General features: G+C 43.7%; 2 protein-coding genes across 5 annotated transcripts; one reads left to right on the forward strand and one right to left on the reverse strand.

The window, feature by feature from the left end:
* Positions 1–214: 214 nt before the first annotated feature.
* LOC124040426 (la-related protein 1-like) lies at positions 215–82,522 on the forward strand. Of its 3 annotated transcripts, none has more exons than XM_046357605.1 (20): positions 215–860; positions 26,471–26,541; positions 29,160–29,225; positions 30,588–30,668; positions 32,319–32,493; positions 44,178–44,312; positions 46,786–46,923; positions 52,152–52,314; positions 52,826–52,970; positions 61,851–62,028; positions 66,661–66,857; positions 70,475–70,873; positions 72,178–72,301; positions 72,587–72,792; positions 73,050–73,156; positions 73,601–73,758; positions 74,053–74,197; positions 77,365–77,474; positions 77,708–77,835; positions 80,051–82,522. In XM_046357605.1, the coding sequence occupies exons 1-20, from the start codon at positions 464–466 to the stop codon at positions 80,264–80,266; spliced, it is 3,339 nt and encodes a 1,112-aa protein (XP_046213561.1). In that variant the 5' UTR covers positions 215–463; the 3' UTR covers positions 80,267–82,522. The 3 variants fall into 3 exon arrangements, with proteins under 3 accessions (XP_046213561.1, XP_046213572.1, XP_046213581.1); XM_046357616.1 differs by having other exon boundaries at positions 66,673–66,857; XM_046357625.1 differs by lacking the exon at positions 30,588–30,668.
* A 7,351-nt stretch (positions 82,523–89,873) lies between these two features.
* Positions 89,874–105,850, reverse strand: faxdc2 (fatty acid hydroxylase domain containing 2). Of its 2 annotated transcripts, none has more exons than XM_046357638.1 (10): positions 105,752–105,850; positions 104,337–104,359; positions 98,884–98,937; positions 98,361–98,458; positions 98,071–98,174; positions 97,347–97,468; positions 96,037–96,242; positions 91,992–92,097; positions 91,653–91,819; positions 89,874–91,064 (listed from the first exon to the last, which is right to left on the reverse strand). In XM_046357638.1, exons 2-10 carry the CDS (start codon positions 104,355–104,357, stop codon positions 90,908–90,910), a joined length of 1,035 nt encoding a protein of 344 aa, XP_046213594.1. In that variant the 5' UTR covers positions 104,358–104,359; positions 105,752–105,850; the 3' UTR covers positions 89,874–90,907. The 2 variants fall into 2 exon arrangements, with proteins under 2 accessions (XP_046213594.1, XP_046213602.1); XM_046357646.1 differs by lacking the exon at positions 105,752–105,850 and adding an exon at positions 105,235–105,492.
* Positions 105,851–118,864: the final 13,014 nt, after the last annotated feature.

Raw genomic sequence — 118,864 nt, forward strand, 5'->3', positions numbered from 1 at the left:
CCTTGAAGTAGATGTTTCCTTTGCTCTGCAATGCCCACGGATTTTGTGGAGTGATAGGTGAACGATGCTTTTTTCGCTTTTCGGTCCTAATTATCCACCTGTACAGTGGGTTGCGGAATGTACATATAATTGTTGCGAACGCCATTATACCAAAGAAGAAGAAGAACCCTGTTGCGCGCACGTCTTTACGTGGTCACGCCCCCCGAGCGAATGTGCGCGCACCCTTCTATCGCGTGGTGCTGATCATCCATATTGTTGTTAGTGGTGAAGTTTAGCTTGCAATTTAAAAGAGGCTCCCGGGCGCTTTTTAAATGTTTTAATTCAACACAAACCACTCTGCGTCTTAGACTGAATGCTATTTAGTCTAGGGGTGGAGTGGAGAAACGAGTTCATTCGAGGAATACTTCACATTTTCTTTGTTGAGTAGTAGGCGAATTTGTTGGTGTCGTGAGGAAAAGGAGAAATGGCTACTCAGGTAGAGGCTCTTCTACCCAACAATCCTCGTATTAAACCAGAGGAGAATGGGCATGCGAGCAAGATGATACAGCATGGAGAGGACTGTCCTGAAAAGGGGGTGAAGCAGACATGTGTTGCCGAAGCGGGTAGCAATATGAAAACAAACAACTCAGAACAGTGTTGGATTGCAACGAGGGAGCTGCGCTCTAAACAGGCAAAAGAAGAGAGTAACAATCAAGAGAAAGACACCCTGGATCAAGAGATGCACACGACTGATCAAGCGGAAGACTGTGTGAAATGCAGTAAAAATGAGTTTGCTGAAGCACCCCCGCCCAAAGTGAACCCATGGACCAAGAAAAAGAATGCGGTGACCGTGGTCAGCCAGAATGGACAATCACATCATGGTTTGTATTCTTCCAAAACTAGTACTGCCAAGGTTTAGGGTGCATTCACCAAAACCACTTGAAGGCCAAGCATGATCTGTTGCTGTCAGATCTATAATAGTAGGGAGTTCCTCACGGGATAATGCTGCATTGCATGCTCCCATCTAGTGTACCTCTCTAGATAGTTAACTATATATGGAGTAAGGCCTCAAACTAGTTCTGTAATAGAGTGGATTGTAAATCTTCTTCCACGATATCATTTGAGTTCACGTTCAAAACATCGTACTGTGTCGTCTCTGACTGAGGACACCTGTTCTACAAATGCAATCAGATAATTGAAGCAGATGGCTAGAATAGTTTGACAGTGTCAGGCCTCACTAGGGTACGTTACAGGCTGAGCCCAGCGAGGTTTCACATGTTGTGATATTTAAAAACCATAACGTTATCATTACACTACTGACATCGCCTGTGCAAATGGTCATTTCCCATTTCTTTATTTTTGTGCCAGCTGCGGATGAAGTGATTTGGGTTGACCGTCGCTTTCCCATTAGTTGCGTGGCTGGCTAGCATGGCTGTGTAGACAATGTTAGCAACAACACGATGTCTGAACTGAATCGGCAAGGCACATTAATACCGTATCGTTGTCAAAGGTGGCACTGCGCTTTAACTTTCACGATTCAACGCTTTGTAATTTATGGTAGCTACTACTTTTTTGTTGGCCGATAATTGTGAAGCGCTGTTTGCAGTGACATGCTGCCAGTGGACGTCTGAAGCTCCTGTTTTAATTTGAGAAAGATTAGCCTACCACGCTGGAAGTGAGTGCTGATGACTAATAACGCTAGCAACTGGGCCGAGCTAACGCCAGTTGGCTGATCTCCAGGCTCTAGCTAACGCCAGTTGGCTGATCTCCAGGCTCTAGCTAACGCCAGTTGGCTGATCTCCAGGCTCTAGCTAACGCCAGTTGGCTGATCTCCAGGCTCTAGCTAACGCCAGTTGGCTGATCTCCAGTTGGCTCTCCAGGCTCTAGCTAACGCCAGTTGGCTGATCTAACGCCAGGATCTCTAGCTAACGCCAGTTGGCTGATCTCCAGGCTCTAGCTAGCGCCAGTTGGCTGATCTCCAGGCTCTAGCTAACGCCAGTTGGCTGATCTCCAGGCTCTAGCTAGCGCCAGTTGGCTGATCTCCAGGCTCTAGCTAGCGCCAGTTGGCTGATCTCCAGGCTCTAGCTAGCGCCAGTTGGCTGATCTCCAGGCTCTAGCTAGCGCCAGTTGGCTGATCTCCAGGCTCTAGCTAGCGCCAGTTGGCTGATCTCTAGCTAGCGCCAGGCTCTCCAGCTAGCGCCAGTTGGCTGATCTCCAGGCTCTAGCTAGCGCCAGTTGGCTGATCTCCAGGCTCTAGCTAGCGCCAGTTGGCTGATCTCCAGGCTCTAGCTAGCGCCAGTTCCAGGGCTGATCTCTCCAGGCTCTAGCTAGCGCCAGTTGGCTGATCTCCAGGCTCTAGCTAGCGCCAGTTGGCTGATCTCCAGGCTCTAGCTAGCGCCAGTTGGCTGATCTCCAGGCTCTAGCTAGCGCCAGTTGGCTGATCTCCAGGCTCTAGCTAGCGCCAGTCCAGGCTCTCCAGGCTAGCGCCAGTTGGCTGATCTCCAGGCTCTAGCTAGCGCCAGTTGGCTGATCTCCAGGCTCTAGCTAGCGCCAGTTGGCTGATCTCCAGGCTCTAGCTGACAATGACAACAAAACTGAATTAACACTTATTTTAACTTAATATAAAACATCAATAAAAAATCAATTTAGCCTCAAATAAAGAAACCTGTTCAATTTGGTTTAAATAATGCAAAAACAAAGTGTTGGAGAAGAAAGTAATATGTGCCATGTAAAAAAGCTAACGTTTGAGTTCTTTGCTCAGTACATGAGAACATATGAAAGTTGGTGGTTCCTTTTAACATGAGACTTCAATATTCCAAGGTAAGAGGTTTTAGGTTGTAGTTAATATAGTATTTATAGGACTATTTCTCTCTACCATTTGTATTTCATATACCGTTGACTATTGGATGTTCTTATAGGCACTATAGTATTGACAGTGTAACAGTATAGCTTCCGTCCCCCTCCTCGCCCCTACCTGGGCTCGAACCAGGAACACATAGACAACAGCCACACTCGAGCTTCAATGCCATACAACACTCCTTCCGTGGCCTCCAACTGCTCTTAAACGCTAGTAAAACCAAATGCATGCTTTTTCAACCGTTCGCTGCCTGCACCCGCACGCCTGACCAGCATCACCACCCTGGATGGTTCCAACCTAGAATATGTGGACATCTATAAGTACCTAGGTGTCTGGCTAGACTGCAAACTCTCCTTCCAGACTCATATCAAACATCTCCAATCCAAAGTTAAATCTAGAATTGGCTTCCTATTTCGCAACAAAGCCTCCTTCACTCACGCCGCCAAACTTACCCTAGTAAAACTGACTATCCTACCGATACTCGACTTCTACAAGTCTACGCTAGGTAAAGCTCCGCCTTATCTCAGCTCACTGGTCACGATGGCAACACCCACCCGTAGCACGCACTCCAGCAGGTGTATCTCACTGATCATCCCTAAAGCCCAAACCTCATTTGGCTGCCTTTCCTTCCAGTTCTCTGCTGCCTGCGACTGGAATGAATTGCAAAAATTGCTGAAGTTGGAAACTTTTATCTCCCTCACTAACTTCAAATATCTGCTATCTGAGCAGCTAACCGATCGCTGCAGCTGTACATAGTCCATCGGTATGTAGCCCACCCAATTTACCTATCTCATCCCCATACTGTATTTATTTACTTTTCTGCTATTTTGCACACCAGTATCTCTACCTGCTCTTGTTCATCTGATAATTTATCACTCCAGTGTTAATCTGCTAAATTGTAATGATTCACTCCTATGGCCCATTTATTGCCTACCTCCTCATGCCTTTTGCACACAATGTATATAGATTTTTTTTTTTACTGTGTCATTGACTTGTCTACTGTGTTGACTTGTTTATTGTTTACTCCATGTGTAACTCTGTGTTGTCTGTTCACACTGCTATGCTTTATCTTGGCCAGGTCACAGTTGCAAATGAACTTGTTCTCAACTAGCCTACCTGGTTAAATAAATAAAATAAAGAATTACCTCGAAGCATCGTTACCCATCGCTCCACAAAATCCGCAGCCCTTGCAGCGCAAGGGGAATAACTACTCCAAATCTAAATGCGAGTGACGTTTGAAACAGTTTTAGCGCACACCCAGCTAACTAGCTAGCCATTTCACATTGGTTATACCAGCCATTAGGCTGATATGCTCGAAGTCATAAACAGCGCTGTGCTTGCGAAGAGCTGCTGGCAAAACGCACGAAAGTGCTGTTTGAACGAATGTTTATGGGCCTGCTGCTGCTCAGTCAGACTGCTCTACAAATCAGACTGAATTATAACATAATAACACACAGAAATACGAGCCTTTGGTCATTAATATGATCGAATCCGGAAACTATCATTTCGAAAACAAAACGTTTATTATTTCAGTGAAATACGGAACCGTTCGGTATTTTATCTTAACGGGTGGCATCCCTAAGTCTCTAAATATTCTTGTTACATTGCACAACCTTCAATATATGTCATAATTATGTAAAATTCTGGCAAATTAGTTCGCAATGAGCCAAGCAGCCCAAACTGTTGCATATACCCTGACTGCGTGCAATGAACGCAAGAGAAATGACACAATTTCACCTGGTTAATATTGCCTGCTAAACTGGATCAGTAGTTATAACTACTGATTATGATTGATTGTTTTTTATAAGATAAGTTTAATGCTAGCTAGCAATTTACCTTGGCTTGTACTGCATTTGCGTTACAGGCAGGCTACTTGTGGAATGCAATGGTTAGAGCATTGGACCAGTTAACTGTGCGGTTGCAAGATTGGAACCCCTGATCTGACAAGGTGAAAATCTGTCATTCTGCCCCTGAACAAGGAAGTTAACCCACAGTTCCTAGGCAGACATTGAAAATAAGAATGTGTTCTTAACTGACTTGCCTAGTTAAATAAAAGGTATAAAAAAATAATAATCGGAAATCGGCGCCCAAAAAGACAGATTTACGATTTGTTGTGAAAACTTGATATCGACCCTAATTAATCGGTCGACCTCCAGTATTGATTCATCATATCTACAGCTGCCACATGATCAAAAGCTAGCTTGATGTTAGCCAGTAAGTTAGTTAGCTCATTTGCTATGCTAGCTACCTATCAGCTTGGATGTAGACTACCCAATTAGTTTGTGTACCTGGCGCCTAATACGTTCTATCATATCCTTCTGATATAGAATAAATGAGACCCTAGTTTATTACACTGACCAAAAATATAAACATAAGTAAAGCGTTGATCCCATATTTAATAAGCAGAATTAAAATATCCCAGAAATGTTCCATACACACATTATTTCTCTCAAATGTTGTGCACAAATGTAATCAGCTTCTTGATATGCCACAAGTCAGGTGGATGGATTATCTTTAGAGGAATACTCACTAACCGAATGTAAACAGCATGATCATTACACAGGTGCACTTTGTGCTGGGGACAATAAAAGGCCACTCTAAAATGTGCTGTTTTGTCACACCACTATGCCACAGATGTCTTGATTTCAGGGAGCGTGCAATTGGCATGCTGACTGCAGGATTATCCACCAGAGCCGTTGCCGGATAATTTAATGTTAATTTAGCCATAAGCCGCCTCCAACGTCATTTTACGGAATTTCGCAGTCTGTCCAACCGGCCTCACAACTGCAGACCACGTATAACCACGTCAGCCCAGGACCTCCACATCCAGATTATTCACCTGCAGAATCGTCTGATTCCAGTCACCGGGACAGCTGATGAAACTGGGTTTGCACAACCAAAGAATTTCTGCACAAATGGTGGTCATGCCAGATACCGTTTTCTGATCCACGCCCCTGTCTTTAATATATATATATTTAAAGATTTGACCAACAGATGCATATCTGCATTCCCAGTCATGTGAAATCCATAGATTAGGGCCTAATTAACTAATTAATTAAAATTGACTGATTTCCGTATATATCAAATCAAATTTGGTTTCACATGCATGGAATGCAACAGGTGAAATGCTTACTGACAAGCCCTTAAACAATGCAGTTAGAGAAAGAGTTACGAGAATATTTACTAAATAAACTAAAGTAAAAATAGTAAAATAAAAAGTAACACAATAAAAATGACGAGGCTATATACATGGGGTACCAAGTCAATGTGCTGCGGTACAGGTTAGTCAAGTTATTTTGTACTGTTTAAGTTGGAAGTTTACATACACTTTTATTGGAGTCATTAAAGCTCATTTTTCAACCACTCCACACATTCCTTAATAAATTATAGTTTTGGCAAGTCTGTTAGGATATCTATTTTGTGCATGACACAAGTCATTTTTCCAGCAATTGTTTACAGACAGATTATTTAACTTACAATTCACTGTTTCACAATTCCAGTGGGTCAGAAGTTAACATACACTAAGTCGACTGTGCCTTTAAAAAGTTTGGAAAATTCCAGAAAATGATAGACTAATTTACGTAATTTGAGTCAATTGGAGGTGTACCTGTGGATGCATTTCAAGGCCGACCTTCAAACTCAGTGCCTCTTTGCTTGACATCATGGGGAAATCGGGGACAAAGGTTTGAAACAAAAATAGAACTGTTTGGCCATAATGACCATCGTTATGTTGGGAGGAAAAAGGGGGAGGCTTGCAAGCCAAAGAACACCATCCCAACTGTCAAGCACAGGGGTGGCAGCATGTTGTGGGGTGCTTTTCTGCAGGACGGACTGGTGCACTTCACAAAATAGATGGCATCATGGGGAGGGCAAAAATTACGTGGATATATTGAAGCAAAATCTCAAGACATCAGTCAGGGATTTAAAGCTTGTTCGCAAATGCGTCTTCCAAATGGACAATGACCAAGCATACTTTCAAAGTTGTGTCAAAATGGATTAAGGACAACAAAGTCAGGGTAATGGAGTGGCCATCACAAAGCCCTGACCTCAATCCTATAAATAATGTGTGGGCAGAACTCAACATGCCTGTCCGAGCAAGGAGGCCTACCATCCAGACTCAGTTACACCAGCTCTGTCAGGAGCAATGGGCCGAAATTCACCAAACTTATTGTGGGAAGCTTGTGGAAGGCTACCCAAAACATTCTCTACTCTACATTCTCTATTATTACAATGTACAATTCTGACGCTTTACATTCTTAAAGTGGTGATCCTAACTGACCTAAAACTTAATTTTTACTAGGATTGAATGTCAGGAATTGTGAAACTGAGTTTAAATGTAGTTGGCTAAGGTGTATGTAAACTTCCGACTGCATGGATAAAAAACAGCGAGTAGCAGCAGTGTAAAAACAAATGGTGGGAGGGGTCAATGTAAATAGTCTGTTGGCCATTTGATTAATTGTTCAGCAGTCTTCTGGCTTAGGGGTAGAAGCTGTTAAGGATCCCTTTGGTTCTAGACTTGGCTTTTCTGTACCGCTTGTCGTGCGGTAGCAGAGAGAACAGTCTATGACTGGGGTGACCTGGAGTCTTTTGACTTTTTTTTTTTTTTAATGAACTGTAACACAGTAAAATCTTTGAAATTGTTGCATGTTGTGTTTATATTTTTGTTCAGTGTAGTTGGTTACCTTGCTCGCAAGTTTAGTGTTATGTGTCACTATGTGTTTGACAGATTGTGAGGAGACCAGTGTAAAATCTGAATCTGCACTTCGCAAACTATTCATTCTTTTTGAACAAGTCTTTTAATTATTTTTATTTTTTTGTATTGACTCCAGTCAGTTTTTCTACGTGACTCGTTCATTTAAGCCGGTCATTTGATCTGCTAATGCTGACCTCCATGAGTCCTACAGCAGGATTTAATACATGCTCCTCGCACTCAGCTGCTCCAGAAACGTCCTCTGACCAACTTTCTGTATCCACGCAGGAACATCATGAAAAGAGAGAGGAAAACAAATACCTGTTTTAGAACAGATAATTGATAGCATGGTGCACAACATTGTACTTATCACTCTCACAGCAGTCAAACAAGGCCTTCCGCCAGGAGTTGTTTACAATCTAGTTTGGTTGCGGCCATAACTAGACCTTGTCTCAAATGTATCAAGAAATGATCTGATTTGTATGCCGAGCAAACAACAAATGTCCATTGTTTGAAGCACCCCTGACAGCTCAGGCCAGTATGATGTAGCACTGTGATAGTCGCTGTCACTACACTGGAAGTTAATAGGAAGATTATTTTATATCTTGTCACGATTCCAAAGCTATATGATACTAGATAGCAAATTCATTATCCCAGAAAAGATTTGTAATGTTGTACCCCCTTGTTGATGCATTTTGTGCTAATGTTGGGACAAGCGCTCCAGTTTTATTACAAATTCAAATTATACTGAAGTAGGGAAATATGTGTTACCACGACCTGGTGATTTGGAATAATTGCGTCCCGTCTATTTTCTATTTTCAGTTTAGGCTACTTTGCAGGTGTCACTAGTTACTACAGCCACAATGTCAAAATGATAAACAACAAATGTGCTTTTGGGTTAATTTGGGATTAGACATAAGGTTAGCAGTATGGTTAGGGGTAACGGTTAGGTTTAAAATCTGATTTGAACAAGATACATGTTAGTAAGATAAATGTTAGTAATAAGCAGGGTTGATAACTTGGTAACTTGGTGGCTGTGGGAACTAGTGAAGACCCCAACTTTACGAACTGCTAGTGCCATTTTGAATTGGTTAGCCTAGCCTAGGCCAGTGGTTTCCAAACTTTTTAGTCCGTACCCCTTCAAACATTCAACCTCCTGCTGCGTACCAGGGTCAGCGCATTCAAATGTTGTTTTTTGCCATCACTTTGTGGGAAGTGACAAAGAGCTCTTATAGGACCAGGGCACAAATAATAATACATACTTTTCCCCTTTTTTTAGCAATCTTACATATAAAACCTTATTTGTTCATCAAAAATTGTGAATAACTCACCACAGGTTAATGAAAAGGGTGTGCTTGAAAGGATGCACATAACTCTGCAATGTTTGGTTTTATTGGAGAGAGCCTTGTCTTAAATCATTTTCCACACACAGTCTGTGCCTGTATTTAGTTTTCATGCTAGTGAGGACCAAGAATCCACTCTCACATAGGTATGTGGTTGCAAAGGGCATCAGTGTCTTAACAGCGCGATTTGCCAGGGCAAGAAACTAAGGGCAGCCCAATCCAGAAATCTGGCAGTGGCTTCTGATTAAATAACATTTTCACAGAACCGCTTGTTGCAATTTCTGTCATGTTCAGTTATCGGTAAGTGGACAGGAGGCAGGTTATGAAGGGATAACGAATCCAGTTGTTTGTCAGTTTCAGTCTTTCAAGCTGTCAGGCATTCCCTTGGTAACAAGAGCCTCTCGGTGGATACTGCAGTGTACCCAAGTGGCGTCGGGAGCAACAGCTTGCACGCACGTTACCACTCCACTATGTCTCCCAGTCATGGCTTTTGGCCATCAGAACAGATACGAACACATCTTGACCACAAGTCCATTTCATGTCACAAAGCTGTCCAGTACTTAAAAAATATCCCCATGTCCTGGTTTGCGGAAGAGGATGTTTTCCTTAATTGAACCCCCCATAAATGTAACAGACATATACCAGGAACTGTGCCAGGCCCGCCACATCTGTTGACCCATCCAGCTGTAACACACAGAATTCACTGGCTTGTATGCCAAGCAGTAATTGTTTCAAAACATCTCCTGCCGTGTCACTGATGCGTCGTGAAACAGTGTTGTTTGATGAAGACATTGTCTGTATAGCTTTTTTGGCCTTTTCCCACAGCGTTGTCCCAGCCATATCTGTGTCAGCAGGAAGAATGAAGTCTTTGACAATAGTATGGGGCTTGCCTGTCCTAGCCACTCGGTAGTTCACCAGACGCTTCTAGCCTCTCCTTATTAATGGTATCTGTTGCGTTTATACATGTCTCCCTACTTGAAAGTCGAGTGGCTTATTTTTCACATTGTCACAGTAACGGTTAATGTGATTGGATGTTAACTATTTGACTAGGCTACATGTAGATGGCTTAATTTTTATTTTGGGCAGTGAAACGAGGCTACTCGGGCAAGGAAAACAAACCTTACCCAAATGCATAGCCTCGTTGGAAAATATAAATGTACTGTTTGAATTTTTTTCTTTAAAAATAAACATGTAACTCACATTTTTATTTGGCGTACCCCCGACGGCAGGGGTATACCTGGCCTAGGCTATAACCCCCCCCCCCCTAAACATTGACGGGTTCCGTTTTGCTCTACGACCCCAACACGTGTCAGGGGACACCTGAAGGTAATCGGTACTGGTTTAAAAAAATGATTGGCAGTATGAAGGTAGTTGAAGGTAGTCCCTCACGACGCCAGGACAGCGGAGTCAATCACCACCTTCCGGAGACACCTGAAACCCCACCTATTTAAGGAATACCTAGGATAGGATAAAGTAATCCTTCTCACCCCCCCCCCTTAAAATATGTAGATGCACTATTGTAAAGTGGCTGTTCCACTGGATGTCATAAGGTGAATGCACCAATTTGTAAGTCGCTCTGGATAAGAGCGTCTGCTAAATGACTTAAATGTAAATGTAAATGTAATGTAAATGTAGTTTTGTGCCAACCCAAAAAAGGGGTTAAATGTGTGTAAAAAATGATATATTTCCTGAGCTTTAAAATTTTGCCAACTGACTTCTTGGAGAGGTGGAATCCTATGACGGTGGCATGTTGAAAGTCACTGAGCTCTTCAGTAAGGCCAGTCTACTGCCAATGTTTGTCTATGGAGATTGCATGGCGGTGTGCTCGATCCACTAATTGCCCTTGACAACCAATCCACTAATTTGAAGGGGTGTCCACTTTTGTATATAGTGTATATGAGGCAATTAGGATTTGTTATCTGTAATAGTTATGATAAATTAGGCATTGTTGCGCACTGTTGGCATAAAAACGTGCACTTATTTTCCAGTGCCTGTTTTTTATTAGAGTACTGAAAAACAATGAGGCGCGGCCTCGAACACTAACAGAATGTCATGCCCATCCCTGTAGGCTGCAACAAAGTTACAACTGTGATCCTCTTTTGACTTTTTATTTTTGCCATGAAGTGTTAACAATATGCTGTCACAGCTGTTTAAAAAAAAAAAAACAGCAGCACAGCTTTGAAGGGGTTCTTCTCAATGATGGGGAAAAAATGAGAATTTTTCACCCAAAGCATAATGGTCTGGTCCGCTTGACCAGACGGTGGTATGCACTATGCAGCTCTAATCATTAGTTTAAAAAGCTACCTTTTGGTTCACTGAGGTACTTGCTTACTATATCAAAAAGCGAAACTCTGGGTAGTGAAGTCCTCCCTTCCTCTCTCTCTCTCTCTCTCTCTCTCAGCTGTTTGTCAGCCTGTCTACCCAGGTCTCTCAGCTCTAGACTTTTGATCTTTAAAGGGATGCTTTTCCATAGTTGCAGCCAGTCCACATGGTCATGCAGTGCCTCTATTACATTATTTTGGGAGAACCCTGCACTAGTGTGCCTGTAGACTTCCAGCCATTGCGCTAATGCTAGTTAGGTAGTTTCACGAGCCAATGCTAACTTCCTTCGTACTGCACGCAGAGATATAAACATGGTATCCACAAGTTCCAGAATCTTGCAATATCACTTTAAAGAGTTGCATCTGTTTTTGGCTCATCGACACGGACACATCCCAGTGAAAGCACACTGTGCTTCAGATGGGAGTGCTGGCCTATGCCTAGGGTGTGTTGATGTCGCCTCGGGCAGAGGCACAGTGGCCTTTTTCCTGCTCAGCCAGCACTCCAGTGTTTGAGCCTGTTACTCAGCTGGTGGTGATGTCACCCTACTGATCATGTGACGCTGTTGAGTGTTTTCGAGATGTGTGCGCGAGAGGGAGGGAGTGTGTATGGCTGCGGGTGTCTTTTCCTCAATGTTTGGTTCTCACTGACCTCTGTCGTCATGGTGTTGCAGCAGCTCTTCTCCTTAGATCTAATCTAGGACACTACTGTGTGTTGAAGTGCCTTAGATGCAGACCACTACAGACTGCTTTCTATTTCAGTTGATTCATTATCTTCCCCTGAGCCCAGTTCTTGTGCAGCTTCTGTCAGAATAAGTGCTGATAGACTAAACAACATTTCTTTGGTGTCTTTCATGTCTGATGGTAGGTGTGGCAGTTTAAGCTAATTTCCTGAAATTCTACACATTTTGCCATGCCTTAAGCTATGAGTGACTCAAACATAACAATCGGTGCAATGACAAAATAGCTCAATCTATAATATTTTGAATGTCAGATTCTCCCTGACTGTCTAGCCTTTATTTAGGTGATTGTTAGTTATCAAAGATGATCTTATTTAAGAATACACTCCGTGGCAAGTTTATTGAGCCAGTTCATGAAAATGGGTTCGCTCCTACAGACAGTGAGTCACGTGGCTGTGGCTTGCTATATAAAGCAGGCAGACCGGCATTGAGGCATTCAGTTAGTGTTCGTTTGAACATTAGAATGGGCAAAACGAGTGACCTAAGTGACTTTGTTCTAATCTCTCAAACAGCCAGCCTCCTGGGCTTTTCACGCACGACAGTGTCTAGGGTTAACTGAGAATAGTGCGACAAACAAAACATCCAGTCTGGCAGTCCAGTGGGTGAAAACGGCTCGATGAGAGAGTTTTAAAGTAGAATGGCAAGAATTGTGCAAGCTAACTGGTGGTTCACAAACAGTCAAATAACGGTGCAGAACGGCATCTCGGAACATACAACTTCTCTGTCCTTGTCACAGATTATTGCAGCAGATGACCACATTGGTTTCCACTCCTATCAGCTAAAAATTAGTGTCTCCAGTGGGCACGTGATCACCAACACTGGACAATTGAAGAGTGGAAAAACATTGCCTGGACCGATGCATCTCGGTTCCTGTTGCGTCATGCATGCTGATGGCAGAGTCAGGACTTGGCGTAAGCAGCATGAGTCCATGGCCCCATCCTTTGCCTGGTGTCAACGGTACAGTCTGGTGGTGTAATGGTGTAGGGAATGTTTTCCTGGCACACGTTAGGGCCCTTGATACCAAATTGAGAAATGTTTGAACGCCACCTTGTAGAATCCACGCCCTCAGAGAATTCCGGCTGTTCTGGAGGCAAAGGTGGGTCCGATCGGGTGTTGTACGAAAATGTATGTATATACTCACCACTGTATATCGCTCTGGTTGAGGGCGTCTGCAAATTCACTCAAATGCTAATGTAAAATGTACCTAAAAAAACTAGCCACTTAGTGTATATAGGTCCACTTATCGCCATTATCTTGTTTATCTGGTTTTAGTATTGGTTTACACAAACGTTTTACCATTACAAATATTTTAGTAAATTTTGGGGTTGTTTGGACCCTGTTGACGATTTCTCATAGGTGGAGGCTGGGCCATAGCGGCTTGCTTCTGGACTGAACACAAGCTGGAGTGGTGGCACAGAACACTTCTTGCTATCATACGTTTGAGCATGTTGCTCTACTTCCCTTGAAGCCGTAACCACACAGTCAGATTTTGTTTAGGGGTTCTAGCCAGAAAAAAATGTTTGAAACCCTATTGTATTTGTTGGCTATTATTATTTGAGTTCCTCTGTGTAAATTTTGTTTAAAAATGCACATTTTCATGAGATGGTAAGGCCCAGGAGGGTGCAACTTTGCAAGATGGTAAAAGGCCTTGGGCCACACCATCTCGTGCGATCTTATGCCAATTGGCCACATGGTGGCGCTAAAACAAGTAACTGAGAAAGCAAACTGATCTAGTCCCCTGAAATTCATTACATACAGTGCCTTCAGAAAGTATTCACACCCTTTAACTTTTTCCACATTCTCTTACAGCCTGCATTTATAATTTGAGATTTTGTCACTGGCCGACACGAGTGGCACAGCGTTCTAAGGCACCAACTCAGTGCAAGAGGTGTCACCACAGTCCCTGGTTCGAATCCAGGCTGTATCGCATCCGGCCGTGATTGGGGGTACCATAGAGTGGTGTGCAATTGGTCCAGCGTCAGCCGGGCTTGGCTGGGGTAGGCCGTCATTGTAACTAAGAATTTGTTCTTAACCGAGTTGCCAAGTTAAAGGTTACACACCACACTGATCAAAATGTTATTTTGTTGGCTTGTACGCATGTCCCCATTACCAGTAAAACATCATCAAAACCTATTTCTTTCACTTACTTGCTGTGCTGTTTCGTTGTTAAGTTGTTTAATTCTCAACCAGGATTTATATGGAACGCTGTTTGAGTCTTTGCGTATCAAAAAATATACAATTTAACACCCTTTAAAGTGTCAAATAAGCTTAATTGACCAATCAGGACCTGAATATGACTGCACGTCACAATATTTGAATGAGTTCATACATTTTTTATGTTTTTTAACGTGTTTACACTCGTATTTCATGTCACAACGATTAATCGATACCTATGCTATGATTCTGGTAAAGTTGTCTCGCACTCCTACAGTGCTGGTCATAAAAAAAAGCTAGCTAACTCATGGATGCAAACAATGTTCTTCCCCCAAAACCTAGTAAAACGACAATCTGTTTCAGTGGCTATAGTTAGCTAGCTAACTATATAGCTAGGTGTCATCTAAAATAACCCTAATTTATAAGACCGTTCTTTTTTGATTAATTGTCGGACCCATCTATGTGAAGCTAGCCACAATAAGGATTAGCCACAATAGTGGACTTTGCCTTCAAAATAAATGTATGGCATAATTCTATTTGTATTCATTTGCATCATTGTAAATTACATTTTTGTTTTGAAGGCTAACCGCCAAGTCCACTATTGAACCAAATATCCTTATTGTGGCTAGCCAAATGAAGCTAGCTGGCTGCTTATACCGTTAGCGTTGGGCAACAGTAGCTGGCTAGCATTTATTTTCATGAAATGAAGTTCAATTTCAAAAGGGTGAAAAACAAGTGGAAACTTAGCTTAAACTTACTCACACTAATTCCTAAATCATTGCTAAGAATAATTAAAATGACTTCAGTTTTTACTGGTCATTGTTTTCCTCCTTGTATTGGTGCTAGCTAGGTACCAAGCTAATGCTAACTACCCCAGAAGTTGCGGTTGAACAAATCATGCTTTATTACCAACGCAGTATTGTGAACACATCGTTCGTGGCCTTTTTGTGGCCTTTTTCTGCAGACTTTTTTAGTACAGCTTTGACAGTGCTACTGTATCTTTTTTGACACTCAAAGACCCAAACGGCATTCCATAATATGTCGTGAAGCTAACAGCAGTGACGCTATTACTGTGTAACTCCGGTATGGCAACATCTGAAAATATCACACTTGGTAATGTTACGGTGCTCGACCGGTCGGCGAAAGCCAACATCACCCACGACAGAGAACGGTTGATTGTCAAGGGCAATGAATTCCATTATCTTGGCGTTTTAATGGATTTCGCCTTGGAGTTGTCTCGCTGAAATTGTCTTACTCTTTCAAATGACTGCTCTACTTGTTGACTGCTCGATCCACACAGCAGACATTGTGGGTTAGGTTAGGAATGCTGTGTTCCACGTTCAGTGCAAAATTTTATGCGCCGTCATTACGTCATGTAACTTCATTTATATTGGTATGCTTTGACATCGGTTTTGAACATCGGGCGTTAAACTAGACATAAACTAGACATCCGATATGTTCACTGATTGTATCGTGCATCCCTAGTCTCCATATTATGTCTAATATATTAGCACATTATTCTTTAAACTTCTTCAAGCTCTGGCAAGTTGGTGGTTGATCATAGCTAGAGCATTTAAAAAAAACAAAATTATTGCTATTTTTAGATTTTCAAGACGATAATTCAAACTGTAACTAGGCCACCCAGGAACATTCAATGTCGTCTTGGTAAGCAACTTGTGTATATTTGGCTGTGTGTTTTAGGTTATTGTCCTGATGAAAGGTGGATTCATCTGTCAGTGTCTGTTGGAAAGCAGACAACCAGGTCTTCCTCTAGGATTTTGCCTGTTCTTTGCTCTATTCCGTTTCTCATTATTATTTTAAAAAAGCATACCATAACATGATGCTGCCACCACCATACTTTAAAATATGAAGTGGTACTCAGTGAAGTGTTGTGTTGGATTTGCATTCAGGACATAAAATAAACATCTTAGTTGGAGCTATTTTCTGTGTATTTTACCCCCCTTTTCTCCCCAATTTTGGGATTTCCAATTACGCTCTTGTCTCCTTGCTGTAACTCCCCAATGGGCTTGGGAGAGGCGAAGGTTGAGTCATGCATCCTGCGAAACATGATCCGCCATGCAGTGCTCCTTAACATCCGCCCCCTTAACCCAGAAGCCAGCCGCACCAATGTGTTGGAGGAAACACCGGTCAATAAATGACAACTATGTATACATCAATGATGTTGCTCTTGCTGCTGGTGATTCTCTGGTAAACCTCTATTCAGAACACCATTCTGTATACTTCTGGCCCCTTTTTGGAGACTGTGTTAACTAACCTCCAGACGAGCTTCAATGCCATACAACTCTCTGTCCGTGGCCTCCAACTGCTCTTAAATGCATGGAAAACTAAACACATGCTATTCAACCGATCATTGCCCGCACCTGCTCGCCCGTCCAGCATCACTACTCTGGACGGCTCTGACTTAGAATACTTGGACAACTACAAATACCTAGGTGTCTGGTTAGACTGTAAACTCTCCTTCCAGACTCTCATTAAACATCACCAATCAAAAATTAAATTGAGAATGGGCTTCCTATTTCGCAACAGCATCCTTCACTCATGCTGCCAAACACATTTGTAAAACTAACCATCCTACTGATCCTCGACTTCAGTGATGTCATCTATAAAATAGCCTCCAACACGACTCAACAAACTGGATGCAGTCTATCACAGTGCCATCTGTTTTGTCACCAAAGCCCCATACACAGCCCACCATGTACGACCTGTACGCTCTCATTGGTTAGCCCTCGCTTCAATACTCGTCGCCAAACCCACTGGCCACAGGTTATCGACAAGTCTCTGCTAGGTAAAGCCCCGCCTTATCTCAGCTCACTGGTCACCATAGCAGCACCCACTCGTAGCATACGCTCCAGCAGGTATATCTCACTGGTCACCCCCAAAGCCAATTCCTCCTTTGGTCGTCTTTCCTTCCAGTTCTCTGCTGCCAATGACTGGAACGAACTACAAAAATCTATGAAGCTGGAGACTCGCATCTCCCTCACTAGCTTTAAACACCAGCTGTCAGAGCAGCTCACAGATCACTGCACCTGTACATAACCCATCTGTAAACAGCCCATCCAACTACCTCATCCCCATACTGTATTTATTTATTTATCTTGCTCCTTTGCACCCCAGTATCTCTACTTGCACACATTTTCTGCACATCCACCATTCGTGTTTAATTGCTATATTGTAATTACTTCTCCACCATGGCCTATTTATTGCCTTAACTCCCTTATCTTACCTCATTTGCACACACTGTATATATAATTTTTGTTTTGTTTATTCCATGTGTAACTCTGTTGTTTGTGTCGAATTACTATGCTTTATCTTGGCTAGGTCGCAGTTGCAAATGAGAACTTGTTCTCAACTAGCCTACCGGGTTAAATAAAGGTGTAAAATAAACAACTGAAGTCAGGATGCAAGAGCATCCTATGGGAGTCACAGCCTGGGTCACAGGTTGTGACAGCCTGGGATTGAACCCGGGTCTATAGTGATGCCTCAAGCACTGCGATGCAATGCCTTAGACCTCTGGCCATTCGGAGGCCCCAGCCTTTGATGTTCTTGATTGTAAATTGTTATTGAATAAACTCACTTGCTATATCTTTACATCACCTGCCATCACATGGTTGGAGTTATTTATCCAATAGAACCCAATGTTCTTCAATGGAAGCTTCTCTAACATATACAGTGCATTCGGAAAGTATTCAGACCCCTTCCCTTTTTGCAATTTTTGATAATTTACAGCCTTAATCTAAAATAGATTTATGGAGGATTTATATTTTTTATTTTATCTAAGCACAATACCCCATAATGACATAGTGAAAACGGCTTTTTACACATTTTTGCAAGTTGTTAAAAAAAAGGTACCTTATTTACATAAATATTCAGACCCTTGTTTATGAGACTCGAAATTGAGCTCGGGTGTGTCCTGTTTCCATTTGATTATCCTTGAAATGTTTCTACAACTTGACTGGACATGATTACAACTAAGCCATGAGGTCGAGGGAATTGTCCATAGAGCTCTGAGAGATCTAGGGAAGGGAACCAAAAAACTCTGCAGCATTGAAGGTTCCCAAGAGCTGTGTCCTCCATTCTTAAATGGAAGAAGTTTGGAACCACCAATACTCTTCCTAACCCTGGACGTCCAGCCAAACTGAGCAATCGGGGGAGAAGGGCCTTGGACAGGGAGGTGACCAGGAACTCAGTGGTCACTTTGACAGATCTCCCGAGTTCTGTGGAGGTGGGGGAACCTTCCAGAAGGACAATCATCTCTGCTGAACTCCATCAATCAGGCCTTTATGGAGGAGTGGCCAGACAGAAGCCACAGTAAAAGGCACACGACAGCCCGTTTGGAGTTTGCCAAAAGGCACCTAAAGGACTCTCAGACCATGAGAAACTAGATTCTCTGGTCTGATGAAGCCAAGATTGAACTGCTAGGTCTGAATGCTAAGATCTGGAGGAAACCAGGCACCATCCTTACGGTGAAGCATGGTGGTGGCAGCATCATGCTGTGGGGATGTGCCCATGTGCATACGTAGTTTACCACGAAACACAATTCCAGAGTTTGGTCCACGTTTAGAAAAGTTAGTTGAGGGGGCTTGTACAAGTTCAAGCTTTTCAATCCCTCTGACAGTATGGGTAACTGCATTACAGCAGGATCATTTTACTGTTCTTCCCACAACCTCAGGCTTGTGTCATTGCTCATGCCCTGGCTGTTTCCATTTTATTTTGTGGTTTCAGCATTATCTTTCTGAAGGTCATACTGGAAAACACCTTGAGTTCACAATCAGCATTGCTGATAAAATTCCTCCACTCCTTCTTAACCTATTTTTATCTTGGAAAGTTAATGTATAATCTGTTTATAGACCTGAGTACATACACATAGACTGCCTTGTTGCGGCAAGGAGGCTCTTGCCTGAAATCTGTAGCCTAGTTCAGCCATTCTCAATCTTTTTTTGTGCCAGGGACCAGCAAGGCATGGCCGCCTTGTTCTCGGGACCGCGTTGGTAAAACAAATAGACAATCACTTTTTTTCTTTATAAAACAAGAAACTCTTCATTGATTTTGACTTTACTCTAAAAATAATGAACAATGTATTTACTTGGCTACTTCCATGGTTTGTCTGTGCTGTCTCCATGGGCAGTGTCTCTCTCTGGGCTGTCTGTAAATGACCAAAACAATAGAAATACGTGATCCATGTCTACATCACCCGTGTTGAGAATATGGGGAACATATTGAAAATGCCTCTATCCTCTCGGTCTCTCCAGACACCCGGCGTTTTCTTGAAAGCGGCAATTTTACTGTTTGCTTGGAAAATGTCACTTGCTCAGCCCTGCATGGATAGGTTGAGCAGCAGTCTCGTCGTTACCGATCCCAGAAACGGTCCCATCCTAATCCATGTCTTGTTATGTACTCGTTCAGAACACAGAACATTTCCCTTGCAGTTGTATTCTGAGGCAAATCTCTGCACCAAATAAATTATTCATATGAAGAGAATATATACAAAACGCGGGCATGTCAGTTGTCTCATCAAATTGGATTTTGCGCAGGCTGATGATGATGATGCGCAGGCTCTGTCTAAAACCTATGATTCAATATCATCGGCTATATCCTTGTTTCTATGCGTGACGATATCATTGTAAAGTTCGATTATGCAGATTTGTGTAGCAGCACATGGGCCTAAAACCTCTTGGCTATGACCAGTTTATCAGCTATAGTGAAAGAAGCCTTGCACTTGGAAAACATTTTGAGAGAGTAAAGCATTTGTTTGATTGGTTCTCTATTTTAATTTTTTTAGTTTAGCATTTTTGATGGCTTCGTAGCATCATTGCCGAGGCGAATCTGACATACCACACAGACCGGTTTTGGCAGGCAGCTGTCATTTGAAACAAATCCAGGGAGAGCAAGGGCGTGTGTGTGTGTGTTTGGTGTAGCTGTACTTCATTAGTCTTTATACACTGCTCAAAAAAAGGGAACACTAAAATAACACATCCTAGATCTGAATAAATGAAATATTCTTATTAAATAATCTTTTCTTTACATAGTTGATTGTGCTGATGACAAAATCACACAAATTATCAATGGAAATAAAATTTATCAACCCATGGAGGTCTGGATTTGGAGTCACACACAAAATTAAAGTGGAAAACCACACTACAGGCTGATCCAGCTTTGATGTAATGTCCTTAAAACAAGTCAAAATGAGGCTCAGTGGTGTGGCCTCCAAGTGCCTGTATGACCTCCCTACAACGCCTGTGCATGCTTCTGAGGTGGTGGATGGTCTCCTGAGGGATCTCCTCCCAGACCTGGACTAAAGCATCCGCCAACTCCTGGACAGTCTGTGGTGCAACGTGGCGTTGGTGGATGGAGCGAGACATGATGTCCCAGATGTGCTCAATTGGATTCAGGTCTGGGGAACGGGCGGGCCAGTCCATAGCATCAATGCCTTCCTCTTGCAGGAACTGCTGACACTCCAGCCACATGAGGTCTAGCATGGTCTTGCATTAGGAGGAACCCAGGGCCAACCGCACCAGCATATGGTCTCACAAGAGGTCTGAGGATCTCATCTTGGTACCTAATGGCAGTCAGGCTAGCACATGGAGGCGAGCACATGGAGGGCTGTGCGGCCCCCCCAAAGAAATGCCACCCCACACCATGACTGACCCACCGCCAAACCGGTCATGCTGGAGGATGTTGCAGGCAGCAGAACGTTCTCCACTGCGTCTCCAGACTCTGTCACGTGCTCAATGTGAACCTACTTTCATCTGTGAAGAGCACAGGGCGCTAGTGGCGAATTTGCCAATCTTTGTGTTCTCTGGCAAATGCCATACGTCCTGCACGGTGTTTGGCTGTAAGCACCACCCCCACCTGTGGATGTCGGGCCCTCATACCACCCTCATGGAGTCTGTTTCTGACCGTTTGAGCAGACACATGCACATTTGGCCTGCTGGAGGCCATTTTGCAGGGCTCTGGCAGTGCTCCTCCTGCTCCTCCTCGCACAAATTTGGAGGTAGCGGTCCTGCTGCTGGGTTGTTGCCCTCCTATGGCCTCCTCCACGTCTCCTGATGTACTGGCCTGTCTCCTGGTAGCACCTCCATGCTCTGGACACTACGCTGACTGATGCAGCAAACCCTCTTGCCACAGCTCGCATTGATGTGCCATCCTGGATGAGCTGCACTACCTGAGCCACTTGTGTGGGTTGCAGACTCCGTCTCATGCTACCACTAGAGTGAAAGCACTGCCAGCATTCAAAGTGACCAAAACATCAGCCAGGAAGCATAGGAACTGAGAAGTGGTCTGGTCACCACCTGCAGAACCACTCCTTTATTGGGGGTGTCTTGCTAATTGCCTATAATTGCCACCTGTTGTCTATTCCATTTGCACAACAGCATGTGAAATTTATTGTCAATCAGTGTTGCTTCCTAAGTGGACAGTTTGATTTCACAGAAGTGTGATTGACTTGGAGTTACATTGTGTTGTTTAAGTGTTCCCTTTATTTTTTGAGCAGTGTAGTTAGGCTGTCTTGCTGGCACAAGTTCTTGCAATAGGAAATTATTGGTGTCATCAGTAATGGATGTAGCTTTTGGCACCCCGCCTAATAAATAGTTAGAGGAAAATACGTTGTCAGCACATGTCAATGAACAGAACTATCCCATCCCCCAAATCCCAATACGTTCCTAAAGAAAAATATGTATTATGATGGACAAGGGCAGTGGACCATTGCTTTGACAGCCAATCGCTTTGACTGTAGGACACCTGGGGTATTTCTCACACAAGTCATGTGGAAGTTGTTTCCAATATTACTGGAGCTATGTTTTTTTCTTTCTTTTCGCAATGGATTGGTTGCCATGTCGCGGGCCATTTCTAAACTACTCACAAGCCGCTATTTTTTGTTTTGATAACAAACAACATTACTAGCTAGCAACCTGAACTTGACCACTGAATGGGCTATGGTGAAATTTGGATTGCTCAGGAAAAACTGAAAATGCACTCAGCAAAAATATGCTTCGAAGGTACACTGTGTGTGTGTGTGTGTGTGTGTGTGTGTGTGTGTGTGTGTGTGTGTGTGTGTGTGTGTGTGTGTGTGTGTGTGTGTGAGAGAGAGGATGTGTGTTAGAGTAAGAACTTTTCTGAACAATGCAGTAATCAATATCATAGTCAATAGTGTGAGAGAGTGTATAGGCCTATATGTGCCTATAGCTAGCTAAATAGGACAAATTAGCTAGCAAGTGTAATCTAACTAGCTAAATTACCATAAATGTTTCATGCTTTTTGACCTGTCCCCAAATTATTGTAATTGGTTCAGAGTTTGTTTTGATATTTTAACCTGCGTGTTTGGTGTAGGTGGACAAAATACATTTATGCACGGTGGCCCACGCGCGCAGCCAGTTAGGGTTCCGTGTTACAATCAAAGTATGCCTGTATCTCAATCCACTGCTTTTTAAATGGACACATCTTTCTTTAGGGACAAATTTGAGCAAAAGAAATGTCCTCAATGTCAACTGCGTTTATTTTTTAGCAAGCTTAACATGTGCTAATATTCATATGAACATAACAAGTTTCAACAACTGAGACAATAACTGAACAGGTTCCACAGACATGTGACTAACAGAAATGGAATAATGTGTCCCTGAACAAAGGGGGGGTCAAAATCAAAAGTAACAGTCAGTATCTGGTGTGGCCACCAGCTGCATTAAGTACTGCAGTGCATCTCCTCATGGACTGCACCAGATTTGTCAGTTCTTGCTGTGAGATGTTACCCCAACCTTCCACCAAGGCACCTGCAAGTTCCTGGACATTTCTGGGGGGAATGGCCCTAGTCCTCACCCTCCGTTCCAACAGGTCCCAGACGTGCTCAATGGGATTGAGATCCAGGCTCTTCACTGGCCATGGCTGAACACTGACATTCCTGTCTTGCAGGAAATCACACACAGAACGAGCAGTATGGCTGGTGGCATTGTCATGCTGGAGGGTCATGTCAGGATGAGTCTGCATGAAGGGTACCACATGAGGGAGGAGGTCTTCCCTGTAACGCACAGCGGTGAGATTGCCTGCACTGACGACAAACTCAGTCCGATGATGCTGTGACACAATGCCCCAGACCATGACGGACCCTCCACCTTCAAATTGATCCCGCACCAGAGGGCAGGCCTCGGTGTAACGCTCATTCTTTCGATAAACACGAATCTGACCATCACCCCCGGTGAGACAAAACCGCGACTTGTCAGTGAAGAGCACTTTTTTCCAGTCAAAATCAAAGTTTATTTGTCATGTGCTCCGAATACAACAGGTGTAGTACAGTGAAATGCTTACTTACAGGCTCTAACCAATAGTGCAAAAAAGGTGTTAGGTGATCAATAGGTAAGTAAATAAATAAAACAGTAAAAAGACAGGCTATAAAAGTAGCGAGGCTTTATACAGACAGACACCTGTTAGGCTGATTGAGTAGTATGTACATGTAGATATGGTTAAAGTGACTATGCTAATATGATGGACAGAGAGTAGCAGTAGCGTAAAAGAGTGGTTGGTGGGTGGCGGGACACAATGCAGATAGCCCGGTTAGCCAAATGCGGGAGCACTGGTTGGTCGGCCCAATTGAGGTAGTCATTTACAACTGCGACCAGGCCAAGATAAAGCTAAAGCAGTGTGACTCAAACAACAACACAGTTACACATTAAATAAACAAACATACAGTCAATTACACAAAAGAGAAAGTCTATATACATTGTGTGCAAATGAGGTAGGATAATGGGGGGGGTGAGGCAATAAATAGGCCATAGTGGCAAAATTATTACAGTATGGCAAATTAAACACCGGGGTGATATATGTGCAGAAGATGAGTGTATAAGTAGCGGTACTGGGGTGCAAAGGAGCAGAATAAATAACAATATGGTGATGAGGTAGTTGGGTGGGCTATTTACAGATTGGCTATGTACTGGTGCAGTGATCTGTGAGCTGCTCTGACAGCTGGTGCTTAAAGCTAGTGAGGTAGATACGATTCTCCAGCTTTAGTGATTTTTGCAATTTGTTCCAGTCATTGGCAGCAGAGCACTGGAAGGAAAGGTGGCCGAAGGAGGAATTGGGTTTGGGGGTGACCAGTGAAATATACCTGCTGGAGCGTGTGCTATGGATGGGTGTTGTTATGGTGACCAGTGAGCTAAGATAAGTCGGCTTTACCTAGCAACGATTTATAGATGACCTGGAGCCTTTGTGTTTGGCGATGGATATGAAGCGAGGGCCAGCCAACGAGAGCATACAGGTCGCAGTGGTGGGTAGTATATGGGGCTTTGGTGACAAAACGGGTGGCACTGTGATAGACTACATCCAGTTTGCTGAGTAGAGTGTGTTGGGGGCTATTTTGTAAATGACATCGCTGAAGTCAAGGCTGTTGAGTCTGCCGATACGAATGTGGTGACTGAAAGAGTCGAAAGCCTTTGCCAGGTCGATGTAAACAGCTGCATAGTATTCTCTCTTTTCAATGGCGGTTATGATATTGTCTAGGACCTTGAGCATGGCTGAGGTGCACCCATGACCAGCTCGGAAACCAGATTGCAGACAGTCTGAACACTGGAGGAATTGTGCATTCCTGGTGTAACTCGGCAGTTGTTGTTGCCTTCCTGTACCTGTCCCGCAGGTGTGATGTTTGGATGTACTGATCCTGTGCAGGTGTTACACGTGGTCTGCCACTGCGAGGACGATCAGCTGTCCGTCCTGTCTCCCTGTAGCGCTGTCTTCGGTGTCTCACAGTACGGACATTGCAATTTATTGCCCTGGCCACATCTGCAGTCCTCATGCCTCCTTGAAACATGCCTACTAAGGCACGTTCACGCAGATGAGCAGGGACCCTGGGCATCTTTCTTTTGGTGTTTTTCAGAGTCAGTAGAAATGCCTCTTTAGTGTCCTAAGTTTTCATAACTGTAACCTTAGTGTCTTAACGACCGTTCCACTGGTGCATGTTCATTAATTATGGTTCATTGAAAAAGCATGGGAAACAGTGTTCAAACCCTTTACAATGAAGATCTGTGAAGTTATTTGGATTTTTACGAATTAACTTTGAACGACAGGGTCCTGAAAAAGGGAAGTTTATTTTTTTGCTGAGTTGACATATTTTTTAAATATTTTTTTTTGTTAATTGCAATTAACTAATGCCATTAACTCAAGTTTAATTATTTGTATCTTACACCACCATAATCCTATTACATGAAAGCAAATGGAGGCATTGCTACCAGTTGATAGGAAAATACACAGGGGAACACAATGTAATTGTTAAAACGTAATTGGCTGATGTTGGACATTTGACCATTTTTCGAAGTGAAAGTGGAGCTGAAATAATTTTGTTTATGAAGAATAGAAAAGTTTGGGTATGAAGAATAGAAAAGTTTGGGTACAAACTTTAAAGGAGAATTTTGGTCAAATTGCCTTGCGAATTTCACATCCACCATCTTGGAAATTAGTAGACAGCAGTGATGGCATGGTATTCTACGTGGACTCTGTGGACATGCACTGACACTGTCACAGATGGTGTGACATACACTTTGTCTAATCAATAAAAGTACATTATTTAGACACTTATACGATGTGCAACTCCAATATTAGGTGCTCTTAATGCTCTAGTTGTTTTAACGTAATAGCCTGACATGTTTTTTTCGGCTCCGGTTTACTCAAAAGCCCGACAACGCAGTGTAGGCATAGACTATAGGCCTGGTCATTTTTTATTGTTGTACATCTTTAATGTATTTATTCGGGTTCACAGTGCGGACCGAACAGAGGTCCCTGTACCTAACGTTTCGGTACGAATTACACCCCTAGTGAACGGTCAAGTGCAGTCAGTTCGCCACCAGTCCCAATTCAACGTAGCACAGTGCTTTCTTTTCACTGGCTCAGAACTTGTGCAGTTTCACAGGGCTCATATACTTCAGACAGTCCCATGCCATTGCTTAGGCCCATATAAGGAGTTGACTGTGGGCTGAGTCCCAAATGACACCATATACTCCCTATATGGTGCACCATTTGACCTAAGCCCTAATGGAGGACTGAGGTTTATCAGCTAATTAACGTGCTCATGATTGAAAAATGAGATAGATGCAACAAACGTCTGAGATGTACGTTAATGTGGCGTTTGTGCACAAAATAACTATTAGAAAAAATATGAAAAGGCAGTGCACTATATAGGGTGCCATTTGGGACACAGCTGTGGGACACAGATCCTCATTTCCTTCTGTCAATGCCATGAGCATCAGACAGCCCCTCATTGACCCATTAACATATTCATTGTCTGTTCTGCTAGTGGAACTAAGAGGAGACAAATGTGATTACATGGTTCCATGTAGTTTTTGTTGATGGCTGTAGCAGACTGTTGATGTCCACCGTATTTCTTGTTTCCACAGAGCCGCCACCCACAACGGGCCCAGCCAAGGTGGTGAAGGCCCCAAACCCCCGGCCTCGGAGAGGAGAAAGGGTAACGTCCTCCTCCTGTTCGCCAAAATTGTGTGTGTGTGTGTGCCTGTGTGTACATCTGCGGCTATGCTTAGAAACAGTCCATGCTTCCTGGTATGCAAGTGGTAGTACTTGGGGAGTCTGTCAGATAAGGTGTATAAACACTCTAAAGCAGTGGTTCCCAAACTATGGGGCGGGTTTTTTAAAGGAACTCATAATACAAGGTGCATGTTGGAAATTGGGTAGTGCATCATCAGTTCCTCTTGTCATGTTAGTCATTGTATGCTGACCAGACCGCCCACACTCATGTTGGATTTTGTCCACCCACACCAGACGCCATCAAGACACGCAGCTTGAAATATCAAAAGGAACTCTGAACCAACTACATTCATTTGGGGACAGGTCAAAAAGCATGAAACATTTTGACAATTTAGCTAGCTAGCTTGCTGTTGCTAATTAATTTGTCCTGGGTTTTAAACATTGGGTTGTTATTTTGCCTGAAATGCACAAGGTCCTATACTCTGACAGTTAATCCACAGATAAAAGGGTCAACCGAGTTTGTTTCTAGTAATCTCTCCTCCTTCAGGCTTCTTCTTTGGAGTTTATGTGGCAGTTGACAACCAACTTTAAGGTGCATTACCACCACCAACTGGACTGGAGTGTGGACTTCAGTTCATCTTTCAATCACCCACGTGGGTATATGCTCCTAAAAACCAATGAGGAGATGGGAGAGGTGGGACTTGCTTCTCCCATCTAAAATAGAACCAAGTTCTATTTTCTCCAACAAGAGGGGTATGAACAGTGCTTGTGCCAATGGAAATAGATATGGTATGGGATGTTCCCCAATGCTGGAAGGGGGGCACCCCGAGTGACATGAGAAGCCCTGTCTTCAACCTTTTCTTGCCCAAAGACCACCTCCCAGGCAAACCGGCGACTAAGGGACCCCTATCATACGTTAGCGAAACAAAATGGTCACTTGTCTTTTCTTATCATCAAGTGAATGTGAACTCTAAACAGCCTATTTTATTTAACCTTTAACCAGGTAAGACCCATTGAGGTTAAACACCTCTTTTGTGAGGGCGACCTATTAGCTGGAAAACACATTTTCGCCATTATACAGTGCATTCTAAAAGTATTCAGACCCCTTGACTTTTTCCAAATGTTACGTTACAGCAAAAATACTCAATCTACACACTACCATACAATGACAAAGTAAAAACAGGTTTATACATTTTTGCAAATGTATTAACAATAAAAAACATAAGTACTCAGAACCTTTGCTGTGAGACTTGAAATTGAGCTCAGGTGCATCCTGATTCCATTGATCATCCTTTAATGTTTTTACTACTTGATTGGAGTCCACCTGTGATAAATTAAATTGATTGGACATTATTTGGGGAGGCACACACCTGTCTATATAAGGTCCCACAGTTGATAGTTCATGTCAGAGCAAAATCCAAGCCATGAGGTCCAAGGAATTACCCATAGAGCTCCGAGACAGGATTGTGTTAAAACACGGATCTGGGGAAGGGTACCACATTTTTTTGTTGCAGCATTGTCTCCAAGAACAAAGTGGCCTCCATTATTAAATGGAAGAAGTTTGGCACCACCAATACTCTTCCTAGAGCTGGCCCCCTAGCCAAACTGAGCTGCTTGGAGTTTGCCAAAAGGTACCTAAATGACCCTCAGACCTTGAGAAACAAGATTCTCTGGTCTGATGCCAAGTGTCACCTGAATGCCAAGCGTCACGTCTGGAGGAAATCAGGCACCATCTCTACAGTGAAGCGTGGGGATGTTTTTGGGGATGTTTTTTCAGCGGCAGGGACTGGGAGACTAGTCAGGATTGCAGTAAAGGTGAATGGAGTAAAGTGCAGAGAGATCCTTGATGAAAACCTGCTCCAGAGCGCTCAGGACCTCAGACTGGGGCAAAGGTTCACCTTCCAACAGGACAACGACCCTGAGCACATATTCAAGACTACGCAGGAGTGGCTTCGGGACAAGTCTCTGAATGTCCTTGAGTGACCCAGCCAGAGCCCGGACTTGCACCCAATCGAATATTTCTGGATAGACCTGAAAAAAGATGTGCAGCAAACGCTCCCCATCCAACCTGACAGAGCCTGAGAGAATCTGCAGAGTAGAATGGGAGAAACTCTCCAAATACAGCTGTGCCAAGCTTGTAGGGTCATAACTAAGAAGACTCAAGGCTGTAATTGCTGCCATAGGTGCTTCAACAAAGTACTGAGTAAAAGGTCTGAATATTTCATTTTTTTATTTCTAAAAACCAGTTATTCCTCTGTCATTATGGGCATTGTGTGTAAAAATAAATTAATTAATAAAAATCCTCAATCTACATCAAAGTGTGGAAAAAGGTCAAGGGTTCTGAATACTTTCCGAGCTGTAATTTGTTTTAGATTTGTATGTTGTAAATGAGGATTGTTTCTATTGGGCCACACCTTTGTTGATATGGTGAAGCTTTAATGTGATGAGCATAAAGACATGTTTGCATTCCAAATGGCACCCCATTTCCTATATACGGCACCCTATGGGCCCTAATCAAAAGTAGGGCACTGTGTATGGAATAGGGTGCCATTTGTGACAGAAGTGCTGAAGAGTGCTAAAATCCCTTGATATTCTTTTTAGGTTGGAGATTTTGGTGATGCTATGAAGTGGCCAACCCCCGGGGAGATTGCAACTAAAGAAACGCAGGTAAGTCAGTGCCCGGAGGTAATACTACTGACACACACCACCCCCCCAATGGCCAGTTGAGTAGGGCACAGTGCTATTTGCAGTGGTAGTGAACACACAGCTCTTGTTTATTCAGTAGTCCCTTCAGGACTTCCGCAGGCTTAACAAGTCCCCCTCGCGTATCAATTAATAATACCTCTTAGAAACAGGAGACTTTTTCTAGCGTCTCATTGGTAGGAAAACAACAGGGTGTGCAGGCCAGGCCGGGGGTTGTTTGAAGAACAACACAGAGTGGAGTCATGATGAGATGTAAATAAAGTTGGCGCTCTTTTCCCTCTGTTTATGACACTGATCTGGGTGTTCTGTGGCGTAATCGTAGTGTGCTTAGATGAGACTCAACTTGCTCTTTGTCTCTGAGGTCTTTCTGCTTAACCTTAGTTAGCACACGGTATATCTACTTTAGGGTGCACACAGGGTGTTAGTTTAGGTCCCAAATGGCACCCTATTCTCTACACGGTGTGAGAAAGTAGTCTGTTTGAGAGAGCGCTTCACTACGGCCCTGAAGGTAGAAAAATCCACCTCCGGACCTCCTGCTATTCCGGGAGCTGTCGGCAACCAAACTTTCCAAACACAGCTAAATCAGTCAGTTACTCGACAGTGTTGGAGCTGAGATTTTGGTATTGACATTTTGTAACTTTCCCAGAAAGGTACGTGGGCTGTGAAGGTGTTGGTTAAATGTTGTTTTCGTAGTGTTTAGGTTTGTGAATGTAGTTTACTGTGTCCATGGTGTTATGAGTGGAGGGCCTGAGTTTGGGTGCCACACCTCAACTCTCACAACAACCCTTCCCAGACACCGATCTTCTGAGTATCCTTCCTGTCCACAGAATGAGAATAGTGTTTAAAGTCCTGCCTGTAGAATGATAGCACAATGTATAGAGTTCTATATAATAATAATATATATGCCATTTAGCAGACGCTTTTATCCAAAGCGACTTACAGTCATGTGTGCATACATTCTATGTATGGGTGGTCCCGGGGATCGAACCCACTACCCTGGCGTTACAAGCGCCATGCTCTACCAACTGAGCTACAGAAGGACCAGTTCTGCCCAATGAATGACAGCAAATTCTGAAGAATGATTCAGAGCACATTTCATAAGCACTTTATGCAACCAATACAACTTCATAACAATGACTGATTCCATACCATTTTAAATACACACTCCCATTACAAGGCATTGAACACACATCATCATCATCATAATCTGTCATTGTCGTGTGTGCCATTGTTGAAATGGCAAACATTTTCCTTCATGACGCAATCCTGTGATTGTGATTGTGCCCTTTTATCCTAAAAAGCCTCCCTTCTGTCCCATCTGCTCAGATTGAGGTTGTGAATCGGACTGTGTCATGCCCCATGCCCGTCAGGCAGGTCAGAGAAGTGGGCTCCACACGGAGATCCCCAGTAAGTTCACCCTCCACAGGGACCTGGAGCAGCCTGGACTTGGAGTTTCCGGCCTCCTGGCTCCATATAACCTGAATGAAAACACAGGATACTTACTCACCAGGAGTTTAGTGGTATGGCCTGTTACCTGGAGTGATGTTAACCAATCTAAAGCTTGCTGGGGAATGAATAATAATATGGGGAGACTGTTGCACAGACTCTAAGCCTACTCCTGGATTGAACTACCAATCAATGGTGACTCACCATGAACATAGTTTAGTCAAGTAGTTGTCGGAATGTGGGTCTGTGCAACCAGCTGTCTGTGGATGTCCAGAAAAAGTATAATGGTGGACTGGCCTGCTGCTGGGGTGAAATTGGCTTTATATTAGGTATTCACTCCTCAATGGCCGTTAACTTCCTATTTAGACTCTTGGTTTTCTGGTAGTTACTCATTTATGCTTAATGTGGACAGCGATTCTGTATCCAGTTCAAATGCAGGAAGTGTACAGTTCATCTTCTATTTGAGTGTGATTGTATGGGTTTGTATAGCGATTTAAGTTTCCATCAGATTAGAATGGATGTCCATGTAAGGCCCGAGTGCAGTGCGTCATTAGGGCTGTCCTTGCTAAATAGGTGACAGGGTTTTTTTATGGATTACTTTATTTGTGACAAGTAAAAAAACATCCCACCGCATATTTAAGTGAGTGTAGTAAAAGTGTGTGAAGCTAGGAAACAACTAACCTGTTCTTGCAAAACTAACCCTTCAACTGAATGCTTTTCAAAAGTTCCCCAGAAGAGGAGTTATTTAGATGAGTGGAAGTGTTACCTGAGGGAGTGAGCTCAAACATCAAGTGAACTAAACTTGCATTTGATTTGACCATGTCACACACTTCATGACGAGCAAAAAATGATTGTACACACAGGATCTGCAACTGTCTGTAGGCAGCTCTCTGTGTGTGCATCCTGTCTGGATCTTATCCACTTCATACCACCAATGACTTCAGTGATGAACCCTATGGGCCCTGTTCAAAATGAGTGCATTATATAGTGGATATGGTGCTATTTGGAGCACAACCTTTAATTAAATAGTCTGGCCATCTATATGGCCCATGTCACTCACCAGTCACTCGTCTTAACCCCAGGACTGGCTGTGTCCATGAGTGACAGCAATAATGAATAGAATGGGATTTCTGTGCTTAGTTGGTTTCCTTTCCCATGCACAATTGAGTTGCACATTAAGAGCACTACAGTGGGAATCCTAACTTCCACCTCTGTCAGATTTTCACTTAGTCTCCCTTTGACATCAAAGCATAACAAAGTGAAAATTTGACTTAAATGGAAGTAAGGATTTGCCCCAAATGATGATGGCTCATGTGCAACTCCAGTAGCCAGGTCAGTCTGAGTGTACAGTGGGTGAGTGTGACCAGTGACCAGCAGCCTTAGTGTTTGTACCATATTCCCTATTTAGCACATCACTTTTGACCAGTGCCCATATCAAATCAAATCAAATGTATTTATATAGCCCTTCGTACATCAGCTGATATCTCAAAGTGCTGTAAAGGATATGGTGCCATTTGGGACGCACCCTAACTGATGCTCTTAAACCTGGGTGGTAAAACTGCTGTGATATTGTACCCTGTGTTAACTAACCTACCCCCCCCCCCCCCCCAGGCCCCCAAGAAGCCTGTGGTGAAGAAAGAGTTGAAGGAGAAGCGTGACACCAACGAGGAGGGCAAGGAGAACCAGAATGCGAAGTCGGACGACTCTGGAGAGGAGAAGAACGGCGACGAGGACTCTCAGAAGAACAGCGACGAGGACTCTCAGAAGAACGGACAGAAGAAGAAAGGTGCGTTCCTTTACTTGGATTGACCTTTTCTTTTTAATGACAGAACGTGTGAAAAAACGGCACTTTTGTACAAGTGACTCGTTTCAGGAAACTGTCCCATGTCACTACTTTGCCAGAGGCCTTCTGGAACATGTGACTTTTCATGTGCCTTAATAACAAACTTGTATGCCATCTGTAAATATGAATAAAATGGTTAAATTACGAGTGTAGTTGGTTTAGCCACGGAAAAAGACAGGAACCTTCCCGCTATGGATGTGATGAGCACCTTCCCGCTATGGATGGGCTGGAAATGCCGAGAGAAGATTTTCGATTGGTCTGCCATGTAGTACGCTCCTGTCTATAATGAGCTGCTTTGTGTGTGTAGGTAATCCTTTCTAACACAGATTTTTTTGGAAGATGGCTCTCCACTTTCTGGAGGACAGAGGATTGAAATCATTGGAGTGCCCAGTGGAAGCAGAGTATGATGGCTAAGGAGATGGAGAAATTTCAGGCATTTGATTGTGAATGCTGAGGGAGGTCAAAGCGATCACAGAAGGCTATTGTAAAACACCTGTCTCTGGATTGCATCTTCAAACTAAGGGCAACCATGGTATCTGTGACAGAGGGGGAGAAGCGTTCATCCATGTATACGGATAAGAGAGTCTAGCGAGCTACATTTTCAGATATTATACATATCTAATTTCACCAGGAAGTTGTTTTCATTGAAATTTCAAATCAAATTTTATTTGTCACATACACATGGTTAGCAGATGTTAATGCGAGTGTAGCGAAATGCATGTGCTTCTAGTTCTGACAATGCAGTAATAACCAACAAGTAATCTAACTAACAATTCCAAAACTACTGTCATATACACGCAAGTGTAAGGGGATAAAGAATATGTACCTAAAAAATATATGAATGAGTGATGGTACAGAGCGGCATAGGCAAGATGCAGTAGATGGTATCGAGTACAGTATATACGTATACATATGAGATGAATAATGTAGGGTATGTAAACATTATATTAGGTAGCATTGTTTAAAGTGGCTAGTTGATATATTTTACATTTCCCATCAATTCCCATTATTAAAGTGGCTGGAGTTGAGTCAGTGTGTTGGTAGCAGCCACTCAATGTTAGTGGTGGCTGTTTAACAGTCTGATGGCCTTGAGATAGAAGCTGTTTTTCAGTCTCTCGGTCCCAGCTTTGATGCACCTGTACTGACTGCCCCTTCTGGATGATAGCGGAGTGAACAGGCAGTGGCTCGGGTGGTTGTTGTCCTTGATGATCTTTATGGCCTTCCTGTAACATCGGTTGGTGTAGGTGTCCTGGAGGGCAGGTAGTTTGCCCCCGGTGATGCGTTGTACAGACCTCACTACCCTCTGGAGAGCCTTATGGTTGTGGGCGGAGCAGTTGCCGTACCAGGCGGTGATACAGCCCGCCAGGATGCTCTCGATTGTGCATCTGTAGAAGTTAGTGAGTGCTTTTGGTGACAAGCCAAATTTCTTCAGCCTCCTGAGGTTGAAGAGGCTCTGCTGCGCCTTCACTATGCTGTCTGTGTGGGTGGACCAATTCAGTTTGTCTGTGATGTGTATGCTGAGGAACTTAACTTGCTACCCTCTCTACTACTGTTCCATCGATGTGGATAGGGGGCACTGGATAAAGCACACTGTTAGCTAGCTCGGTAATATTGGCTGCCTCGCTAGCTAACCTCACGTGTATGGTCTGTGTAGTAACATGATTTGTATCTCAAACATTTGCATTGCTAGTTATAGTCTAATGTTAGCTAACTAACATTGAACTTAGTTGGTTAGCATTTAGCTACCTGTAGATTCATGCAGGGTAGTAATGTTATGAGTTTGGATTATGGTTAATTGTTTAGCTAGCTAGCTACATGTCTACAAAAGACTCCACTATGCAAGTAACCATTTCACTGTACCGTTTACACCTTCTGTATCCTGTGCATGTGACACATAAAAGTTGATTTTATTTGATATAGTGTGTTTACCAGAGACAGTAATGTGAAGAACATGACCTGTACCAAAGTCAAATTATGATATAACGTCTTTATCCAATGTAAAAAACAATCTAAATTTTGTTACATAAGATTGAGCCGGTTGGTCACGTACAGTGGGGCAAAAAAGTATTTAGTCAGCCACCAATTGTGCAAGTTCTCCCACTTAAAAAGATGAGAGGGCCTGTAATTTTCATCATAGGTACACTTCAACTATGACTTCAACTATAGCCTACTTTTTACGCTCATTATATTAACAGTTGAACTGTCCACGTTTAATTTTACCCTAGTGGACACATGCTATAGGCCTTAACAATGTGCGAAGATACTTTCTCACTTGAGGAAAATTCATAATTTATCCTCCTACTTTTTTGTGTAGTTTAGGGCAGGACCCAGTCTAGCTTTGTAGTGACTAGGCCTGTTTCGGTGACTGTATTACTGCCACCCCGGGGGCCACAAGTCATGAAGGTAGTGAAATTCTATTTAGTCATGGTAATTAAGATTCTCCAAGCTCTGATGCTGCTGATGGTCATTAGTAGCTGACCAAACTTGTTAACTGCCTGATACTCTGGACTCTTGTCCCTCTAATCACTCTGACATCAATGCAAATGTGATCGATAATCTAATCAAACACTTCGAGAGCCCATCAGCTAATGTTGAATTTTCTGCAATTGCATAACAAAACTGAGGGATGGCCTCTATTAAAAAAATAGCATGATCCCATCAGCTTTCTATAGGCTAGGTCTACTATATTTAATTCTCAACTTTCCTGATATTGAGCATATTGCTTATCTTTACAACAGGAGTATAGTCTACCTGGCTGGCATGAAAAGGACCACGGGAAAAGCGTCCTCCATTTGTTATTTAAGTGCATAGTTTATGTATTTTTACCCCTGTATCGAGACCAGTGCATGATAATTTCACACATATTATTTAGTATATGTGAAGACAAGATTAAATCAAGAACAGTCTGATTTGACAATATTAGCCCATCATTTGTGTATTATATATCATCACTTGTGAATGATGCCCAGCATAACATAAAGAACAGTCACACACTGCATGTAGCCTAGCCTATATGTTTTAATAAGGCTTGTATCACAACTAAACTCAGCAAAAGAAATGTCAACTGCGTTTATTTTCAGCAAACTTAACATGTGTAAGTATTTGTATGAACATAACAAGATTCAACAACTGAGACATAAACTGAACAAGTTCCACAGACATGTGACTAACAAATGGAATAATGTGTCCCTGAACAAAGAGGGGGGGGGGGGTCAAAAACAAAAGTAACAGTCAGTATCTGGTGTGGCCACAAGCTGCATTAAGTACTGCAGTGCATCTCGTCCTCATGGACTGCACCAGATTTGCCAGTTCTTGCTGTGAGATGTTACCCCACTCTTCCACCAAGGCACCTGCAAATTCCCAGATATTTCTGGGGGGGAATGGCCCAAGCCCTCACCCTCCGATCCAACAAGTCCCAGACGTGCTCAATTGGACTGAGTTCTGGGCTCTTCGCTGGCCATGGCAGAACACTGACATTCCTGTCTTGAAGGAAATCACACACAGAATGAGCAGTATGGCTGGTGGCATTGTCATGCTGGAGGGTCATGTCAGGATGAGCCTGCAGGAAGGGTACCACATGAGGGAGGAGGATGTCGTCCTTGTATCGCACAAGCTCAGTCCGATGATGCTGTGACACACCATGACGAACCCTCCACCTCCAAATCGATCCTGCTCCAGAGTACAGGACTGTGTGATGCTCAATCCTTCAATGTTAATCTCGTATCCGACCATCACCCCTGGTGAGGTAAAACAGCGACTCTAAAGTGAAGAGCACTTTTTGCCAGTCCTGTCTGGTCCAGCAACGGTGGGTTTGTGCCCATAGGCGACATTGTTGCCGGGGATGTCTGGTGAGGTCCTGCCTTACAACAGGGCCTACAAGCCCTCAGTCCAGCCTCTCTGAGCCTATTGCGGACAGTGACACTACTGATGGAGGGATTGTGCGTTCCTGGTGTAACTCGGGCTGTTGTTGCCATCCTGTACCTGTCCCGCAGATGTGATGTTCGGATGTACCGAACCTGTGCAGGTGTTGTTACACGTGGTCTGCCACTGTGAGGACGATCAGCTGTCCGTCCTGGCTCCCTGTAGCGCTCTCTTAGGCGTCTCACATTACAGACATTGCAATTTATAGTCCTGGCCACACCTGCAGTCCTCATGCTTCCTTGCAGCATGCCTAAGGCGCATTCACGCAGATGAGCAGGGACCCTGGGCATCTTTCTTTTGGTGTTTCTCAATCAGTAGAAAGGCCTCTTCAGTGTCCTATGTTTTCAAAACTGTGACCTTAATTGCCTACCGTCTGTAAGGTGTTAGTGTCTTAACGACCGTTCCACAGGTGCATGTTCATTCATTGTTTATGGTTCATTGAACAACTATGGGAAACGGTGTTTAAACCCTTTATAATGTAGATCTGTGAAGTTATTTGTATTATTAGACAGGGTCCTGTCTAATAAAAAAGACAGGGTCCTGAAAGGGGACATTTCTTTTTTGCTGAGTTTACATTGGCTGTTCAGATGTGTAGGAGGAGACAGCCTGGGAGGAAGGGTTAAATATCACTGCTTGTTCAGATGTGTAGGAGGAGACTCAGCCTGGGAGGAAGGGTCAAATATCAGTGCTTGTTCAGATGTGTAGGAGGAGACTCAGCCTGGGAGGAAGGGTTAAATATCAGTGCTTGTTCAGATGTGTAGGAGACTCAGCCTGGGAGGAAGGGTCAAATATCAGTGCTTGTTCAGATGTGTAGGAGGAGACTCAGCCTGAGAGGAAGGGTTAAATATCAGTGCTTGTTCAGATGTGTAGGAGGAGACTCAGCCTGGGAGGAAGGGTTAAATATCACTGCTTGTGTGAAAACTTGGTAAAACGTTTTTATTTTTTACAGTTTTTATTTCACCTTTATTTAACCAGGTAGGACAGTGGAGAACAAGTTCTCATTTACAACTGCGACCTGGCCGAGATAAAGCGAAGCAGTGCTACAGAAACAACAGAGTTACACATGGAGTAAACAACCGTACAGTCAATAACACAATAGAAATAAAATAAAGTCTATATACAGTGAGTGCAATGTTTTGCTTTTCCATAAAACCTGTTATGTTGGTATACGAAATGTTCTACTTTATTTTATTACAACTTTATTACTTTTCTGTTAAGATTAATTCAAATATCTAATGTGATTCTGAGCACCGTGGGTGGAATCCATAATGTGTTACGGGGAATTAAAATCTTTCTGGTGCAACATTTCTCTAACAGGAACTCTGGTGGGGGTGTGTGTGGGAGCGGTTCTCTGCACCCCTCAGACTTCACCTCGACCTACAAAAACACACACACTGCATGCATTTGTGGTCGCTTTTGATAATGGTGTCTTCCCGTTAACCTCTCTGGGATATGCTGGACGGTAGCGTCCCAACTAGCTTAACATCCAGTGACAATGCAGAGCGCCAAATTCAAATAAATTACTATACAATTTTAAATGAAATCACATGTGCAAGATACCAAATTAAAGCTACACTTGTTGTGAATCCAGCCAACGTGTCAGATTTCAAAAAGGCTTTTCGGCGAAAGCAAACAACGCTATTATCTGAGGATTGCACCCCAGTCGGAGCACTCGGGGTGAAGGGAACAACTGCCACTGGCCGCAAAAGTCATGGATTTTTTTAGGGTGCATTACGCCAACACAAAGGGGATGCCACCGGGAAATTCTAGGCGTTATCAAGTACTTGTTCAATTGTGAATGAGAGACTGATGAAGTGTGTACAGCCTGCACAAAAAAAACAAAGCAGAAGTCATGCTTTTCAAGCAACTTTTAAAAAAATCATTAGTCGCATCATGCAGCATTACAATGTATTAAAAATCAAAACATATAGCCCAACGTTTGTAGATCAACTAAAGTTACATTAACTCTAAATTTAAACATATAGGAGTACCTATTTCTTTAACCACTCAACACAGAATAACCTTATGTGCGCAGTCAATCAAATAATTTGGATAAAATCTATTTAATTCAGCTTTGTTCAATCATATTCTTCATACTGTAAAATAATGCCACAGAATTCTAAGCAAATCTTGTCTGCTAAATGAACTAGTGTAGCCCACAGTCATATGACATAGCCATATCAGGACCTAACATAAGGACAACAGAGTATGCTATTCTGCTGAAATAGACCACATTTCCTCCATATCATATTTCTTTAGTCCAGTCTAAAAATGAATAATAGATTTATTGTGAAGGTGTAGGCTATATTAAATGTAGATGTTCCAAAGGTCTGCATCAGTGGCTAAAAGGCTATGTGTGGGAGCCAGGAGATGCTAAATGTGTTTATTAAATAACGGTCAATTACCGTGAGACCGACAGTTATTTGCTTGACAATCACCGGCTGACACAATTTTGTGACCGCCACAGCCTTAGTAGTGACTACTACGCTGAGCCTTTCCCACACTCCTTTGAATGCACGGTGAGGGAATGAGTAGGAGGCCATACAAACCAGGGAGATGTGTTGGCAGAAATAAAGGGTTGAAATTCCACCAGCCTGCCAGCATGTGGTTTTTGACCTTCAGAATGAGACGTCCCATGCCTTTTTCCAGCTCACTCGCTCTTTCTCTCCTCTTGCTCTCTTGCCCTCTTTTTTCTGTCGTGCTTTCTCCCTTTTCCCTCTCTCTCTTTCGCTCCCTTTCTATCACTCTTTCTGGCTCTTTTTCCCTCGCTCTTTTCTCTCGCTTTCTCACTCTTTTTCTTTCTTTTGCCCTCTTCTCTTGCACTTTTTTCAAGCTTTTTTGCTCTTTCTTTCTTTCGCGCTCGCACTCTTTCGCTCTCAATCTTTCTGTTTCGCTCTTTTGTGCCTGCTATCTCACTTTCTTGCTCGCTCTCTGTTTCGCTCTCACTTGATATCTCGCATTCTCGATCACTAACTTGCTGGCTCTCGCTTCCACTCTCTTTCGCTCTTTCTCTCTTTCGCTCTTTCTCTCTTTCTGTCTCACTCTCTTGCTGTCTCGCTCTCTTGCTGTCTTAAATTAAAATCAAATCCAATTTTATTTGTCACATACACATGGTTAGCAGATGTTAATGCGAGTGTAGCGAAATGCTTGTGCTTCTAGTTCCGACTGCAGTAATAACCAACAAGTAATCCAACTAACAATTCCAAAACTACTGTCTTACACTTGTGTGTATAAGGGGAAAAAGAATATGTACATAAAGATATATGAATGAGTGATGGTACAGAGCGGCATAGGCAAGATGCAGTAGATGGTATCGAGTACATATGAGATGAGTATGTAAACAAAGTGGCATAGTTTAAAGTGGCTAGTGATACATGGATTACATAAAGATGCAGTAGATGATATAGAGTACAGTATATACGTATACATATGAGATGAATAATATAGGGTATGTAAACATTATATTAGGTAGCATTGTTTAAAGTGGCTAGTGATATATTTTACATTTCCCATCAATTCCCATTATTAAAGTGGCTGGAGTTGAGTCAGTGTGTTGGGAGCAGCCACTCAATGTTAGTGGTGGCTGTTTAACAGTCGGCCTTGAGATAGAAGCTGTTTTTCAGTCTCTCGGTCCCAGCTTTGATGCACCTGTACTGACTGCCCCTTCTGGATGATAGCGGGGTGAACAGGCAGTGGCTCGGGTGGTTGTCCTTGATGATCTTTATGGCCTTCCTGTGACATCGGGTGGTGTAGGTGTCCTGGAGGGCAGGTAGTTTGCCCCCGGTGATGCGTTGTGCAGACCTCACTACGCTCTGGAGAGCCTTACGGTTGTGGGCGGAGCAGTTGCCGTACCAGGCGGTGATACAGCCCGCTAGGATGCTCTCGATTGTGCATCTGTAGAAGTTTGTGTGCTTTTGGTGACCAGCTGAATTTCTTCAGCCTCCTAAGGATGAAGAGGCGCTGGTGCTGCACCTTCTTCACGATGCTGTCTGTGTGGGTGGACCAATTCACTTTGTCTGTGATGTGTATGCCGAGGATCTTAAAACTTGCTACCCTCTCCACTACTGTTCCATCGATGTGGATAGGGGGGTGTTCCCTCTGCTGTTTCCTGAAGTCCACAATCATCTCCTAAGTTTTGTTGACGTTGAGTGTGAGGTTATTTTCCTGACACCACACTCCGAGGGCCCTCACCTCCTCCCTGTAGGCCGTCTTGTCGTTGTTGGTAATCAAGCCTACCACTGTTGTGTCGTCCGCAAACTTGATGATTGAGTTGGAGGCGTGCGTGGACACGCTGTCGTGGGTGAACAGGGAGTACAGGAGAGGGCTCAGAACGCACCCTTGTGGGGCCCCAGTGTTGAGGATCAGCGGGTTGGAGATGTTGTTGCCTACCCTCACCACCTGGGGGCGGCCCGTCGGGAAGTCCAGTACCCAGTTGCACAGGGCGGGGTCGAGACCCAGGGTCTCGAGCTTGATGACGAGCTTGGAGGGTACTACGGTGTTAAATGCCGAGCTATAGTCGATGAGCAGCATTCTCACATAGGTATTCCTCTTGTCCAGATGGGTTAGGGCAGTGTGGTTGAGATTGCATCGTCTGTGGACCTATTTGGGCGGTAAGCAAATTGGAGTGGGTCTAGGGTGTCAGGTAGGGTGGAGGTGCTATGGTCCTTGACTAGTCTCTCAAAGCACTTCATGATGACTGAAGTGAGTGCTACGGGGCGGTAGTTGTTTAGCTCAGTTACCTTAGCTTTCTTGGGAACAGGAACAATGGTGGCCCTCTTGAAGCATGTGGGAACAGCAGACTGGGATAGGGATTGATTGAATATGTCCGTAAACACACCAGCCAGCTGGTCTGCGCATGCTCTGAGGGCGCGGCTGGGGATGCCGTCTGGGCCTGCAGCCTTGCGAGGGTTAACACGTTTAAATGTTTTACTCACCTCTGCTGCAGTGAAGGAGAGGCCGCATATTTTGGTTGCAGGCCGTGTCAGTGGCACTGAATTGTCCACAAAGCGGGCAAAAAAGGTTTTTAGTCTGCCTGGGAGCAAGACATCCTGGTCCGTGACGGGGCTGGTTTTCATTTTGTAATCCGTGATTGACTGTAGACCCTGCCACATACCTCTTGTGTCTGAGCCGTTGAATTGAGATTCTACTTTGTCTCTATACTGACGCTTAGCTTGCTTGATTGCCTTGCGGAGGGAATAGCTACACTGTTTGTATTCGGTCATATTTCCGGTCGCCTTGCCCTGATTAAAAGCAGTGGTTCGCGCTTTCAGTTTCACGCAAATGCTGCCATCAATCCACAGTTTCTGGTTTGGGAATGTTTTAATCGTTGCTATGGGAACGTCATCTTCAACGCACGCTCTAATGAACTCGCACACCGAATCAGCGTATTCGTCAATGTTGTTGTCTGACGCAATACGAAACATATCCCAGTCCACGTGATGGAAGCAGTCTTGGAGTGTGGAATCAGATTGGTCGGACCAGCGTTTAACAGACCTCAGCGCGGGAGCTTCTTGTTTTTGTTTCTGTCTGTAGGCAGGGATCAACAAAATGGAGCTGTGGTCAGCGTTTCCGAAAGGAGGGCAGGGCAGGGCCTTATATGCGTCGCGGAAGTTAGAATAGCAGTGATCCAAGGTTTTGCCAGCCCTGGTTGAGCAATCGATATGCTGATACAATTTAGGGAGTCTTGTTTTCAGATTAGCCTTGTTAATATCCCCAGCTTCAATGAATGCAGCCTCAGGATGTATGGATTCCAGTTTGCAAAGAGTCAAATAAAGTTCGTTCAGAGCCATTGGTGTGTCTGTTTGGGGGGGAATATATACGGCTGTGTTTATAATCGAAGAGAATTCCCTTGGTAGATAATGCGGTCGACATTTGTGAGGAATTCTAAATCAGGTGAACAGAAGGACTCCTGTATGCTTTTGTGACCACACCACGTCTCTTTAGCCATAAGGCATACGCCCCCGCCCCTCTTCTTACCAGAAAGATGTTTGTTTGTCGGCGCGATGCGTGGAGAAACCAGCTGGCTGCACCGACTCCGATAGCGTCTCTCCAGTGAACCGTGAAGCAAAGAACGTTAGTCTCTGATGTCCCTCTGGAATGCTACCCTTGCTCGGATTTCATCAACCTTGTCAAGAGACTGGACATTGGCGAGAAGTATACTGGGGAGTGGTGCACGATGAGCCAGTCTCCGGAGTCTGAACAGAAGACCGCTACGTTTCCATATTTAACGAAGTCGTTTTTTTGGGTCGCCGGCTGGGATCCATTCCGTTGTCCTGGGTGAAAGGCAAAACACAGGATCCGCTTCGCGAAAGTCATATTCTTTGTCGTACTGATGGTGAGTTGACGCTGCTCTTATATTCAGTAGTTCTTCTCGACTGTATGTAATGAAACCTAAGATGACCTGGGGTACTAATGTAAGAAATAACACGTAAAAAAAACAAAAAACTGCATAGTTTCCTAGGAACGCGAAGCGAGGCGGCCATCTCTGTCGGCGCCGGAAGTATCCTTTCTCTCGCTGTCTCTCTCTCGGTCTCTTTCTTACTCGCTCTCTTGCTCGCTCTCTCGCTGTCTCGCTCTCTTTCTCTCTCGTTGTCTCGCCCTCTTTCGCTTTCTTACCCTCTTTCTCTCTCGCTGTCTTGCTCTCTTTCGCTGTCTTGCTCTCTTTCGCTGTCTTGCTCTCTTTCGCTGTCTTGCTCTCTTTCGCTGTCTTGCTCTCTTTCGCTGTCTTGCTCTCTTTCGCTGTCTTGCTCTCTTTCGCTGTCTCGCTCTCTTTCGCTGTCTCGCTCTCTTTCGCTGTCTCGCTCTCTTTCGCTGTCTCGCTCTCTTTCGCTGTCTCGCTCTCTTTCGCTGTCTCGCTCTCTTTCGCTGTCTCGCTCTCTTTCGCTGTCTCGCTCTCTCTGTCTCGCTCTTCGCTGTCTCGCTCTCTTTCGCTGTCTCGCTCTCTTTCGCTGTCTCGCTCTCTTTCGCTGTCTCGCTCTCTTTCGCTGTCTCGCTCTCTTTCGCTGTCTCGCTCTCTTTCGCTGTCTCGCTCTCTTTCGCTGTCTCGCTCTCTTTCGCTGTCTCGCTCTCTTTCGCTGTCTCGCTCTTGTTGTCTTTCTCTCTCTGCTAAGCATTCAAAATGTGCAGAGTACTTTTGGGTGTTGAGTAAAAAGTACATCATTGTTTTTAGGAATGTAGTGAAGTAAAAGTGGTCAGAAATATAGTAACGTGCAGATACCCCCCCCCCAAAAAAAACACTTTAGTAAAAATACTTGAAAATACTACTTAATAAGTACTTTAAACCTGTGCACACACTCTACTAACAGACCACTGACACAGCCTGCTGGCCAGCATGGGCAACTACATATTAGACTGAAACTTTTTGGGGTGGGTGTATTTATATCAACCAAGTAAAACGTGAGGTATTTATTTTGGGTGTTTTTTCTCACCTCAATAGGATTAGAATTCCCATTCACAATCCCAGCCGTGAAACCTTTTAAACTTTAATTGGTCTAGCACAATAAGTTACTGTGCTGCTCTCTCCATTCCCCTTACACACATCAACTAGTTTCATACTATCCCTGCCTGCCTGCATTTCACTGCAGAAAGGGACTCTTGGTCTTGGACAACAAAAAAACACCACAACAAAATAACTACATTGTGGTACATTGTGGAAATGTGGCAGACAGGCGACTCCCTAACGGTATTGTTTTTGTGTGTTTTTGTAGGAAACAAGCATAGGTGGGTGCCGCTGATGATGGAGGTGAAGTCTGAGGGGCCCAAAGAACGCTCGGCCTCAAGGAACAACACCCGTCAGAACGAGGTGCCCAGGATGCCTCCCAACAGGAAGAACGACCTCCGAGGTGAGTGTCATCTCCCATCGCCAACCTGACCTCTTCTGGCAGCCTACGCCCTATGTAGTGCACTACATTTGACCTGTGTCCATAGGGGATTTACACGTAGCTGCCAAAATAAAGGAAACACCAACAGTGTCTTACTAGGGCGTTGGCCACCACAAGCCGCCCGAACAGCTTCAATGTGCCTTGGCATAGATTCTACAAGCTTCTGTAACAATATTGGAGGGATGCGATGCCATTCTTCCGTGAGGAATTCTATAAATGGGTTTTTTTGTTGATGGTGGTGGAAACCGCGGTCTCAGGCGCCGCTCCAGAATCTCCCTTATGTGTTCAATTTGGCTGAGATCTGGTGACTGGCAGACACACACACACACACACACCAGGGTTCCTGTTAGAGAAATGTTGCAGAAAGATTTTAATTCCCCGTAACACATTATGGATTCCACCCACGGTGCTCAGAATCACATTAGATATTTGAATTAATCTTAACAGAAAAGTAATAAAGTTGTTATAAAATAAAGTACAACATTTCTTATACCAACATAACAGGTTTTATGGAAAAGCAAAACATTGCCTGTGGTCTTCATCCCTGGTATAAATCATGAATGAATATAATTTCAATTTAAAAACCTTTGTCCTAGAAGAATAAATCGCCTACGCAGTGTTAGGTTCTAATAGTAAGAGTAAAAACTCGACGGACACTTGCACTCACTGTATATAGACTTTCTTTTATTTCTATTGTGTTATTGACTGTACGGTTGTTTACTCCATGTGTAACTCTGTTGTTTCTGTAGCACTGCTTCGCTTTATCTCGGCCAGGTCGCAGTTGTAAATGAGAACTTGTTCTCCACTGTCCTACCTGGTTAAATAAAGGTGAAATAAAAACTGTAAAAAAGGTTTTACCAAATGTATTCTTCCCAGAGGATCAATACAGCTGCATTAGACAAAACTCTTTTCACACAAGCAGTGATATTTAACCCTTCCTCCTAGGCTGTCTCCTCCTACACATCTGAACAAGCACTGATATTTAACCCTTCCTCCCAGGCTTTGTCTCCTACACATCTGAACAAGCACTTATATTTAACCCTTCCTCCCAGGCTGAGTCTCCTCCTACACATCTGAACAAGCACTGATATTTGACCCTTCCTCCCAGGCTGAGTCTCCTCCTACACATCTGAACAGCCGATGTAAACTCAGCAAAAAAAGAAACCTCCCTTTTCAGGACCCTGTCTTTCATTGAAAATTTGTAAAAATCCAAAAAACTTCACAGATCTACATTATATAGTGTTTAAACACTGTTTCCCATGCTTGTTCAATGAACCATAAACAATGAATGAAAATGCACCTGTGGAACGGTCCATGAGGAGGAGATGCACTGCAGTACTTAATGCAGCTGGTGGCCACACCAGATATGGACTGTTACTTTTGATTTTGACTCCCACCTATGTTCAGGGACACATTATTCCATTTCTGTTAGTCACATGTCTGTGGAACATGTTCAGTCTGTATGTTGTTGAATCTTGTGTTCATACAAATATTTAAACGTTACGTTTTCTGAAAATAATCGTTGACAGTGCGCGAACGTTTCTTTTTTTGCCTTGTTTATCTTGACTGCTAGGCAGGTCACTTAGTGATATGCGCCGTAAACTGCTATTTCTCCCTTTGTACACGGGGACATTGTCATACTGAAACAGGAAAGGGCCTTCCTCAAACTGTTGCCACAGAAGTTGAAAGCACAGAATTGTCTAGTATGTAATTGTATGCTATAGTGTTACGTTTAAGGGGCCTAGCCCGAACCATGAAAAACAGCCACATACCATTATTCCTTCTCTACCAAACTTTAAAGTTGGCACTATGCATTTGGGCAGGTAGCTTTCCCAGATACGTCCGTCAGACTGCCAGATGTTGAAGCGTGATCCACTGATCCAGAGTCCAATGGTGGCGAGCTTTACACCACTCCAGCCGACACTTGGCATTGCGCATGATGATCTTCGGTTTGTGTGCGGCTGCTCAGCCGTGGAAACCCATTTCATGAAGCTTCTGACGAACAGTTATTGTGTTGACGTTGCTTCCAGAGGCAGTTTGGAACTCTGTAGTGAGTGTTGCAACCGAGGACAGAAGATTTTTACGTGCTTCAGCACTCTGTGGTCCCATTCTGTGAGCTTTTGTGGCCTACCACTTTGCTGCTGAGCCGTTGTTGCCCCTACACGTTTCCACTTCACAATAACAGCACTTACAGTTGACCAGGGCAGTTCAAGCAGGTCAGAAATTTGACAAACTGACTTGTTGGAAAGGTGGCATCCTATGACGGTGCCATGATGAAAGGCACTGAGCTCTTCAGAAAGGTCATTCTACTGCCAATGTTTGTCTATGGCGATTGCATGGCTTTGTCTTTGATTTTAAACACCTTTTAGCAATGTGTGCCTGAAATAGCTGAAATCACACATTTTTGTATATATAGTATATTTTATGTTCTCAGACTGGTACAGAGGGAAGTCTGAGCGTGATTGGAGTGACGACCATGATGAGGTGTCCAGCGTGAGGAGCGAGGGTGCTCCCTTCCGTGCCGGGTTCCGGGGTCGTGGCAGGGGCCGGGGACGAGGCAGAGGTTCCAGAGGTAAGCAAAAAAAAAAATTATCTCCCCTCAAAAATGCATTACCATGCAAATGGTCAATGTCATATCATATTGTAACTATACTGAACAAAATAAAAAACGCAACATGCAACAATTGTCGCAGTTCATTTAAGGAAGTTAGAAATAGAGGCCCTAATTTCACATGACTGGGCAGGGGTGCAGCCATGGGTGGGCCTTGGAGACCGGTTGGATGTACTGCCAAAATCTCTCAAACGACATTGGAGACAATTTCACTACCATAAACTAACATTCAATTCTCTGGAACAGCTCTGGTGGACATTCCTGTAGTCAGCATGCCAATCGCACGCTCTGTGGCATTGTGCTGTGTGACAAAACTGCTCATTTTAAAGTGGCCTTTTATTGTCCCAAGCACAAGGTGCATCTGTATAATAATTATGCTGTTCGGCGTCACAAAATGCGATGAGCTTTTTGTGTGTATGGAACATTTCTGTGGTGTTTTATTTCAGCTCATGAAACATGTGACCAACACTTTACATGTTGTGTTTCTATTTGTATTCAGTTTAGTTGGATACAGTCGACTCACATCTACTGAACTGTTCAGTACAATTCACCTGTCTCCATTCTCTTGTATTTTTACCTACATGATAACCTAGATCTCAATGAAATCTAAGATCTAAAAGATTGAATACAAGGAATGTCGTAAGCTATAGCATTTTTCAAGAGTACACTGTAGAAAGTAACACATTACCCTAAAGATTTCAAACTCCATTTGAGGGGTCCAATTCAGTCCTTTATTTGAACAAACCTACATCTTCGCTGGTGTAGCGCTATAGGTCCGAAGTATTTTTTTGTTTGTTGCTATTTTCACAGCGGCAGCTATGAGCGTAATATTTGGTGGTGGCACGAAAGGGCTGGGTTTTGAGTAATAACTCAATTATAAGTGTGACGAGGGCTTGGCCATTCACTGGCCAATCAAGGCTTTCCATTGCTTAATACTGCATGCGGTTATCTTAACTTCTGTAGGTTATTGACAATCTATGCGTTTTCATAAACTCCAATCTGAATTGGGGCACAGAGTTCTTGTCCTTGTGGATTGACACTAGTTTATTAAATGGCATGGGCTACAGTAAAGAATGACAGCAACAGTAAAAGAGCCAGTACACAAGCCAAGTGACCCAGCCCATCTCCTGTGATTACCTTTTAGTTAGCATTCTTTGTTTTAGCCAAGGCCAGTGTGCGTCCTTCAGAAATCACACACTCTTGGTTAACACAATTGTCAAGCCATACAGTGTGCTGTGCCATTCCTGCTCTGAGAATCAGCCTCATTAAACTACCTCAACTGGAATCCTACTGGTCTGCCATCTATGCCCTTACAAGCACCTGGGAGAGAATATTTAACCTTTTATTTAACTAGGCAAGTCGGTTAAGAACAAATTATTATTTACAATAATATAAATAATATTATTTACAATGACAGCCTACCCCTCCCAAACCCTAACCTGGACGACACTGGGCCAATAGTGCGCTGCCCTATGGGACTCCCAATCAAGGCCTGTTGTGATAAATCCTGTAATTGAACCAGGGTCTGTAGTGACGCCTCTAGCACTGAGATGCAGTGACCGCTGCGTCACTCGGGAGCCCAGATATACAGTCCAGCAGGTCCTCCTCCACTACATTGTGGTCCATTCGAGACGGATCTGAAGTGCTTTTCCCCGGTGCAAGACTACTACGTGAGTGAGGCTTTCACACATCCAGCAGTTCGTTCGACGCATCAGACACGGCCACCACAGCATCTACAAGATTGCGAGGTAGGCTATGTGAGCCATACACTGCATACTTCACCACACCATAGCACAGCACCGTATGATGTAAATGGTCAAGAAGAGGAGTGGTATTTTCATCATGAAGGAGTGGCAAAGATGACCCCCTTCACCTTGTCACATGCAACCTCATCCACTCGCCAGGTTCAATGGAATGCTGGCTCAGAGGGATCAGAGCCATCACCGGAGGGTATGGGTTAGAATCCCAGCTAGCCTGCAGAGAAAAAGAGAACACATGAAGGTAAGCAGAGAAGCCCCCACACCCTACCCTTACCGGGAACACAGGAACCTGCCAACAGCTTTCCAAGCAGAGCTAGAGGAGATCCGGAAAGAGAACGAGAAGCTGCGTATATCATTCAAATGTGTTTATGAAGACCTTCTTACATCAGCTGTGTCAAAGTGCTGTACAGAAACCCAGCCTAAAACCTCAAACAGCAAGCAATGCATGTGTAGAAGCATGGTGGCTAGGAAAAACTCCCTAGAAAGGCCAGAACCTAGGAAGAAACCTAGAGCGGAACCAGACTATGAGGAGTGGCAAGTCTGGCTGTGCTGGGTGACGATTATAACAGAACATGGCCAAGATGTTCAAATGTTCATAGATGACCAGCAGGGTCAAATAATAATAATAATCACAGTGGTTGTCGAGGGTGCAACAGGTCAGCACTTCAGGAGTGAATGTCAGTTGGCTTTTCACAGCCGATCATTGAGAGTATCTCTACCGCTCCTGCTGTCTCTAGGGAGTTGAAAACAGCAGGTCTGAGACGGGTAGCACATCCGGTGAACAGGTCAGGGTTCCATAGCCTCAGGCAGAACAGTTGAAACTGGAACAGCAGCATGGCCAGGTGGACTGGGGACAGCAAGGAGTCATCAGGCCAGGTAGTCCTGAGGCATGGTTCTAGGGCTCAGGTCATCAGAGAGAAAGAGAGAGAATTAGAGAAAGCATACTTAAATTCACACAGGACACCGGATATCTCAACTTGCCGTAGAGCGAGAATTCGCAGAGGTTCATGGCGTTAAACAGGGAATGGGGAAGCGTGTGGATAAGGTCAAAAGTCTACTCAGCAACAGTCTGGCCCCAATGTACGAATTGAGTCCGTTTTCTCATTCCCCCAGTTGAGCTAGAGGAAGAGCTCAGCGAGGAGTACGATAACGATGAGTTAGAGCAGCCAGCGTAAGAACAAGTAGTAGACCTTCTGGACAAGATGAGTGAGCTCAGTCAAGAGGAATCAGGCTTCTTCTGCTGCTGCTAAGCAGAGTAGACCGGCATCGGTAGTCAAGTATCCAGGCAACCCTCCATGAGAGGCTACACCTTCGCCATGTCTCAGAGTCAAGTTACCACCCTGATGGGGACTGTAGCCTACCTCCTCACCAGGCCAGTGTTGCACCTTCACACTTTTCAACACCTTTGATTTTATAATGTTAATTGTTCTGGCTGTTTTGTTATTGGGATAAAACATTTCATTGGCCTCTAAAAGTCACTCTTAAAGGCATCTAAGTGGGTATGCCGAACCTATATTGTGCAAGAAGAAATCTTACGAATTCTTTAGGTTTTGTTAACGTGCTGTCAGTCAATAAACTGGTTACATTTCCAAAATCGCCTTTGTGGAAAATCATGAATTGTTATATGGAGGACTATCAGCTGGATGGTTCGAGAGCATTCGATCCTCTGTAGAACAATAATGTTGAATGGAGCTTCGCCACATGTCTTAAAGCCCAGCTCTCCACTCTACCAGCTCTCTCTTTGTGTGGTTGCGCTCCATTGCTGGTTCCGATCAATGTGTGGTTGTGCTTATGTGGAAATGGTGGAATGATCTGTCTGCTGGCTTTGCCTTGGTCATCTGATCCGGCCTCACTCAGGAAACACTATGAACAAAACAATTTAATAACAACTAGAGTGTGTTAGGATGTGTCAAGACCTGGGATACCTCGGGACAGTGGGGTTAGACATGGTGCGCTGGATTAAAAGTTTAAAATAATTTCACTATTGGAGTAGTATCATAAATGTGTTGCATATTCAAAATCCATATGGGGTTTATTAGCATAAGTGTTTGACCCGAGCACTGCTGCGCGAGGGAGGCGCTCTATTGCTGCAGCTGTGGAAGGGCTGGTGTGAGATGGGAGGGAGAGAGGGTGGAGCTCTATTGCTGCAGCTGTATAGGGGCCGGTGAGAGAGGGTGGAGCTCTATTGCTGCAGCTGTGGAGGGCCTGGTGTGAGATGGGAGGGAGAGAGAGAGGGTGGAGCTCTATTGCTGCAGCTTTGGAGGGGCCGGTGAGAGAGGGTGGAGCTCTATTGCTGCAGCTGTGGAGGGGCCGGTGTGAGATGGGAGAGAGAGAGAGAGGGTGGAGCTCTATTGCTGCAGCTGTGGAGCGGCCGGTGTGAGATGGGAGGGAGAGAGGGTTGAGCTCTTGCTGCAGTTGTGGAGGGGCTGGTGTGAGATGAGGGAGAGGGTGGAGCTCTATTACTGCAGCTGTGGAGGGGCCGGTGTGAGATGGGAGGGAGAGAGAGAGGGTGGAGCTCTATTGCTGCAGCTGTGGAGCGGCCGGTGTGAGATGGGAGGGAGAGAGGGTTGAGCTCTTGCTGCAGCTGTGGAGGGGCTGGTGTGAGATGAGGGAGAGAGGGTGGAGCTCTATTACTGCAGCTGTGGAGGGGCTGGTGTGAGATGAGGGAGAGAGGGTGGAGCTCTATTGCTGCAGCTGTGGAAGGACCGGTGTGAGATGGGAGGGAGCAGACTGATGGAGAGATGAACTTATGTGAATGCATTGTTTATTGTTCATTTCACTTTTGTGTATTATCTACCTCACTTGCTTTGGCAATGTTAACATATGTTTCCCATGCCAATAAAACCCCTTGAATTTAATTGAGAGGGAGATGCAGTAGTACTCACACAAGTATTCAAATACTAACGTCCGTTTGGATATTCAAATATTCTACATCCCTAGCCTGGCTGGGCCTGTTGGTTTTGGCAACCAGCCGCTCCTCTCTCACCTCTGACTGGGCTATGGAAGTCTGCTTCTGACAGGAAAACACTGCCACCTTTCATTTGAAGAGAAAGGGGGTGGAACAGGGGAAGAGGAGTAAAGGTGACACTCCCTCCCTCCACCCACCCCCTGTTGTGATGAAATCTGCCGTTCTTTTCCTTCTCACTTGGCCGAGATCCACCTGTTTTGAGTTTTCCGACTCTTCCCTCCTCAGGAACACAGTTACTTTCAGAAGTCAAAGGATTTCCCCCCGAGGGACACCACATTTTAAATCTTAGCTAGTTCCTATTTAGTAAATCATTGCGCACCTTCCTGGGATTCAACAGCTGTGCTGCAAATGTCTCCCTGCTGTTGGTGAACTCTTGTAGCTCCTGTAGCCTTGTTGTTCACTTGTAGTATTCTTGTGACAGTGGCCCTGTGATGGTTTACTACTGCCGTGTCTCCTACCAGGTCACCCTGACTACCATTATGGCTACAAGGCCTACAACGGGAAGGATGGTGCCTACGGACAGAAGTTTGGTGCTCCAGTGACCTATTACTACGACAACATGAGCAGCAGTGACCTGTACACAGTGGACCAGGGCCTGCTCAAGGACTATGTCAAAAGGCAGATGTGAGTACTTTACCTACCTACCGTTGGTTACGTTGCTTTAAATGTACTACCATTGGTAACTATGCGTCATAAGTTCTGCCATTGGTTACTATGCTTTATAGGTCAATGTTTCAAGAGGAAGCAAATGTCACTGTTGTTCAGCCTTGGAATAGTGTAATATTATATATATGCCATTTAGCAGACACTTTTATCCAAACCGACTTAAACATGCATGCATACTATCTCATATGGGTGGCCCCAGAATATAACATGGAATCTGAATCAAATTCCATCTCCTAAACATCTGATGACAATTGAAATGACGTTAATCTCCAACTCAAACGATGCTGAGAACGTGGGCAAATATTTAGTCTCAACTTTTCCCACATTGTCATTGTCCTTGTCATTCCCTGACAAGGGCTTGGCTGACAGTGTTTCTTCTATTGAACATGCCTTCATAATAAAGGCATTTTAATTATAGGAAGAGTACCTTGATCCTCCTTGTTTTTGAACTTTCCGCGTCTTTCCGTAGTGAGTACTACTTCAGCCTTGGTAACCTGGAGCGGGATTTCTTCCTGCGCAAGAAGATGGACCAGGAGGGCTTCCTGTCACTTGGCCTGATTGCCAGCTTCCACAGGGTGCAGGCCCTCACCACTGATGTCAGCCTCATTATAGAGGTACATTATGTTCCTTATTTACATGTTTAGCCAGATGGCTTTAGTCTCATATCTAAATACGTTTCTATGCCTCATCAGCTGTATAATTTGTAGGTATTTCATGGCTTTTCATCGAGCTTTGACTTGTAAAAACGAGTTTCTGCCGACCGTATTAAATAGGACTGATCTCTCTTTAAACGTTGATGTTTAATATCTATCAATCTACAAAAGTATGTGGACACCCCTTAAAATGTGGTGATTTGGCTATATCAGCCACACCTGTTGCTGACAGTTGTATCCAATCGATCACACAGACATGCAATCTTGATAGACAGACAAACATTGGCAGTAGAATGACCTTACTGAAGCAGCCGCCCACAAGCCGAAGTGTCAGCTGGAGTGGTGTACATTTTGCTGCCATCTGGAGCAGTGGAAATTCGTTCTCTAGAGTGGGGAATCACGCTTCACCTTCTGGCAGTCCAACGGACTAATCTGGGTTTGGTGGATGCCAGGAAAATACTACCTGCCCCAATGCATAATGGTCTGGGGCTGTTTTTCATGGTTCGGGCTAGGCCCCTTAGTTCGAGTGAAGAGATCTTAATGCTACAGCATACAATGACATTCTAGACTATTCTGAGCCTCCAACTTTTTCTGGCAACAGCTTGGGGAAGGTCCTTTCCAGTTTCAGCATGACACTACCCCTGTACGCAAATTGAGGTCCATACAGAAATGTTTTTTCGAGATAGGTGTGGAAGAATTGACTGGCCTGCACAGAGCCCTGATCTCAACCCTATCGAACACCTTTGGGATGAATTGGAACGCTGACTACGAGCCAGGCTTTTCCTTCACTCGGTGGTCCAACTCATCCCAAACCATTTCAATTGGGTTGAGGTTGGGTGATTGTGGAGGCCTGATCATCTGCTGCAGCACTCAATCACTCTCCTTCTTGGTCAAATAGCCCGTACACAGTCTGGAGGTGTGTTGGTTCATTGTCCTGTTGAAAAACAAATGATAGTCCAAATAAGCGCAAACAAGATGGGATGGCGTATCGCTGCAGAATGCTGTGGAAGCCCTGCTGGTTAAGTGTACCTTGAATTCTAAATAAATCACCAATAGTCACCAGCTGCAATTTCTGTGGCTGGTAACACTAATGAACTTCTGCAGTAGAGGTAACTCTAGGTCTTCCTTTTTCCTCATGAGAACCAGTTCCATCATAGCACTTGATGGTTTTTGCGACTGCACTTGAAGAAACTTTCAAAGTTTTTGAAATGTTCCGGATTGACTGACCTTCATGTCTTAAAGTAATAATGGACTGTTGTTTCTCTTTGCTTATTTGAGCTGTTCTTGCCATAATATGGACTTGGTATTCTTCCAAATAGGTCTATCTCCTGCATACCAGCCCTACCTTGTCACAACACAACTGAATTGCTCAAATGCATTAAGAAGGAAAGAAATTCCACAAATGAACTTTTAACAAGGCACACCTGTTAATTTAAATGCATTCCAGGTGATTACCTCATGAAGCTGATTGAAAGAAGGCCAAGTGTGCAAAGCTGTCATCAAGGCAAAGGGTGGCGACTTTGAAAGATCTCGAATATAAAATAGATTTTGATTTAACACTTTTTTTGGTAACTACATGATTCTATGTATTATTTCATAGTTTTGATGTAGAAAATAGTAAAAATGAAAAATACGAAAACCCTTAAATGTGTAGGTGTCAACTTTTGACTGGTACTGTATGTATGTATAGTGCATTAGGAAAGTTTTCAGACCCCTTGACTTTTTTCACATTTTGTTATGTTACAGCCATATTCTTAAATTGATTCAATTGTATTTTGTCCTCGTCAATCTACACACAATACCCTATATTAACAAAGCAAAAAATATCACATTTACATAAGTAATCAGACCCTTTACTCAGCGCTTTGTTGAAGCACCTTTGGTAGCAATTACAGCCTTGAGTCTTCTTGGGTATAACGCTACAAACTTGGCACACCTGTATTTGGGGAGCTGTTTTCAGGTCTCTCCAGAGATGTTCGATTGGGTTCAAGTCCGGGCTCTGGCTGGTCCACTCAAGGACATTAAGAGACTTGTCCCGAAGCCACTCCTGCATTGTCTGTGTGCTTAGAATCGTTGTCCTTTTGGAAGGTGAACTTTTGCCCCAGTCTGAGGTCCTGCGCACTCTGGAGCAGGTCATCAAGGATCTCGCTTTACTTTGCTCCGTTCATCTTTCCCTTGGAGACAAGTCAGGATCCAGTCCCTGCCGCTGAAAAACATCCCCACAGCATGATGCTGCCACCACTATGCTTCACTGTAGGGATGGTGCTAGGTTTCCTCCAGATGTGACACTTGGCATTCAGGCCAACGAGTTCAATATTGTGTTCATCAGACCAGAGAATCTTGTTTCTCATGGTCTAAGTCCTTTAGGTGCCTTTTGGCAACTCTTAGCGGGCTGTCATGTGCCTTTTACTGAGGAGTGACTTTAGTCTGGTCACTCTCAGAAAGGCATGATTGGTGGAGTGCTGCAGAGATGCTTGTCCTTCTGGAAAGTTCTCCCATCTCCACAGAGGAACTCTGGAGCTCTGTCAGTGACCATTGGGTTCTTGGTCACCTCCCAGACCAAGACCCTTCTCCCCCGATTGCTCAGTTTGGCCGGGCGGCCAGCTCTAGTAAGAGTCTTGTTGGTTCCAAACTTAATAATTGGTGAAGCAAAGGGAAATTCTAAATTGATATGGGAGAATCTAAAAAAAGTTAACAGGGAAAGACCATAGTAACACTGCAAAAAGACTAGAAATCATGGTGAATAACAATCTAACACAGGATGCAGTTGAAGTAGCAACAGCCTTCAATTCCTACTTTATTGACTCTGTCAGGTTACTGACACAACCCCTCCACTGATTTCTTGGGCTCAGTGCTAGTGAATGACTCAACCTAGTCAAAGGTGAACAAGGTGATTAGCTCACTAAAGAACTCTAAAGCCAAAGATGTGTATGGGATGGACTCTACCTTTCTTAAAAACTACAAAGAGTCACTCGGTGACCTTAGTAATGGGGCCAATAACACATCTATTGGTCTCTGTGTGTTTCCCAAGGGTATGGAAGTCGGCCATAATAACGGCCATCTTTAAATCAGGCAACCCTGCTGACGTAACTACAGGCCCATTAGTATACTACCTGTGGTGTCAATGGTTGTTGAAAAGAGTGTAGCAGAACAACTGATTGACCACCTCAACAACAGCCCCTTCACATTCCACTCCATGCAGTTTGGCTTCAGAGCTAAACACTCCACAGAAACGGCCAACTGCTTTCTTCTGGAAAATGTGAAGTCCAAGATGGACAAAGGGGGTGCTGTTGGGGCTGTGTTTCTGGACCTAAGGAAGGCTTTTGATACTGTTAACCATGAGATTCTCATCACAAAATTGTCCAAGTTCAACTTTTCCCCTGATGCCTTGAGATGGATGAAATCATACCTTGAAGGCAGAACTCAGTGTGTCAGAGTGAGCAATGAGCTGTCGCCCACTCGTAGCTATGATGTGGGCGTGCCCCAAGGGTCAAGAGACTTGTACTGGGGCCCCTCCTGTTCAGCCTGTACATTAATGATCTGCCTTCTGTCTGTACTTGGTCTGAAGTTCAAATGTATGCAGATGATACAGTGATATATGTGCATGCAAAGAGCAAACAACAAGCTGCACAAGAACTCACTACTGTAATGGTCCAGGTTACAAAGTGGCTCAGTGACTCGTGTTTGCATCTCAATGTGAAAAAAACTGTTTGCATGTTCTTCACAAAGAGGGCAACAGATGCTACTGAGCCAGATGTCAGGGGAGAAGCTCCAGGTGGTATCCGATTTTAAGTACCTTGGCATCATACTTGATTCCAACCTCTCTTTTAAAAAGCATGTGAAAAAGGTAATTCAAATAACTAAACTCAATCTAGCTAATTTCTGATTTATACGAAATTGTTTGACTACAGAGGTAGCAAAACTGTACTTCAAATCTATGATACTCCCCCACTTAACATACTGCTTGACTAGTTGGGCCCAAGCTTGCTGTACAACATTAAAACCTATTCAGTCTGTCTACAAACAGGCTCTCAAAGTGCTTGATAGGAAGCACAATAGCCATCATCATTGTCACATCCTTAGAAAGCATGAGCTCTTGAGTTGGGAAAATCTTGTGCAATACACCGACGCATGTCTTGTATTCAAGATCCTTAATAGCCTGGCTCCCCCTCCACTCAATATTTTTGTTAAACAGAAAACTCAGACATATGGCAGCAGATCCACAAAGTCTGCCATGAGAGGTGACTGTATAGTTCCCCTAAGGAAAAGCACCTTTAGTAAATCTGCATTCTCTGTGAGAGCTTCCCATGTCTGGAATACACTGCCACCAGACACACATAACTGCACCACATATCACACTTTCACAAAATGCTTGAAGACATGGCTAAAGGTCAATCAGATTTGTGAACATGGTCCCTAGCTGTGTGTTGCCGCTTTCCATGTTGTCTGTTGTCTGTAGCTTGTGAGGTGTGGAAACACTTTGTTGCTTTTATGAATTTTGTCTTGCTGCTTTTTGTTCTATGTTGCTCTGTCTGTATGCTACGTCTTGCTTGTCCTATGTTGCTCTGTCTGTATGCTATGTCTTGCTTGTCCTATGTTGCTATGTCTATGGTGCTATTGTCTATATTGTAATTGTTTTTAATAACCTGCCCAGGGACTGCGGTTGAAAATTAGCCGGCTGGCTAAAACCGGCACTTTTACTGAAACGTTGATTAATGTGCACTGTCCCTGTAAAAATAAAATAAACTAAACTAAACTAAAACAGGGTCTGGTAGTTCTCCAGTCCTCACTATAAGCAACACAGGACTTGTGAGTAACTGAATTGATGTTCCTTCCGCTAACTGTGTCTTCTAGTGAGTTTATACAAAATGTCTTCTCCTACCATTCTGATAGATTGGAGTCTGTCAGAAAACCTGATTTTCAACGTTAATAGTTTGGTTATTCCTTTCGTTACCTCCAGGCCGACGCCCCAGGGGCAGTGGCCCACACTCATTGAATTTGGTGCTTTTAAATGTTAGGTTTTTAGTGATTGCTCTTTCTCGTGAATGACACAATTTTCTTTGGCATGTTTCTCACTGAAACATGACTGTCTTCAGATTATAGTGCCGCTCTTATTGAAGCCTCCCCCTGGACTACAGGTTTTCATACTCTATCAGAAAAGGGAAAAAAGGTGGGGTGACAACCTCTATTTTTACTAATGCTAATAGCTGTAAGGACATTTTGTTTGGTGACATTGGGCATCTGTTATGCTATACTGTATAAATGTCAGCCACCAGTGCTGGCCATAACCCTGTATAGGCTACCAAAGCACCGCCCCACGTTCTTTACTGATTTATCTGAACTATTATCTATTGTCCTTGAGATATATTAATGTTGACAGACTCTGAGGCCAATGCGTTTTATCCAACATGTTACTGGGCCCACCCATAACCTCGGCCATACTCTGGACCTGGTAATTACCAAGGGGCTTTCTACTGGGCCCACCCATAACCTCGGCCATACTCTGGACCTGGTAATTACCAAGGGGCTTTCTACTGGGCCCACCCATAACCACAGCCATACTCTGGACCTGGTAATTACCAAGGGGCTTTCTACTGGGCCCACCCATAACCTCGGCCATACTCTGGACCTGGTTATTACCAAGGGGCTTTCTACTGGGCCCACCCATAACCACAGCCATACTCTGGACCTGGTTATTACCAAGGGGCTTTCTACTGGGCCCACCCATAACCACAGCCATACTCTGGACCTGGTTATTACCAAGGGGCTTTCTACTGGGCCCACCCATAACCACAGCCATACTCTGGACCTGGTTATTACCAAGGGGCTTTCTACTGGGCCCACCCATAACCACAGCCATACTCTGGACCTGGTTATTACCAAAGGAGCTTTCTATTGACATATCACCTTGTTGATGTTGCTTTATCTAAATGTGATGTCTTTGCGGCAGATAACAATCATTAGGCTGGTTATCAGTCAAGCAAAACCTGATGAGCATTTTGTGCCCTAGCCTACAATGGAAAGGCATATAGATTTATATTTCCCCTGGATGACAGACATTCTCAGGATATCACAAATGTAGGCCTTCCACCTGCCTTCTTGATCCCATGCTTACCACCATGCTCAAATATTTTTTAAAGGCACATCTGAAGAAGGGCAAGCTATTGTTAATCACTACCTGTTTGCGGGCACTTTCCCCACTGCACTAAAAACTGCTTTGGTCAAACCCCTTCTGAACCCCTTCTTCAACTCTTAGCAACACTGAGACAGTCTTAGTTAAACTGATAAATGATCTTGGAGACAACACAGATGCCGATCAGGTCTCTGTCCTTGTACTCTTCGATTTAAGTGCAACATTCAACACTGGTGACCATTATGTCCTTCTGGATAGATTGGGGAGGTGGGTTGGCCTCTCCATTCCAGTTCTAAATTTGTTTAGGACCTATTTAACCATTTGTGGACATAACTCAGAGAAAATAGATTTCACGTGGCGTTCCAGAAGGTTCGATTTTGTGTGTTACTGTTCAGTTTATATCTGTTACGCCTGGGCAATAAAGATAAAACACCAGGTAAAAAAAACAACCTAGGTTTAATTTTAGATTCTGAACTCCGTTTAGAATCACACAATAGGAATGTGACCAACAGCTTAATACCACCTGAGGAACATTGCCAGGGTGCGGACCGTTTCTCTCTGTCTGATACAGAGAGACTCATCCAAGTTTGACTACTGTAATGATCTCCTGTCTGGTCTACACAAGAAAGCCATTGGTCAACCGCAAAACAGAATGCTGCAGCACAGGTACTGACCAAGACCAGACAGAGCACACATTACACCGGTTTTAAAGTCTGTCTGCGCTGGCTGCCTGTGAGTTTTAGAATTAATTTAAATATTATTCTATTGGTTTTTAAATCAATCCATGATTGTGCACCCCAATACATTTTAGACATGGTTTTAAGTTATGTAACCAGTAGTTCCCTAAGGTCCTCTGGCACTGGCCTTTTAACTATCCCAAAGCCTAGGCCCAAGAGGCATGGAGAGGCAGCCTTTAGTTATTATGGCCTCAGCCTCTGGAGTAGCCTGCCAGCGAACCGGAGGGGGGCTGAAACAGTGGACATAATTAAGAGATCTTAAAACACACCTTAGCTTTGCTTTTCCTTTGGGTGCTTTTTAGTCTGATTTTATTGTGGCTCTTAAAACACACATATATATATATATCCTCTGTAGAAAATATTTCAGTTTACATTTTTTTTTCTTCTGTGAAGCATATTCTGTTGCATCCATGTCTGAAATGTGCTGTATATAGTGCCTTTGGAAAGTATTCTGACCCCTTGACTTTTTCCACATTTTGTTACAAACAGCCGTATTTTAACATGGATTTAATAAACATTTTCCACAGCGATCTACACACAATATCCCATAATGACAAAGCGAGAAGTTTTTTTTTCTTTTCTTTTTTTCTTCAAATGTATTAATTATAAACAGAAATACCTTATTTACATAAGTATTCAGACCCTTTTGCTGTGAGACTCGAAATTGAACTCCGGTGCATCCTGTTTCCATTGATCATCCTTGATGTTTATACTTGATTGGAGTCCACCTGTGGTGAATTCAATTGATTGGACATGATTTGGAAAGGCACACACCTGTCTATATAAGGTCCCACAGTTGAGTGCATGTCAGAGCAAAAATCAAGCCATGAGGTCAAAGGAATTGTCCGTAGAGCTCCTAGACAGGATTGTGTTGAGGCACAGATTTGGGGAAGGGTACCAAAACATATCTGCAGCATTGAAGGTCCCAAAGAACACAGTGGCCTCCATTGTTCTTAAATGAAAAAAGTTTTGAACCACCAAGGCTCTTCCTAGAGCTGGCCGCCCGGCCAAACTGAGCAATCGGCGGAGAGTGGCCTTGGTTAGGGAGGTGGCCAAGAACCTGATGGTCACTATGACAGAGCTCTAGAGTTCAGGCCTTTCTGGTAGATGGGCCAGACAGAAGCCACTCAGTAAAAGGCACAAGACTGCCTGCTTGGAGTTTGCCAAAAGGCACCTAAAGGATTCTCAGACCATGAGAAACCAGATTCTTTGGTCTGATGAAACCAAGATTGAACTCTTTGGCCTGAATGCCAAGCGTCACGTCTGGAGGAAACCTGGCATCAGCCCTACGGTGAAGCATGGTGGTGGCAGCATCTTGCTGTGGGGATGTTGTTCAGTGGCAGGGACTGGGAGACTGGTCAGGATTGAGGGAAAGATGAACGGAGGAAAGTGCAGAGAGATCCTTGATGAAAACCTGCTTCAGAGCGCTCAGGACCTCAGATTGGGGTGACGGTTCACCTTCCAACAGGACAACGACCCGAAGCACACAGCCAAGACAACACAGGAGTGGCTTCGGGACAAGTCTCTGAATGTCCTTGAGTGGCCCAGCCAGAGCCCGGACTTGAACCCGATCGAACATCTCTGGAGAGACAAAGTACTGAGTAAAGGGTCTGAATACTTATGTAAATGTGATATTTCAGTTTTATGTGTAATACATTAGAAAAAATGTATTCAAAGTATTTTTGCTTCATCATTATGGCGTATTGTGTGTTTGATCAATTTTATAAGGCTGCAACGTAACAAAGTGGAAGAAGTCAAAGGGTCTGAATACTTTCCAAAGGCACTTGATTTGATGATGAGATGTTAATTGCTTAATGAACTCTGGAACAACACCTGTGTGGAACCACCTGCTTTCAATATATGTTATATACCTCATTTACTCAAGTGAATTCTTTATTTTGACAGTTGCATGTAGATGCATACTATATCATTGTTTAATACCCTCAACACTTTTTAAAAATCTACCCGTAGTCTTTGAAGGACAGCAAAGAGGTGGAAATCATTGACATGAAGATCCGTCGGAAGGTGGAGCCGGAGAAGTGGCCACTTCCTGGCCAGTCCATGGGACCGGACCCCAACCAGGTGGACCTGACCCAGCTCATCCACTGCCCCGAGTTCGTGCCCCGGCAGATGCCCACTAAGCAGACAGGTACAGTAGCTATACCCCCTAGCCAGCCACACACTATACAAATGATAGACTGAATGTACTCAGATCTTCAGCCAAAACCTAAAATTGAATAAAGTAAAACCGAGTGAGCAAATAACACAATGTTGATACTTATTTCATTTATCTACAGCGCCTTCAGAAAGTATTCATACCCCTTGACTTATTCCATATTCTTCTTGTTACAGCCTGAATTCTAAAAGGATTAAATACATGTTCTTTCTCACCCATCTACACACAATACACCATAATGACAAAGTGAACATGTTTTTAGACATTTTACAAGTTTTATTGAAAATTATATACAGAAATGTCTCATTCACACCCCTGAGTCAATACATGTTAGACTCACCTTTTGGTAGCGATTTACAGCTGTGAGTCTTTCTGGGTAAGTCTCCCTAAGAGCTTTGCAAACCTGGATTGATACAATATTTGCACATTTTTATTAATCTTCCAGCTCTGTGAAGTTGATCGTTGGTAGTTGATTTAAGTCAAAACTGTAACTCTATTAGCAACTTAAATGTATATTTAGTGTTTTAGGTTATTTTCCTGCTGAAAGGTGAAATTTGTTTCTGTCTGTTGAAAAGCAGGCTGAACCAGGGTTTCCTCTAGGATTTCGCTTTATTGCTTTTCTTTTTTCCCCCAAAACACTCCCTAGTCCTTGCCGATGACAAGCATACCCCCAACATGATGCAGCTGCAACCATGCTTGGAAATATGAAGAGTGATACTCAGTGATTGGTTGGATTTGCCCCAAACATAACACTAAGGGATGTTCAGGGCATAAAGTACATTTCTTTCCCACATTTTTTGCAGTTTACCTTAAGTGTCTTATTGCAAACAGTTCTTTTTTTACAAAACAAGCATGTTTTGTAAGAAATCAAATGAGGTACAGGCGTCCTTCTTTTCACTCTGTCATTTAGGTTGGTGTTGTGGAGTAACTACAATGTTGCCGATCCATCCTTAGTTTTCTCCTATCACAGCCATTAAACTCTGTTTTAAAGTCATTGACCTCGGGGTGAAATCCCTGAGGCGCTTTCCTTCCATTCCGGCAACTGAATGTGGGGAAAGAAAGTGAATACTTTCTGAAGGCACTGTAATTAACAAACTTGTGCAACACCCAATGCCCCCCTTAGCTGTAATGACTGCAACCAAATGCTTCCTGTAACTGATGATCAGTCTTTTAACATCCCACTCTTCCATGCAGAACTGCTTTAACTCAGCAACATTTGTGGGTTTTTGAGCATGAACTGCTCAATTCAGATCCTGCCACATCTCAATCGCATCCAGACTTTGACTAAGCCATTCCAGAACTTTACATTTGTTTGTTTTCAGCCATTCTCATGTAGACTTGTTTGTGTGTTCTGGGTCTTGCTGCATGACCCAGCTGTGCTTCAACTCACGTACGAATTGCCTGATATTCTCCATTAAAACTATCTAATACAGAACAGAATTCATGGTTCCTTCAATGACGGCAATGTCATCCAGGTCCTGAGGCAGCAAAGCATCCCCAATCCATCACATTACTACCACCACCATGCTTGACCGTTGTTATGTTGTTACTGTGGGATGCAGTATTTGGTTTTCACCAGACATAACGGACGGGACCCATGTCGTCCAAAACGTTGACTTAAATTTTCGCCAAAAAGCACCTGGATGATCATCAAGACTCCTGGAAGAATTTGTCAAAATGTGACCTTTTGGACGATCAGGAGGCTGGAAAGATTAGGCATGGGCTCTCTCAGATCCTCAAAGTTCTTCAACTACACCATTGATAGTGTCTTGACTGGCTGCATCTCTACCTATTACGGCAACTGCAAGGCACCCGTCCCAAGGCGCTACAGAGGGTGGTGAGTATGGCCCAGTACATCACTGGGGCCGAGCACCCTACCATCCAGGACATCTATACCAGGGGGTGTCTGAGGAAGGCCCAAAATATTGTCAGATTCCAGCCACCCAAGCCATGGACTGTTCTCAATGCTACTGCACGGCAAGCAGTACCAATCTGGAACCAACCGGACCCTGAAACAGCTTCTACCCCCAAGCCATAAGACTGCTAAACAAGGCTGCTAAATAGCTAATCAAATTGCTACCTGGAATACCTGCATTTACCCTATTTTTTTTTTTTTTTTAACTGTCTTGCGCTGACTCTATCCACACCCTTTAGACTTACCCGCACACCTACAGTGGGGCAAAACAAGTATTTAGTCAGCCACCAATTGTGCAAGTTCCCCCACTTAAAAAGATGAGAGGTCTGTAATTTTCATCATAGGTACACTTCAACTATGACAGACAAAATGGAGAGAAGAAAATCACATTGTAGGAAAAATAAGTATTTGGTCACCTACAAACAAAGATTTCTGGCTCTCACAGTGCTCCTTGGGATGTTTAAAGCTTGGGGAATCTTTTTGTATCCAAATCCGGCTTTAAACTTCTTCACAACAGTATCTCGGACCTGCCTGGTGTGTTCCTTGTTCTTCATGATGCTCTCTGCGCTTTTAACGGACCTCTGAGACTATCACAGTGCAGGTGCATTTATACGGAGACTTGATTACACATAGGTGGATTGTATTTATCATCATTAGTCCTGTGTTAACAAGAGAATCACTGACATGATGTCAGCTGGTCCTTTTGTGGCAGGGCTGAAATGCAGTGAAAATGTTCTTTGGGGATTCAGTTAATTTGCATGGCAAAGAGGGACTTTGCAATTATTCACTCTTCATAACATTCTGGAGTATATGCAAATTGCCATCATACAAACTGAGGCAGCAGACTTTGTAAAAATTGAAAAACAAAACAAGTGTTGCTTTCAATTGCAGAAAAATCCCTGGTTAGGTTGCAGTCATTTGTAGTTAGTGGTGGCACAACAATTTGAGTAAGGGGGGAATTATTTTTTCAGACTGTAGGCATCGGGTGTTGCTTAATGTTACGAATCCCTTTTGGCCCGACAGTCTAGGGGGGGATGGTAATGAGACCCGTAACATAACTCATGCAAATTATTATTGTGAAAAGGAAAAGTGTGCACGAAATAACCACGACAACAGAAATCTACCGTCAAACTAGGTTTATTTATAAACACACGGTAATGGGGGGAGCAGGAAAAGGGGCTGAGCTGGACCCAAGGAAAGAAACAATAAATATACAATAACACACCCCTAAGCTAGACTAGCCTACTTTAACAACAGCTAACTAACTAACCAAAAATACAGTGGGTGGTCTGCCCAGTTCTAACTAGTGTATTTAACAAAGTTCACCTACGGGTAGTGTATGCCCATGGGCGACTTGTCTTGGTTTCCCCCTTTTCCCACCAGCAAACAAACAAACACCATAACCAAAAACAATACTCACAGGTGATGACAAAGTGCTATGGAGGTGCTTTAAACAAAAGAGAGGTTAAGACACAAAGCGAGAGTGAAACACAGAGACCTACAGACATGGCATTTACAGAGAGATTGAGCTAGAGATTGAGCTGAGCTTTAGAACAAACAAATGATGGGGTTTTTAAACCATGGGGAAGGAACTGTGATAGGTCAGGAAATAGGAGGAGGTGTGTCTTCTGATTGATTGTTGAGTGATGATTTTCACCTGTGAGTGGAGAAGGAGAGAAAAGAAACACACACACAGGATACACACACACAGGATAACTGTATCCGTAACACTTAACTTTGAGAATACTTTCATTTATTTAATAAACAATCAGAATAGGCTAGTGGGAGGAGCTATATCAGGACAGGCTCATTGTAATGGCTGGAATGACATCTATGGAATGGTACCAAATGCATTTAAACAGTGTGTTTGACGCTGTTCCATTGGTTACATTACATCCTTTAAAAATGAGTCCATCCTTCTATAGCTCCTCCCACCAGCCTCCACTGCTATCAACATGTGTTATTTGTTCACTCAGGTTCCTTTTATCTAATATTGGGTTTTGGTTGAAGATCTAACATTCAGTGTCCACAATATGCAAAAATAGAGAAAATCAAAAACCTCGTCAGCCGCACCCACTTAAAGAGACTATCGAAGAGACTATCGAACAGACGTGTGTGTGTGTATATATCATTACATTTTATTACATTCACTATCAAAACAGACAGTGATACTTAGCCATATAAAGTAGCTCTTAAATCACATGGCTGTGCTCTACCACCTAGCCAGCCACAATCACTATCTACGCGCTTGTTTCTCGCTATCCACTTACATCACAACGCTCAGGTGAAGGCTAAATGCTTCTGTACGTTGGCTCAGTTGGAGCAGAACCCAGACACTTGTTCCCTAAGGACCGAGGTATACAGTGTAATACTGTGAGGCGTAAAACCATTGGATAAAAGGGCTTATTTCTTAATGCTTCTCTGTGAGTACACTGATTCAGTCAAGTGCTTTCCTACTTTGTGTCTAATAGACAATGATTAGAAAACGCGTATTATTTAATAAGGTAGGTAGTTCAAGGGGTATGAGTGGTAGCTATGACTGCATCCCAAGCACACACTATAAACAGAATAGGGTGCCATTTGAGACACAACTATTGAAAGGTAGCTGATATAGTGGGCTTACCCTCACTAGGCCACTCTGTAGGCTTGTCTAGTCTTGTGCTCACCTATAGAGTCAATCTAATCGACAGAGTCTGCTCCAGGGTCTCCCCGGTCCTCCACGCCCACCAGGGGCATGACCAGGGCCTCCATGCAGCCCAAGATGGAGCAGGACGTGTCCAACCTGAAGAGCATGCCCAAGGGACTGTCGGCCAGTCTGCCCGACCTGGACTCTGAGTCCTGGATCGAGGTGAAGAAGAGACCCAAGCCCTCCCCGGCCAGAACCAAGGTGAGTGGAGTTGGATCCAGCCACTCTATGTCCAGTTGAGTGGTCTGGCAATGAAAGAGGATACAGCGGAATGGCTCTCACTCACCTCAGACCATTATCCTACATCTGTAAAAACAAATCTCTATAACAAAGATCATTGTCGGTTCTTTTTGTATGTATTTTTTCTGTTGGAATTAACGGCAATATATGGGAATTAATATTAATCCCATTTTAAATATAGTAGTTTTTTGCATTGGATATATTTATCATATGGAAACAAACATTTTAATCCTTCCAATCGAAATAATACAATTTAGTTACAAACTGAAGTTTAATTAAATGAGTTGACTCTTCACATGGATGATTTTGCTGAACAACGAAAGGGAATATTAAATGATCCCCAATGATCCATCGTATCTCCCAAAACCTTTTCAACATACATCAAGAAATTAAAGTTTTGGTTGTCTTCCTCTCAGGGTTCCATGTCTTCTCCCTGGACCTCCTCAATGTCCACCTCTTGAACATCGGGACTCTGAGGCCTCATGTTCACTGTCACTTTCCAACCTTGAGGATGGCTTGTTGTCAGGCTCAAAAAGCCTCAAATTTGCCCTTATGGCCACCAATTTTTCAACCCTTGTATTGGTCAGCCTGTTGCGTGCTTTGGTGTGTGTTCCCAATCAAGGATCAGTTGAGACGGCTGATGTTGGTGGGATTTGGAGGATGATGGAGGCAACAGGAGAAAGAGCCTCAGATCCACAAAGTCCCTTCCACCAGGTGGCTGATGAGATATGTTGGCACGACTGCCATATTGCATCTCCATCCCAAAGCCTTTGCTTGGTAGTGTACTTCGCCAGACTGCCAAGAACCTTGCCCTCATCCAGGCCAAGGGGGTGAGACACAGTAGTGATGACACCATAGTCCTTGTTGAGCTCTGCACCAGACAGGATGCTCTTGCCAGCATACTTGGGGTACAATGTGTACGCTGCGGAGTGTATGGGCTTCAGGCAGAAGTATTCATGCTTTTTGATGTATTTCAGAACTGCAGTGTACTCTGCTTGGATCAACAGTGAAGTGGGAAGGACAGTATGGATTTCTTCTCTTACATCTGCAAGCAGAGTTTGAACATCAGACAGGATGGCATTATCTCCCTCAATCCGTGGAATGGCTACTGCTATAGGTTTCAGAGGTTTCAGGCTGCTTACCACTCTCTCCCAAAATACATCATCCAGGAGGATCCTCTTGATGGGGCTGTCCATATCGGCAGACTGTGATATGGCCATTTCTTGGAGAGACTCCTTCCCCTCCAGGAGACTGTCAAACATGATGACAACAACACCCCAATGGGTGTTGCTGGGCAGCTTCAATGTGGTGCTCTTATTCTTCTCATTTTGCTGCTATAACTTGATGACCCTTCACATACATAACCATTTCCTTGGCTCTCTTGTAGAGTGTATCCATTGTTTTCAGTGCCATGATGTCCTTGAGGAGCAGATTCAATGCATGAGCAGCACAGCCAATGGGTGTGATGTGAGGGTAGGACTCCACCTTAGACCAAGCAGCCTTCATGTTTGCAGCATTGTCTGTCACCTGTGCAAATACCCTCTGGGGTCAAGTCCATTGACTGCCTTCAGCTCATCTGCAATGTAGAGACCGGTGTGTCTGTTGTCCCTTGTGTCTGTGCTCTTGTAGAATACTGGTTGAGGGGTGGAGATGTAGTTAATTATTCCTTGCCCACGAACATTCAACCACCCATCAGAGATGATTGCAATACAGTCTGCTTTCTCTATGATTTGATTGACCTTCACTTGAACTCTGTAAAACTCTTCATCCAGCAAATGAGTAGATAAAGCATGTCTGGTTGGAGGGGTGTACGCTGGTCGAAGAACATTCCGAAATCTCTTCCAATACACATTGCCTGTGAGCATCAGAGGTGAACCAGTTGCATACACAGCTCGAGGAAGACATTCATCAGCATTTCTCTGACTACGTTCCTCCATTGAGTCTAAAAAGAAACTTGATTCCAGGAGGACCATGAGCTGTTGCTATCGATAAGGTGTCTGATTCATCATTTACACCTCGAATAGAAGTAGAGGGACTTGTCAGGGGCTGTTGTGAGCGCTGAGGGAACTTTATGCACTTGGCCAGATGATTCTGCATCTTTATTGGATTCCTCACATATGATTTGGCACAGTATTTGCAAATGTACACAGCTTTTCCTTCTACATTAGCTGCAGTGAAATGTCTCCACACATCAGATAGTGCCTGCGGTAATTTCCTGTAAAGATTATTTTAAAAAGTGAGTAAAAAACTAATACAATTCCATGTACAGATAAATAGTTAAGCAGCTAGATTAAACAACTCCATTGTAAGATAACAGTTTTAAAATGAAACATGTATTGGAACAGGTGAATTAACACTCCTCAGTTAGCAGGCTCAAGCAAGCTAAAACCCACATGGTAGTAAAAACTAACTCACAGAAATTGTTAATAAGTTAGAAATGATTTATACACACTTTGCTGTAGGCTACTATTTACTAGTTAACAAAAAATGTCATATAAAATATATTCACCCCACCCAGTATTGTAATCAAAACTTACCAGAAAGCGTGTAGTCCTGGGCTCAGACAGTGTAGTAGTGTTGGCTCAATAGCATCTCATTAGTGTGCAATATCTTGAGAATCAGCTGTATATGTGATGGAAGAATGCACCTTGCATGCAGAGGGTTGTAATTCCATTGAATCGGGGATAGTTGAACCAAAACAACTAAATGTAATGTTTTAAAACTGTAATATGTAAGTTTTTTGATGACATTATCAAATTCACATGGAAAGGTGTGTTATAGATCTGTCATTCTCATTGAAAACGAGTCTATGAAGCAGTTTTATGTGTGCTATTTCTATGCTTCCCGTTAAGTTTTGTTTTTGTGTCTTTTACTTTCGGTTTGTACACCAGCTTCAAAAAGCTGAAAATACAATATTTTTGGTGATGGAAAATATCTTTCACAGTAGTGTAGATGGTACTATGAGTCTCTACAATATAAAAATTGTAGTCTGAAATTTGGCTATCTATTATAATTTTTGCCACCAGAAAATGGCAGAGCAATTTCTGAATAGCGCAGCTTAAAGTCCACAGCAATGTACACCTCTTCAGGTGACCGCTTTTGAGATCTGGGAAAAATCTAAGAAATTTTTATTTTTTGGTGTAGATACCCTTTAATTCAAGTGCTCACCAGCCAGGGATTTGTTTGATTAGGGTGTTTTTGTAGTGCAAATGCGATTGCAGAGTTTGCTAAACAAATCGCCACTGGATTGATGCAAGTAATCATGATCTAATTCTGCCAGATAGTAGACATAGACCAAAGCGCTTGTTCAAAGTAGTGCACTACATATGGAATAGGTTGCCATTTGGGTTATGTTCAATATGTTACTGTTCATCACTAGTCCATTGCTCCTGCCTGTGGTGTTATCTATTCATCTGTTCACCAGCACCCTCTTCATGGTGTCCCTGCCTGTATACAGTATGACTGTCTGCCTGCTCCATACCTCTACATTGCCCTTTCTCTACTTCCTTGTCTCCCTCTCCACCTTGGCACCCATCCATCCATCCACGCCTCCTCCCATGGACGTTGACTGATGGTAGACCCCTTCGTTGCAGCAGAAGGAAGACGCTCTCTCCCCGGTGCCCAAGGCAGGCCTCAGCCTCGTCCCCTCCAACGCCTCAGCCAAGGATGAGCCCGAGGAGCTGGACTTCATGTTTGACGAGGAGATGGAGCAGATGGATGGCCGCAGGAACACATTTACCGACTGGTCCGATGAGGACTCGGACTGCGAGATCGCCGACAATGACGTCAACAAGATCCTCATTGTGACACAGACGCCGCCCTACCTGCGCAAGCACCCAGGGGGTGACCGCACGGGCCACCACACGTCACGCTCCAAGCTGACCAATGAGCTGGTGAAGGTGATCAACGACGGCCTGTACTACTACGAAGCAGATCTGTGGGATGACAACTACGAACCCGAGTACGCCACCATCAAGGTCAGTCCCTTTCACTTGAACTCTGTAGTCAGGTAGCAAGCACTCTTATCTAGAATAGGTGCATTCATTTGAGGACTGTGAGGATGGATATCAGAATTTTCAATAGGTAGTAACTAACTATTTGGGGACAGCCTAAGTAATTCCAGATTCTTTAATTAAATGAGGCATGTGCCTAGTTTCCACCAGGACCGGAAACCATTTAAACAAAATACACTCTTGTTGTGACAGTCACCATTCAGAGATAAAAAAACAAACAAATAGACAGCAATAATAAACCAATCAGTTATGAACAACCGCGTATCACTGATATAACTTAAGTGGGCTGTTTTTGTCCCTGCTCTCATTGTGGCAGGGCACTTTGTGCCGTTCACGTGCCCCCCCATCCAGTGGTGTGTTAATAAATAAACCCTACCTGGGCTGCCTATGCCTGGCTAAGGGCTCTGTGGAGTGGGTTTCGGGACAAATGGCTCTTCAGAGGTCTTCACAGGTAACTTGGTCAGAGATGGCTGGCGCTTGAAAAGTAACTCTTGTTTCCTAGGTTGCACCCGAAATGGCATCCTATTTACCGCACTACCAGAAATGTATGGGTCCTGTTCAAAAGTAATACACTATATAGGCAATAGGGTGCCATTTGAGACAAAAGCTCTGTGTGTAGAAGTCAAGTTCTAGTTTAGTTCCTATACTTTTGTTGCTATTTTTATACCATAGCCTAGTAGTATTCTTGGTCACCATGCCATGTTGGTGCGTGTCTGACCGTTGCCAAACTTTGAAGAAGGTACATTATGCTCCACAGATCATTGTTGATTACAGCCTATTTCCTAATCCCCCCCCCATCTTTTGTTTGACTCTTGAAGAAGAAAAAAACTGTTTTTTGGATATGCAATGAGGTGGTGAAAATGATCACATGATCAAATGTTTTGCTTTTGAATGTTCATCACCTGGTCTGATTTGATATTGTGACGATTTATCGGACACAAATAAAGGCTAGTCCTGGATTAAGTAGATTTCTCTGGATCTAAATGGAGTTAGAATTTCGGTTGTGGTCGGGTCCACTCAGGTCTATCAGCTGTAGACAATTGACAATCAAACAGGACCCGGTCTCGAGGGACAAGTTAGAATTTCGGTTGGGTCTCGGGTATATCGGGTCAACCAGGACCCGTGAAGACCTTTTTACAAAGAAGCACTTTCAATGGAAAATCTCCATTGTACATGCTTTTTATTCTAGGACTAGATCTGCCTCCCTGAAACGACCCATTGAGTTCACCACCGCTGTTTCACTGAGCCTCCCTGTCATGTCTCTGCAGCAAGAGGTGGAGAACTTCAAAAAGGTTCACCTGATCAGCCGAGAGGAGTTTGACTGCCTGACCCCAGAACCCCCCGTCGACCCCAACCAGGAGGTGCCCCCTGGACCCCCAAAGCCCCAGCAGAGTGAGTACCACAGACACATGAACGGATAAGACGCAGACCTCTTACTAAGATGGGGGGTCCCACAGCTATGGCTTAATCACATGCCAAACACAACCACTCTACTGAACCAAAGTTGGGAAATAACACCAGATATAGAGAGCAGAATAATACAGTGGGAATGTTTCTATGGCTTTACAACACCGACAAGTTATAGGAATACCTCCACGTAAGTCTTATTCATGTGCATATTGAAATGGAAGCTGTGATCCAGAAATGACCCATATGAACACGTGACTCCTCTCTCAGTTCCCGTAGACGCCTTGGCGAACAAACTGTTCGGTGCCCCTGAGCCTTCCACAATAGCACGCTCCCTCCCGACTACTGTACCTGAATCGCCCAACAACCGCAGTGCCCGGACACCTCGCACGCCTCGCACCCCACACCGGAAGGACCCCGCCATGACGCCCCGTTTCTACCCTGTTGTGAAGGAGAGCCGGCCCGTCGACGCCAAGGTAACAATTTTGTGTCTGACATTTTGCTTAGACATACCCACATCCCGTAGATCTACCAGGGTTCAGTTGTCTATTGGTTATGATTCTGACATCTGTGAGGTGGCACACTGCTCCTCTATTTATACATTTAATTTGTGAAGTGTCTTTCATTTACATCTGAAACCTCCAACTAGGGGTGGATTTGGGTCTGGGCATCTTGACTGCTGTGGGTACTGTTTGTGGTTAACTGTCCTCTCTCTAACCCCCCCTGTCTTTAGACCCCCAGGAAAAGGAAGACCAGGCACAGCTCCAACCCCCCCATGGAGTGCCATGTTGGCTGGGTGATGGACTCGCGGGAGCACCGATCTCGCACCGCCTCAGTCAGGTGAGTCAAGTCCCCTCATCTCCTGTTGCTAACGTTTGCACTTGTTCATATTGCTACAGAAGTCTTTTTGTTATGTCTTCTTTAGAACATTTCAATGCTATAAGAATGGTTGAGGTCGTACAGAATTGTTTATCACTTACACATTGGTACATGTACTTATACCAGCGTTTCCCAAACTCGGTCCTGGAGACCCCAAGGGGTGCATGTTTTCTTCTTGCCCCCCCCCCCCCCAGCACTACACAGCTGACTCAAACAATCGGATCCCAATGATGAGTTGGTTATTTGAATCTGCTGTGTAGTACTGGGGCAAAAACCAACATGTGCACACCTTGGGGTCCCCAAGACAGAGTTTGGAATTGTTTACTTATACACTTTTCATACAGGTTTAATTTGTCAGTGGTGTTTGTATGTACTTTTAATCACTCCTCTTCCCTCTCTCTCCAGCTCCAATGCCAGCCCCTCAGAGGGTACACCTGTATTGGGGGGAATTGGCTGTACCCCCCAGTCGCTCCCCAATTTCCAGCACCCCTCCCACGAGCTGCTCAAGGAGAACGGCTTCACACAACACGTTTATCACAAGTACCGTCGACGCTGCCTAAACGGTACGCATAGCTACCCATATTCTTTCCCCAAACAAAGATCACACGCAGGCGCGGCAGGCACGATCACCCATTCAGAGACTAGAAAGTAACAACACATTATACTTGTGTGTAAATAGTTAGGAACACTGCGCATAGAAACAATAGCTGTTGCTTGCTTTGTCACACAGGTTTGCGTCCCAAAAGGTCAAATGGCCTCCATAGTGCACTACTTTTGAAATTATAGGAAATAGGGTGGCATTTGGGACACAGATAGTGTCTGACTGACCTTTAACCCCTCCACCCCACTAATCACAGAACGCAAGCGGTTGGGCATCGGCCAATCCCAGGAGATGAACACGCTGTTCCGTTTCTGGTCGTTCTTCCTGAGGGATCACTTCAACAGGAAGATGTATGAGGAGTTCAAGCAGCTGGTGGTGGAGGATGGCAAGGAGGGATACAGGTAATGCTTCATTTCATTCTTCGCTTAATTACTTACCAATCTACCAATTATACACAGAACTTTGATTGTAAAGAGCTTAAAATTGCATGTTGGGCAAGGAGAGTGCAATGTGTGAAGGCTCTTGACCCGTAAAATTATTTGGGCCTAAAATTGAGTTTGGGAAGGGGAGGCAACAGGGGCAGACACTTGTTCCAGCCCTGCTCTAACACACCTGACTCAATCAAGCACAGGGCATTTTCTGCCAAATAAATTCTTGGGTGGTCCGCCTAAGCGTTTTTTGTGTACACAATTATTACAGTGTACACAATTATTTTTCAGAAAGAAAAAAACAACTTTTTGTGTAAAACATCTAAAACCAGATATAAAGTATGTAGAAAAGTTAATGGACCTACTGAACTACAATATAAAGGCAACATGTGAAGTGTTGGTCCCATGTTTCATGAGCTGAAATAAACAGATCCCAGACATTTTCCATATGCACAAAAATATGATTTCTCTCAAATGTTCCTGTTTAGTGAGTGTTTCTCCTTTGCCAAGATAATCCATCCACCTGAAAGGTGTGGAATATTGAAAAGATGATTTTAACAGCATGATCAATAAAACATAAGGTCACTAAAATGTTCAGTTTTGTCACATAACACATTGCCATAGATGTCTCAAGTTTTGAGGGAGTGTGCTATTGGCATGCTGACTGCAGGAATGTTCATCATAGCTGTTGCCGGAGACTTTAATGTTCATTTCTCTACTATAAGCCACCTCCAATGTTTTAGAGAATTTGTCAGTACGTCCAACCGGCCTCCACACCTGGCTTCTTCACCTGCAGGATCGTCTGAGACCAACCACCCAGACAGCTGAGGAAACTGTGGGCTTGCACAACCAAATCATTTCTGCACAAACTATCAGAAGCTTATCTGTGTGCTCGTCATCCTCACCGGGGTCTTGATCAGACTGCAGTTTGGCGTCATAACCGACTTCAGTAGGAAAATGCTCACCTTCGATAGCCACTGGCTCGCTGGAGAAGTGTACTCTTCCCAGATGAATCCCGGTTTCAACTCTACCGGCAGGCAGTGTGTATGGCGTCGTGTGGGTGAGCAGCTTCCTGATGTCAACAGTGGTGGTGGGGTTATGGTATGGGCAGATGAAAACAATGACATTTTATTGATGGCAATTTTAATGCACAGAGATACCTTGACAAGATCACATTTACATTTACATTTAAGTCATTTAGCAGACGCTCTTATCCAGAGCGACTTACAAATCACCCATGTTTGGAATGCTCTGGATTGACATGTACGACGGCATGTTCAGGTTCCCGACAATATCCAGTAACTTTGCACAGCCATTGAAGAGGAGTGGGACAACATTCCACAGGCCACAATCAACAGCCTCATTAGGCAAATGGAGGTCACACCAGATTCTGACTTTTTACATTTTTTATCCATGCCCCCATCATTTTTTATGGTATCTGTGACCAACAGATGCATATCTGTATTCCCAGTCATGTGAAATCCATAGGTTAAGGCCTAATGAATGTATTTCAATTGACGGATTTCCTTATTTAATTGTAACTCCGTAAAATCAGTGCATTTATATTATTGTTCAGTGTGTCAGTGTGTTCTTCTCACTGTCAACTGTGTTTATTTTCATTAAATATTTGTGTAAATATTTGTATGAACATAAAGAGTCAACAACTGAGACATGAACTGAACAAGTTCCACAGACATGTGACTAACAGAAATTGAATAATGTGTCCCTGAACAAAGGGGAGGTCAAAATCAAAAGTACCAGTCAGTATCTGGTGTGGCCACAAGATGCATTAGGTACTGCAGTGCATCTTCTCATGGACGGCACCAGATTTACCAGGTCTTGCTGTGAGATGTTACCCCACTCTTCCACCAAGGCACCTGCAAGTTCCCGGACATTTCTGGGGGGAATGGCCCTAGCCCTCACCCTCCTTCTACAGGTCTTAGACGTGCTCAATTGGATTGAGATCTGTGCTCTTCGCTGGCCATGGCAGAACACTGACATTCCTGTCTTGCATTAAATCACACACAGAACGAGCAGTATGGCTGGTGGCATTGTCATTCTGCAGGAAGGGTACCACATGAGGGAGGAGGATGTCTTCCCTGTAACGCAGAGCGTTGAGATTGCCTGCAATGACAACAAACTCAGTCCGATGATGCTGTGTCATAACGCCCCAGACCATGACGGATCCTCAACCTCCAAATCGATCCCGCTCCAGAGTACAGTCCTCGGTGCAACGCTCATTCCTTTGACAATTAATGCAAATCTGACCATCACCTCTGGTGAGACAAAACTGTGACTAAGCAGTGAAGAGCACTTTCTTCCAGTCCTGTCTGGTCCAGCGACTGTGGGTTTGTGCCCATAGGCAACATTGTTGCCGGTGATGTTTGGTGAGGACCTGCCTTAAAACAGGCTTACAAGCCCTCAGTCCAGCCTCTCAGCCTATTGCGGACAGTCTGAGCACTGATGGAGGGATTGTGTGTTCCTGGTTTAACTCGGGCAGTTGTTGCCATCCTGTACCTGTCCCGCAGGTGTGATGTTCGGATGTACCGATCCTGTGCAGGTGTTGTTACACGTGGTATGCCACTGCAAAGACAATCAGCTGTCTGTCCTGTCTCCCTGTAGTGCTGTCTTAGGCGCCTCACAGTATGCACATTGCAATTTATTGACCTGGCCACATCTGCAGTCCTCATGCCTCCTTGCAGCATGCCTAAGGCACGTTCACGCAGATGAGCCGGGACCCTGGTCATCTTTCTTTTGGTGTTTCTCAGTCAGTAGAAAGGCCTCTTTAGTGTCCTATGTTTTCATAACTGTGACCTTAATTGCCTACCGTCTGTAAGCTGTTAGTGTCTTAACGACTGTTCCACAGGTGCATATTCATTAATTGTTTATGGTTCATTGAACAAGCATGGGAAACGGCATTCAAACCATTTACAATGAAGATCTGTGAAGTTATTTGGATTTTTACAAAATGTCTTTGAAAGAGTTTATCATCTTTAAGAACTAATAATCACCAAAATAAAAGCTAGACAGTCAGGGTGGGTGAATAGAAAATTCCAGGACCACTACTAGTGTTAGTAAATTGGTGTTTGTTTAGTCGATCACCACACACAGCTGATTAATACCTGTTGTCTGTATTGCAGGTACGGTTTGGAGTGCCTGTTCAGGTACTACAGCTACGGACTGGAAAGGAAATTCAGGCCAAACATTTTCAAGGACTTCCAGGAGGAGACCATGAAAGATTACGAAGCTGGTGAGATGCATCACCTAGGGAACCTCAACACATTAACACAGCGTGATAACTCTCGATTTGGTTACTACTGTTCCTCCACAATGAGTACATTCTGTGTACCAAATGGAACCATATTCCCCATATAGTGCACTACTTTTGACCAGAGCCTTATATAGGGAATAGGGTGCCATTTGGGTCCTTGGCTTAGACTTCTCCCTAACACCTGCCTGTATCTGTGTCCCCATCTCCCACAGGCCAGCTGTATGGACTTGAGAAGTTTTGGGCATTTCTTAAATACTCCAAAAACAAGAACATGGGGATCGACCCCAAGTTGCAGGAGTGCTTGAGCAAGTTTAAGCGTCTCGAGGATTTCAGAATCGATGTAAGTAGGGAAACCTGTCAAAGAAAGTGAAATGTTCTCTTCTACTTTTTACTACTAGGGAAACCTGTCAGTTACATTTTGCCTTCTACTTTTTACTACTAGTGACACCTGTCAGTTAAATGTCTTTGGTACTAGGGAAACCTGTCAGTTAAATGTCTTTAGTACTAGTGAAACCTGTCAGTTAAATGTCTTTAATACTAGGGACACCTGTCAGTTACATTTTCTCTTCTACTTTTTACTACTAGGGACACCTGTCAGTTACATGTCTTTACTACTAGGGACACCTGTCAGTTACATGTCTTTACTACTAGGGACACCTGTCAGTTACATGTCTTTACTACTAGGGACACCTGTCAGTTACATGTCTTTACTACTAGGGACACCTGTCAGTTACATGTCTTTAATACTAGGGACACCTGTCAGTTACATGTCTTTACTACTAGGGACACCTGTCAGTTACATGTCTTTACTACTAGGGACACCTGTCAGTTAAATGTCTTTACTACTAGGGACACCTGTCAGTTACATTTTTTCTTCTACTTTTTACTACTAGGGAAACCTGTCAGTTAAATGTCTTTACTACTAGGGACACCTGTCAGTTAAATGTCTTTACTACTAGGAACACCTGTCAGTTACATTTTTTCTTCTACTTTTTACTACTAGGGAAACCTGTCAGTTAAATGTCTTTAGTACTAGGGAAACCTGTCAGTTAAATGTCTTTGGTACTAGGGAAACCTGTCAGTTAAATGTCTTTGGTACTAGGGAAACCTGTCAGTTAAATGTCTTTGGTACTAGGGAAACCTGTCAGTTAAATGTCTTTGGTACTAGGGAAACCTGTCAGTTAAATGTCTTTGGTACTAGGGAAACCTGTCAGTTAAATGTCTTTGGTACTAGGGAAACCTGTCAGTTAAATGTCTTTGGTACTAGGGAAACCTGTCAGTTAAATGTCTTTGGTACTAGGGAAACCTGTCAGTTAAATGTCTTTGGTACTAGGGAAACCTGTCAGTTAAATGTTCTCTTCTAATTTTTACTACTAGGGACACCTGTCAGTTAAATGTTCTCTTCTAATTTTTACTACTAGGGACACCTGTTAGTTACATTTGGTCTTGTACTTTCAACCAAGCATTTCACTGTAAGGTTGTATTTGTATACCTGTTGTATTCGGCAAATACAACAGGTATACAAATACAACCTTGCAGTGAAATGCAGAATATAACAGGTATACAAATACAACCTTGCAGTGAAATGCCGAAAACAACAGGTATACAAATACAACCTTGCTGTGAAATGCCGAAAACAACAGGTATACAAATACAACCTTGCAGTGAAATGCCGAAAACAACAGGTATACAAATACAACTGTAAGAGGCATTTCCATGTAAAAGGACCAATGAACATTTTTAAACCATATTCCATCCTAGCAATGTGGAATAAGCAAATGCTTTGCATTCTGGTCAAACCAATGGAAAAGGGATCAAAACGCAATCATGTTGAAGTAATTTCAACACTTATATTCATTTTGGATAAATGATTTTTCTTCTGTAAGATTAAGAAACATTGCCCTGTGCCTTGTAATTCCGTTACCAAAAACCCACACATATATTTAAGATATTTTCTCATTTCTCTCCCTCATGAGGGAGGATAATGAATGTTCACAGAAGTAACAAGTAAAGGTTGACCTACCAATTAGTTAGTGTTTTTGCTGACATCAAGTTTATGAATTATTAAGTGATTAAAACTCGTAATTATGTTACCAGAATTACAGTAGTCGGTACTGGTACCCCATGTATAGCCATGGTATTATTATTTTTCTCTCAGTTGTTGGTAAGTCATTATTTCACTGATAGTCGTTGTGGTTTACGAAGCATGTGACAAATACATTTTGATTTGCATGTCATAGCTGACACCCATTCTTTCTGCAGACATCTTTTGAATCTTATTTCGAAGCAGATATTTAACAGTTTTGAAAAAATGTGGTCACGTGAAAATTGAGGATGATTTTAACCGTAATTCTGTTGCCACACTGCATCTGCACAGTTCATCCAGTAAATGTGTTTCTGTGAAATGTTCTGTGTAAATTGTTCAATTGTGCATAGTTCATTGCTTTGCTAAACTTTGAAATCAATGGTTTTTGTTTAGCATAGATTTGAAAGTGAAAAATCTGACAACGTGGAATTGCCCTTTTAGAAAGTCCCACCATTGTCCTTCATTACAGCCCCCGATGGAGGAGGGAGGTCGCAAGAGACACTCATCCAGCGGAGACTGTCGCCGCCGCCACCCCTCCCAGGGCTCAAGCCGCCCCCACAGCCAAACTGGCTTCGGCCCCGTTCGCCCAGGGCCCCACCAGGGAGGATGCCAAAATCAGCAGCCAGAGCCAGCGCCCGCAGCCCAGACCTCGGCAACCGCATCAGACGCCCAGCCACCAAAGTAACCCCAGACAACCCTCAGCCACTTGGATCAACTCAACATCATTGAATATTTTCTGCGCCGCGCGAATGACTTTCTGACGAACAGCTTGTAATTGAATAAATCAAGGCTCTTCCATTTTGATTTATTTAGTTTGAAACACACAGCGTTTTGACTTATTAGTGACGAAACTGAATGACTATTGAAGGATTGGATTTTGCAATCCTTGGCATATTTTCTCCCCGTGGTTACAATGTTTGACATGGTTTCTGAGGACGTTTGATGGCAACTGCGAACCTTGTGATTCCTTTCTGTTGATGGACCCTCTTTCCACTTCACACCATCTAGTTGGTGGATTAGAAATTGATCCGTTGAAAAATACATATTTAACTTGTTTTGCGCGAGAGAGAAATAGAGGGAGAAAAAATAGAAAACACCAAACCAAATGATGAAAAAAATGACTTGTACCAGTCCCTCAGTATGAACAAGATTGAAAGTTGCCTTATTTTTATGTTTTTCCTGCTTTACTTGTGCCCGCCACCGTAATGTCGATTGTACAGCATTGACAATTGCAAATATGCAACGTTGGTCACCACCTACAGTAGTGGCCACTCAGTGACTCCCTGCCTGCCAAACAGTTTTGAACGCAACCTGCTGAATGTGTCATCAAGCCCCACCCCTCAGTGTGTTTGCAATTTGTGGTGCTTTGTGCTGAAACGCTTTGCTGGGAGGGCGCTCCTGACATCCCCCCCCCCCAAATCTATCCATCCATCAATCACCATTGAGGCTACAGGACTGGAATCACAGATCCGGATTACTTGAAAAAAAAAAGAGCGGAAAGGTTTATCAGTAGATCTGGTGTGCTGCGGTGGTTGCTTTGGGGAGACGTGCAGCGGGTTATGTTCTGCTTCCCAGGGCTAAACAAGGCAGGGTTTCAGTCTGCAGCTTAGCATGGCCTATAACATTGCATCTCACTAGCGCTTCCACACACACACCCCTCGTATGTTTTTTTTCCAGAGGATCTACTCTGTTCATCTGGAGGAGTACAACCAATGGACAGACTGTCTCCCTTCTGACCCCTGAACCCAACCCACTTGTTCTATTCCCATGAACATCTGACTACATACAGTCAGATAAACCATAATAATCTGGTGTGGATAACATCTTCATCTGACAGAGGACTGATGATATCAAATAGATGAGTGATTAATTTTTTCTTCACCAATGTGAATTGGACAGAAGATGACTTTCACCTCCAGGCGACTTGTTTTATTTTTTATAGAACCGTTTATATATTCGACTTGCATGTGTACATACTTATTTTTCTTCTTTTAAATGGTCTGAAATTAGGCTTTTTTAAATTTGCTGTGTTTCTAGCTATGCTATGGGTATATGGTCCTCTTTAGTTCAATATCAATTGGCATAAATAACAGAACTGTTCCTTCTGCTGGAGGTTGAGAAGGGATTCATATTCACAGGTGGTTCCGCTGTGTCAAAATTTAAAACAAACATGACATTGGCCATTCTATTTTCATTAACTGTCATTGTTGAAAAAGTTGCGTTTTTACGAGAATTAACTTTCTTTTTAGCTTTTTTCCCCCCTGTCTTGTGGGTTTAACTCAAGGGAACTGTGAGTCAATTGAGTGTGCTTGTATGATTGATTGAATCACTCAAGAAATTGTTTACTCGAGGAATAAAGACATAACTTTCTGAATGCACCCCCAGTGAATGTCCCCTCTCACTCGTCCTAGACCAGGATAGAGGGGACAGGTAAGATCTGTCCTTTGGGGTCCAGTCTAATCGTTAGCACAGTGCATCAGGCCCTGTGGGTGGAACCGTTGGTGCTCCAATGAGCAGGACACCAGACATGGCACCCCCTAGTGTCAGATGGGCTGGCGAGAAAGAGGGGAAGGGAGGACGTAACCCACTTTGGGTTTGTCAATATTCAGAGGTTATGAATGGCTATGATGTCTGGGGACTGAAAGAAAGGACAAAATTCCATAAAGCCAAATAAATGAAAATAGCTGTATATGAACCATAGATTTTTTTTATAGTTCATTACCATTACAATATCCTAGGCTTGTCATGAGGGGGAATAAAATAATAAAACCAAATGTAAAATACTTGAATAAGATCTTGTATTATAGCATTTAATATCCATAATATCTGCTTTGTAGGCTGTGATTTGCTATTGGTGTTATTTGTAGTAATTGTGCTGTTCCTTATATAAAAAAAAATATATAAAAAAAACATTAAATGGACAAAAAAAATTAAACACCAACTCTGTCATCGTCCTGTTATTTACTTGTCTGTTCCCTGTAGGGTATTCCAGAAAGCAGTTTCATTGAGTTAACAAGCTCACTTTGATAAACTGACACTGTTTTTCTGTAAGATTTTTAAAATATTTTTTTTAAGCTACATTTGTATATTGTTGGTTGTTGTCAACTCACTGGGTATGTTTGAGCAGTAATGCTAACAGCCGACTGCAGAAGAAAGTCTACGAGTGATTTCGGGGGAGGTGCATCTGCAACAGCTGAAAGTTGGACACTGTTGTGGTTTACCTACAGCAAGGCTCCAACCCCCATACCACACATTTACAAACGTACAGTTATGACTATAACTACTGTTCCCTGAAGGAGAGAAACTAGGTACAATACAGTTACAGGGAGCTTGCGTGCTAGCGCCTTCTACTGAAGAACATTAGAATCACGCCTGACAAGGCCAATGAACACCGTGCCTAACTGTAAGCCTCACCTTCCACAGGCAATAAACCAGAGGCACGGATCCATTCTTTCAATTCAGAACCGCTCTTCACCAAGCCCAGAACTGGGCAGCACGTGGCCGAAGAGGTGTTCCTCATAGTAGTTAGTAGTTATAGTTATAACTGTACATTCCCTTTGTCAACTTTGTGCAACACAGCTATGGGGATAGCCCCAAGCCAACATCGAATGAAATGGCCCACGGACGACCACCCAGAGTTCCAAGCCAACCTGTGGTATTTGGGTATTGCGCAACCCCTGGTCCACTCAATGTACATGCATAACACTCATACCAGACACAAGGCATCTAACCTCCGCTGTTCCTCAGAAGCAAACTGAGCCGAAAAGGGTAGAGCTAGAGACCTCTAGGACATAGTCATGACTTAGTCTGCGTTAGGACACATCACCTTAGAGTCGCCACGGGTAACTTCCTACAAGAGGTGAACAGAACGCGTGGAGATCTCCAACATGTTTAGTCAAGACCAAAGCCACGAGCAGTGCAATCTTGTAGGAGAGGATTCAGTGTCTATTGATTCAAATGGGTCCTCACACAGCACATCCAAAGTCAAATCCCAAGTGGGTGCAATAGGTTTAGAAACTGGCCTGAGACGGCACACACCCTTTTAAAAACCCTGGAGTGGCACCAATAATTCTCCCACATGACATGCTGTAAACACCCGCTATTTACAGTTGAAGTTGGAAGTTTACATACACTTAAGTTGGAATCATTAACTTATTTTTCAACCACTCCACAAATGTCTTGTTAACAAACTATAGTTTTGGCAAGTCAGTTAGGACATCTACTTAGTGCATGACACAAGTAATTTTTTCCAACAACTGTTTACAGACATTATATAACTTATAATTCACTGTATCACAATTCCAGTGTGGCAGAAGTTTACATACACTGGCTTTAAACAGCTTGGAAAATTCCAGAAAATGATGTCATGGCTTTTGAAGCTTATGATAGGCTAATTGACATCATTTGAGTCAATTAGAGGTGTACCTGTGGATGTATTTCAAGGCCTACCTTCAAACTCAGTGCCTCTTTGCTTGACATCATGGTAAAATCAAAAGAAATCAGCCAAGACCCCAGAAAAATTATTTTAGACCTCCACAAGTCTGGTTCATCCTTGGGAGCAATTTCCAAATGCCTGAAGGTACCACGTTCATCTGTACAAACAATAGTACGCAAGTATAAACACCATGGGCCCACGCAGCCATCATACCACTCAGGAAGGAGACTGTCTCCTAGAGATGAACGTACTTTGGTGCGAAAAATGCAAATCAATGCCAGAACAACAGCACAGGACCTTGTGAAGATGCTGGAGGAAACGGTTACAAAAGTATCTGTATCCACAGTAAAACGAGTCCTATATCGACATAACCTGAAAGGCCACTCAGCAAGGAAGAAGCCACTGCTCCAAAACTGCCATAAAAAAGCCAGACCACATTGCAGCTATTGCTGCTATTTTTGCAGCTGCAAATACCTTTTGGAGAAATTTCCTCTGGTCTGATGAAACAAAAATAGAACCGTTTGGCCATTATGACCATCGTTATGTCTGGAGGAAAAGTGAGGAAGCTTGCAAGCCGAAGAACACCATCCCAACCGTGAAGCACGGGGTGGCAACATCATGTTGTGGGGGTGCTTTGCTGCAGGAGGGACTGGTGCACTTCACAAAATAGATGGCATCATGAGGATCGAAAATTACGTGGATGTATTGAAGCAACATCTCAAGACATCAGTCAGGAAGTTAAAGCTTGGTCGCAAATGAGTCTTCCAAATGGGCAATGACCCCAAGCATACTTCCAAAGTTGTGGCAAAATGGTTTAAGGACAACAAAGTCAAGGTATTGGAGTGGCCATCACAAAGCCCTGACCTCAATCCTATAGAAAATTTGTGGGCAGAACTGAAAAAGTGTCTGCGAGCAAAGGAGGCCTACAAACCTGACTCAGTTACACCAGCTTTGTCAGGAGGAATGGGCCAACATTCACCCAACTTATTGTGGGAAGCTTGTGGAAGGCTACCCGAAATGTTTGACCCAAGTTAAACAATTTAAAGGCAATGTGTATGTGAACTTCTGACCCACTGGGAATGTGATGAAAGAAATAAAAGCTGAAATAAATCATTATCTCTTCTATTATTCTGACATTTCACATTCTTAAAATAAAGTGGTGTTCTTAACTGACCTAAAACAGGGAATGTTTACTAGTATTAAATGTCAGGAATTCTGAAAAACTGAGTTTAAATGTATTTGGCTTATGTAAAGGTTTATGTAAACTTCAGACTTCAACTCTATATCAATACAACCCTCTTATCGAGGTTGCCCTTGTGGACTGTATAGTAACAATAATGTTCAGAGGTAAACCCCTTGCCATCAGAATGGATCTTTCAGGGGCCAGATTCCAAATCTCCATCCTGCTCATGCACCTGGGACAACAGGTCCCTGCTCAACAGGAGTTGCCAAGGGTCTCCGCCTAAAAGGCGAATGATTTCCACAAGCCACAAAGGATCAATGACGCACCCTTCTGAGCATGGGCTGAATCAGGTGTGTTTTCATTACAACAATTTGTTTTGCAACAGAAACAGTTTACTCTAAACACTCTTCAACATGAAATAAAAGCTGTTGGGTTTTTAAATGAAAGTTGTAGTTCAATTTAATTGTATGGTTTCCAGGCGTTTACTTTCCGAATAGTCTGCGAAGTGTTTGGCGCAAGTGTCTATAAATGATGGATTTTTACTCTAAAGTGGCATGAAATTCACAGGGTTCCTTCTAACTTCTACCAGCCGTGAACTGAACTACAACTTCCATTTAAGAAAATAAACTTGACAGGTTTTGCAGTAAATTATTTCTGTTGCAAAACATTTTGCAACAGACAATGTCTTGCAACAAAATTGTCATAATGAATACACCCCATGTCCACAGGGGGAAACGCATAAAGGAGTGTCAGAGGCCACGGACGCGCGCAACGAGCATCCGTTCTCAACAGAGCACAGGTTGCTTATTGAGAAACAGCCACAAGGTTTTCCTCACAGTGCGTCGGCCCTGCCGAACATTTCCCGTCTCTGGGAGACCACCCAGGGATGCAGCCTCCACTCCCGGGAACGGAGGCCCCCACTGGATAGCAGATCCGCACCCGTGTTGAGGCTCCCGGGTAGTGTGCACACTGCTTTACAGCAGTAGGGAGCGAGCTATGGATAAAAGGGGGCGAGATTGCAGCCCTCCCTGTCTGTATGCCGCCACTGTCCATTCGTCGGTCCTCACCACCACACGCTGGCCTGACAACGGGTGTAAAGGCATGAGTGCTATGTACCCAACCCCCAAATTGAGCTGCCCTCGCAATGCATACACCACCCTCGGGGGGATGCGTCTGTCGTGATCACCTTGCAGGATATAACTTGACACATGCTGCTCGTCCCTCCACCGAGCCAGAGCCCGTAGGCATGACAGGACCGGTTTAGGTGCCGCAATGCGTCCAAGCGAGTGTCTATCAACCGCCAAAGGTCGCAACAGCCCGAGGGGAACCATGGCGATCATAGAAGTCATCATCCCCAATAAGCGCAGGCATTGGCAAAAATAAATGTGGCCCAACCTAAATTTGGCCAAGCAAAGCTGGAAACCGGCCTCCCTAACTCAAGAAATGGAATGCGTTGAGATGGAGTTGAATAGCTCTTCTCTTGATTCAGTATGGGTGTGTTTAACACCCCCTGCTTCCTTGCCCTCGCTACCACCAGCCAATCATCCCAGATTACTTGTGAGCATTCTGAATTTATAGGACCTGGGGTGCTTGTTTAGGGCACGCAGGATAAAAATGGGAAGCAATGTCTCACCCCTTTTGCGAACCAGCCGTCCTGGGCCTCTGACATAGGAGCCACTTGGATTGCCTGCTTCTTAAGAAGGGAAGAAATCTCCACCCTCAAAATGGGGTGCTGATACCTCAGGAAGGGCCATTGTAATGATGCTTTAAAAACGTGAGGGACGCACAACGAATTGTAGCCTGTACCCCAACGTCAACGTTCGCATAATCCAGGACGACAGAGAGTCTCCCGTAATGCGCTATGTAAAGTTGTGTAATGGCACCTTGTGGACTGTGGCAACTTGTTTATTTTTCCATGCCTCTTCTGTTTTTTCAGCACTCTGAACAACCGTGGAACTTGGCTACCCCAAGTTTAAACAATGTGTCTAAGTGCCAACGTTTGCCTGAAGCCCGGGCCACTCTGGGCTCGAGGGCTTCGGCTTCCAGTGTTTTGGCCATGCTATTTGGGAGTACTATTGTCACAGCGAACATCTGGGGAGGGGACCGTGCCATCTCTCCTGTCATCGAGTTAGGTGCACAGGGACTGCTGCCTCCCCTGCTCTGCAGAAGGACCAGCTTTCACTTCGCCCATGGGAGCAGAACAGTGCCTGTGCCAAGCACACTGGTGTCAGACTGAAGTCAACTTGGAGTCGTACGATGATGTGTGGTCCTCCCACTGTGACTCATCGGGAAAGCATGCAGTTTATTATTATTTTTTATTCGGGAACATGGGAATTTAACCGCAAAATGCATTTTTATGTGCACTACGTCATCAAGCACAGACATTTGTCCGCAACAAGTCCATTTGATGGAAACATCACTGGTGGGGAAATAATACTTGAATATTCGCATGAAAATCTGTTGCCAATTGGATGGTAACCTCGCTACTGTTGGTTCCTATTTCAGTCAAGTCTTTGGCCCCGTTCACCTGGGTCAAACAAAAACACTGATTGGTTGAAAAATAGTGCCTCCCACTAGCCAGGCGCTGGCTGCATGATGCAGCTGGTGAGAAGCAACTGGCGATTGTCCTTTGATCACATGGTTTTTGTAAAGTTCATGCAGTGACAATTTTTTTTATCCCTGTATACATATTTTGAAAGGCGACTTAGTAAAATGTTATCCGCTCGAACGCGCCCAATTATACCATGCCAATCCAATTTCAAGACCATATACAATACCGGACAGAAGTTTGGACACACCTACTCATTCAACGGTTTTTCTTTTATTTTTACTATTTTCTACATTGTAGAATAATAATGAAGACATAAACTATGAAATAACACATATGGAATCATGTAGTAACCAAAATAGTGTTCAATCAAAATATATTTGAGATTCTTCAAAGTAGCCACCCTTTGCCTTGATGACAGCTTTGCACACTCTTGGCATTCTCTCAACCAGCTTCATGAGGAATGATTTTCTAACACTCTTGAAGGAGTTCCCACAAATGCTGAGCACTTGTTGGCTGCTTTTCCTTCATTCTGCGGTCCAACTCATCCCAAACCATCTCAATTGGTTTGAGGTTGGATGATTGTGGAGGCCAGGTCAACTGATGCAGCCCTCCATCACTCTCATTCTAGGTCAAACAGCCTGGAGGTGTGTTTTGAGTCATTGTCCTGTTGAAAAACAAATGTGTGCAAACCAGATGGGATGGCGTATGGCTGCAGAATACTTTGGTAGCCATGCTAGTTAAGTGTGCCAGGAATTCAAAAATAAATCACTGACAGTGTCACCAGCAAAGCACCCCCACACCAACCTCCTCCATGCTTCACGTTGGGAACGACACATGCCGGAGATCCTTCGTTCACCTATTTTGCGTCTCACAAGGATACGAGCGGTTGGAAAAATAATCTCACATTTGGACTCTGAGAGACCAAAGGACAGGTTTCCACAAGTCTCATGTCAATTTCCTGTGTTTCTTGGTCCAAGCAAATCTCTTCTCTTTATTGGTGTCCTTTAGTAGTGGTTTCTTTGCAGCAATTCAACCATGAAGACCTGATTCACACAGTCTCCTCTGAACAGTTGATTTTGAGATGTCTGTTACTTGAACTCTGTGAAGCATTTATTTCGGCTGCAATCTGAGGCTGGTAACTCTGATGAATTTATCCTTTGTATTAGAAGAAACTTGTGTCTTCCTTTTCTGTGGCGGTCCTCATGAGAGCCAGTTTCATCATAGCCCTTGAAGGTTTTTGCGACTGCACTTGAAGAAACATTCAAAGTTCTTGAAATGTTCCATGTTGACTGACCTTCATGTCTTAAAGTAATGATGGACTGTAATTTCTCTTTGCTTATATGAGCTGTTCTTGTCATAATATGGACATGGTCTTTTACCAAATAGGGCTGTCTTCTGTATACCACCCCTACCTTGTCACAACACAACTGAATTGCTCAAACGCATTAAGAAGGAAAGACATTCCACAAATGAACTTTTAACAAGGCACACCTGTTAATTGAAATGCATTCCAGGTGATTACCTCATGAAGCTGATTGAAAGAAGGCCAAGTGTGCAAAGCTGTCATCAAGGCAAAGGGTGGCGACTTTGAAAGATCTCGAATATAAAATAGATTTTGATTTAACACTGTTTTGGTTACTACATGATTCCATGTGTTATTTCATAATTGTTTTCACTGCTATTCTATAATGTAGAAAATAGTCAAACATTCAGAAAAATCCTTGAGTAGGTGTGTCCAATCTTTTGACTATCTTGAAGAGATGAAGTAATACATATTTTGGGGGGGACAGTTAACTGGATAAACCATTGATCCATGGGGGCGGCAGGAAGCCTAGCGGTTAAGAGCATTGGGCCAGTAACTGAAAGGTTACTGGTTTGAATCTCCGAGCTGACTAGGCGAAAAATCTGTTGTGCCCTTGACCAAGGCACTTAACTCGAATCGCTCTGGATAAGAGCTTCTGCTAAATGACTTAAAATGTCATTCTGGTTTCTGGATCAGTCACATCACTGATGGATGAATACTGTAGCAGACTACTGATTATGAGAGAATTGGAGTAAAAAAAATAGAATTTACAGATGTGATGATGAATGCTGATTGTGTCAAAGCTTTGAAACAAATGAGATGTTTTTTTGTTAAGGTTTTATTCTGCAACAATGGCACAGTTTATGAATTACGGGTCATGTAAAAATCTATACTTACTCCCAAATCTCAACCCTACAGAGCACAACCCTTTAAGGACCAATTTATCAATCAATCAATACAGATCATACAAATGGTGACAAAGTTGATTGTATGGTTTTCCATAGACCAGGATCCACAAACTTACTAACAATAAGCATACTGTAATAACCTTATATTAGTACATTTTTCTCCAGTTACACAGGAATCACTCAAAGAACTGCATCTTTAATATGACTGCCAATTACAGTAATAAAGTGCGGTCCAACAATCGGATTATAAAATGTAAGATTTATAATTGAAAAGCGGTATGTCCCGTCCTTATCTCCAAGCAGCAAGTTTATACTTAACAGCGGAGAACAAGGTTAGACTGAAAAGGTAGAAAGTGCTACTGCTAGGAACGTTATAACAAGATGAAACAAAAGTCTTCTGATCGTGTAGGTAAAAAGTAGTAAATTACCACCATGTGTTTTCAGTGTAATGAGGTGCTCGAGTCAGTGATAGGATGTAGATGGACAAAGTAAACAGCATATTGGGTCAACTTCCGTTGGAGCACAAGGATAAACTTGTTTTTTGTCCCGCGGCTATCACGTTGTAAGAGCGTGAAGCAAGCCCGTGCAAATGCGCAGATAGCGTGTGTGACTGTGAGAGCAAAGTCTTGCATCTTGCTCATCACAACATCTGCGTTGCTGCTCGTGCAACGTCATTTTGCTGACTCTATCCTTAATAAGAACTCCACTGTCTCGACTACCAAGAATTAGAAAGGAACAGTGGGAGAGGAGCCAGCCCAGTGCCAGACTTGAGGATGGGAATACTGATTGCATCTCTATAATCTCTCCTTTCTCTGTGCACTTGATCATAGATTTCCCTCTAGCTCATGCTTACACCAATCCAATGATTTTATCCGTATGGACGAGTGCACACTACAGGAGTAAGGAGAGATTATTGGGATGTAGGTGGAGGTCAGAAGGGGGAGAATCACTGGACCTTCTTGGGGGGGTCTGGGATGCTCTCGGTCAGAGGGGTGAGGCTGAGCAGCAGGGTGTGACGCTCGTAAGCCTTGGTCTTCCTGAAGTTAGCGTCGGTCCCGTGTAGCCTGTCCAGAACCCCCAGGACTCCAAAGTTCTGGTTGAACCTGCAGAGATGGAGGGGACATAATTACTACAAAATAAAAACAGTGTGCTGTTCTTAATGTTTCCTCCTTTGAATTTGACATGTACATTGCCTGGCTAAAGCCACAGACTCGCTGTGTTTCAGGCAGGCTAACTTGTCCATGGAACAAATCCCAAACCAACCCCACTCTTTTGCACGTATCGACTCCCCTTTTCGGATCGGGAAGGATTAGATTTAATAAGCGTAAGCATTATTACAGAAAAATTCCACCTAGCCTTCAGAAGAGATATGTGGAGTAGTTATTACCATACTTTTAACATCTGCCATGGACGGGAGAGTCAACCAAGTCCAAAGTACAAACAAAGAACTGGACATGGATTCACAGTAATAAAAGGAATATGCCAAGAACAGTGTGCCCTATATCAGTTAACATACCAAAGTCCCCTCTGGGAAAATTGTCATTCTGAGATATCCCAAATAGCACCCTATGCCCTTTATAGTGCACTACTTTTAACAAAGTCCCATAGGGCTCTGTTAAAAAGTAGTGTGTTACATAGGGAATAGGGTGCCATTTGGGACGCAAGCCTATCTTTCATAAGACAGGACTCACTTGAGGTGGTGGTAGTCGTGGAACTCGGGGGAGGGCAGGAAGGGGAGGTGGTAGCCACAGTGGGAGATGGTGGTGCTGACCAGAGCCAGAGCGTACCACAGGGTGGTTGTGACCAGGTGGGAACCCAGGATAACAGGGCCGATCAGGGCAGGCAGCATGTTGGACAGCTGGGGGTGGGGCAGGACCATCAGCAACATGGTTTTACATTGTTAAGAAATATGGTTAGAAATTATCTGCTTACAAGGTTATCCACAATGCAGCGTTTCAAGCTACGGTCCCCTAGTTTGACTTCGAAAGAAAGAAAGAAAGAAAGAAAGAGGACAGGCATAAAGTGCTCACCACGTGCTCCAGAGGATGGGCGTAGAGAGAGACCACTCCGATGGGAGCCGTCCACTCATGGTGCTGCTTGTGGAAATGCTTGTAGAGGGCAGGATGGTGAAACAGCCTGGCAGGGAAGGGATCACAAGTTAAATGTCAGAGAGTTATCAGACGGTCAAAGATACTGTCAGGGTGAGTTGTATTTTCACTCTCAGCTCTCTGACCAAAAATATAAAAGGCAACATGGTGTTGGTCCCATGTTTCATGAGCTGAAATAAAAGATCTGGGAAATGTTCCACTTGCACAAAAAGTATTATTTCTCTCACATTTTGTGCACAAATTTGTTTACATCCCTATTTTGCCAAGATAATCCATCCACCTGACAGGTTTAGCATATCAGGAAGCTGATTAAACAGCATGGTCATTACACAGGTGCAACTTGTGCTGGAGACAAAATCCACTCTAAAATGTGCAGTTTTGTCACACGACACAATGCCACAGATATCTCAAGTTGAGGGAACGTGCAATTGGCATGCTGACTGCAGGACTGTACGAGAGCTGTTGCCAGAGAATTGAATGTTCACTTCTCTACCATAAGCTGCCTGCAATGTAATTTCAGAGAATTTGTCAGTACGTCCAACTGGCCTCACGACCAAAGACCATGTGTAACCACGCCAGCCCAGGACCTCCACATCTGGCTTCTTCACCTGCAGGATCGTCTGAGACCAACCACCCGGACAGCTGATGAAGCTGAGGAGTATTTCTGTCTGTAATACTCAACGATTTTACTGAGTCATGTAAGGAAATCTGTCAATTGAAATGAATTCATTAGGTCCTAATCTATAAATTTCACATCACTGGGCAAGGGCACAGCCATGGGTGGGCCTGGGAGGGCATAGGCCCACCCACTGGGGAGCCAGGCCCACCCATGGCTGTGCCCTTGCCCAGTGATGTGAAATTTATAGATTAGGACCTAATGAATTCATTTCAATTGACAGATTTCCTTACATGACTCAGTAAAATTGTTGAAATTGTTGCATGTTGCGTTTAGATTTTTGATCAGTATAAGTTCTTTGCCACAGCATTGAATGTGCTTGTAACATTTCAATTCTAGCACAAAACAATCATTTTTGTCGTTCCATATGTTATGTGATAATGCAATGTTGTCCCTTTACTCAGTGCATAGCCAATAAAGCACTAAAATGTAAAAAATACAGGCTGATAAATTCTAGCTGCCTATTAAACCAGAGGTTGACTCCTCTCTGGTGATGGGGTCACCAAAAAACAGCACTTAGAAAGCATTTAATACCTTAAGTGATATTTCTGGGGATAAAGGCTGTAATTCAGCTATCGGCACTTTAACGTGATAGAGATGTCTAATCCCTGGTTCACTCTAGCCTTGCAGGATTGCTTATGTTTTGACCAGGGCCCAGGCACTTGGAGGCAGCTGGAGAGTGAACAGAGATAAGGATGAGAATATACGGTACCTAAAGAAAATATGCACACCCTTTGACCTTTCCCCACATTTGTTGTGTTACAGCTTGAATTTAAAATGTATTAAAGTTTATCTTTTTGGGGGTCACTGGCCTACACACAATACCTGATAATGTGAAAGTGGGATAATGTTTTTCAATGTTATTTTTTTATTGAAAAGCAACAATGCACTAAAGTAAACCTGCAAAAAATGTGGAGAAGCAATTCACCTTTTCGCCTGAATGCAAAGTGTTATTTTTGAGGGAAATCCAGTACAACACATTCCTGTGTTCCACTCTTCATATTTTCAAGCATAGTGGTGGCTGCATGATGTTATGGGTATGCTTGTAATCATTAAGGACTGGGGAGTTTCAGGATTTAAAAAAAAAGGAATGGAGCTTAGCACAGGCAAAATCCTAGAGGAAACACTAGTTCAGTCTGCTTTGAATTCACCTTTCAGTAGGACAATAACTTAAAACACAAGGCCAAATATACACTGGAGTTTGCTTACCAAGAAGACACTGAATGTTCCTGAGTGGCTGAGTTACAGTTGACGTCAAGATCTACTTAAAAATCAATGGCAAGACTTGAAAATGGTTGTCCAGCAATGATCAGCAACCAATTTGACAAAGCTTGAAGAATTTTGAAAAGATTCAAATGGGCAAATGACCGCAAATGAAAGCTCTTAGAGACTTACCCAGAAAGACTCACAGCTGTAATCGCTCTTAGAGACTTACCCAGAAAGACTCACAGCTGTAATCACTCTCAGAGACTTACCCAGAAAGACTCACGGCTGTAGTCACTCTCAGAGACTTACCCAGAAAGACTCACAGCTGTAGTCACTCTCAGAGACTTACCCAGAAAGACTCACAGCTGTAATCACTCTCAGAGACTTAACCCAGGAAGACTCACAGCTGTAATCGCTCTCAGAGACTTACCCAGGAAGAGTCACAGCTGTAATCACTCTTAGAGACTTACCCAGAAAGACTCACAGCTGTAATCGCTCTCAGAGACTTACCCAGGAAGACTCACAGCTGTAATCGCTCTCAGAGACTTACCCAGGAAGACTCACAGCTGTAATCACTCTTAGAGACTTACCCAGAAAGACTCACAGCTGTAATCGCTCTCAGAGACTTACCCAGAAAGACTCACAGCTACAATCGCTCTCAGAGACTTACCCAGGAAGACTCACAGCTGTAATCGCTCTCAGAGACTTACCCAGAAAGACTCACAGCTGTAATCGCTCTTAGAGACTTACCCAGAAAGACTCACAGCTGCAATCGCTCTTAGAGACTTACCCAGAAAGACTCACAGCTACAATCGCTCTCAGAGACTTACCCAGAAAGACTCACAGCTGTAGTCACTCTCAGAGACTTACACAGAAAGACTCACAGCTGTAGTCACTCTCAGAGACTTACCCAGAAAGACTCACAGCTGTAATCACTCTCAGAGACTTACCCAGAAAGACTCACAGCTGTAATCACTCTCAGAGACTTACCCAGGAAGACTCACAGCTGTAATCACTCTCAGAGACTTACCCAGGAAGACTCACAGCTGTAATCGCTCTCAGAGACTTACCCAGAAAGACTCACAGCTGTAATCGTTCTCAGAGACTTACCCAGGAAGACTCACAGCTGTAATCGCTCTCAGAGACTTACCCAGGAAGACTCACAGCTGTAATCACTCTTAGAGACTTACCCAGGAAGACTCACAGCTGTAATCGCTCTCAGAGACTTACCCAGGAAGACTCACAGCTGTAATCGCTCTCAGAGACTTACCCAGGAAGTCTCACAGCTGTAATCGCTCTGAGACTTACCCAGGAAGACTCACAGCTGTAATCGCTCTCAGAGACTTACCCAGGAAGACTCACAGCTGTAATCGCTCTTAGAGACTTACCCAGAAAGACTCACAGCTGTAATCGCTCTCAGAGACTTACCCAGAAAGACTCACAGCTACAATCGCTCTTAGAGACTTACCCAGAAAGACTCACAGCTGTAATCGCTCTCAGAGACTTTACCCAGGAATACTCATAGCTGTAATCGCTCTTAGAGACTTACCCAGAAAGACTCACAGCTGCAATCGCTCTTAGAGACTTACCCAGAAAGACTCACAGCTACAATCACTCTTAGAGACTTACCCAGAAAGACTCACAGCTGTAATCACTGCCAAATGGGATTCTACAAAGTATTGACTCAGGGGTGTGAATTCTTAGTAAATTAGATAATGCTGCATTTAATTTTCAATAAATCTTCTAAAATGTAAAAAAAAAAGGAAAAAGTAGGGGTAATGTGTGTAGATGGGTGAGAAGAAAACAGCCATTTCCTCCATTTTGAATTCAGGCTCCAACAACACAATGTGGAATAAGGCACGGGGTAGTAATAAATTCTGAAGGCACTGTCATGAGTATCTTGTCTTTGGAACCTCTCAGAGGAGCATGTCTGTTTCCCCATATGCATATGTCTGTCTATTGTTTGTCTATGAAAACATCGTAATCGTTCGCTTATCTTTGGGTACAGCGTTTTCCACACCAATCAATTATTCCTGACAAGGCACTGTATTGTATATGAGAAACCATGCTGCCCCCAGTCCTTGCCTGTGCGAGTAGTAGAACAGAAGCTCCTCCAGCACGGCGCAGAAGGCCATCTCCAACAGGCCTCGGTGGAAGGTGGGCAGCTCTGGGCCACAGGGATTCCCACTAGAAAACATAACTGCCCAGCACACCACCACCATGGGAACAGAGATGAAGAGCTGGTTGAGGACCACCATCTTCACCGCGTGGCGCAGCTTCACTGGGTCAACCTAGGGGATGGGGACAGTTTTAGTGGCAAATGTCAGGTCTCCGTTTCCTTCAAGTAATCAACTATCATCACCCAATTTCTGCAATCATTAGTCTTCTTGTTTATTGTTCACTTAGTTGAACTTGTTTTGTTTACTTCAACGTTTTTCAATGTCTGCTAGTTTTTAAGATGTAAGTAAAGGGGGTTCTTATTTGATTTTTTTTTACCATCTTCCAGCGGCTACGCTCGTTCGTTATGTGTACCTAGAATATAATTTCTCTAGCCGGCACCATCAATCTTTCTTAGGAAACCACAATGTAGCACATGACAATAGTCATTTGTGTCCATCTGTCTGAAAGAATTTGACTGGTATCCATGACAAATGTACAAATCAAACACTCGCTACATACATCACTGTGGAGCCGACGTAAACAGATCTCTGCTTTATAATCCGATAGAGGTTAAGTGCAGTTGGCAAAGTAGAACTATCCTCAGTCCGGTCTCATGTTTTCTGAGCTTTGCACCCTCACATTCAAAAATCATCGCTGACCTTTGAAACTCACAGGGCAATTCTTCAATATCTGGCTACATTATTTGGTGAGTAATATCTAGCTGCATTTGGCATATATTATAAACAGGTCATGTTTAATGACTGATAAGCACTTTGAGTAACACAATGTCACTCAAGTATCTAATCTTCCACAGATTGCAGGAGATGGCGGGGTAAACACTAAGTAACCAGCGGTCCTCAGTAATGGCAGTCGTTCTCTCGCTAGTGTCCTGTAAAACAACATCTGTTAATCAAACTCAGTAAGAGGACATTGGTCCAATCGACTGATGGACATGCCATTCATAGAGACCAGAGTTTTTCCTGACCACGGGACCTGAACATGAACAGGAGAGAACCTCCTGGCCCTATTTATGATGACACTGAATTTCACAACACACACATGCTAGTACAAACACACGCGCACGTGAGAGCACACACACACACAACTCCTTTCACTAGAGTGAAATGTGAGGCTTTCATAAAGATGATCCTGATTAGAGCCCTTCCTGTTTACTGTAATAAATGGAGGTCATGATGAGATACAGGTGTGTAAAAACAGGATTAGACTGACTGTACCGGGTTGTTCTTGTCCACCTGTATTCTGTAACGGGTGATGAAGTTGGGCATTCCAGTGTAATCAACCAGCATGAGCAGAAGATTGGACCCCCAGAAAGCCACGAAAGGCACAAACATCGCCCCTGTTCAGCACAACCAAAATCAATGCATTACATGCAATACAACAACCGCATCATGTACACATGAACCAATTCAAGATACAGCAAGATACAGCATGCCCTAACATTGTCTAAGAACAGCTCAGCAGGTTTCACTCAATCAGTACATTAACATCTCATAAAAGTGATATAAAACCAAAGCTGGTGACTGAAGTGCCACAACGGTCACTATTTTGCCTTTACAGTGCACTACTTTTGACTAAGGCCCATAGGGCGGTATGTAGGGAATAGGGTGCCATTTGAGACCCAGCCTTTACAAATCACATGACATCATCTCTAGACAGATGTTTGTGCCTAATAATGGACGGAACATAAATATACTTCACAATTCTGGGGAGAAGAAGAAAGAAGCCTGAACTTGCTATGTTGTTTGTCTTTATTATATCACCCAGATATCAGAGCTGTGGAACATCAGTATTCCATGAGAGAGTTGTACTGGGCTGCTCGCCACAGTCTAGTTCTTCCTGTTCCTTTGTGCAGCACATAATACTTCCTTTAGTTTACGTCGGATGTTATTTCCAGCGGGACACCGGGCTTCAGATCCCACCAGTTACATTGTCTCTTACCGGCATAGAACAAGGCTGTCTCGTGTCCCTCCCACCTCTGGTGCACTTTGGTCCACTGGTTTTGCCAGAAGTCTCCTGATGCTCCCCAAAACCTCTGCAGATGCCTGGGAGGCACAGGGAAAAGGCTATGGTTACAAATCTGGTTGCAATAACAATTCAATATTGTTCTTATTACTCTAAAATGGAACGAATTCATATTATTCCAGTGTTCACAGTGTAAATATCGCATTGGTTAATGTTTGTTCTGAAATCATCTCTTGTCCCTACAGTGGATGTTTTGTTGTTATTACCATGTTAAGGAGTTCCCAAAGGCTGCCAGGACAAAGAGGCCAGATCCAATGACGATGACCGCTTTCATCACAGAGTCCAAAAGGCCTCCTGGGGCCTCCTATAGGAAGAGAAAAACAATATTTATATAAACAAATCTGCTCTATGACCCAAAAGTCAGGTTGCCTTCACAACTCTTTACTTTTCAATTGCTCACTCTCTCAAGTCACCTTCTGCAATGATCACTATTTCCTCAACTCACATCATCATGTGCATAAACTGTATCTATTCCCTCTGCACTGGATAGAATAAAATGCAGTCCTACAAGTTAGACCTGTACTGACTCGTATCCAGATAAGTACAGTCAAGTAGCATAGGTCACTCCTTTTAGCCTGCAAAACAATCACACCTTGACACAGAGTACAAGGAGGGAAACGTTAAACAAGACTGCTACCCAGGCTAGAAAGAGACTGTCTATGACTCGGTCTGACTTGTTCAACAAATGCATCGGAAACATCCAGATGTCAATTACACTGAAGCGCTTACCCGTCTTTGACTGCTTGGGTTCATCTGAACAGGGACCTGACCTTTGCTGTTCATTTGTGTCATGTTTGTCATTTATTGTCATGTCTTGTCCCTGTGCTCCCCATGCTATTCGTTTCCCTCTGCTGGTCTTGTTTGGTTCTATCCCTCTCTCTCCCCCTCCCTCTCTCACTCTCTCGCTCTCTCTTCTCTCTGTCGTTCCGTTCCTGCTCCCAGCTGTTCCTATTCCCCTAATCATCATTTAGTCTTCCCACACCTGTTCCCGATCCTTTCCCCTGATTAGACTCCCTATTTATTCCTTTGTGATCCGTTCCTGTTCCATCGGTTCCTTGTATTGTATTCACCATGCTGTGATTGCGTTTCGCCCTGTCCTGTCGTGTTTTTTGCCGTGATTGTGTATCACCCTGTCCTGTCGTGTTTTGTGCCTTCATCAGACGCTGCGTGTGAGCAGGTGTCTCAGTCGACTACGGCCTGCGCCTACCCGAAGCGACCTGCAGTCTGTGGCCGCTTCTCCAGTTGTTTTCCCCTCTACAAATCTAGAGGATGTCAGTTATTCCGTTTTGAACATTATTAAACTCTGTTTCTGTTAAGTCGCGTTTGGGTCCTCTTTCACCTGCATGACAGAAGGAACCGATCAAAGAATGGACCCAGCGACTTCAGACGCTCGTTACACTGCCGTCGAGATCCAAGGAGCCATGCTCGGCAGACACGAGCAGGAATTGTCCGCTGCTCGCCAGGCCGTGGAAAACCTGGCTGCTCAGGTTTCCGACCTCTCTGGACAGTTCCAGAGTCTACGTCTCGTGCCACCTGTTACTTCCTGGCCTGCCGAGCCTCCAGAACCTAGGGTTAATAACCCACCTTGCTACTCCGGGCAGCCCACTGAGTGCCGCTCCTTTCTCACGCAGTGTGAGATTGTGTTCTCTCTCCAACCCAACACATACTCTAGAGAGAGAGCTCGGGTTGCTTACGTCATTTCACTCCTCACTGGCCGGGCTCGAGAATGGGGCACAGCTATCTGGGAGGCAAGGGCTGTTTGCTCTAACGATTTCCAGAACTTTAAAGAGGAGATGATTCGGATTTTTGACCGTTCAGTTTTTGGTGGGGAGGCTTCTAGGGCCCTGGCTTCCTTATGCCAAGGTGAACGGTCCATAACGGATTATTCCATTGAGTTTCGCACTCTTGCTGCCTCTAGTGAGTGGAACGAGCCGGCGCTGCTCGCTCGTTTTCTGGAGGGACTCCACGCTGTGGTTAAGGATGAGATTCTCTCCCGGGAGGTTCCTTCAGATGTGGACTCTTTGATTGCTCTCGCCATCCGCATAGAACGACGGGTAGATCTTCGTCACCGGGCTCGTGGAAGAGAGCTCGCATCAACGGTGTTTCCCTGCTCCGCATCGCAACCATCTCCCCCCTCTGGCTTTGAGACTGAGCCCATGCAGCTGGGAGGGATTCGCATCTCGAATAAGGAGAGAGAACGGAGGATCACCAACCGCCTGTGCCTCTATTGTGGAGTTGCTGGACATTTCGTTAATTCATGTCCAGTAAAAGCCAGAGCTCATCTGTAAGCGGAGGGCTACAGGTGAGCGCAACTACTCAAGTCTCTCCATCTAAGTCCTGTACTACTTTGTCGGTCCACCTACGCTGGACCGGTTCGGGCGCTACATGTAGTGCCTTGATAGACTCTGGGGCTGAGGGTTGTTTCATGGACGAAGCATGGGTTCGGAAACATGACATTCCTTTCAGAGAGTTAGATAAGCCTACGCCCATGTTCGCCTTAGATGGTAGTCATCTTCCCAGTATCAGATTTGAGACACTACCTTTAACCCTCACAGTATCTGGTAACCACAGTGAGACTATTTCTTTTTTGATTTTCCGTTCACCGTTTACACCTGTTGTTTTGGGTCATCCCTGGCTAGTATGTCATAATCCTTCTATTAATTGGTCTAGTAATTCTATCCTATCCTGGAACGTTTCTTGTCATGTGAAGTGTTTAATGTCTGCCATCCCTCCCGTTTCTTCTGTCCCTACTTCTCAGGAGGAACCTGGCGATTTGACAGGAGTGCCGGAGGAATATCATGATCTGCGCACGGTCTTCAGTCGGTCCCGAGCCAACTCCCTTCCTCCTCACCGGTCGTATGATTGTAGTATTGATCTCCTTCCGGGGACCACTCCTCCTCGAGGTAGACTATACTCTCTGTCGGCTCCCGAACGTAAGGCTCTCGAGGATTATTTGTCTGTGTCTCTTGACGCCGGTACCATAGTGCCTTCTTCCTCTCCGGCCGGGGCGGGGTTCTTTTTGTTAAGAAGAAGGACGGTACTCTGCGCCCCTGCGTGGATTATCGAGGGCTGAATGACATAACGGTTAAGAATCGTTATCCGCTTCCCCTTATGTCATCAGCCTTCGAGATTCTGCAGGGAGCCAGGTGCTTTACTAAGTTGGACCTTCGTAACGCTTACCATCTCGTGCGCATCAGAGAGGGGGACGAGTGGAAAACGGCGTTTAATACTCCGTTAGGGCATTTTGAGTACCGGGTTCTGCCGTTCGGTCTCGCCAATGCGCCAGCTGTTTTTCAGGCATTAGTTAATGATGTTCTGAGAGACATGCTGAACATTTTTGTTTTTGTCTATCTTGACGATATCCTGATTTTTTCTCCGTCACTCGAGATTCATGTTCAGCACGTTCGACGTGTTCTACAGCGCCTTTTAGAGAATTGTCTCTACGTAAAGGCTGAGAAGTGCTCTTTTCATGTCTCCTCCGTTACTTTTCTCGGTTCCGTTATTTCCGCTGAAGGCATTCAGATGGATTCCGCTAAGGTCCAAGCTGTCAGTGATTGGCCCGTTCCAAGGTCACGTGTCGAGTTGCAGCGCTTTTTAGGTTTCGCTAATTTCTATCGGCGTTTCATTCGTAATTTCGGTCAAGTTGCTGCCCCTCTCACAGCTCTTACTTCTGTCAAGACGTGTTTTAAGTGGTCCGGTTCCGCCCAGGGAGCTTTTGATCTTCTAAAAGAACGTTTTACGTCCGCTCCTATCCTCGTTACTCCTGACGTCACTAGACAATTCATTGTCGAGGTTGACGCTTCAGAGGTAGGCGTGGGAGCCATTCTATCCCAGCGCTTCCAGTCTGACGATAAGGTTCATCCTTGCGCTTATTTTTCTCATCGCCTGTCGCCATCTGAGCGCAACTATGATGTGGGTAACCGTGAACTGCTCGCCATCCGCTTAGCCCTAGGCGAATGGCGACAGTGGTTGGAGGGGGCGACCGTTCCTTTTGTCGTTTGGACAGACCATAAGAACCTTGAGTACATCCGTTCTGCCAAACGACTTAATGCCCGTCAAGCTCGTTGGGCGTTGTTTTTCGCTCGTTTCGAGTTTGTGATTTCTTACCGTCCGGGTAGCAAGAACACCAAGCCTGATGCCTTATCCCGTCTGTTTAGTTCTTCTGTGGCTTCTACTGATCCCGAGGGGATTCTTCCTTATGGGCGTGTTGTCGGGTTAACAGTCTGGGGAATTGAAAGACAGGTTAAGCAAGCACTCACGCACACTGCGTCGCCGCGCGCTTGTCCTAGTAACCTCCTTTTCGTTCCTGTTTCCACTCGTCTGGCTGTTCTTCAGTGGGCTCACTCTGCCAAGTTAGCGGGTCATCCCGGTGTTCGAGGCACTCTTGCGTCTATTCGCCAGCGCTTTTGGTGGCCGACTCAGGAGCGTGACACGCGCCGTTTCGTGGCTGCCTGTTCGGACTGCGCGCAGACTAAGTCGGGTAACTCTCCTCCTGCCGGTCGTCTCAGACCGCTCCCCATTCCTTCTCGACCATGGTCTCACATTGCCTTAGACTTCATTACCGGTCTGCCTTTGTCTGCGGGGAAGACTGTGATTCTGACGGTTGTCGATAGGTTCTCTAAGGCGGCACATTTCATTCCCCTCGCTAAACTTCCTTCCGCTAAGGAGACGGCACAAATCATTATTGAGAATGTATTCAGAATTCATGGCCTCCCGTTAGACGCCGTTTCAGACAGAGGTCCGCAATTCACGTCACAGTTTTGGAGGGAGTTCTGTCGTTTGATTGGTGCGTCCGTCAGTCTCTCTTCCGGGTTTCATCCCCAGTCTAACGGTCAAGCAGAGAGGGCCAATCAGACGATTGGTCGCATACTACGCAGCCTTTCTTTTAGGAACCCTGCGTCTTGGGCAGAACAGCTCCCCTGGGCAGAATACGCTCACAATTCGCTTCCTTCGTCTGCTACCGGGTTATCTCCGTTTCAGAGTAGTCTGGGTTACCAGCCTCCTCTGTTCTCATCCCAGCTTGCCGAGTCCAGCGTTCCCTCCGCTCAAGCGTTTGTCCAACGTTGTGAGCGCACCTGGAGGAGGGTGAGGTCTGCACTTTGCCGTTACAGGGCACAGACGGTGAGAGCCGCCAATAAACGCAGGATTAAGAGTCCAAGGTATTGTTGCGGCCAGAGAGTGTGGCTTTCCACTCGCAACCTTCCTCTTACGACAGCTTCTCGTAAGTTGACTCCGCGGTTCATTGGTCCGTTCCGTGTCTCCCAGGTCGTCAATCCTGTCGCTGTGCGACTGCTTCTTCCGCGACATCTTCGTCGCGTCCATCCTGTCTTCCATGTCTCCTGTGTTAAGCCCTTTCTTCGCACCCCCGTTCGTCTTCCCTCCCCCTCCCGTCCTTGTCGAGAGCGCACCTATTTACAAGGTACATAAAATTATGGACATGCGTTCTCGGGACGGGGTCACCAATACCTAGTGGATTGGGAGGGTTACGGTCCTGAGGAGAGGAGTTGGGTTCCGTCTCGGGACGTGCTGGACCGTTCGCTCATCGATGATTTCCTCCGTTGCCGCCAGGATTCCTCCTCGAGTGCGCCAGGAGGCGCTCGGTGAGTGGGGGGGTACTGTCATGTTTGTCATTTATTGTCATGTCTTGTCCCTGTGCTCCCCATGCTATTCGTTTCCCTCTGCTGGTCTTGTTTGGTTCTATCCCTCTCTCTCCCCCTCCCTCTCTCACTCTCTCGCTCTCTCTTCTCTCTGTCGTTCCGTTCCTGCTCCCAGCTGTTCCTATTCCCCTAATCATCATTTAGTCTTCCCACACCTGTTCCAGATCCTTTCCCCTGATTAGACTCCCTATTTATTCCTTTGTGATCCGTTCCTGTTCCATCGGTTCCTTGTATTGTATTCACCATGCTGTGATTGCGTTTCGCCCTGTCCTGTCGTGTTTTTTGCCGTGATTGTGTATCACCCTGTCCTGTCGTGTTTTGTGCCTTCATCAGACGCTGCGTGTGAGCAGGTGTCTCAGTCGACTACGGCCTGCGCCTACCCGAAGCGACCTGCAGTCTGTGGCCGCTTCTCCAGTTGTTTTCCCCCTCTACAAATCTAGAGGATGTCAGTTATTCCGTTTTGAACATTATTAAACTCTGTTTCTGTTAAGTCGCTTTTGGGTCCTCTTTTACCTGCATGACAATTTGAGTGACGTCGCCCTTCATGTCTTAAAAGAAAACACATTTCATGTATAATACAGGGTTCCATACTCTTATGTAACATGTTTTCTTCTCACAAAGCCCTGGGTGTCCTGACTGGGGTCAAACTTTATTGTCCACATGCTCCGAATACAACGAGTGTAGACTTTAACATGAAATGCTTACTTACAAAGCCCCTAAATATTTACCAAGTACACTCAAATAAAAAAGTAACACAATAAGAATAACAATGAGGAGGCTATATACAGGGCGCACCGGTACCGAGTCAGTGTGCAGGGGTACAGGCTAGTTGAGGTAAACTGTACATGTTAGATCAATTCCAATGTTTTATGATTGATTTATATTGTCCAAAGTCCCGTCTAATCGTATGATTTTACAACAATAGATTGTGGCTGGAATGTACAGTTGCAGGTTGACGTATAATCGGATTACCGTTCATTTGAGCTCGACTTTCAATCACATTCCTGAGGATAACAAGCAAGATTGGCATGCATTCTACCAAGATTAGTGAAAACAGTCTTACCGAAAAAAAATGATTCTATAGAAGTGTACATCTATATTTTTGAAATGATAAGGTTGTTCTTTAACAAAAGCTTGCAGTGAAAAAAGGCTAAATCTAATCCGGGTATATCTGTTGAATCAACCAGACAACAGTCTGTTTACATTGGGCAGCAAAAGCAGGCTAGTGTAAATTCTGCATGCCAAGCATAGGCCAAACTAACCCAATATGTAGGCCTCAACATTCCCCATACTTGTTAAAGGTCCAAGGAACTTATTCAGTACGTTATATTCAGAAGTAGACTGGATCTGCATCGATTCACAATTGCGATACGGTTCTAGAAACATAAAGCACTTTACTTTCATATCACATCATAATACACACCCTGTAGTCTACACTGTTTTGACCGGCTTTGCAGTCAATTGTTTCTCAGCGATAACGCATTTCTGGCAGCCTTCTTTGTGTCACACGCAGGTGTTTGGCGCGTACTAGACTAGTTAATTAGCGGTCCCTCGGTCTTCCACGCTATAACGTGGAGATGGTCGCGTGGGAACAAGAACCCTGTCAAGGTGTGTCTCAACTTGATGCTTTTTGAAAATTGTTTCTCGCTGATATGAAAGGTCCTTTGGTTCCCAAAACCGTACCGCAAGCAATGCGTGTCATGATGTTCAGACCGAGCGCAGGGGCTCTTACTGACGCCTTCCTCCAATGGTCAAGGACTAAAAACACAGTTGGCTAAATAGACTCAGACTGCCCTGTTGACTGATTTTTTTACAGATTGCACAAGGCTCAGTGAAATTGATTAGCCTGTAGAATACAGTAAACTCCAGATCAGTATCCAATCCAACGTCAATAGAAGGAGATGAGGGCATGAGGTAGATACGGGTAGCCTGCTACTTACTGCTGTAGTTTCCTCGGACGATCGCAATCTGCGCAACTACGTTCCCAGTCGGTAGGTTATATGCAGCCTATTCTTTCACATACAAGTCGCAGCTTCAATTGGATGGATTTCCAACCCTACACGACTTATGATTGGTGGATAAATTGTCAGCTGACCGCGAAAAGACGCACAAGGCTGCGCGCTCTCCTTTATCTTCGTCTCGATGATGGCATTTGTTATCTTCTGTCTTCTACATGTGTCCAGGTGAAGGTTGAACGAACTGTTAATGGCCTTTTGTTATCGCCTTTCCCCTCAAACCCTGGCAGGGTTGAGCGGGGGATTTTTTTTATTCCCCGTGAAACGTTATAGCAGACTATACGGACTTCGCCTTTTCCTCTGGTTAGATTCAAGATTGGGACTGAATTGGGCCACTGTCAATTCCAGATCTGAAATTGATTCTGTGTTTCTGGACCAGGTTTAGTATAGAATAGAAAATTATAACTTTATTTTTCCCGTCTTATGTGGACTTTGTTGCACAACATTCAACGAGTGATGACCATAAACAGGAAAGGGTCTGAAAAATTCGGAGGAAAAGTAGGTTTTACATTCGGACATTCAACAGACATTCGCCAAAAGCCATTTCAAATTGTAAAAATCAATAACGAATTGATTGTCACAGAAACATACAAATGGATGTGATTTATTCTATAAATGTCTAACATACTTTTACAACTTTTGTTTTGAGTAACAATTCCAGTTTTGCTTTGATAGAGGGTATGTAGTCCGTCTAGAGAGCGTGTGGTCAACGTTCTAACGAGTCTGTTATACCCTATTGGAAGGGGCCTGGCATAAAATGCTGCATCTTCAGTCATATTAAATTAGACTACAGGAAAAAACTACGGGATGAAGGGATCAGGCCTCACAAACAAAGAAGACAGGTGGATGGATCAAGAGGACCAACACAACCGAGAGGATCAACATGGACATTCCATTAAAAGAACATCAAATTGATAAGAAATACAGTGTAGACATTGCTAATGTTGTAAATGACTATTGTAGCTGGAAATGGCTGATTTCTTTATGGAATATCTACATAGGTGTACAGTACAGAGGCCCATTATCAGCAACCATCAAATCAAATGTATTTATATAGCCCTTCTTACATCAGCTGATTTATCAAAGTGCTGTACAGAAACCCAGCCTAAAACCCCAAACAGCAAGCAATGCAGGTGCAGAAGCACGGTGGCTAGGAAAAACTCCATAGAAAGGCCAAAACCTAGGAAGAAACCTAGAGAGGAACCAGGCTATGAGGGGTGGCCAGTCCTCTTCTGGCTGTGCCAGGTGGAGATTATAACAGAACATGGCCAAGATGTTCAAATGTTCATAAATGACCAGCATGGTCAAATAATAATAATCACAGTAGTTGTCGAGTGTGCAACAAGTCAGCACCCCAGGAGTAAATGTCAGTTGGCTTTTCATTGCCGATCATTGAAAGTATCTCTACCGCTCCTGCTGTCTCTAGAGAGTTGAAAACAGCAGGTCTGGGACAGGTAACATGTCTGGTGAACAGGTCAGAGTTCCATAGCCGCAGGCAGAACAGTTGAAACTGGAGCAGCAGCACGGCCAGGTGGACTGGGGACAGCAAGGAGTCATCATGCCAGGTAGTCCTGAGGCATGGTCCTAGGGCTCAGGTCCTCCGAGAGAGACACATCACTCCTGTATTCCAATAGCTAATCCAAATGTATTATTTTAAAAGGCTAATCATTACAAAACCCTTTTGTAATTATGTTAGTACAGCTGAAAACTGTTGGACTGATTAAAGAAGCAATAAAACTGTCCTTTTGACTAGTTAAGTATCTGGAGCAACAGCATTTGTGGGTTCGATTACAGGCTCAAAATGGTTAGAAACAAAAAGTTCCAAAACGTGTACAGACTGTAATGAACTCTGGCTTAATAACTCCAACAGTCTATCTCCTTTCCCAGTTTCATCAACAGTTTCAATTCACGCTGTTCCAGATACATAGGGGGTTGTACCTAATGAAGTCACCACTGGATCTATAGACTTTCCAGAATGTGTTCTGGGAATACCCAGGGTATTAAACGTTGAGTTGTAAGTGTTGAACAGTTGAATCTATTACCCCAGGAGATGGTACCATTCAGCTTGTCTGGGGATGACAAAGCAGGACTTCAACAAAGCCAAAATAGAAAATGATTTCTTTGCTGTTAAATTAGAGACGTATAAATAAATGACTGTTGTGCCTTTTAACTACTTTAAAATGTGGAACTGTTGCACTAAAAATGCAAACATTGATTTGGCATACAATTTAAGATTGTAAACATTGTACAACTTTATATAAACATTGTCTGACTTCATATAGAACAAATTGCACTTGAAATGAACATTTCTTTAAAGTTATTGCAAATATATGCATATTTTCACTTTTTTTCTGCGATAATCACCAAATGAGTTATTGATTTCTTCTTTAAATGTAATATTTGAGATTTTATGTATTTCTATCAAATCAAAACTGGAATTTTTACTCACAAGAAAGTTTGTAAAAGTATACTAGACATTTATTGAATAAATCATACCTAGTTTGATGTTTCTGTGACAAATGGTGAATTAGTTATTGATTTATACCGTTTTAAATGACATTTTATATATGTTAAGTATTTCTATCAAGTCAAAACTGGAATTCTTACTCACAAGAAAGTTTGTAAAAGTATACTAGACATTTATTGAATAAATCATACCTAGTTTGATGTTTCTGTGACAAATGGTGAATTAGTTATTGATTTATACCGTTTTAAATGACATTTTATATATGTTAAGTATTTCTATCAAGTCAAAACTGGAATTTTTACTCACAAGAAACGTTGTAAAAGTATAGACATTTATAAAATAAATAATACCTAGCTTGATGATTCTGTCATAATCAGTGAATTAGTTATCGATAAATAGCTTTAAATGGCATTTTATAGATGTTATGTATCTATCAAATTAAAACTGGAATGTTTACTCAAAGCAAATGTAAAAGTATGCTAGACATTTATTGAATAAATCATATCTATTCTGATGTTTCTGTGACAAACGGTGAAGTTAGTTAATGAGTTTTACATTTGTAAATGGCTTTTGGCGAATGTCTGTTGAATATCTGAATGTGTGAATATAAAACCATCTTTTCCTCTGTCTGAAAAATAGGTATAGGAGTGGAATTGGTTGCCTTGGCATGAGAGACTGATTAAACAGATTTTCGAACATAATCTGTGTGAGAATATCAGGAAATGACAAGTCCTCTGTCTGCCCCAGCTGTCCTACTATGCCAGTTGCATGTGTTTAACTGAAAGTATTCCTTCTCCCAAGAGTTTATGGATTGATGTCTCGCTCTGGATAAGAGCGTCTGCTAAATGACTTAAATGTAAATGTAATGTCAAATGACTATAAATCATCTGTATAACTCCATCTCTGTCATATTATGGAGAGGCTTCATATTAGTGATTGAATGCTGTATAATTAAAGTGCACTCGGCAAATTAATATTTCCATTAGGGGAATAAATTATGTAAATGTCAGCATGTATTTGTATACCAGCCAGTAACCCCCGCCAACAAACACTGCTCATGTAGTCAGATGTCTTTTAGCCTCTGCTGATAGAACAAAAGGCCACAACATCTCTTTCAACTTTCACCTGATTAGCTTAGCCTAAATTGCCTTACAGGTAACTTGTCTGCTATATGGCATATTTTAAGTAGAGAAGCTCCAACACACCTGCTAATAACCTATATGGCATATTTTAAGTAGAGAAGCTCCAACACACCTGCTAATAACCTACTGTACTCTGGATGTCACTCCCTGACCTGAGTATTCTTTGTTTTCTTTATATATTTTGGTTAGGTCAGGGTGTGACATGGGTGAAGTATGTGTTTTTGTACTATCTAGTTTTTTTTGTAGGTTTATGGAGTTGTTTACCATCTAGGTGTTTATGTATGTCAATGGTTGCCTAGATTGGTTCTCAATTTGAGGCAGCTGTTTATCGTAGTCTCTGATTGGGAACCATATTTAGGCAGCCATCTTGCATGTTGCATGTTTGCACTCAGTTTTGATAGTGGTCACGTTTGTATTGTTTGTTTGTTTGTTTGTTTGTTTGTTTGTTTGTTTGTTTGTTTGTTTGTTTGTTTGTTTGTTTGTTTAGTGTACTTCGTGTTTTTTCGTCTTTCATTAAAAATATGTATTCACATCATGCTGCGCATTGGTCTCCTCACTACGACGATCGTGACACTGGAGTGCATTACACTACTGAAACATTGTACTGCAACATTGTTGTGTAAAATAATAATAAGCCAGTGTATATTGGAGAAGACTGGGTTTGGGTGAAAGATAATTCAATAATATCATGAATGTGAGCCAATCTTCCAATATAGCCAATTAGCACTTGACTTTCACTTTCTAGAATTTCATCTCTGACCTCTAACCCCAGACGGGTCACAGGAAGATCAAGGTATGGTTCCAGGCAGACTATATTGCAGAAGTGGCATTGCATGAACTAATGGCAGGCGTCTGCAATGTAATCAGCCTAAAACGCAGCTTTCGCAAGTGTCCGGCATTGGGATGGCTGGACTGACTGTTAATTTACTTTTGGTAAAAACTAGAGGTAGTATATTTTCTTAACCAACAATGCACCTCAAGAAATAGAGTTAAGGGCTTGTCAGTAAGCATTTCACTGTAAGATCTACACCTGTTGTGTTCGGTGCATGTGACAAATACAATTTGATTTGATTAGTGTTATCAGACAGCACCTGATGTGGAAGTTCACCTCTTGCCTTCTAGATTAGATGTCTTGTTCAAAAGCCTAGATAATTGAAACTAGATCAGAAGAGACTGGTGGTATTTAAAAAAAAATGTATAGGAAAGAAGGCCATACCACTTCAACCATGTGAAAATCTACAATCCATTTACAATCCATTTGTTGGACGGTAATCTGCTCTTACCCTATTTGTTTTATTAGAATGTATGTATTTGTTAATGTTTTAGTAAGTTTTTTTGTGAGGGTCTGTATCAATGCAAAAATATACAAGCATTTCCCTCACCAGACATTATGCCAATGAAAATGTATATTAATATAATAATGTACATACCAATGATTACGTACACCCTCTCTCTCTCTCACTGCTGTAATGACCTCTAGTGTGGCAACAGTCTCACTACACCTGCATATGCTCATAAACTCAGCAAAAAAAAGAAACGTCCCTTTTCAGGACCCTGTCTTTCATAGACAATTAGTAAAAAATCCAAATAACTTCACATATCTTCACTGTAAAGGGTTTAAAAACTGTTTCCCATGAATGTTCAATGAACCATAATTAATGGACATGCACCTGTGGAACGGTCGTTAAGACACTAACAGCTTACAGACGGTAGGCTATTACAGTTATGAGAACTTAGGACACCAACATGAAAGAGGCCTTTCTACTGACTCTGAAATACACCAAAAGCAAGATGCCCAGGGTCCCTGCTCATCTGTGTGAACGTGCCTTAGGCATGCTACAAGGAGGCATGAGGACTGCAGATGTGGCCAGGGCAATAAATTGCAATGTCCGTACTGTGAGACACATAAGACAGCGCTACAGGGAGACAGGACGGAAAGCTGATTGTCCTCACAGTGGCAGACCACGTGTAACAACACCTGCAAAGAATCGGTACATCCAAACATCACACCTGCGGGGCAGGTACAGGATGGCAACAACAACTTCCCGAGTTTTACGGTTTACCGGGAACGTACAATCCCTCCATCAACTGCCCAAGTTACACCAGGAAGCACAATCCCTCCATCAGTGCTCAGACTGTCCGCAATAGGCTGAGAGAGGCTGGAATGAGGGCTTGTAGGCCTGTTGTAAGGCAGGTCCTCACCAGACATCACCGGCAACAACGTCACCTATGGGCACAAACCCACCATCGCTGGACCAGACGGGACTGGCAAAAAGTGCTCTTCACTGACGAGTCGCGTTTTTGTCTCACCAGGGTGATGGTCGGATTCGTGTTTATCGTCGAAGGAATGAGCGTTGCACCGAGGCCTGTACTCTGGAGCGGGATGGATTTGGAGGTGGAGGGTCCATCATGGTCTGGGGCAGTGTGTCACAGCATCATCGGACTGAGTTTGTTGTCATTGCAGGCAATCTCAACGCTGTGCGTTGCAGGGAAGACATCCTCCTCCCTCATGTGGTACCCTTCCTGCAGGCTCATCCTCACATGACCCTTCAGCATGACAATGCCACCAGCCATCTGCTCGTTCTGTGTGTGATTTCCTGCAAGACAGGAATGTCAGTGTTCTGCCATGGCCAGCGAAGAGCCTGGATCTCAATCCCATTGAACACGTCTGGAACCTGTTGGATTGGAGGGTGAGGGCTAGGGCCATTCCCCCCCAGAAATGTCCGGGAACTTGCAGGTGCTTTGGTGGAAGAGTGGGGTAACATCTCACATGCAAGAACTGGTATATCTGGTGCAGTCCATGAGGAGGAGATGCACTGCACTGCAGTACATGAGGAGGAGATGCACTGCACTGCAGTACTTAATGCAGCTTGTGGCCACACCAGATACTGACTGTTACTTTTCTTAATTTTGACCCCCCCCCCCCCGTTGTTAATGGACACATTATTCTATTTCTATTAGTCACATGTCTGTGGAACTTATTCAGTTTGTCTCAGTTGTTGAATCTTGTTATGTTCATATACATGTTAAGTTTGCTGAAAATAAACGCAGTTGACAGTGAGAAGACGTTTCTTGTTTTGCTGAGTTTATGTAGCAGATGGGGATCTGTGAAACTCACTCCTCAGCCTGAAGTGTTTCCACTTGCGCTGGCGAATAGTTAGCTTTTCATAGGCACGACTTGGTAAGATGCTTTAGGGTGGCCGCTGTGTGTTTGCGAGGCAGAGTTCCTGGGTTTGAGCCTTGGTATGAGCTAAATCAGGAGGAAGCGGTAGGCCTACTACCGAAGCAAGCAGTGTGACATCCTTTACACATTAACATCCAAAAATCCAACCTATGTCAAGATGTTTGATATTAAAAAGGGTTTGATAGGCTACTATTGAATGTTGCAGAATCCCCCCCCAAATCAATCACACCTGAAAAACTGCCCTTTTCATCCTGCTGTTGCGCTTGTTTACACTGAGCTGCACTGGGGTAAGACACAGTGCTGCTGGCCCGAAATGTCGGTCGGAAAACGTACCTTATTGCAGGGATGGGATATGCCACTGTTCTTCAAATGTTACCTTTATCCACACTGATACATCGAGAAGATTTAAATGCTGCTAGTTTTCCCAGAAAACTTCCCTTTTTGAGGATGGGGTGATTGACAGAGTCGAAAGCCTTGGCCAGGTCAATGAATAACGGCTGCACAGTATTGTTTCTTATCGATGGTGGTTAAGGTGTACCCATGACCAGCTCTGAAACCAGATTGCATAGTGGAGAAGGTACAGTGGGATTCAAAATGGTTGGTAATCTGTTTGTTAACTTGGCTTTCGAAGACCTTAGAAAGGCAGGGCAAGATGGATATAGGTCTGTAGCAGTTTGGGTCTAGAGTGTCTCTCCCTGTGAAGAGGGGGATGACCGCAGATACTTTACATTCTTTGGGAATCTCAGACGACACAAAAGAGAGGTTGAACAGGCTAGTAATAGGGGTTGATAATTATAGATAATATAGATAATTTTTAGAAAGAAAGGGTCCAGATTGTCTAGCCCGGCTGATTTGTAGGGGTCCAGATTTTGCAGCTCTTTCAGAACATCAGCTGACTGGATTTGGGAGAAGGAGAAATGGGGAAGGCTTGGGCGAGTTGCTGTGGGGGTTGCAGTGCTGTTGACCGGGATAGCGGTAGCCAGGTGGAAAGCATGGCCAGCCGTAGAAAAATGCTTATCGAAATTCTCAATTATAGTGGATTTATCGGTGGTGACAGAGTTTCCTATCCTCAGTGCAGTGGGCAGCTGGGAGGAGGTGCTCTTATTCTCCATGGACTTTACAGTGTCCCAGAACTTTTTTGAGTTTGTGTTGCAGGAAGCAAATTTCTGCTTGAAAAAGCTAGCCTTGGCTTATCTAACTGCCTGTGTATATTGGTTTCTAACTTCTCTGAAAAGTTGCATTTCACGGGGGCTGTTCGATGCTAATTCAGAATGCCACAGGATGTTTTTTTTGTGCTGGTTAAGGGCAGTAAGGTCTGGAGAGAACCAAGGGCTATATCTGTTCCTAGTTCTACATTTCTTGAATGGGGCATGGTTATTTAAGATGGTGAGGAAGGCAATTTTAAAGAATAACCAGGCATCTTCTAATGACGGGATGAGGTCAATATCCTTCCAGGATACCCGACCCAGGTCGATTAGAAAGTCCTGCTCACTGAAGTGTTTCAGGGAGTGTTTGACAGTGATGAGTGGAGGTCGTCGTTTGACCGCTGAACCATTACGGATACAGGCAATGATCGGTGAGATCTTGGTTGAAAACAGCAGAGGTGTATTTAGAGGGTAAGTTGGTTAGGATGATATCTATGAGGGTTCCCGTGTTTGCGGCTTTGGGGTTGTACCTGGTAGGTTCATTGATCATTTGTGAGATTGAGGGCAACCAGCTTAGATTGTAGGATTGTAGGATGGCCGTGGTGTTAAGCATTAGGTTACCTAACAGCACGATCCCTGAAGATAGATGGGGGCAATCAGTTCACATATGGTGTCCAGAGCACAGCTGGGGTCAGAGGGTTGTCTATAGCAGACAACAACGGTGAGACTTGTTTTTAGAGAGGTGGATTTTTAAAAGTAGAAGTTCAAATTGTTTGGGTACAGACCTGTATAGTAGGACAGAAACCAGGTGATGTCATCTCATATGTGGGTGGTGGAACTGAAGGGTTGGATAAGGTATATTGAGTAGGGCTAGAGGCTCTACAGTGAAATAAGCCAAGAAACACTAACCAAAACAGCAATGGACAAGGCATATTGACATTAAAGAGAGGCATGCTTAGCCGAGTGATCATAAGGGTCCAGTGAGTAGTGAGGTTGGTTGGGGTCACGGCGATTCAGACAGCTAGCCGGGCCATGGGTAGCAAGCTAGCAGAAGACCGAGGTCTGTTTTTAGCCACCTCGTGCATTTCCGTCGGTAGATTAGTGGGGTTCCGTGTGGTAGAGGGGACCGATCCAAATGGCAAAATAATTATAGTTATAGTGGCCCAGGAAAATTGTCCGATAGACCTGCTGTTTGGGGTTTTAGGCTGGGTTTCTGTACAGCACTTTGAGATATCAACTGATGTACGAAGGGCTATATAAATAAATTTGATTTGATTTGATTTGATATTCAGCTAGCAGCCAATATGCCCAGGACAGCTAATGAATAATGGGCTTTCAGGTTACATCGCGATGGGGGGACCAGTTGGATGACTCCCTTGGGCAGATAACGTTGGTTGGCCAGTCGTGAAGGCCCGGTGGGGCTCCGCATCGGCAGTAAAAGGGGTCCGGATAGGTGATTGTAGCCCAGGAGTGGCTGATGGAACTCTTCAGCTGTCTAGCTCCGGGAACAATTGATGTTTGCTCCGGGATCGACATAAGCCAATAGTCACACGGATAGCAGCTAGCTAGCTGTGAGATCCAGGTGGAAATGTCCAGAGCTTGCGGTGGTAGGGATCTGGGAATATGGAGAGAAAATAGGTCCGGTATGCTCTGGACTGAGTCGCGTTGTACAAAACTGGCGATAGCTTTCCGAGCTAAAGGATAGCTGATGACCGCTAGCCGTGGTTAGCTGAATACTAACATTAGCTAGTGAACTGGCTAACTTCTGGCTAGCTTCTGTTGTGGATTTCAGATCTGAGGGGAATAACACTTTTAGAAGACACAGATACACACCACATTTGGTGAGGCGGGTTGCAGGAGAATGAAGTTTGAAGTTGAGTTTTTAGAAGATTATATATATATAAAAATAAAAAGATATGCAAAGAAAAATATATCTTTATACACAGGACACGATGAGGACAAAGGACGCCTGACTGCTACGCCATCTTGGAGATGATGTATTATGTATAACCTAGCTAAAAGTAAGAGATCGCTATGTGCACAGGTAAGATCAGGGATTTTGCCTCTGTGTAATTGAAACAGGTCAGATCAGGGATTTTGCCTCTGCGTATTGTAACAGGTAAGATCAGGGATATTAACACTGCATCTTGAAACAGGTCAGATCAGGGATTTTGCTTCTGCGTATTGAAACAGGTAAGATCCGGGATATTGTCTCTCGATAATGGTGAGGAGTCAAACGTTAATTCAGCTGTGTTGTGTGTCCTGTGTATGTGCTAGTGGGTCAGAATGAACTTTTAAAGTTCCCTGTGTCTCGGTCGGGAGGAGGAGATTCATTTTTTAAGCAATGAAATGACGTCATGTTATTGTATATAAACTGTTGGTAACGTGGCAGTGCGCTCCGAGAATAAATTATGTTACCTATTATTGAAAAGACTGGTCTCCGTCCATTTTATGCAAACAAGAATCTTACAAATTCTCATAAAATAGATTAAGGCAATTCAATTACTGAAAACATATTGGAATAACTAAATTACAGTAACATATGTATTGATTTATCTGTATATGATACAGTGGGGCAAAACATTTTTTTTGAGCTGCTTACCTACTGCAGATTCAGTCTTCATAGCCTGGTGCAGGTCTACAATTTTGTTTCTGGTGTCCTTTGACAGCTCTTTGGTCTTGGCCATAGTGGAGTTTGGAGTGTGACTGTTTGAGGTTGTGAACATGTGTCTTGTATACTGATAACAAGTTCAAACAGGTGCCATTAATACAGGTAACGAGTGGAAGACAGAGGAGCCTCTTAACCTCTTGGAACACTAGGGGCAGTATTACATTTTTTGGATGAAAAAACGTTCCCGTTTTAAACAAGATATTCTGACATGAAAAGATGCTCGAATATGCATATAATTGACAGCTTTGGAAATAAAACACTCTGACGTTTCCAAAACTGCAAGGATATTATCTGTGAGTGCCACAGAACTGATGCTACAGGCGAAACCAAGATGAAACTTCAAACAGGAAATGAGCAACATTTTTGAGGCACTGTTTTCCATTGTCTCCTTATATGGCTGTGAATGCGCCCTGAACGAGCCTACACGTTCTGCCGTTTCCCCAAGGTGTCTGCAGCATTGTGACGTGTTTGTAGGCATGTCATTGGAAGATTGGCCATAAGAGACTACATTTACCAGGTGTCCGCCAGCTGCAAGCATTCTTCCATGTGATTCAGAGGAGAGAGGAGACTTCCACGAACGATATATCATCGAAGAGATATGTGAAAAATACCTTGAGGATTGATTCTAAACAACGTTTACCATGTTTCAGTCGATATTATGGAGTTAATTTGGAAAAAAGTTTGTCATTTTGATGACTGAATTATTTTTTTTTGGTAGCCAAACGTGACGAACAAAACGGAGCGATTTGTCTACACAAAGAATCTTTCAGGAAAAACTGAACATTTGCTATCTAACTGAGAGTCTCCTCAATGAAAACATCCAAAGTTCTTCAAAGGTAAATGATTTTATTTGAATGCTTTTCTTGTTTTTGTGAAAATGTTGCATGCTGAATGCTACGCTAAATGCTACGCTAGCTATCAATAATCTTACACAAATGCTTGTTTTGCTATGGTTGAAAAGCATATTTTGAAAATCTGAGATGACAGTGTTGTTAACAAAAGGCTAAGCTTGAGAGCAAGCATATTTATTTCATTTAATTTGCGATTTTAATGAATAGTTAACGTTGCGTTATGGTAATGAGCTTGAGGCTGTATTCACGATCCCGGATCCGGGATGGCTAGAATCAAAAGGTTAAAGAAGAAGTTACAGGTCTGTGAGAGCCAGACATCTTGCTTGTTTGTAGGTGACCAAATACTCATTTTCCACCATAATTTGCTAATAAATTCATAAAAAATTCTACAATGTGATTTTCTGGATTTTTTCCCCTCATTTTGTCTGTCATAGTTGAAGTGTACCTGATGAAGTGTACAGGCCTCTCTCATCTTTTTAAGTGGGAGAACTTGCACAATTGGTGGCTGACTAAATACTTTTTTGCCCCACTGTATGTTGTGTATGTATGTATATTATTTTACTGCTCTAGGGATTTACTATTATGTATTGATCTTTCCCGGACTTTTTATTTTTTACTCTTTATGTGATGCACAATGAATAATTATAAATGAATTACCTTAGTGATTTATTGTAATGTTTGTTTGTGTCAATTAATCCCATAAGGGATGGGTTGACAATTAGTGATTTGACACGAAAAACGTTTTCATTCATTAATTTCATTCATTGTTTTCGATTTTGGGAAAGAAAATTACCCATAAGTCTGTATTGTTCTGGCTTTGTAGGAAAAAATGCAGCTCTGTCTCGACTCCTCTCTGAGGGCAGAATGAGCACAACCTGTCCTCTCTGGGTTGCCAGATTTGTCTATGACGGCCGGTTTCAATGGCCAGGCTGTGCTCACTGCTCAGTGTTTTTCTCAGTTTTCATTGTGGTTAGTCTGTTAATAGCCAAGTAGTGTTGAAGTTTACTTAGATTTTTTTGTGGTATCTTTCCAATAGGTGATATATATATATATTTGCTTTGCGATGATTTGGTTTGACCGTATTTTCTGAGTGCTATCCTGAGGCTTTGTTGGGTTGGTAGGAGAGTGAACTGAGCCTGAGAACCAGCTGGCTGAGGGGAATCTCTTATAGTCTCTCTATAGTCATCTCTTAGCATTTGAGCGCTTTTTAATGGTAGGCGTGGGGGTCACTTGTTTTTAATTGATTATAAAATTTGGTGGCTCTTTTTTGGATAATAATCCGAAGATGGAATTGGCCTAATTCAGCTCTGCATTCGTTGTTTGTATATTTTTCTGTGTACTCTGAGGATGCTCTGACAGAATTCCACATGCAGGGTTTCAGTTGGGTCATTTGTTAAATTCTTGCTTTGTAAGCGGACCCCACACTTCACTGTCATTTAGTGCAATTGGTTCTATTATTGATTAGAATATTTTGAGCCAGATCCTAATTGGTATGTCTAATTTCACAGGTTGTTTAATGGAATAGAAAGCCTCCTTGCTTTGTCTTTCATTTCATTCACGGCCAAGTTGACGTTCCCT

Source organism: Oncorhynchus gorbuscha, linkage group LG01, assembly GCF_021184085.1.
Source record: "Oncorhynchus gorbuscha isolate QuinsamMale2020 ecotype Even-year linkage group LG01, OgorEven_v1.0, whole genome shotgun sequence".
Lineage (NCBI taxonomy): Eukaryota > Metazoa > Chordata > Actinopteri > Salmoniformes > Salmonidae > Oncorhynchus > Oncorhynchus gorbuscha.

What these genes read in the sequence shown, in the direction of transcription:
- LOC124040426 (XM_046357605.1), top strand. Translation starts at nt 464, where the DNA reads ATGGCTACTCAGGTAGAGGCTCTTCTACCCAACAATCCTCGTATTAAA. An exon ending in ATGTCAGCCTCATTATAGAG is followed by an intron (nt 52,971 to 61,850) that starts GTACATTATGTT and finishes ATCTACCCGTAG; the next exon opens with TCTTTGAAGGACAGCAAAGA. An exon ending in CCTCCCCGGCCAGAACCAAG is followed by an intron (nt 66,858 to 70,474) that starts GTGAGTGGAGTT and finishes GACTGATGGTAG; the next exon opens with ACCCCTTCGTTGCAGCAGAA.
- faxdc2 (XM_046357638.1), bottom strand. Translation starts at nt 104,357, where the DNA reads ATGAAGGGCGACGTCACTCAA. An exon ending in ACCCAAGCAGTCAAAGACGG is followed by an intron (nt 98,459 to 98,883) that starts GTAAGCGCTTCA and finishes CTCTTCCTATAG; the next exon opens with GAGGCCCCAGGAGGCCTTTT. An exon ending in CCCATCCTCTGGAGCACGTG is followed by an intron (nt 91,820 to 91,991) that starts GTGAGCACTTTA and finishes CCCCACCCCCAG; the next exon opens with CTGTCCAACATGCTGCCTGC.